The sequence below is a fragment of the Vanessa atalanta genome, chromosome 27 (assembly GCF_905147765.1).
Source record: "Vanessa atalanta chromosome 27, ilVanAtal1.2, whole genome shotgun sequence".
NCBI lineage: Eukaryota > Metazoa > Arthropoda > Insecta > Lepidoptera > Nymphalidae > Vanessa > Vanessa atalanta.
Window position 1 is genome coordinate 4,863,824 of NC_061897.1, and position 121,046 is coordinate 4,984,869.

Sequence of the window (121,046 nt, forward strand, 5' to 3'; positions counted from 1 at the left end):
AGCGTACATCCGTAGCGTAAATAGCACACGTGCGAAGCCGGGCCACGGCGCTAGTATTATATAATTTTCCTGGAGGAAACCTGCATGTGTCTAATTTCAACGAAATTCTGCCACATGTGTATTCCGCCAACCCGCATTGGAGCAGCGTGGTGGAATATGCTCCAAACTTTCTCCTCAAAGGGAGAGGAGGCCTTTATCCCAGCAGTGGGACATTTACGGGCTGCTAATGCTAATGCTAAAAAGGTTTCCTCGCGATGTTTTCCTTCACCGCCGAGCACGAGATGAATTATAAACACAAATTAAGCTCATGTAAATTCAGTGGTGCCTGCCTGGGTTTGAACCCGAAATCATCGGTTAAGATGCACGCGTTCTGGGCTGGGCCATCTCGGCTCTCTTAAGTATAGTGTTGTGTTATAAATAAAGATATATTAATGAAGAACTGTTTTTAGTGCACAATATAGCGGAACTATGAGCAAATCGGTTGGAATACGTAAATCTAAGGTTTTGTATTTGACAACCTCCGTGGTCGAGTAGTGTGTACACCGGTTTTCATGGGTACGCCACTCCGAGGTCCGGCCGAGTCGATGTAGAAAAAGTTCATTAGTTTTCTATGTTGCCTTGGGTCTGGGTGGTTCTGGTACCGTCGTTACTTTTGATTTTCCATAACACAAGTGCTTTAGCTACTTACATTGGGATCAGAGTAATGTATGTGATGTTGTCCAATACTTAATATTTATTTATTTATTATTGTTTATCTTTATTCCTTCCTTGATTGGAATCGACTATTGCCAGATTTCTTGGACTTAAATACTTTACATTTTTTCTCGTAATCTGACATCCCTGCGCATAACAATATGTCCGTTACGTGATAAAACAACATACAATTTGTAAATATAATATATCAACATCCTGTTTTAAAGAAAACCGTTCGTAATCAAAATAAATATATAAGTTTTTTTTTTTATTTTATGAATAACAATTCAATCATTACTCGTAATTATGTCTGATATGAATTACATTAGGTGGTGAATATGAATTGATCATTACGTTCAGGAATGTGGCAACATTACGATGTCTTGTTCGTTCCTAATTACCCGGACTGCTCAGATATAATAAAAAAAAAAACAAAACGCTTGAACGCGTTCCATTCTTACAGGATATGAAATGTCAAAATGAAATTTAAAAAAATGGTATATTCTTTATTCAAATATATAAGCATTTTTGATTTGATATAATGAAAAAAAAGGAAACTGAATCAGAAGTTACACTTCAATTTAAAAAGAAAACTATTTAGATACCTTCTTTTTTTTGATATTTGACTGAAAGCTTGAAATAAATTCTTTAAGCCTAACATAATGTTCGACTCTTAGGTCCGGTCTGCTCAGTTTTACTTGGTGGTAGGGCTTTGTGCAAGCCCGTCTGGGTAGGTACCACCCAATCACCAGATATTCTACCATCAAACAGCATTGCTCAGTATTGTTGTGTTCCGGTTTGTAGGGTGAGTGAGGTTAGTTACCAAGTTTGGGGCATTGGTGATGTAAGGAATGGCTAATATTTATTACAGTTCTATTGTCTATCACTTACCATCAGGTAAAAAAAAGTTTTCTCTACTTTTTTATTGAAAGCCGAAATGTTTGACAGAATCGTATATAAGATCTATAAGGCGTATTCGTTGATCTTCATATACATAAGTAAGTAAGTAAGTCAATAATAGTTTTTTTATAGTATTATTGAAGATAGATACCGGAAAATATAATCATTTTACCGTTTAACAAATTTAAAAAGATATTTCATATCAATAAATCTTATTATTAATTATAATAATACTTTTTGGAAAAAAAAAAACGCCTGGATTAGGCTCGGGTTCCATCACACGACTGATTGAAAAATTGTGAATAACATCATCGTAAATCTGTTCTTTTTTTATTATAAAGAGCAAATATACGAGTTTCTTGCTGTTTCTTCTCGCTAGATGCTGCTTTTCGAAACTGTGTAAAAATATTGACGATACAAAAATGATACAAAAATAAACTCGTAAAATAACATTTGATTTGTTCTAATTGAAAAAGAAAAGCGTGTATACTTATACGTGATTGAGAGTTCTACTACTTCTGACTATTAATAATGGTTTCTAATATAAAATAGTAATAATAATTATTATATACCAGGAAGGAATTGCTCAAACTTTGACAGCATAGACAAGAGTTTTTGTTTACTATAAATTGATGACGATCTATTTCAAAATTTTGTCGGTTTTCTTAGCCAGGGCCGGATCTACCATAATGCGTTTTGGGCTTCAGACCAGGGCCCCGTGGATTCAAGGGAGCCCCAGCGAAGTCAAGTCAAAGTCAAAAATAGACGATAATGCGAAAGAATCCATAACTTTATTAAATTAAACAGATCGTATGGTTTGCAGTCCTGCTAGTCCTGAAATTAATCAAACCTATTCAATTAATTTATTTGAAGTCTATGTTCAGATATATCTTAGGTGTGCCCCTAAGTCGTCATGTCGCAGAAGGAGGCAGCGGAACGGGAGCGGGAGGTGGACGCTGCTGCAGACCCGATCCGCCAAAGATAGCCCCCTAAACTTACGGTCCGGCCCTGTTCTTAGCAAGAAAGCGGTGCGGAATTGTGATTCATTTAATTTGATTGACACTATCATTGGTACAAATCTTAGTTATCTCAAATATGTTGGTGCATGAATATTTAATTAATAACTAATTGATTTGTATGAATCATTTTAATGTATTCATAAATACGATCTATTTGTGTTACATAAATTAATATTACATAACAATTTAATATATATAAAGGCATGTTTATAAATTACATAGGAGGCCGATGGTCAGATGTTTTCAGGGTTTTTTTTAGCTATATGTGTATAAATATATTGATGGTATTGGTTGGTGGACGTACAAATATTTTCTGATGATAAGTAGTATGTAATTGCAATTCTTACATGACCAATGCGGTACCAACCTTGGCTAACAGTTGGCCACTATTTCTTTCGACGCGTTCTCAGCTTTGACAGACTATCTAGACATTTAAATAATTAAATCTCTTGACTTATAATGCCATAAGATTTATTACCATTAATGCACAAATCATGACTGAATCGCAATTCCGATCCTCTGGGCATAAAGAGTAGTAGCCCTATTGTCACCAGTGGAGGCAATAAGACGAGGTGTTGACCTAAGTAGAAAGACTCCACTGCTATGCTGCTAGTTTTCTTGCCACCATTTCACGTAGTCATGATTTGTACAACACTATTTTTAATTTTTATTTGTTAGTTTAGGCCTTAATGGCAATAATTTTATGTAATTATATCGTACATAGGTTTGATCATTTATGTGTCAAAATTGTCTGTCAAAGCTGAGAACGCGTCAAAAGAAATAGTGACGTATTGGCCACTAAGTACACGCACACTTATAAAGTAGTGTGACGTTTGGCGAGTGTCAAGTGTAGCTGTGACGCACACCGAGATAGTAAAGTTGGCTCATTCGTTTTAGTTCTTTTGTAGTTCGACACTTTATATATACATATATAAATAATCTAGTCTTTTTTTAATCTTTTTAAAAGTCGACGACACTTCCTCTGTAAAAATGTTTAAATACAATATATTTAATTAATTTTATTTTTGAGTTCGAAATTCTTAAACAATTCGTATTTATACCCAAGAAAATTGTGTATTAAACGATGAATTTTAAGCATTTTAAGTATAGACCTTGGGAAAAATATTTAAAAAACGAAGGTTGTTTTTTTTGGGCTGGCCAATAAATATATTTTTTAAATTCAATTTACCACCAAAAAGTTTTTAATTCCTTTTTATATATATTCAGCCATCAAAACTCGACAGACGTCTTGCGTCTGTATCAGAAGAAGCCACAGCTAAATCCATGGGGGTTATATTTATTAAATATGGAAGTCTTCCAATCTTATCGGTCAGTTGATTATAATTGACACGTCTCTAATTATTTCTAGACAATCTAGATTTTTAGCTTCTTAAAATATAACAAATAGTCGAAATATAATTTGAAATTTAAATTAATAAGGAATTTAATTGTGTCCTCCGTGGTCGAGTAGTGTGTACACCGGTTTTCATGGGTACACCACTCCGAGGTCCCGGCCGAGTCGATGTAGAAAAAGTTCATTAGTTTTCTATGTCGTCTTGGGTCTAGGTGCTTGTGATACCGTCGTTACATCTGATTTTCCATAACACAAGTGCTTTAGCTACTTACATTGGGATCACAGTAATGTATGCGATGTTGTCCAATGTTATCCAACATTTATGATCTATTATAAGATGTTATAGATCTTAAATTGTCTACTTTTAGAAGGTTTTCAATTTGACCTATACCATTTGGAAGGGCTAATGACCTCTATAACTACCCCTCTCGTCTACTGTGTATAGTTTGTACTGTATGATGGTGTAGCCCGACCAGCTGGGAATTGCAACAAAACGACAAAAATACATAATAATAATTATGTATTTTTTCACAGGTTATATAAGGTTATGACAACTTTCACGGTAATATGAAAAACATCTAGTCCGAAGTCTATTAATCACAAGCAAATATATTATCATCCATTTTTATATGTCGAGGAACGGAGCAACGCCATTTGATAATACGATCAAGAACTATGCCTCGGTGTTGCTAGTTAATAAAATCTCGATATCGAAATGTCAAGTGGACAATCGGATGGAATCGATTTTGCGAAACGGCATCACTGCATCTTCGATGGAGCTGTCATTAATTCATTTGTTATTATCGATTTTATTCCGTAAAATAAGATATTGAGAAGTCCGTTAACGGTTCGATTTGAGCACCGAGTAATGGTGGAAGAGCGATCTGAACCAGAACGTGCGGAGGATGCGACATATAAGTGAATATAGTTATAATAAGTAAAATGACAATGTCTTATCTATCCGACATAGCTTTCAAGGAGCGTAAAATTGCTGTTCACAAATGTCGGAAAAAGCGTATAAAGTTATAAGGAATGGCAGATTTGTGTGTAGTCGGTTTTGTTTGTCTAGCGTCGTTTATTTGGACGGCTCTGAAAACTCTGATGATGTAGCTTTAAATCGAAAATTTAATTTGAAAAAACAGCCCGTGTTAGGTACTGACTTTTCTGAAATAACATCTTAGATCCCAAGGTCTTGGTGGGTCATTGGTGATGCAAGGATTATATCCAACATTTTCTATGAACGGTAATGATCACTTATCCTTAGGCAAAGTGGTCAATTGGCCAACCAACCTATCTATACAAAAAGGAAAATGCATTTTATCAACAGATAGACGACATATCCGAGTAAAATCTCGACGCGTCACGTTTGGGCACATTTCGTTACAAGAGGACGAAGACATAGTTCTGTGTACACAACATTTCTTAACATACAAAATATTTATCATAATTCAAGGTTTTTAAACATATATCTGTTACGATCTTCGTAGTTCGTTATTATTTTTTTCCTGTTTAATTAATGTTAATTAATTCAATGACATTTAATCATGTTATAAATAATCAACGCAATTAGAGTATCTGAGTATAATTGCTGAAATATCGTGTCTCAGTGCATCGCAAAAACTTAACTTAAAACTTATTATTTTCACATCGAGTTCGTAAATGGATCGAATGGATATGGTATTACGTTTATATTATAGCATTGAATATAATAAAAATCAAATGGCAAATCAATTGGTAAATTTCAAAATGTGATGTGGTTAATTATGGAAAAATAATTGCTTATTTGCAATTATTTTAATCACTCATTTAATATTTTACCGCTAAACAGTAATGTTTAGTAATACTGTTCCGGTTTGAAAGGCGAATGAGGCAGTGTATAGTCACATGGTTGACTTTGTATGACGTATTAAAAAAAAAACAAAAACAGATCTACGAAATTTGAAAATTAAAAATAAAAGTAGGCATAAAACTAAGTTGAGTGGAGAAGTCAGTTTTGTATTGCTGAGTCGAAATAGAGTACAAATGACAGCGGTAACCTCACAAGGTAAACGACACAATGACAAATAATAAAAACCAACTACCGCATCCATAAATAAATTGGATACATACATCCATGTCCCATAAGGTTTATATGCACGTGGGTTACTTCCGCGTTCCTCTGCTGGGTGTGGCTTTGTACGTACCTTACATATTACCATCACCTTTTTCATCATCGTTTTCATCACCTTTCCTTTTATAAAGGATGAATTAATTTTAATATAATTAAAATATTATTAACGATCATAGACTAGAAACAAATTCAAAATTGATATGAAATTCTACAAACTTTATAAATATTGTGTTTGTACATTTGTTACTCCATAACGTAAAATTTGTACTAATTTTGAAATTTGAAATAGAGATAATTCATCCTAAGTTAACGCAGGCAACTTAACAACACTAGGTGTTGGAGGCCCGCATAGGCGGGCCGACCGTCAGGGCGTCACGGTGGCATGCGCAAGCGATCCCGTGGCGCCCGCCGAAAGAGGGAGAAGGTACCGCTGGTTTTTTAGTGGGTAAACCCGGCGTACCTGGGCACCGGAGACCACACCCCCACTTTCCACGTGTGGGAAGCGCGTAACGCGTTTTTCCAGCGAGAAAAAGAAAGGCTACTTAAAAACACCCCTCATCCTTTATACATTTATCAAAGCTGGGGGAAAAACAAAGTCGTAACCTTAATCAAAACTAAAATTTGTCTCTGAATTTAAATTAAAAATATATCTTTATACCAACATTTAATAATTTAAATTGCAAAGCAAATTAAACCATAATTTCATGTCTTATCTTTGGAAGCGAAAAATGACTTTTTGTGCGACAAGTTCTGTGTGAGAACGAGAAAATATATTAAAATATATATAAACATTAACTTAAACTAGATGTCGCCTGTTTCGCTCGCGTGTTGGGGATTAGTCTTTTTTTATTTTTTTTATAATTTCGGTAGGCAGACGAGCCAATAGGCCACCTGATGGTAAGTGGTCACCATCGCCCAAAGACAATATGTAAACAATATTAACCATTCCTTACATCACCAATGCGCCCCCAACCTTGGAAACTAAGATGTTACGTCTCTTGTGCCTGTAGTTACACTGGCTCACTCACCCTTACCTGTTTGGCGGTAGAATATCTGATAAGTGGGTACCTACCCAAAGGGGCTTGCAAAAAGCTCTACCACCAAGTAAATGTTATATATTTATAATTATATAAGTGTAAGTCTTCAAGTATTATATATTTATAAAAAATAGTTTTTTAATAAATATTCAACATAATAGTTGCTGCCCGCAGCTTCGCTCTGTTTATCGGTTGATCGTCAGGGTCCAAAAGGTTCTATGTTGATTCAGACCAAATTTAATTGAATTCGGTTCACTGTTTTGGTCGAAAGCATACAGACAGACAGAGTTTCTTTCTCATTTATAATATTAGTAAAGATGAATAAAAGTTATTGTATAATCGATTATCATGAACTTGAAGAGTTCTGCGTAGGTACGCGATGACGCAGTCCCAAAGAAAAAAATCTTTGTGTGCGTGTTCTTTACTAAACTTTTTAAGTAGACCTTCATTCTACAAGAGCTGAATCTATTTGCTGGTATTAAAATATAAATTAGCCGAGATTGTCTATTGTCAATACATTATTGAAAAGGCTATGGGCGATTTTTCATCTCTTGAACGTCGTAAGGAAACCTGCACGTCTGATTAAGCCGCTACATGTAATCCTACAATATACCAGCGTGGTGGGATTAAATAAAATAGTTTATGTTATATATTGCGCCGCTCTTAAGATATCGACTATGTATCACGTCCGTAAAGTTGTCTGCGAGAGATTGTTGAGTTATATACTTATATGTTGTTTATGTATGTTTGTATTTATCATTTAATAAAAGTAACATATTAAATATTATTTTTATTATTATTACTAATGAAAGCTTTTATACAAACCCATTGAATACATTTATAGACAAAATAATAAATGTGTATGGAGTAAAAAAACCTCCTTTGGATCTATAACTTGCTTCAAACATTTAAGCAGGCAGTCAGACAAAGATAAAGTTACTGTCATTCTTAGTGACATCTATAACTTTTATACATATAATAATATTGGAGTGTCTGTTTTTAATATTAATATAAACGCTTTTTACTAAATGCATATGTATGTATACACGGTACGGCTGGACCGATATTGACGAACTTTCACTAGTAGATAGGTGATGTAATAAGGTGTAACTTATGCTTATTTTATTTTAGAATTATATATAAAGTAATAATAAAGGCACGCTGCAATGTTTAAATATGGTCCAGTACGTATCGTAGAGCCAGATGGTGCAGGGCACCAGGGCCCCGGAGCTCAGGTGTCCCCCTAACCTAAGCTTTGAAAAGAGCGGGTCAGCTCGCCAGCTTCTCTAGAGAACCTATATCCTGCTCACAAGATTTTTTTTTCCAATCTGTAATTTTTAAGGGCAATATAAGTTAAAGGGGGGGCCCGATTCTTTTCCTAACCAGGCCCCTGGCCCACCTAGCTACACCACTAGCTAATCACCATCACGGCGTACGAGACAGTCTTACACAACCCGCCAATATTCCAACATAATAAGATCTCTCAAGTTAATACTGAATATTGTGTTCCTTAAACAAAATAAAATCCAGATTAAAAATAAAGATCAGCTATTTATTGTATGTACGATGATAAAATATTGTACAAGTTAAGTACGGTTAATTATAGCCATAAAATTGATGGGAGATTTATTGTAAAACTTGAACATGCGATATTGGACCACCTGGCTTTAAGCTTAACCGTTTACGTTACGTTGATTATTTCGTTTTTATCAAAACTCGTTCAAGGTTATGATGTTACTTTATAAACGACCAGCTACACTTGGTCTTTTTTTAATTTTGTCTTATCTGTGCCTTTGGTATCTCTCTGCAGTCGTTCATTCATTTTTAAAGAATGATCTTCAAAATTATCCTGGATATATATCTATTTGGATAATTCACTGTCATAGGTTTCTGTTGGTGGCTATTCCATCATCACTCGAGCTTTTTATCACCTGGTTGCAGACCGGAAAATGGGCTTTCAGATGTTAACTTATCACCACCGCTCATAGAAATTGACACTGTCAGAAACATTTACTCCTTACATCGCCAATACGCCACCAACCTTGGGAACTAAGATGTTATGTCCCTGGTGCCTGTAGTTATAATGACTCACTCATTACAACCAAAACAACAATACTACTGTTGTTTGGTGGTAGAATATCTATTGAATGGGTGCTACCTATCACGGGCTTGCACAAAGCCCTACTACCACGTAAAGATAAAAAAAGAAGTAAAAATAAATGATCATATATTGACTTTGACCTTGAATTAAAATAACATAGTTGGTCAAGATCTGAATAATATAGGGCTAATAATATCTTAAATTACAAAAGAACCAAAACGAGCCAACTTTACTATCTTAGTGTGCGTGACAGCTACGACTTGACACTCGCTAAACGTCATACTACTTTACAAGTGTGAGTGTACTTAACCAACTGTTAGCCAATATTTTCGACGCGTTCTCATTTTTCACCACCTATCTGGACATAGAAACAAAAACATGCGTTAAAAATGGTGTTATATCAGTCAGTCATCGAAACTTTAGACGAAAAATTAAAGTGATTATAAGTAAAGAAAAAATTTTTTATTTATTACCATCATAGTCACTACACTTACACATTTTATACATAAAAACATATTTATACTAAATGTAAAGTGTGCGACTCTTTAAGACGGCCACAACTTGCATATTTAGGTACAATACACAGGTATATTTTTTACTAAAATATTTTTATAATACTAAAATACTAGAGATTAACTACTAACTAGATTAAATAAAGCAATAAATATTATAATTAACAAGTTCAGTAATATAATTGATCACGTTAATAACATACAACAAAATAAAATAAATTCGATTAAAAAATGAAGAGAATTAGTAAATAGTAATAACTTAAAAATTTTAATTAATTAATAAATTGAATATTAAATTTAATAATAATAATAACTTTAAATACTAAATATTGTATTATAGATAAATACCTATTTTTCTTTTTTTAATTTTTGCTTTTATTTGTGCCAAGAGGGCACAGATTATTTCGCCAAGATAAAGATCTAAGGTTTGTTGGTTGACTTAAAATGTCGTATGAATTTGGACTGACATGAAGATGTCAAAAATGACAGATAAAAAATTAAAAAGTATCGATACGTAACTAACCTTTAAAACTTTATTAAATACTCTTTTAAAATCAATACGAAAACATGATGTATATTTATCGTACGTATTGATACGACAATATTAAATTTTATCGTGATAATAAATTATTGTAAACGAAAACGGCGTTGTGCATAAATTCCTAAACGATACAATTTTATTATACATTTTTATTTAACAACGGTAATATATTTTTTAAACTGGAATCGATGGTTTTCCTACGTGTATAAAATATATTAAAAATAAAACATACGGACTTTTATTATATTAGCTTCAAATAACAGCTTGTAAACGTCCCACAGCTGGGCTAAAGTCTCATCTTCTTTCTGATGAACAGGCACAGAGATAATATATAATACACCACAGATTCTCATCCTCTAGATGCAGGCTTCCTCAAAATGGTTTTTTTTGCTCCATCGAGCACGAGATGAATTATAAACTCACATTACAAACACAAAATAATCACATGAAAAATTCGTGGACTTGTCCGGGTTTGAACTCAGACACATTGGTTCTGATTCATTCGTGTCAAGTGGTCATCACCGCCAATAGACAATGTAAGAAATATTAACCATTCCTTATATCGTCAATGCACCACCAACCTTGGGAACAAAGATGTCATGTCCCTTGTGCCTGTACACTAGCTTACTCACCCTGCAGACCGGAACACAACAATACTGAGTACTGTTGTTTTGCGGTAGAATATCTGATGAATGGATGGTACCTACCCAGACTTGCACATAGCCCTACCACCAAGTAAATTCACGTCTCAAATCACTGAGTTTAAACTATCGTAGCGACCGAAGTCGGATGATTCCGATTTTGAAATTTTCCGATGTACATATAAATACAAATTTTTTTCGCCGCGTTTTTATCGGCCAGGATGACACACACACACACACACACACACACACTAGTAAATACTGTATTCAAATTGGCTTCATCCAGGCTCCAGCGGTTACTCGGTACAGCGGTCAATCTCTTCTACGTATTTATTTTCATTATCATGGTCTAATGATTTCAAATTAAGAATATTAAATAGTTCGGGTGTTATTGAGTTAAACATTCACATTCTTTAAGTAAGTTGAAACAAACGCGATCGATACTTAACGATATATATTGTAATTTGTAAGTTAATACGTACTAACACACACCCACACAGCTATTAAACAGATTATTTATTGAACTGTGTAATTGATCAATACGCAACAATGTTAACCTTTTTCAATATTAAAAAAAAAATATTATGGCAAAGGTGTAATTTCATTCGTCCAGATTGCCGACTTCCCATTTAATGTCCTTGAAAACAATATTACAGTTTTTTGTTGTAAAATATGATAAATACAAAAAGTAGGTACTCGTGTAAGTTTACCGTTCTGGGTTATAGAGGCATATTTGAGGATTTTTTTAATAATACACATATACTGCAGTGGATGGTTACCCCTGGCCAAATATTTAATAGCTAAAAAAATACAGTAGGACCTTTTTTCAAATGTAGTCTAGGAGGCATATTCCTTTTTATTGTAAGGATGCGTAATAACATTTGTTAGCTTAATGAAGATCTATGAATGTTTACTATATATTATGAATTTCTTAGTTTAGCACTCAAATTATTATGATAATCCTCGAATAATGAAATTTATTCTTATATAAAGTCACTTCATAGTTGTCTACTAAAAGAAAAGGTCTTCTTCGGTGTGATTAAAAATAGTTTTTAATTGCATGCAAACAATGATTTACAATAAAATTTATAAAAAATATTGTTATGAATGTAATGTTATTTTTATTTCATAATACACATGCTTTCAACATCCACAATTAAAAATTTTAATAAAACAAACATTGTATAATAAGATAAGGTGTGTGAAGTTGTCTATTTCGAGCGACTTGACACTTAATGGCGGATTAAGAAGCAACTTCATTGTGTAGATTACATGTCACCCTATCTATGCGCGCGGCATTATAAATCTTTTTAATTATTTTTTCATAACGCTATCGCTTGTAAGTTATGTAAGAAATTAAAATATCTCTTTAAATAACAACGTGTAATAATTTTCCAATACTGTACTTTTCCCATCTCAAATATTCAAATCTCATACCGTCAGTTGTTTTATTAATCACCCAGCAATGGAACATTAAACGGCTATTATTTTACTCGATACAATATCGATAACTATGTCTTGTTTACCTAATAAATACACACGCTTCGATAAATTAAGAAAAACGTCAAATAATTGCTTTAAAAATGCAATAAAGCATCTGTCAAACAAAAAAAAAAACATATAGAAACTTATTTTTAAATGACAGTTAAAATATGTAGACAGATAAAAAAGTACACATCGCAAAATAAAATAGTAAGATCTAAAACACGTTAAATGTCATACGTTGAACCCAGGAAATAGAACTGCGCCGTGCTCTGATATGTAACGAGAAAAATGTATATCTTTCTCGTTTGTATCGTTTATTTTTAAGATAGCGTGGGATGATTCGAATTGATATGTTATATTTTATTATATGCCTTTAAATTGTCAACCCATGAGTTTAAATACCTTTTAGTTCAAATCGGTCTTATGACAATAATGAATAATGAAATCTTGGCACCTTTATTAAAGATGAATGAATTTAAACCTTGTACTTATGAGTAAAATAAATATAGAAGTCACGTTTTTTTTTTTATAAAAAATGTAGGCAGACTGACATATCAACCACGATGTTAAGTTGTAACCATTGAGGCTGAAAGTAATATAACCGTTTCTTAAGTCGCCATGCACCACCAACCTTGGCAACTAAGAACTAACATTCCTTTGTACCTCTAGGTTCATTGGCCCTCACATCATAACTCACCCTTCACACCGAACTACAATACTAAGCACTGCTCTTTGGCGATGGAATATGTGTTCTGTATGTGGTACCTACCAAATGAGATTATTATAAAGTCATGCTACCAAATACCCATGCGTTTTAATATAGTTTTTATTTTTATTTTATAAATAGTTTTTCAAAACATATAAGATACAATTCAATTATTACTTTAACGGCATTTAATTGTGCCAACAGGGTACAGATTATATCGTCAATGTCAAGTACGTAACGTTACATTAGTCGTGTGATGTCAAATGGTGACACCTGTCAAATGAATTATAAATAATCTCGTTATATATGACCTTGAGAATGTGATAACGATGCCCTTAGACTTTAAACCGGTAAGAGTAATAACATTATTTGACAGTACATAAACAGCCTGTAAATTTCCCACTGCTGGGCTAAGGCATCCTCTCTCCTTGTTCATGCGGCTCCAATGCGGGTTGGTGAATACACAAGAATTTCGTTGAAATTAGACACATGCAGGTTTCCTCACGATGTTTTCCTTCACCGCCGAACACGAAATGAATTATTAATACAAATAACCGGATTGAACCCGTAATCATCGGTTAAGATGCGTGCATCTTCTATCATCGCTAACCGTTGGGCCATCTCGGTTGTAAAATTCCGTCAAAATGACAAAGGGCTACATCCAGCTTCGGTAAACGCCGAAATAAGACACAAACATTATGTAGGAGACGTGGAAGATCATCCTATCATATCCAAAAAATGAAACGTGCTTAGTGCGGTTACCCTGCAGCTAAGTTACGATATTATTTGACAGCACTTACAATAATAACACTTTAAATATTATATTAATCAACGATCGATCGAAGGGAATATTTGTAACACTGCTAATGGTAGCTAAATAAACGATACGCTTAATTAGAATTAAATAAACATTAAACGATACTATAATTTATAATTCTATTACTTAACCCTGTATAAAGTAGTTAGCATGTAGTCTAGTTGAATTAATGAACTGTATGTGTGTATTTAAGAGGTTCGCCTCGTCTCATTTTAACATTGTAATAATGAATTGATACAGATTCCAATAATATATTTACGACCGGCTCCTGGATTATAAATTGATGATAAATAATAATTTGCATCCAACTCTCGGCCTATAAAGTTGCGTGTAGTATTTTTGTAGGTGCCGACGAGGTATAATTAATTGCGCGAAAGGTTTATGCAGTAGAGCACTATTAATAAATATTATTTTAATTTCAATAAGTAATTTATAAATATCGAGGGTATTTATTTTTTTAATTCTTAACTTATTTGGAGGCAAGCACTTAAAGATATAAGTTACAAATATTGGACAGTAATTATTATTAAATACTGAGAAAACCTTTATATCGTATCGTATATAGCCGAGGAGAAAAGTTACTGAATTGTTTTGCCTTTGACAATTTATATGTGTACTAGTTTTCGGGCGCGGCTTCGACCTCGTGTTAGGCGCATAGGTTTTAGGCATAAAATTTAGCCTTTGTAGTTCCTTGGGGTTCAAGCAAGCGTGACAAACATACAGAGTTACTTTTATATTTATAATATAGGTAGTATATATTAAATCCATAACACCAGAAGGGTCGTGTCTCGTGTTCAAGTTATTATACATATTTCTTCTTTTCTTATTGGCAAGCCAATTTATTATATTTAAAACGTCTTAATTGTCTTCCAATAAATATTTAGAAGAGTTAAATCTGTCTTTCCTTCTAACATGTTTACTCTCAATCCTCACCAAGTGTCTAGACGCCTTAACTTACGGAAATGTTTGACGTCACAGCGTCTATTTTCATGGCTGATGATGTGTAGAATTTTTTATGAATTGTATAATTCGTCGTTTTCAATAAAGTTTTAAATTAAGAATCTTGAAATTCAGATAAATAAAATCAAAAAAATGATTTTGAAAAACGAATTATAACGATTTTTAAATATGAAAACGTATAATATCGGCACTGTCTCGCATAACACCGACCCCGACCGGTTCGCTCTTGGTACTCCACATACGTTACACATAGAATGTCAAGGATGCACGAGGCTCGCATATTGTATGTCGTTTACACCCGAAATGGAAGAAAGCAGTTACGTGCTACCTACTTAAATATCTGAATTAAAGACTTCGATAACAGCTGACGGCTTTTGATTGTTCTCGCGTACATTTTTGCTTGCAAATTACATTCAATTAGCCCTTCTGGGTAGGTACATCAATCATCACGAATTCTACCGCCAAACAGCAATACTTAGTATAGACTATTTGACTGGTTTTTAAAATCCATTTTATACTATTTAGTAGATTAAATAGCGCGCGAAAACGCTACTTTGACAATATGGCACTGCATTGGGTTTGGTGACGTCACTTGTATTTTAATCTGTGGCACATATAATCCACATACAGTAGGCAGACGAGGTTAACAAGCAAGTGACGTCATCATAAACCCGACCAATCAGGAGCATTTTGTGTCACGTGACTAACGTTTAAAAAAATGCATTTTTATTTATGGATTTATAATTAAATTAATTAATATTTTCAACTTTAGTTAATAAATAACCATTTTAGTTAATAAACTCATATGCTGATTATAATAATTGACACTTTATTTTTCACTTTGTCAAATAGCCTATTGTTGTGTTTGGAAAGGTAAGTGTTCTGGGTTGGTGGAGCGTTGATGATATAAAGGAATAATTAACATTCTTTACAGTACTAATGTGGTGGTGGTGACCACTTACCAGTAGGTCGCCCAATTGCCAATCTACACTTATATTAAATAAAAATCAAAAATTTTTTTTTTTTCTGACGTAGGAAATAATTTATACATGTAGCTCTATAACCCACTGTGTTAAATGCCACGCACAAATGAACGATAATACTCCAAAATTAAAATACGTATATGTTATCAGGTTTACAAAAAAATTATAATAAAAAAAATTTTTGTGTTTATATAGGGAATAGTTTTGTAACGGTATTTGTCTATGAGTAGAACTTTGTCTTCCTGGTACGCCTTTTAAGGGACGATTTGGAGTTTATTGCACGCTGCTCCAATATGGATCAGGGATTGATGTATACTCTTATGGACCTTTGTTGTTTCCGTTCACCATGGTCAGTTGTGCAGTAATTTAGGTGAATATAAATCCATATTAATCACACATGCATGTACAAACTGCAATGTTGCAAGTTTTGTTTTAAATAGCAATGAATGAATGATGACTATCACAATATGAATGTACTTACATAGGCAACTTTATTTGTTGTGTTTAACTTGATTCGTGACACTGAGTTTTTAGCTGTTATTTTCGTTGTAACGAAGTCGGTACTAGGTCAAATTTCATACAATCATTTTACTACAAAAGTACTATAAATAGATTCTGCATTCACATTCACACATAATAAAAATCATATGGTTAAATTTCTTTGTTTTATTTTATTTAACACTAGTTGTCGCCCGTGGATTCGTTCGCGTTTGAGTGGTTGGTTGGTGTGTTAGGCAAAAAAAGTAGTCTCTGTCCTCACTTGAAGTTCAAGTTTGTTTCATACCAAATTTTATCAAATTCGGTTCATTGGTTTGCCAGTGAAAGAGCGACAGACAGACAGACAGAGTTACTTTCACATTTATAATATTATAATATATAATATAAGTATATAAGTATAGATTAGTAGGTGTTCAAAAAGGTACCTGACGGCAAAAATTACGAAAGTGACTCCAATACGCCACCAACCTTCGAAGCTAAGTTGTTATGTCCTTTGGACCTGTACGTACTACCCCATTCAACCTCCAAACTAGAACACAAAAATATCACTTATTGCTATTCAGCAGTAGAATATATGATGATGACCCGGAGCTAGCATAGAGCCCTACCAAGTAGTAGGTGTCAATTAACAATTACCCTCATAATACTTCATCATCTTCTCTGTCGGATGTCATAATATTGTCGTTAAAAATATTGTATTAATTTGACATTCAAACTATACTTAATAAATAATTAACAAAAAAGTTCTTATTCAGTTTTAATTTTATTATCTGTGCAATATTGTTTCTTTGTATGAAACCTTCTTTATCCTTAAGCGATAACGAAAAACTGTACGATGCTATTTCTGTCTACACAGCTGAACTAATTAGGACAAAACATCCATAATTTTAATACACAATAACTAACAGCCAAATGCGGCAAAACAATTTTGGTTTAGGACAGAAATGTCACATTTATATAGTACTTATATATAGTATTATTGTCGTTTAATTCGTTTCTATGATGAGATGAAATTGCTTTATACTTAAAAGGACATTTTCGTTTAATTAAGAATTAATTCAATGTAACCGACCTCGTCTGTTTGTATGTATGAATTATTTAATCTGAATCATACTTTAAATGGTTAAAAGAAACGTAATTATATAGGATCTGAAGACATTTCAACCAAAACGGTCGAATATCGAAGACTAGCTGTGTGAGATGACTTTGCTTTGAAAGTGTCATCTTTGGGGTTCGATTATTGAGGCTCAGTCGAGAAAATAAGTGCCCGTGTGAGGGTTCTGTGCGACAAAAGTCGAAGGGTGTCTCCATGAGAACGCACCTTGACTTACGATTTACTTACGAGGGCCTCTCGTCCGTCAGCGGCGACGGTGTTAGTATGATCAATACAACGAATCGCGTCTTTAGTCAAATTATTTAGAAAAATATGCATTGTAATGATTTATACATAACTAGTGTAATACGGCAGATATTGCCCTGTTAATGTTGATATGTTATTTATCCTACAAGGCTGTAGTTTTCTGATGCTCAAAGTCTGCTGAAATGTGATTTTTCTTTTCTTTTTTTTTTATATTTCTAACACCGTCAACGTCCATGAGCGGTAGAGACCACTTAACATGAAGTGGCTCATTTGGCGATATCATAAAAAAGTCTTAGGTTAAAAATCTGATAAAATAGTTATTGGGTTAGTCTGTTCATAATCTCAGCAGCAGTCCAAAGTCTTCTTATCAGTTACTCAATTGATATGACGTGATGATGATGATATGAGGACTTTAGTGACTGGTTAGATGGCCATCGTGAATGAATTCGCCATTATCTCTTTTTTCCTCCTTACCAGCTCTCCTGTCAGTCGCGCCCAGTCGTAATAAAAAGGAAGGGATAAATCTCATCAGTATTATTATTGATAATAAATAAAGTCCTCATATCATCATCATCACGTCATAATAATTGAGATTGGTCTGGATAACATTTGGCTTAGAAGACTAAGTAAGACTTAGTCTGGAACAGCACCAAGTTGCTTTTTATTCCGGAAAAAGTTGCCTAATAACTTTTTAACATATGTAACACATCTCCTCTGGTTTCCATTATTTTTGTGGATCTAAATGACTCATGTTTATAATATACTAGTTTCTGCATGCAGCTTCGCCCTCGTTTTGCAGATGTTACGTATTACCTAAGTACGGCATAATGTTGCCGGAATAACAGTTTACCTGTGATCTAGTGCAGAATATAATCTAAGTCTCTGCTTTAATTAATTCAGTTGATTGAGTCACAATAACATACCCTAAATTAAATACCTATAAAATTTATTCAATATATACAAATATTAATTAAAAAAAAAAATTCTTACTGAATAAATCTTGACCGCGTGGAATGGTGGCAAGAATGCTGGCAACATTTTCTCGTTGAATCGAAATTTCGATCATGTGGGCTAAAAACGAACCAGCCCAGTCACCAGGGGAGGCAACAAGGCTATACTTTTATTGAAGCTTAGCTGCAAGATTTCAATTTTAGTAAGAAAATATACAATTTTTGATTTACTTGGTGGTAGGGATCTGCAAGCTTGTTTGGGTAGGTATCACCCATCAGATATTCTACCGCCAAATAGTAATACTTAGCATTCTTGTGTTTTTTAATATTATAAGTGGCAAACGAGCAAGAGGCTCAGCTGATGGCAAGTGACTAAAACCAGGGAGTTTGCAGGTGCGTTTGCTGGCCCTTAAGAAATGAGTATGCTCTTTTTTTAAAGGTTCCCAAGTCGGATCGGTTCGGAAAAACCGCTGGCGAAAGTTCCAGTGTTCCAGTTTGAATTTCGAACGAGCCAGTGTAACTACAGGCACAAGGGATATAATATCTTATTTCCAAGATTGGTTGCGTATGGAAGATGCAAGAACTGATCTTATTTTCTAAAGTACCAACATCTTTGTGCCGTGGACCACTTACCATCAGATGACTTTCTACGAACCACGATGTGATTATCTAAGATGATTATTATTATTAAAACTTCCACGGTTATTTCCCGCTATTAAAAATACAACCTTATCAATCACGGTAATAAAACTTATCAATCAAATTACAATTGAAGGCGAAGTCAAATATATTATGATGATTAAAAATTAACTGTGTACATATAAAGTGACATTGTTATCGTCTGTTTGAATTATTTTATTGTTTTCTTTTTTTTTTTAATGTGAAGTGCAGCTTTTGTAGCGACACCGCTGCAGATATGCATTGGTGATGTTGAAGTTTTATACATTTCTTACGTTGCCAACGCGCCACCAACCTTGGAACTGAGATGTCCCTTGTGACTGTAGTTACTTTGGCTGACACATCCTTAAAATTGAAACACGAGAATACTGAGTTGATCAACTAGCTCACTCGATCCTAAGGATGCTCCACGGCTCTGATGTTTACTAATAAAACTATTAGATGCCACTGATAACCATGTTTATTTGCAAGATGTCCACTCAAGCCCGCATGACCCCTACAGTGGTAGCAACGCCGTCTGCAACTACAGACGGGTCACTCCACGGATTATTATCCGTGGTGTTTGATTCGGGTGGAGTTCACGCCACAGAGCGAACGAGCCTCGGCGATCGGCGAGCTGCGGCGAATCCCGCTGTGGTGTATCCGTGTGATGGCTTCGTCCACCGCGCGGCGTGGTCGAGTTCGCCGGTGGACACTGGCGAGCGCCTGTCAGCCCGCGACGAGGAAGCGGTCATTGCTGGGTGAGGTTGCGTGGTTTTGGGATTCATATGTGATTCAACGAACATCTTTATCAAAATAGCATATATTCATATTCATTGAAATAACGCTTCTAAAACCTCCTACTTCTGTTCTATGAAGCAAATTTATTCTTTTAAACTAGTAACCAAGAATTTGCGGAATATACATACTAATGCGCCCGGTAAATATTTCCTAGCAGAAATCCGCCAGCTGTACTAACTAAATGTAAAGTTAATTTAAGTAAGCAAAGAAATAAAAATAAAAAATAATAATAATTAGAATATAACATTTATAAAACAATGCAGTTAGTGTGGGCTGTGTGAGCTCCAATTCCAGCGGAGATCTGATGATGTTTAGTAAATAAGAAAAACGGTAAACCGTCACACCAAATTAAAACCAAAAAGTGAACACTTTGACGTAGTCTACTCAAAAAAAAAAATTAATTTATGTAAGAATTATTTGCATCGTCAAATAATAATTTTTATATAAGAAATAATTTTAAGCTAAAATAAATCATGACCAAATCGAATGGCAGAAGGATTGTTCCTGGCACGCGGTCAGTATTTCCGATACTCTGGACATTCGCCCAGACTTTTGATGACAGAGAATCGTTAAACCAATTATTTTAATTGAGCAAACACGTAGGCACTTGCTATATCACTGCAAAGAATGCAGCCACCGATATCATGATCTTAACAATTATAATTTTATTCTAATTATATTCAAATATATGAATATTTCAATTTGAAAATCGCAGAGGCGTCGCCGGAATTAACATTCGATTTGAATATGCTTACAATTAATTCATTATTTTGATAATCTGTACTAATAGTTAGACGAGTTTTATTTTTTTTGTAATGACTGACTGGAAGTACTAAACGAATATACGTAAAACATTTGCCAGAAGATTTAGTGTATTTCGTGTACTGCAGGCAATCGAGTCATTGGAATAAATATGGCTTTATTTATGATTCCAATTCGTCGACGTTTCGAATCCATAAATCGAATTCATAATTAATACCATAGACTATTCAAGATTCGACCAATGACATCGCTTCATTTCAATGTCAAAGTTTGTTTATTTGATTTCACACGTCCTGTGATTGGTATTATTATTAATGTTATTTTTATAACTAGTGGATCTCCCGCAAAATTTCGCATTCATTCAATATGACCAGGGTCATACTGATTACACAAAGACATTATAATATGTTTATTATCAGCATTGCACCCGCGCGAAGCCGGGGCGGGTCGCTAGTGATAGATACTTGGACAATAACAATAAGATTTAGACCAGTGACTTAACTCTTTAGTTGATAACGAAGACGGTTTTGGGCACTTGTGTAGTGTAACGTGGACCAATGACGAATCCCAAAGTTTTTGTTTTGTAGCTTCCTTAGGGATAGCATCATTAGGGCACTGCCTTCCAGATCTCTATCGCCTCATAACATTTGGATTTTGACTAATTTTGGTTTTAAAATTTGTTAATAAAGGCCTGAAATGCTATTGTACAGAAGAAAGAAAGGCCTGAAGGGCATTTTATTATATTATTATCAGCATTGCACCCGCGCGAAGCCGGGACCAGTCGCTAATGACAGTTACTTGAAATTGTCAATAACAATAAGATTTAGACATAGACAATTTTGATACTTTTTAATTATTTGATATATTCCTAAAAATCTAGCAGTATTTTGTAATACGAACTAAGTCCGTTTATTTATCCTTTTAATTGAGTTTTATTGCCTGTAATAATATTTCATCAAATGAATGTGAAAAATAGCGTAATTAGAAGTAAAATTAGCTAAATAATGTCATAATCAACTTCTGGCCAGCGACCGGTAATACGCGTGTGCAATAATCTTTCGATTGTGTAGCGATAATAATTAGTATTGCTGTGTTTACTGTTGAAAGGCAATTTATAAAAAGATGGTATTTTTTAATGACTTCATGATTAACAAAGACAGTGCATCGAGCTTAGACGACCCTGTAGCTTGAACACGTGATACCAATGAATTTTCATGTGCTTAATTCGTGTTTATAATTCATCTCGTGCTCAGCAGTGAAGGTATCGTTAGATAACTTGCATGTCTCTAATTTCGTGAGGAAACCTGCACGTGTTTGTTGGAATTCTGTCAATTGTGTTAGACTACATTGGAGCAGCGTATTGCAAAAACCCCCTTATAGACGGAGTGGGTACAGCTGGTTTTTTAGTGGGTGTTCCGGCGCCTTCAGCGCCGGCGAGCCCCACATACCCCTCGCATCATGTGGGTGAAACGTGTAATGCGTTTTTCCAGCGAAAAAAAAAGCGTATTGCAATAAGATCCAAACCGTCTTATTACTTGGAGTAACCTTTAATACTTGGAGTAACAGCTTTTGTTTTGAAATTTACTGGCTTTTGCTTGCTCCTGTAATTCTTTATGTCATATAGGTGGACTGGCAAATGGGCCTTCTGGTGATTAGTGATCACTACTATAAAAATATTGGTATTGTAACAAATATTAAATATTACAGAGAGCCGAGATGGCCCAGTGGTTAGAAAGCGTGCATCTTAACCGATGATTTCGGGTTCAAACCCAGGCAGTTACCACTGAATTTTCATGTGCTTAAGTTGTGTTTATAATTCATCTCATGCTCGGCGGTGCAGGAAAACATCGTGAGGAAACTTGCATGTGTCTAATTTCAACGAAATTCTGCCACATGTGTATACCACCAACCAGCATTGGAGCAGCGTGGTGAAATATGCTCCAAACCTCTTCTTAAAATTGAGAGGAGGCCTTAGCCCAGCAGTGGAAAATTTACAGGCTTTAGGGCTGATTGTAAATACAATAAATAAAAATTATAATCAGACCACCCAACGCTGTGTTTGCGTACAAATAATATCTCTTGCAAATATAAATTGTACATCAATTGTTATTGGATGTTCACCATGACCATTAATTCATCAATTTCAATACTATCACAAGGCGGATAGGGAATTAAAAATACTTTTTTTTAAACACTTTTATTGTAACACATGCAAAGCAACATCTAATGGCTTATCTGTCGGAATTAAAAACAATTTTAGTCTCCAATAATATATAATATCATCCTAATTTGCGTTTAAACTAAAATAGATCGATATCTATTTTTAATTCATAAAAGTTTAGGCCTTTCGATGAGTTCTTTGTCATGTTGTTTGATGACGAAAATTAAAAACGATGATTTGGTAAATATTAGCGCGGCGGGTGCGCACTGCACTGCGGACATTGAATGTAGGCCGCGATTAGACACACCGCTACCAAAGCTACCTGTAAAGACAAAATAAGGTTTTATATAAAAAAAATTAAATAGAAAGATATATCTCAGCCCTAAAAAGAACGAGCTAGTAACTGAGCAATACTTCGTTTTTTTTTTTTTATTATTTATAGAAATTATAGAATAGTAACGTAATGAAGGTGGCATACTGGTAGTGCGCAAACGAAGGTCGATTTCTGGCAAAAATTAAAATGATATTTTAACTAATCATATAGATCACATTAAGTAAAGTTGGCAGAATATTTGTATACTTAGCCTACGATATTAATTATCTATTCGCAATGATTTTTCCGTTAAATACTTTGTTACGCTTAGTGAGCATTTTGAACGTTTTTTTTTCAACATTTTCTCGATGGCCTGTAATTTCTATAACTAGGCATATTTTTACATGTAAGCTATATATTGAAAATTCGATGATGAATTTATGTCTTTATATTAGACGTTTTGTATCAAATTGGTATTGTACAAGAGGTGGACTTAGGGGAATAAAACCTTTACCAGCCAAACTCGAGACGAACCCAAACAAATATTAGCAAGTGAGCAAAATTATAGAAACACTAATAATTTAAGAGTTTTTTAAAGTGATGTCGTAAATAAACACATTTTTGCGCTTCCATTGCAAACGCTCGCTGAACCTTACAAGATAGATCTAAATAATGTACTACAGTATTGAACATCTCTTAGACATAGCCCACAACAACCATTTTTTATCATTTACTTTTGACGAGAAATAATGGCTTATTTAAGCAATACAGTATCAATCCTTATCCAATTAAGTACTTTAAATACACTGAGCATTTAATAAAGATCAATATGGCTCTTTACAGCATGTAATTTAAATGAATATTTTCGAAGATATTACAGATTAAAAACGCAAGGGACATAGCGGTTTGTATTGTCTAACGACTGAAAAACTGTGGACGTTGTAAGACATCCTGTAGTATATTTAGTACCAGCAAATGTCAATCATTTGCGTACAAAACGTTCATCATTTGGTAAAGCTGTTGAATAAGATCACACACGGAAATGCTGATTCTTCACCAGCATTCTTGCCACCGTTCCACGCGGTCAATATTACAGTAACAATTTTAAATTCATATTTTTATTATGAAAATAAATACAATTATAATATTAAAACCTTACCCACAAGTAGGAATTCATCTTGAAAATGTTATTCGGCGTTTGCTTGATGGAGTTTTATATTCATTATAAATGCCGTGGAATTTAATTAATACTATGCGTATAAAATTACATAAAATGATTGGTTTCGGAATTGTGAACATTAAACGTGTTTGTTTTTTTGTTTATTATGAAATTTAATTATATTCTTTCATTATATTTTAATAATATTTTAATCAATTACGATGCAGTTAAATTTTAAATTAACGTGTTTTTAATATTGTTATTATTTAAAATTACGCCGTTTGGTTAAGCGACATTTACGTGCTTATTTTAACTTAGAGATTAATTCGAATAGCAAATTTATGCCACAATAGGGAAATTGAACAGCCAAGAGATTTTTATATAAAAAAATTAAATGCAAAAAAGCTATTGATACACCAGTTACGTTGGTAATGATATACCTATCGAAGACCGATTTTGTATCACATTATTACTTTTTTTTCTATAATAATAAATAAATAAATATTAGACAACATCACATACTCGGATCCCAATGTAAGTAGCTAAAGCACTTGTGTTATGGAAAATCAGAAGTAACGACGGTACCACAAACACCCAGACCCAAGATAACATAGAAAACTAATTAACTTTTTCTACATCGACTCGGCCGGGAATCGAACCCGGGACCTCGGTATGGCGTACACACTACTCGACCACGGAGGTCGTCAATTTAACGGAGTTTCGTAATAAACTTTTAAATCGAATCGCAGGCTCGTCTTAACCCAGGGCCAACAGTCTAGGCATCGTGCAATTGGGGATTGCCTCACTTATAATGGTAATGCCTTGAACCACCAGTTGGGTACCCGGGAAAGAATCATAATTTTTTGGGAGAAGTGGGAGATCGTCAGAACACTGATTGTGCCCCATCGTTTATTGTGCTTAAGATGGTGCTGCTGATACGAAAATTATCAAGTACCAAGTCCGTTTAATGACTATATCAGTTACAAATAAACATACTATTAACGTCAAATCTATTCCGAACACATTTCACATCCCGCGCGTTAAAACTAATCTTGGATCCCAGTCTCCCGTGGTGCAATTGGCAAGATTTTGTAATGAAATTTCCAAAAAGTTGCCAGGTCTGGACCCATTTTGTGATTCGTTTCATGTATTCAAACGAAAAGTTGTCGACTATTTTTTTTTTCTTCTCTAAGTTAATTAGTTTTCCTAAGTTTATGTAGTGAAGTTTTTTGTTTTTATTTTGTGATTTTTACGTAATGTTTTTGTTTTATTTTTGAATTAATGTGTGGACTTTTTAATTGTACACTGTTTGTAGTTTGTATATGTTATGTGCACTTGTCATTGACGTACATATCTGATATTTTAATATAGTCGCTTTGGCTGTAAATGTTTAATATGTATGTTGTAAGTGTGCTTGTTTAAATAAAAAAAAAAAAAAATCAAACCGAAATATGCTTTATTCGAGTTATTAATCGTCATTTTACTTACATACATAATTTAATTGAATGTAAAGCTAATACCAATTCGGATTGAAGATTCTCCAGAGAGGAACCGGCAATAAACTCAGCAATCAGTTAGATTTTAGAGGGAAAATTCCATTATGCTTGTCAGGTTTTTTAATTAGATTTTTAAGTTGAAGTCTCAATTATGTAATTAATAAACACACTATTACAGCTTGTAAATTTCCCACTGCTGGGCTAAGGCCTACTCTCCCTTTGAGGAGAAAGCTTTGAGCCTATTCCACCACGCTGCTCCAATGCCGGTTGGTGGAACGTGTGGGAGAATTTCGTTGAAATTAGACGTATGCAGGTTTCCTCACGATATTATCCTCCACCACCGAGCACGAGATGAATTATAAACGCGAATTAAGCACATGAAAAGAGCACGTTGCTTGCCTGGGTTTGAACTGGTTTTTTTTTCCGTGCAGTGACGGAGTAAGAATACAATTCACTGCCCCTCTCTCTCCCATGGGTGTCGTAAGAGGCGACTAAGGGACATCTGAGCGACCATCTGCTCATCTGGTGGTAGGATGTCAATCATCCGCCTGGCTTGTTACCACCGTACGCATGGTGAAACACTCGTGAAGTGGCTGCTTGCAGCCGCGTTTCGAGATCAGCCGGCGTACAGCCAGTGCCCGAGCGCGCATTGTCGCGATAAGTGTTGGTCCGGTGGATGTTGCTGTTGAACCAATGCTGGAGGAAAGTATATTGACCCGCCGGTCAGGGAGACCCGTAGAAACGGTTGTTCCGCTGGCCGCCCGTGGCAGAGTACAGGGGCCCAAGCGTTCCTAACCAGCTCGCGAGGCTGCCCCACCAGGCCACGCATAATCCCGGTGTGGACCGTCGTGCCGGTTGGTGACCGGACGGTGGGGTCCCGGCGGCCACTACCGGGAGGGTTCGGGGGCCCTTCCGCCCGGCGGGTCAGTTTATTTTCTCTTCTGGCAACTTATTGGGGAAACACAGCTCCACACTTTGACCGTCCTTATCGTGGCAACGCATCGCTCGCTTCACGTCTCTTCCTCTTTTTTCCCCCTATCCATGACAGTGCATAAAAGAAATGACGGTCGTACAGCGGTGCACACCCCCACCATTCCCACGCTGTTTGAGGTTGAGTTCGTTAACATCCGTGGACTCCACGCTAACCTCAATGCTGTCCACCACCATCTCGAGACAGCACGGCCAGCAATGTTGTTTCTGACGGAGACTCAAATACTCCGTCCTGTCGATACCGGCTACCTTAATTATCCCGGCTACATGCTTGAAGAATCCTTCAAAGCGAAAGCCGGAGTATGCTTGTTCGGCAGGACGGATGTTTGTTGTCACCGTCTGCGCTGCTTGGAGGACCCTTCCTTCTCCCTGTTAGTGGTACGTGTGGACTTGGTTCGTCAGAGTCGGGTCTACGTGTGCCTCTACAGATCCCACAATGGTGACTTGGAGACAAGCCAACTATTTGACCATCTTAGTCGGGTGGCAGATGCTGCGCAAGAGCAGTTTCCTAACGCGGAACTGGTGTTTTTGGGGGACTTTAACGCTCACCATGAATCATGGTTGAAGTCCTCCAAAACTGACCATGCGGGAAGGACTGCCCATGCTTTCGCTCTCACGCATGACTTGACCCAGTTGGTTGATCAGCCCACCAGGATCCCAGACATTGACGGGCAAGCGCCTTCCCTACTGGACCTTCTGCTGACTAGCCACCCGGTGGAATATCAGGTTGAGGTTCGGGCTCCACTTGGTTCTTCGGATCACTGCCTGATATCTACCAAAGTGCCACAGGCCAAGCTGCCGCCACCAACGGTAAGCAAACGTCGCATTTGGCACTATAAGTCGGCAGATTGGGACGGTTTGCGCGATTACTATGCGTCAGTCCCTTGGAAGGAGCGTTGCTTCAGTGAGAATGACCCGACAGCTAGCGCCGCTGCTATTGCTGGTGAGATCCTGTTGGGGATGGAATACTACATTCCTAACTCAGACCTCGCCAGTAAGGGTACGCGTAACCGTTGGTTCACTCGCGAATGTGCCGATGCTGTGTCTTCTAAGCAGGCGGCATATCGCGCGTGGATCAATGGCTGCGTTAGTGGGGCATCTAACATTGACTCACTGAAAGCAACCTACAATAAAACTTCCAAGTCTTGTAGGAAGGCATACACAAGAGCGGATGCACAGCGCATTGCGCGGTTTGGCCATGACCTTATTTCACATCCTAGAGGCTCCCGTAGCTTCTGGCGTCTGACCAAATCTGTGCAAAGCAATTTCTGTCAACCTTCGCTGCCACCGCTCAGGTATCCGGACGGATCGCTAGCTCACAGTCCGCAGGAGAAAGCTGATCTTCTGGCAAAACTCTTTGCGGATAATTCCGTAATCAATGATTGTAGTGCGCTGCCACCAACAATTCCTTCATGTGGCTACACGATGCCTGACATCAAAATCAGGCAACGTGATGTACGTGCAGAGCTACAATCACTTGATGTGCGGAAAGCTAGCGGTCCCGATGGAATACCAGCCATAGTGCTGATGAAGTGTGCAGCGGAGCTGTCTCCTGTGTTAACGCGCCTGTTCCAGCTGTCTCTTTCTACAGGATGTGTGCCGGATTCTTGGAGAGAAGCTAATGTGCAAGCGGTTCCCAAAAAAGGGGATCGATCTGACCCGGCAAATTATCGGCCAATAGCTATCACCTCAGTTCTTTGTAAGGTGATGGAACGGATCTTAAACAACCAACTGATCCATTACCTAGAAGATCACTGTCTAATTAATGATCGTCAGTACGGGTTTCGACCAAAACGGTCCACAGGTGATCTTCTAGCGTACGTAACACACCTCTGGGGTGAAGCTATCGATAAGCGTGGAGAGTCGTTGGCCGTCAGCCTCGATATCTCCAAGGCTTTCGACAGAGTCTGGCACAGAAGTCTTCTCTCCAAGCTGCCGGCATACGGTCTGCCGGTTCAGCTCTGCACCTGGATTGCTAGCTTCCTACACAAGCGCAGCCTTCGCGTTCTAGTTGATGGTTGCGCTTCAAAATCCCATGTAGTGAATGCTGGAGTCCCCCAGGGGTCTGTGATATCCCCCACGCTCTTTCTTCTGCATATCAATGATATGCTCTCTCTCGGGAACATACATTGCTATGCAGATGACAGTACAGTGCACGGGGGATACCACGGACGCGCAGCGGCTGGACGGGCGGAAACTGAGGAGAGACGGAGGGATCTTGTTGTTGAGCTCGATAGGACGTTAGGACTCATCGCCAAATGGGGCTCTGACAATCTTGTTGAGTTTAACGCCAAGAAAACACAGGTGTGCGCTCTCACAGCGAAAAAGTCACCATTTTCCCCTCCTCCTTCCCTCTGTGGCACCACGCTGGAGATACATAGCAAAGTCGCCATACTGGGAATCGACGTTCGGTGCGACCTCAATCCAAAGGATCACATCGAGGCTGTTATAAAAACAGCCTCACGTAAACTCGGAGTCCTGAACAAGGTGCGGCGTTTTTTCACGCCTGCTCAACTGCTCCTGCTGTATAAAACACAGGTACGGTCCTGCGTTGAATATTGCTCGCACCTCTGGGATGGCTCCGCTAAGTACCTACTGGAGGCCTTGGATCGGTTGCAGCGACGTGCGGTTCGCATTATTGGCGATGTAAAGGTCACCAACACCCTCGAGCCATTACAATTGCGTCGAGAGTTAGCGGCACTCAGCGCTTTCTATCGAATGTGTCACGGCGAATGCTCAGAGGAACTATTCTCCCTTATTCCTGCTTCCCCTTTCCTTCACAAGTCCACGCGTGCTGGTTCTCGATGTCACCGCCTAACTGTGACATCAATTCCATCGCGTACAAAGAAATTTGGCAACTCTTTTCTTTGTCGCACTTCCAAAACATGGAATTCTTTACCAGCGCACGTATTCCCCTCCTCTTATGACCTGGGTTCCTTCAAGCGAGGCGTGAAGAGGCATCTTGCGGGCCGGCAAGGCGGGGGCGGCTAGAGCAGATCACCTTTCCCAACTGCACTAGCCGTCGTCGCGTTTGGACTCTACTACCACTTACCATCAGGTGGAGCAGAGTCATTTGCCCTCCCGGGCAATAAAAAAAAAAAAAAAGAACCTGCAATCATCGATTAAGATGCACGCGTTCTAACCACTAGGCTATCTCGACTGGTTTACCATTCACAGTAAAATTAAGAAACTTTTTTGATATATATATTGGTATATGACATCCGATGATTTGAATCGGTGATACATCCAACCTCATCATGGTAATAGGTAAATAAACACAAGAGGATTTTTAAATGCACATATATTCATTACAATAATCTTAATTTATTTATATATACAGATAGAGTGCCGCACTACAATTGAACTAAAACAAACGGACCAACTTTATTATCTTGGTGTGCGTGACTGCTACGCTCGACACTCCAAACGTCACAATACTTTACTAGTGTGCGTGTACTTATGACAGTATTGCCCACAGTTTCCCCCGGTGCTCATTCAGCCTTGACAGTCTATCTAGTACATATAAATAATAAAAGATAATAATATTCAATAATATATTTATAATTTTAATAAATATATCTTAACACTATTAAAGCTGGCACATATTTTTAATTGTTTCATCGCGACGCTAAAATCTGTTTTTTTTTTTTCCAATAACAATACACTAATAATAAATTGAGACTGTCAGAAGTGATATATAATAAAGAAAGAATTATATGTATATTTCGTTGCTGCATAAAACCGTCAATAACATGAACATTATTGTATATCGTTTACACACACAAACACAACACGTACAGCGTGGGACAGTTTTATGCAGTGATACGTTGGATTTTCGTTACTTTTTTTTTTATCAATTTAACTATATATCGTTTTATTAGGAACGTACTTTGAATAACAGAATCTTATATTACTTATTACGAAATTAATTCACGGAATTATAACTTTTTTTTTTGGTAGAAATTAAACTGGCTGAAAGTTAACATACTTTTGCATATAATCTATATTTTAATTAGTTAAATAAAAAAAAATAAGATTTATATAAAACACATACACGTATATTTTATATTTGGAATGAAGTACCTACTCTTTACAGATAATATATTACAAAATTAATAATATGTCAATTAATACTCATTAGTTCGACAGTCTCAACTTTCTACATACATTCAGACAGACAACACTTAAATATACACTAGATAACATAGATAGAATAAATGATCTTTTATAGAATGCACAACACTATTTATAACAAAAAAAAAGGTTTTTTTTTTACTTTAAACTTAATTGAGTAAGCCTTTAAATTATCCTTATATGTATTTATATTTATTTAATAACATTCAAAGAACATTTTCAACTTACATCGATACTTGAACTATTAAAACGATTAACAAGATTCGTAGATGAAATCATTAACGCTAACCTTATTAAAAAAAAAAGAAAAAAAATAACAAAACACGCGCGACACAAGTAAAACATTCGAACGTCGTAAACGTTCCATCCGAAAATTCCGAAGACAATAATAAAAATCGTATCATTAAAAATAGATTAATTCTAAACATTATTAACAATAATAACAATAAAAGCTTTATTGAATTAAACAACAAACATTAAAACCCGTCAATGAGATTATATGTAAAAACGATATTAACAAAATGTAAAATCACTACTAACTCATATTCGACAGAAGTACAAACTCGTTGCGTATAAAACTTCACATTAAACATTCGTAAACGTCGCCTCTAAACGAACTTTTCGATACGCTAAATAATTTTCACTTAAAATTAAATTTTAAATTGGAAATGAAACAAAAGAATAGTGTTGTCTCGGGACAATAAAATAAATCAATCAACCTTCGAGAATACAAAACAAAAAATAAGTTTAAATAATAGAATGAGATAGAGATATAGAGAAAGAGAGGGAAACGTCGTCTTTTGTCAACGGGTTTTCCTTACGTAATTCTGCCAGCTCAGAGGCAATCAGTTGAGTCTACTGTAAAATAATGCGTTTTTTTATTTGTAATATTCTTTTATTAATAAATAATTTGTCACTATTACAGAAATCTCATAGATTTGTGTCCACTGCGTCGCGTGGTACTCCATGCCCTCCTAATTTTAATACCCAGACCCACTTGCCCAGAGTGGGCTAAGACAGCTTTAAATTCTTCATAAATAATAATGATTCATGAATTAAATATTTGGCAAATATTTGGCAAAACTTTGGCCGGAAATATTTTGTATCGACTACGAATTAAACGTTGATATATTAAAAAGTATCTATTTGTTTGCAATTAAAAACTCTACTTTTTTAAGAATAGCTCAACAACCGTAAAAGAAAGTTAATTTAAATGTATTTTATATTTGGTAGGGTTACTACTGTGTACTTGGTATATCATCGCCATCAAATTTTTGCACAGAAATCTTTAGCTTATTTCAATGGCAGGAGGACAAAAGACAAATAAACAGATACTACAAACAACAACAGTGTTGTGTTTCGATTTGAAGGGTGAGTGAGCCAGTGTTACTACAGGCACGAACAGGCACATAACATCTAAATTCTCAAGGTTGGTAGCACATTGGCGATGTAAGGAATGTTTTAAGTGACATTTCTCACAGCGTCATTGTCTATGGACGGTGTCGACCTCTTGCCATCACGTCATATGTTTGTCCGCCAACCAACGTCAAAAAAAAACAATAATATATTGTACCGCAGTTCCTCAAGCTGATGTCGCATTGGTCATGTAAGTAAAAGTTAAAATCTCATACGGCGCTAATGTCTATGGACAGTGACCACTTACTATCAAATGGCCTAATATCATAATAAATATGTATAAAAAAGACGCGTTTTAGATAACTTTGAGTGAATTTGCTATCGAAACTTTTGAACTAGAATTAAAGATGATATAAATGTTTAATTTAAATAGTGTTGTATCATAAATAAAGATATACAATTCAAGAACTGTTAGTGGTGCACAATATAGCTTAGCTATTAGCAAATTCCATGGAATATGTAAATCTAAGGTTTCTTTATCTTAACTCCTCGTGCCATTGAAATGGACATACCATTGAATAATGTAAGAAAGAAAGTCGTTTATATTTAAAACTATTTATATATTAAAACTATTGTGTAAATATGAGGAATATAATTTTATGCGGAATTATACACATAATAAAATATTTTGGTGTGCGTGCAGACAACCATTGTGATTTTTCTATAGTTACACTTATACAATTTAGATAGACCTTATACATCTTTTAAAGTTTATACAATATATTTTAATTTGTGTATATTTGTCTTAATATCTGTAGTATTTAATTTTAATTATACATTTATATTAAATATAGTTATACATGAAATAAAATTTAATTAAAAGGTTTTGAAAAGGCAGTCTGAAGTAAATATTAATTATAATAATTAGATCAAAATAAAGATTTTTTTTTATAACTAATTCCTTGCTCAAATATTTCATACACAAACATAAATGTCAAAAGAGTTAAAAATATTACTAATTTTTTTTTGCAAAATCATTAGTCTTATTCCAGATTTATCTTTAAAATAAAAACTTAAATTTCGTTTTATAATACAGATCACTAAATAAATTACCTAGATTAACGTATTTATAAACATTTACAACAATTCACTATAGTATATTTAATTTATTAAAACTAAAGTTTGCATATTATTAAAAAAAAAATAATGCATGTTTTATATAAAATAAAATGCTATTGCAAATAAAATTTTAATAAAATATACTTTTATTTATTATGCAATAAAATAAAGTTTAAGTTTTAAATTTGATTAGCTTATTTATCTAGGTTTTAAGACCTATTTTACGCGAATTCTAGAAATTTCTGTAGATATTATAGTAATATAATTTCGCAAAAATGGACGTATTATTTTTGGTACAATTCGAAGCTGGTCTAAGAACATTATAAGCACAAAATATCATTATAAAAAGCCATTTAGTAGTCCGAAGTCTTTGTTTTTATACCAATTATTTAATATTTTTTTTTTTACAGAAAAAAAAAATATTAGAAATAAATAAAAAGAGAATACAAAAAATATATTGATTTTTAAATCCTAGAAGTACATATTTATACATAACACACAATAACAATTATAATAATTTAATACATTCAAAGATGAAACTGAGTTTATATATCTGTCTCTTTCTAACCTTTAACGTTTTGGAATGAGTGGGTTTAACAGTGGGTGAAGAGCTTGAAGAAACTCCTTCCTTTTTCTGGAGCTGGACCCATTAGCATTGGTACTTGGTTCTTGTGGGTGATAGTTATCTGAAACAGAATATTTTTATTATTTAAAGTTAATGTGTAGTACAATTATTTTTATGAGACTTCCTTGGGTTCACTGGTGGTCCAAGACATGACCAACATCGATGAACCACCCCACGATGCAAGCGCTACCTACATTTACTTGGTGGTAGGTTTTGTGCAAATTCATATTATAAATTAAAAACAAAATCACAAATATTAACTCTACGCTATTTTATATTTGACTCAGTAGTTACTCTTTTCCTAAATTTAAAATATAAACTTATGTTAGATATATGTATATAATATATCCTGCCGGGAAGTAACGATCATACATAGGAAATTATTATCTATATGACAATTTATTATCCACCATTTAAATATGTCAGAATATACAAATATTACCTTGCACGGCGGTTGCATCCATGGCTCCCCATCAATTTGCATGGGAAAAGTTCTTTTCGTGGTGATTATGATGGAGCTGCACTGCGCCAGCCGTCTGCCTGATGCTCGGAGACCTTGAAACATTTTTTTCTAAATCAATACTCACACTAATAAACACATGTGTTCAGATGTCGTGAAAAAAATTGAACTCGAAACTGTAATGACACAATCGTGAAATGTCTGACAGCGATCATTAGGCGGCATTGACCTTAACAATTGCTATATTTAGAGGATACACGCAATTCAAAGAGATGATCGTGGGTTCAAAACCAGACAAGCACTACTGAATTTTCATTTACTTGCGTTTATAATTCACCTCGTGCTCGACGGTGAAAGGAAAAATCGTTATGAATACTGTATACGTCAAATTTCAGTAAAATTATTTTACATGTGTATCAGCCCAAATTGAGGCAACGGGGTGGATTAAGTTCTACGTCTTCTTCTCAAAGGGAGATGAGGTCTAAACCCAGTAGCGGGATATTCCCATATTAGTTTACTTTTACTTTAGATGCATCCAAATCTCTCATCACCGGAAATCGGCTCACAACATTTCACAAACGAATAGCACGGTTTTTTATTTTGACCACCTATCATGACCCATGAAATGTCTGGCTTCAAAATTTCCTATTTTGTACTTGAGAGAATTCTTTTAAACTTGTGCAACTTATTATAATATAGTTGTAATGAAATTTATAATTGAACAATCTATATGTATGCGCCAACTTGTATGGCGTGCCGTGAAACCTTTACAAGTCTTTTAACCCCAAATAGATTTACCAATTTCAAGTATTCGTTAGTCGTTAGAGATCGTTAACTAGAGAATTTAGTTTTAGAAGGTTCTAGAGGGATCTGGAGGTCTATAAGTTAGATACCTTGATACGATTTTGTCCTAGATGAATGCTTGTGTATAAAATTACCTGTTCGTACTTGCCCCATGTGCAAGCAGTTCTCAAGACCGATCACTTCTATCAGCTTGTCGCCGATATCTGAAAGGAAATATACTTGAACTCAATTATACATACCATCGAATCGAGCTTGACGCATTCGAAACTGTTAAGAATTTTGAAGAAAGTCATCAAGAATTATAAAAGACGAAATGTCATCGAACGCTTTCGGCGCGGAAACGCAACAGATGGACAGACAGGGGCGTAGGGGTACCTTGGTGCGCGTCGGGGAAGCGGCCGCGGCGGTGCGCGCCGGCGCCCCACAGGTTGGAGCCGCCGTGCGCGTACGGGATGTTGAGCAGCGCCACGCCCTGCAGCGCCACGCCCTTGCTCAGCTCCAGCGACGCGCCGTCGCACTGCGCCGCGCACACGGTTACTCGCGCGGTACACGGGACGTGTCTTCGCTTAATAGATACGCCACCATTTTGTTGCAACTAGACACGTGTAAGTTTCCTCCGGATGTTTTCCCTCACCGCCGAACCCGAAATTAATTGTAAATACGAATTGAGCACATTAAAATTTAGCGGCGCTTGCCTGGGTATGACCCTCTACGTTTTAACCACTAGGTCACCTCGGCTCGACCACTAGAATTAAAGTAAAATATCATCGAAACTAACAACAATATCGATGTTCTCGTGTAGATTCTTGCAACTCGCTGCAAACTGCTCCGAAGTCGCGAACTCGAAGTACCAGAGTTTGTTCTTCATCCTCGAGCTGAACTTGTCTGGGTTACGTTCCCTCTCCGTGTGGAACTTCACGCATATCGCTGCATCCTGGACAACGAGAATGTTTAAATCACCAAATACTACATAATTGAAAAATGACATTTCAATTTTGTCATTTTATTCTTTATTAACTTGTCTAACTATCTTAGTTAGTATTGTCATTTTCCAGTTTGAAAGGTAACTACAGGCACAAGGGACATAACATCTTACGTTCACAAGGTTAGTAATGTTTTGGTGATATAAGAAATTATTAAAATTTCTTACTGTCTATGGGCAGTGGTGACCATTTACCATTGGATGTTCCATTAACAAATCCGCCAAACTATGACTATTATTAAAGTAAAAACTTAGTAATAAACGCGTATATAACCCACGATTTCACAAAGGGCAAAAAAATTATGACCAAATATTCAAATATGTACTTACAACACCTATGGAGAAGTAATTGTTGATGATGTTGTACGGAACACAGGTGGGATGGGGGGCGGAATCCGGCATTTGAACTTGTTCACACTGAAAGTAATTAAAAAATGTTTTTAGCCTAGCAACTAGCTGGTGATCCCAAAATTTAGACTAGTGGGTTCACCATATCTGGGAATCCTTGAAAGATGGAGGCGATATGGTCTATGAAAATTTACCTTTAGTCCTCACGACGTAAGACTTCAAATCTGAACAGTTGTCTGTTTGATAGAGCCGAACACGTATCATAATCAACAAGTTGTATGGTGAATAATGATTTAAACTAAACATATATTTATATTAATTATTTAGAACCCTGAAAGGACCTTCACCTTCCAAAACATCTTACCTCATCTGACGAGTTCTCGACGTGTATCTGCCAGCGGTCCATCATCACGGTGCTGGCGCGAGCTATCTTGTCCAGGATCTTGTGGATTGATTCACCTTCGTAACTAGAAAATTGTTATGGTCAGTTAATTGGACGCTTAATAATTTATCTTTTTCTCTATTCATTGTTTATCACCTAAGTTTATAATATACATAATAAAAATAAAAAATATGGCCAAATATAGATCAATTTTTAAATAGTTTGTTAGATACTCTCTACAGATTGTCTACGTTTTTAGAGCTGATGGGATAATTTTTAAAGGTTGCAAAAAGGTTTGTAAAACTTTATATATGAGAACATTAATAGCTCAAAGGTATATTTACGATCCGCCTAGCGATATGAATGGATAAATGTGAGCATATGAGTGTTTGATCTTGATTTGGACTATTTTCAGGAAAAACTTCTAGCACAAGCGCTGTGCTTTATTTGAAGGGGATAAAATGATTATAGTAAATCAATAAATTAAAGATTTTTATTTTTTATTCATGGCTTTTGAACAAGAGGAAATGAGCCACTTTGTCCATAGACATTGTAAGGAAAAAAATCCTGCCTTACTCTACTCTCTAATCTCTTTCCAACGTCAATAATGCTAAGGATATTTCCCCTTGTAATTACTCGGGCTCATTCCATAAACCGGAATACGTCAATGGAGGGTATTAACGTGGTAGAATATTCGTGAAAAACATTTTGGATAATCTTAGATAATATATTCTCACCCTCCTCCCCACCGCAGACACCTCGCCAAGTCATTTCCAGTGCCGAGGGGTATGACGCCAACAGCTGGTTGAGTTTCCATTTGAATTTTATCTAAACAACACATTATCACATCTTTAGTATAGTTTTGGACATCCTTTGGTCTAGTGACAAACTTATAGGTCGGAACCCGAGGTCAGAGCAGATCCCAAGATAGGGTAGTTTTTCAGTTTTTCTATTAACAAATCCTCCATGTTTGAAAGCTGGCTGTGTTAACGAACCACGGAATTTAAGCCTATGCAAAGTGTACGTAAGCGCCTTGCGGTTGTTGCCCTCCGGGTAAATTTCCATCCCATTTATAGTAGCGCAAGAGATTACACTAATAATTTAAGTCCCAGCATCTAAATTTCCCATGGCTGTCAAAGCCTTATTGTTGGAACTTATACCACTCTGCAGCTCCAATACTGCCAGATACAGGTAGGTTACCTCACGATCTTTTCCCTCCAAGCATGACATGTATTATAAACACAAATTAAGCACGTGAAATCACATCGGTACTTGTTTGGTTTGAACCCATAACATAAGTTTTACTGCTTAAAACTTGGACTAATTCTTACCCATAGTCTCCAAAACCCAGCCGACAGTACCGTCTCCTCCACAGCATATTACTCTGTAGTTCCTCACATCTTTGAACATTTGTAAGCCTGAAAATAAATTTCATTTCTTGAGTGTTTATTATCGAAATAGGTTTGAAGTAAATACTTTAGAATCGTTATGAGGTTTGAATTGAAAATACTTCTACGATGAAGAACTTTCAAGAAACTTATTATGGGCGTTTCAGAGAAGGTTTAACCTGAGTAGTCACTCTATTTGTCAAATTAATACATGTGTCGTATATGGAAATGATTATATTTGTCTGATTGAAAATTGCTTGAATTTACTATTTTCTATTGCTGACTTGAGATAATATGGAGATTCCATATGAGGACTACCAAAGTATTTTTTGATGACAAACGAAAAAGGTGTTAATGTTTTTTACAGTTAATAACCAGATACAAACCTTGCATAGGTCCACCTTTGGCTATATCGTGCACCTGCCTAGGGTTCAATATATACTGGAGTTTCCGCAGCACCCTCGAACCTTGACGTCCACCTGATTTAGGATTGATGAAGACCAAGAGCGGACAAGTTCCTTCCGGTGGAGTGATTTGGAAGGAGATCGGGGGAGCTCTGTGTTCTTTCTCCTTTTTTTCCTCTCTCTTCTCTTCTGTGGTCGCAGCTATAGAGATCGGGAGGGATATAGACACTGGCAATGTTTGCTGAAAAAATGAATTAAAGACTATTTTTTTATGCAGTTTTCAGTGCTAATTATCGTGTTTATGAAGATGTATATGTAATTCTAAACACTACTAAATCGTTTCACGGGTACAGTTAATGCCTATTTTTATATACATCGATATTTTTTGTCATAGTCTTGGAATATATAGGTACATTGATATAATAAAATCTTGGTCCGATCAGGATCGGACTTGAGATGCGTAGGGAGCCCTCGAGCTACTGTCGTTCCCATTCCTAGCGCAAACTCAATTGGAGCTTAAAATATAAATATTAGGCCCCGATATTATTCAGAGTAAGCAATAATATTTATTTCTGCCATTGAAAGTAATATTAAGCGATTGCTTCTAACCTTAACATTAGGTCAACTCGGACAGTGCGTGTGTGCGTGTGTGCGTACCTGCTCGGCGGTGTGTCGGTGCGGCAGCGAGCGCTGGCGGTCGAGCACGAGCGGGCGGATGGCGGTGGGCGGCAGGATGTGGCGCGCGTGGCGCCCCATCGAGCACGCGCCGCCCGCGCTCCCCACGCAGCGGTTGTGCAGCTGACACACACGCGACATTACTACCCGCGCGGTTAGCGGTGCGCCTATACACCTCTCGCTCGCACACTGTCTACTTTGTATCGGTAGCGACGGTGTGTGAAGGAGAAATTATTAGAAAATAAGCTATCTTCGTTCCCATCCTTTGTCTGCACGAGTTACATTTTATAAATTATCTTCCTTCATCGAATCCATTTGCTACTGATACTTCGAGATTTCTGTTATCATTCGTAAAATATAATACGCTTTTATAAGTTACATTTAAAAAGATATTGCATTTATGCACTGAAACCAATTATGAAAACACCTCTCTTGTTTCCTGGTTGCCATATTTGGGGTTTTCCCTATTGTCAATATTTGCCCGGAGTCTGAGACTCCCATGTCTCCTGTAGCACGCAATGGTCTTACGCCTGAACTCTTTCCGGTCACGTCGGATTGCCCTGGAGATGGAATGAGATAATAACGTGCTTCTCTGCTTAGGCACTTACCCAATTGCTAAAAATTTGTATCTGAATAAGTCAAAGGTTACACTCCCGATAACTTACAGTGATGTGGCACCAGCGACAGTGGAGACCCGTTATCCCGTTATAGCCCTTGATCTTTTTCCGACACCTCGCACATTTGCCGTGGCAGTTTCCTGCAATAATAATGATCAAATTAAAAAATGACCAATCATGTTATCTTTACATTATTTTTGGGTAGAAAAAAAATACAGGAATACAATTTTTTGCACAAACAATCACAAGGAATCCTTTAAAGTGCATGATTAATTATTATTAGTAAATTGACTAAAAAAATCCTTATTTTATCTTATACAAGTAGAAGTACATTCACAGCGACACAATGAAAACATCAGGTTTTTTAAAACAATAATAGCAATGCTCGTCTCTACGACTCGCCAACTTTTAAAGCTCTTCTGAATTTCTTTCAGGTCGGATTATTTTTTCCGATTATAAGCTTTGTGTAATACTTCTATAAAATATAGATTTCGCCTCAGGCTCGTAGCGGCCGTAAGCGAGCCGATCCGAAGTCAGGTCAGCGACAGGCTCACCCTCGACCCAGTGGTGCGCGAGCGTGGCGGGCGCGCGGCGCGACTTGGAGTAGGTGGCGATGCACGAGGCCGGCGCGCGCTGCACGCAGCGCTCGTGCACCGTGAACTTGCAGACTGTTAGCACATTGGGTTATACTATAGAGTATACTCTATTCCAACCATAACAGGAAGAAAGCCAAATAAACAACATTGAGAGCTTGATTAATCTATAAAATTCACTATGTCTTTCCAAATTTTTGCGCTTTGAACGTCAACGTAACTGTTATCGCAATTTTGGAAGGCAAATTAAAGTGGATATAAAAGGTTGAGTGTAAAAGTGTTGTATTTAAAATAAAGATGTATTGATCATAAACTCTTAGCTGTGCACAATATAGCTAAGTTATTAACAAGTCGCATGAAATGAGTAAATATAAGGTTTATTTATCTTTTTTCTTATTTCCATTGGAATAGGCTATAGGTGATTCGATGACGAATAGAGATATTGCACGTTCGTCAAAGCATCGTTTTAATTAATATTAAGTAAGCAGGTTAATTATTGAAACCAGTATTCATTGAAAGTGAGCATTTTTTTTTTAATTATACTAGTTAGATACAACGTATAATATAACTTATTTTTAAAGAAAATTGAACTCTACTTACATATGCAACAGAGTCCTTTTTTGCCCAAACCGACGAGCATATTCAAACACAAGTTACAATACGCCGGCCGGTTGAAGTGCTTCAAGCGCCACGCGTGCTCACCGTCTTCTTTCACGTTTGTGTCTAACCCCAGCAACACTAAGAGTGGTATCGTTGTCATACTGTAAAAACACATTTGAATTTGATTTAAATTATGGTGGGAGGTGGTGGAGCGCATGCTCATCATCAGTTATGTCCGTAATAAAACCAAAGATGCCAGAAATTCAAGCAAGAAATTCTTGACATCCCTTAATTTTAAGGATGACAGTTATACTACCGTACTTTTAAAAGCACCTAAAGCCGTTGGTTCTGTACCTGAACACTTTCTGATCTTTTTCCAGTCTTAAGCAGATTTTCAATTCGTTATGTTTTTTTATGGTATCGACAGGCGAACGGATTAATGGGCCACTGGATGGTAAGTGTCCTCCATTGCCCATGGGTACCTTATGAAATTTATGCTATTTCGTACATAACCAATGTGCCACCAACCTTGGGAACTGAGATTTTTGGTCCCTTGTGCCTTTGTACTTAGTACCTATACTAGCTCACTCACCATTCCAAACTAGAACACAACAGTACTAAGCACTACTGCTTGGTACCGTCATTCCCGGTATTGCTGATGTCTGATTAGTGGGTGGTACCTATCCAGACGAGTTTGCACAAAGACCTACCACCAAGTTCCACTCTATCTAAATCTATACAATTTACAACTATTAGCGAAATAATCACCCACATATAGACACGAACTTGTCCACATACACGCGCACACTTTGAACACATTCAAACAATTACAAATATCATAAATCCTTAATCTTACTCCGGTAATTTGAACCTTATAGTTTTCATTTAAGATTGAATTTAGAATAATCAACAAGTGTACCTACCCTCCTCTTTTCCATTCGTCAAGGGATACCGTTCCATCAGCATCGTAGTCTATTTCCACCATCATGTCTTGTAGAATCTGGAATCATATAATTTGTTATATATTTTTTATTAAATAAATTAAAAATGTAAAGTCTATCCCACTGCTGGGCTAAGGCCTAATATCATTTTCGAAGAAAGGATTAATCGATGTAACTTGGTCATCGGAAAAGTGTATCTACTAATTTTCTAGCCGGTTATTCTTGGTAAATACAAATTCCAATCAAACTATTCCTTATTTAAGCAGGCTCTTTGAAATCGTCATTTTACAAACAGGCTGTTACTTTACTTTACTTTAAGTAAAATCAATAATTATATACAAATGGAATCCTTCATGGAAATCAACAAAAACTTCACACTTTTTTATCATCCAAATATTTTTTTTGTTAACACCAAAGTTTTTGACATGTGTTATGTTTTAAATTCATTAATTGGTAAAGTTAAAGAAAAAAATACTTTTCAGTATAGGAGAAATTAATACAAATAGATCGAGGAAGGATGAATTGAATTTGCGAAGACCTGGTGTTATATATAAGTAAAAAATATACCCATTACTGTAAGAAATGCTTAAAGTTCGAATCGTTTAGCATTTCAAAATAACCGTACCGGTCTCAGCTCCGAGGTCTCCCAGCCCAAGTACTCGGCGACTGTCATCATTTGATTAACGATGCAATCCATCTCGTTAGTGTCCAACACACCATTCCCATCAGTGTCGTAGAGGCGGAACATGACTGATGGCATAAAATTAGTAGTTAGGTCATTGTTTTTCATGGAAGTTTTTTTTTTATAAATAGAAATACGGACTTGCACGTGGATGAGTGTGTTTGGTCATTGTACAAAGATATCTGCCCTGTAAAGCTAAAGATATATCGCCAATGCGCCAGCAACCTTGGAAACTAAAATGTTATGTCTTTCGCGCCTGTAGTAACAATAGCAAATTAAAAATAAAAGTACCATTACGTAAATGTTCCAATTCAAGCCTTCCCTCTTCTTAAGCCAGTTGATGATTCCTTAATAGTCACGGTCCTTTTAAAGAATGTTGTTGCGGATTGATATCAAATTAAATCAAAAAAATATAAATTAGGATTATGGACCTATGCAGTAGCATAATCCATAATACTGACAAATATTTGATAGCAACAGTTACTATGATGTAACCGTAATAAGCCTTCTGGTCAATATTGAACTGATAATAAACAATACTTGCTATTAAGGCATTTTATAAACCCGTCTAGGTACCAACTATTCATCATGAACTTTACCGCAAAATACCAACACTTTGAAAGGTGAATGAGCCAGTGTAACTACAGTTTCCAAGTTTGGTGGTGCTTTGGTACTGTAAGTGGATCTTACAGTTCCAATTCCTTTGGCAGTTGACCGCTTACCATCAAGAGTACCGTAAGACGTATGTCCTGAAAGTGAAGTGACTTACATTCCAATTTGTCCTCCGGTCGGCCAGCCTCCAAGAGTGAGAGGTAACATACGATATCCTTCAAAGACACTCTAGCGGTGTGAACCTCTATTGTCGACGGACGACGCATTAGGTGTTTGAAGTCTGAAATTAGAAAGCCGAGAGTTTCAATTACTAAATATATTTTTGCGTTAGATAGTCCATATATTGAGAAAGATTATACGTCATAGATGATGATGCCATGATGGGCAGTGCAGTGGATATAGTCGCGCACAACTGCTAAATAATACAACCATAGATAGGTAGATTTAGCGTATTCTAGATGTGACAATGCCGTCACATTTAGTGTGACAGTTGTGCTATGTACAAACTTGACACGTTACTACTTTAGTTTATGCCTAGTGCCGTTATAAACTGCCAAAAATCTTCTTTTCTTAAATCGAGACCAGGTTGGACCAGGTTTCTTTGCTTTGCAAAATTACTAAGAAAAGTTTGATCACACTTGGTTGAATGTTTTAGCAAGGCAAGCAAGAAGATGAACTTGCGAACAGATCAGATTATAAAACAAAAGGCAGATGGAGCACTTGGAACATTAAATTGACGCAACAAAAACGAATACAAAATAAAATTGTAAATTCCTGGCGGTGCGAAACGACGCGTAATTTCTGTTTATCAGATAAAAATCAAATGTATTTTGTTTAAGTTAACTTTCCGATACAACATTTTTGATTCGTCAATATTTCAACTCTTCCGTTTCGGAGAGCAGCCTCCGGCGTGAAGAAACGGCAAGAACTTCGTAGTATTATAATCGTCTTAACTATCGACGTAATTACCGTCAAAAGTTCTGTCCCTTTAGTTGGAAATTATTAATGTATTAACAAACTGTTGATAACTACACACTACTGGGAATTTGTATTCGCTTTTGATTTTAGACTTGAAACAAAGAAGTAGAATATAGTTATCGCCCGCGGCTTTGCTCACGTTTTAGTGGTTAATCATCAGATATTAGGCAAAAAACGTAGCCTACGTACTTTCTTGGAGTTCAAAATTACTTCAAATCTAATTTCATCAAATTCAGTTCAAAGACAGAGTTCCCTTCATTTATATCTATACATATAATAAAATTGGACAGTCTATTTGTAATATTAAATTATAAATAATAAATAAATATTGGACAACATCACATACATTACTCTGATCCCAATGTAAGTAGCTAAAGCACTTGTGTTATGGAAAATCAGCAGTAACGACGGTACCACAAACACCCAGACCCAAGACAACATAGAAAATTAATGAAATTTTTCTACATCGACTCGGCCGGGAATCGAACCCGGGACCTCAGAGTAGTGTACCCATGAAAACCGGTGTACTCACTACTCGACCACGGAGGTCGTCATAAATTACCCGCATTTTACTAAATGCATATGTATACACGGTACATGTACCAAAATAACACTTTTTTCAATTGTCTGTCTGTCTGTTTGTTCCAACTAAACTCTGGAACGGCTGGACCGATTTTGACGGGAGTTTCACTGGCAGATAGCTGATGTAAAAAGGAGTTAGGCTACAAGAATAACTTTTTTGGTAAATTCAAACGCACACGAAGTCGCGGGCACAGCGAGTATTTTTAACATAAGTATAAATAATACACAATACATTAGCAGCCTGTAAATTTCCTACTGCTGGGCTAAGGCCTCCTCTCCCTTTGAGGAGAAGGTTTGGAGCATATTCCACCACGCTGCTCCAGTGCGGGTTGGTAGAATATATATGTGACAGAACTTCGTCGAAATTAGACACATGCAGGTTTCCTCACGATGTTTTCCTTCACCGCCGAACACGAGATGAATTATAAACACAAATTAGGCACATGAAAATTCAGTGGTGCTGGCCTGGGTTTGAACTCGAAATCATCGGTTAAGATGCACGCGTTCTAAGCACTGGGCCATCTCGGCTCACACATTAAGTCCTAGTAATTACAGCTAGTTAACTCAAACGAACCTTCAATTTTGGTACTCTGATTGACACGTAGTGAGTTACTGCTCTTTCTGCTGGAGTTTCGCGACATCTGGCTGTGACTCGGACTGGTCTCCAGGCGACCCAGGCATAGTTCGTGTGACGAGTAGGACGGATGTGTGGTCACCGATATCATGGGATGTACACTGCCTGGAATTGTGTTAGTTTGTTTATACAGTTCACTTATTTCTTTGAGAATTAATCCTAAGGCTATCCCTGTTCCATTAGAACCGTCGAGAGTATGCTCTGCGTTTGAGGATAGCGATTATATTTTTTCTTTGATTTAAATATATACAATAGTCTCAGATATGAAATGAAAGGTATATGGAGCGCGTGGAACAATAAAGTGCAGCAACAAAAGAGAATACAAAATTACAACCGAATGGATCCGATAGTGCGATAGCGCAATGGTTTACAGGTCACCTAGAGTTATAAAAATCGAAATAACAATCCTGACCCCTAGATATTTTCGCCCCTAATCCTAGCACAAATTTTAGCTTAATTGGAGGGGTCAAACGTAATATTAGTAATTCCTTAAGTTATGTATTTAATCATTGTGCATCGCTACTAAAAAATCTTAATAATATTTCGATTTTTTTTTGGTCGCTTTTGATGTTCTCTTAAAATGTCCCGTACGCTGCAACTGCCTTTTACTATAAAATCTTTGTTAATACCTTCAATTTATTCTTCCTCATTAATTTATTTTAAATAAAACTTTTTTTTGTTTACACTGTCAATTAAACAAATACATATATAATACATATAATATTAATGTTTGTACAAATTAATCTTATTTCAATTGGGCGTAGTATTGTACTCCTCGCTATGTTATGAAATAATCTGTAATAAGGAGTAAATATATGTATGTTATACTTTTTTCCGGCTGTGAATCGTAGGTCTTGGGTATATTTTCCGTTTTCCGAGATAAGATCATACCGAAGTTCATTTAGATCCGTTCCATTCTGTCGTACTTAAGTATCTAACATCCATCCAACTTTCGTATTTATATATTAATAATAAATTTCTATATATTTTTAGTTCTATTTAACAATTGCATAAATTAAAAAAAAATTAATGGAGGCCTCAGGCATCTATTTTCAGACGGAAGTAAATAATTTACCAGTTCTACTTCGAGATCCTTTGTCGCTACCGTCCACAGAGTCGTTGGAACTCTTGCCCAATTGCTGTAATCTCTCAGCTAACCCGTGTATCTTAGACGCGAGGCTCGTTTTGACCTGGAACAAACATAAATGGTACAGGAACATAACTAAACGCTGTCTCAATGAACCATTTCCTGGGGTGTTAATCCGCAAAATTACCGTCTTATCTTTAACCAGCGATCCGTCCCGACACTCCTCCAGTTTCTACCCCTTAAGTTGAAATTTCCGAAAATCATTTCAAAACAGATGCTTACTTTATGAAATAAAACGATGTGGTTTTATGATAAAGGAAGGACGAGCAAATGGGTCACCGGATGGTCACCACCACATAAACAATGACAGTGTAGGAAATATTAACCATTTCTTACGACTTCAATGCGCCACCAACATTGGAAACTAAGATGTTATGTCCGTGCCTGTAGTTATACTGACTGACTACAACGAAAACACAACAATACTGAATACTGCTGTTTGGCGATAGAATATCTGATGAGTGTGTGGTACTTACCCAAATGGACTTCCACAGAGCCCTATCACTAAGTGAAATATAGAAAAAATCAGCTTTCTAAGTTCAGTAGTTTTGGCTGTACCTTGGTAGTTGTAGAGACAATGCATAAGACAAATTATTAATATAGTTTCTATAATGTAAAATGTCAAATGTAATTTACTAACCTGGTGGTCACCATGAGCGGTGACAGCAGCACAAGCGGTGGTGGAGCTGGCTGCTGCCATTTCCCGCAAAGCCGGTCGCTTGTCCCTCCGTACGAAGGAGAGAAATAAATGCCTGAAAATTAAAAACAAAAGACCTGTTAATGTTGCAATATATAAATAAGAATATAATTATTACCCACAGCTTCGCCACCACGTTAGGTGGTGGGGGTTTGAGGTATCCTCGGGGGTTTTCCTTGGAGATGAAGCTTGCTTGATACCAAATTTCATCAAATTCGGCTCAGTAGCTTAGCCGTGAAAGCGTATCAAACAGAGTTACTGTCGCGTATATAATTCCTATCAGTAAAGAATTTTCAGACAGACAGACAGAATGATAGATTTTATAGATAAGAACTGGCATAAAACCAATATACGACAATTAAATTATATAGATATAATTAAATACTGTATTATTATTTATCCAACAGGAAAACAAATGAACGTATTTAATATATGGTGTTGTGTGGGCGGAGTAAAATATACCTTAGAAATAAGACGACAATTATACAAAACCTTCATTCGCCATGGCATATGCGAAACCTGTCCTTGCCCACATTAAAACGTCCCAAATAAGAAAACTGCAGTTAATACAAAATCGATTTCCCCGTATCGCCGCGAACTCGCCGTGGTGCATTCGTACTGTCGATCTCCGCAAAGACTTCGACACCGATTCGAGCGCCAAGCACCTCAAAATACAGGCTATTTTAAGAGAGCAAAACAACACATCAATCCGCTGATAGCACGAGCATGTTCATACACCTCCTTCAAAGGATCTCCCGAACAGATTCAGGCGTCTTACGATAAAACGATAGTATCATTGTTACAAACGCGCCATTCGTAGGGAAAACACTACACACCTAACACCTACAGCGTTTCCGCCGGTGGAGACGAGGTCCCAGATTAGTGACGTCACGAATGTGGTCATTAAGGTAATCAATCAATCAGTGCAAAACAGTTGTGCCCTCCACCCCACCGACTACGTTCTAAGCCCAGGTGCGGTCTTATAGGAGACACCCTCAGGACGAACGTCACTCGGAGCCCGGGAGGGCTCAAACTTCAAAGCCGAGTCTAGTACTCACCCCCACGCCTGGTGACGCTGTAAAAGCCAGTAGGGCTAATAGCAAAACACGACACAAAAATTTACATTTAATATCAAGAGGGTTTTTTATACTATTTAAAATAAAAGACAAAATTAAAAAAGCACCATTTTTTTGTATTACCTCTTATTAATCGATGTTTTCAACATGACATTTAAATTTACTAATTGCCAAAGCTAAAAGTATTTGAGGAATTTTATCATAGAAGTTCGCTGCTAACTTAAAATTCCTTCCGCGCCTCGGCCACGGAAGGACAAATTTGCTTTGCGGAAACGGAAACATGGTGTTATAAGTTTGTATTTTTTTATAACCCGTGTTGGTAAGTGTACTAGCAAATGAGTCACTTGATGGTAAGTGTTCACCACTGCTCATTTGCACCGTCAGAGATTTTAACCATTTCCTAGACAATCAATGCGCCGCCAACCTAGAAAACTCTGATGTTATGTCCCTTGTACATATAGTTACACTGGCTTACCTTTCGAACCAAAACACACCTATAATATAATACTTAGTGTATCGCTGTTTGGTGGTCAGGATGAGTGTATGTAATCCAGACGGACTTGCAAAAAGTTCTATCACCATGTAAATTTAAATTTAACTGAGCCGAGATGGCCCCGTGGTTAAAACACGTGCATCTTAACCGATGAATTCGGGTTCAAACCCAGGCAGGCACCACTGTGGAATACACATGTGGCACAATTTCGTTGAAATTAGACACATGTAGGTTTTTCACGATGTTTTCCTTCACCGCCGAGCACGAGATGAATTATAAACACAAATTAAGCACGTAAAAATTCAATGGTGCTTGCCTGGGTTTCAACCCGAAATCATCGGTTAAGATGCACGCGTAATAACCACTGGGCCATCTCGGCTCGGCACATTGTTTTTAACTACCTATTATATGAATAAAAAATTAAATTTTAAATAATTATTAAAATAAATATTAAACAAAAATAGAACTTCACTTAAAATTTCAATTAATAAAATACTTTAATACAGTTAAATGCATTATTTATTAAAAATACACAATTGATTTTTAAATTATACTATCAATTTTTTTTATATGATTTGAATAACTTAAACGCCTGTTGGATTCAGAGCGCAATTTCCGAAAGGTGTGAATATCGAGTCGAGACTCTTGGCAATGGTATAAAAGCATGTTTGAAATGGGTTCTTCCAAACAGCTTAACCACGTGGTAAACACATTGTTGCCTACAAAGAGTTCGTTACTTGGATCGACTCAAAGTTTTTGTATCGACATATATTTTTGTATAAATATTAGAATAGATTGGAATATTGCCTTAATCCTACATTGCATACTGTACTAAATCTGGTACAATCAAAATAATTAAGTCTACTGTTCGTTTAAAGACGCCTAGCGTCACATGTCGACCGACGAAATAACCTTTACACACTTAGCAACGAATTGAAAAAATAAATATTTAAAAAATCAATGAATTTTAATTGTTATTATTATTATTTAACCACATAAATTTTTTGACACGATTTAAAAAAATCATGCATTGTAGGGTTAACACTTACGCTACATACCATCTGCACTATCCTTCTCTCATGCGGACCAAGCCGCGATCGGCAAATAGTATTAATTGTTCATTATTTAGTTGTTGGACTGTTTGTAAAATCAAAAATAGTTTTAAATACATACATATATATATGAATGTACAAGACATGTTTAATTCAAAACACAGATACTTGCCACCATTCCACGCGGTCGATGATTTACACAGTAACTATTTTTAAATTTTTATTTGTATATAATTAAAACCTTTATGTAAACAATTCTTATGTAAATAAATGTTGATGATTCTAAAATATTTTTTGACTTTGACTTTTGTTACCTTATATGATGTACTAGATCTAAAAAAAAAAGAATCTACGATTCTGAAGATTTTTACATTTTTCAGACTTACCGGGACAGTTCATCAGGCGTGGTGACCTCCAGGTATGTATCCAAGAACCACCGGAACCCCTCATAGTCAATGTCCTGGAAAAGAAAAATATTATAAGAAAAACAATATTAAAAAGATCCGTTAGCCGCGTAACCCCGACATGGAATAGGGCTACCCCATGTGTAGAAAGCAGATCATCGCACTTTTTTTAAATTATATAGATAGGCGGACGAGCAATTTACTTGGTTGGTGGCTTTGTACAAGCCCGTCTGGGTAGATACCACCCACTCATCAGATATTCTACCGCCAAATAACAGTACTCTGTATTGTTGTGTTCCCGTTAGAAGGCTGAGTAAGCCAGTGTAATCACAAGCACAAGGGACATAATATCTTAGTTCTCAAGGTTGGTGGCGCATAGGTGATGTAAGGAATGGTTAATATTTCTTACAGCGCCTTTGTCTTTGGGCGGAGTGACCACTTAACATCAGGTGGCCCACATGCACGTCCACCAACCAATGCCATAAAAAAATGGGCCACCTGATGATAAATTGTTACAACCACCTATAGACAATGGCAATTGTAAGAAATATTAACCATTCTTTACAACATCAATACGCCACCGACCTTGGGAACTAAGATGTAACGTCCCGTGTGCCTGTAGTGACACTGGATCATTCACTCTGATCCAAACCGGAACACGGCAATATCTGATGAGTGGGTGGTACCTACCCAGACGGGCAATAACGGTCCTCACCTTACGGCCGGCCGTAAACAAGTTGCCAAATATTTTTGCAGCATGAGCAATACTAAGAATGGAGTACGCGATAGGGCGTAACCTTACAGGCGACAAGTAAGGGGCATTTTTTGTCCCAATCTCAAATAGATTTGGACACGGGCAGGAAAGAGAGGATAATATTAAAAAGGTCAGAATATTTTTTTATTAAATTGTATTCAAATATACTCTTAGTAGCACTTTTGAATAGTTTTATATCATATTAAATCATTTTTATGGTCTAATTTCGATCACTGGTCATGATTATTAATAGAAGTGTGTATATTAAGTCAAGTTAAAGTCAAAATCTTCATTAAATATAGAAGTGTTTACACTTGCTTATTGATAGTCAAAAATCCACCACCGGTTCGGAATTTAACACCTCGGACCTGAGAAGAACCGGCGAAAGAAACTCAGCGGGATATATATTTTTTTCCAATTTGCATGTACAATAATAATTATATTTTAGTTATTTAAAACAGCCTGGAGGCGATCATTTCATTCCCAAGGTGTGCAGTCAACTAGAAAGTCATTAGTGTTGTAATATCCTTTACACAAACGCTCTTTAACGATTCTTTTGAATTTTATAATTGAATAATTTTGAACGTTTTCTGGAATCCTGTTGTAAAAACGTATATATTGCTCCAAAAAAGAGTTACTAACCCTGTGTAATCGGGTACTTGGAGTAACAAGTTTATTCTTGTTCCTAGTATTAATCGAATGTATGTCACAATTTCTGGGAAAATCATTTATGTTTTTGCGTATATACATAACATTATCAAAAACAAATTGAGAAGCGACAGTCATTATTTTAATTTCTTTAAATTTACCTCTTAACGAATATTTATTTATTTCCTGTGTGTTTTACTTATCTTGGTGTACAATAAAGAATATATTATTATTATTATTATTATTATTTTGGGCCCAGGTTATAAATTGCACGAATAACCCTCTTCTGCAGTATAAAAATGGTATTAATGCCAGCTGCATTACCCCAGAGTATGATGCCATATGACATTATACTGTAAAAATAACTGAAATACACAAGGCGAGCCGTATCCACATCAGTCAAAAGTCTAATTTTTTTTACCGCATTGGCTGCAGAGCTGAGTCAATTTATTTATATGGGGGCCCCATTGGAGCTTAGAGTCTATTGTCATACCAAGGAACTCTGTTAATTCTAAAACATCTAATGCTTCCCCGTTTAAACGTACACACGTTTTGACACATGTTACGTTGGGAATAGTGAATTTAATACATTTTGTCTTTTTACTATTTAACAAGAGCATTGTTCTCATCGTCATATATTGAAAGAAATCTTTTTATTTTAAAAATTAAAGAAGTATCATCAGCAAACAATACTATCTCGAGTTTATTACCTAGGAGATGTGGCAGGTCATTTATGTAAACAAGGAAGAGAAATGGTCAAAGAATTGGTCCTTGAGGGGGACCCCCATAGTAACTGGAGACCCGGGTGATCTCTTGTCATTTACATCAACCCTCTGAATCCGATTGCTTAAATACGAAATCAAAAGACTGAGTCCAGTGTCCCTAATGACGTAGCTTCCTGACCAAAGTTTCGTGTAGCACACAGTTAACTCAACTCAAGTCAAGTCATTAAATAATACATCAATTTTTGTTACCTCCGAACACGAGTTCAATCATCAATGACTTATCCGGCTTAGATCCCACTTTAAGTTTCACGTAAGAATATCGTTTTGGCTCATCATTATGAAACAAGTCAAGATAAAATATTATTTTAGTAATTACTTTGGTAATTTTTGTTAAGCTTTTTTTAATATACAATATAACAACACAAAATAAAATTAACAATATTATACTTAATAGGTAAAAGGATTCAATGAATTATATTAAAATGTTACATTAAAAACTCTTTGTTCTCACTTTGTTTTTCCTGTGATAGAATTTGAATACAAAAGACGATTACTATGGCAACCTTTTGAGAAATTTTCTTTTGTGTATTTTCATATCGATATATTTACAGAAGATTTTAATGTGTTTGACATTTTTCTTTATCAAATACTAGCTCCCCGTCCCGACTCGGCATGAATAGAATAAAGATTTACATAAATCGTTAATATTGAACGATAAACTACCAAAAAGCATGTGTCCGTCAAGAGACGCCAAAAACGAATAAATCAAAACAAATCAAATAAAAAATATACTTTATTCAAGTAGGCTTTTACAAGCACTTTTGAATCGTCATTTAACAAACTATTTAAAGTAAAGCTACCACCGGTTTGGAATGTAGATTCTACCGAGAACAACCGGCAAGAAACTCAGTAGCAAAATACTTGTATTTTTGGTCCAGGAACGTGGGCAGCACTCATAGAGGTTTCATCTAGATTGGATGAACGATTTAGAAACGTATTAAGAACCAAAATAACCGTTTGTTTTTTTTAAATTATTGTCATTTTATGATGGCAGACGATAAACATCACACGAGAAGGTGACATAACTGAGCTGACTTTTGGGCTAGGTTACCTAACACCTGATATACATCTGGGTTGTAAATTATATAAATTTCAATTCATATTCGGTAGTAGAATATTTTAATACCAGGCGAGTTTTACCTAACGATATCAACCAGGTTTTTTCTAAATGGAGACACATTTTAAAGTTAACGAAAGCCTATTAATATTACTCAAAAAATCAAAATCAAAATGTATTTATTTCAAGTAGGCTTTTATAAGCACTTTTGATTCGTAATTGTACAAAATATATTAAGTAGAGCTACCACCAGTTCGGTATCTGGGTTCTACCGAGAAGAACCGGCAAGAAACTCAGTAGTTATTGTTTTCCATTTAAGATAGATTATGGTGGCTAAATACAATTATATATATTATATATCCTGCTTGAAAGTCATCATCTTTATAATATTATCTATAACTAACATAAAATTAAATTATAAGTAAGTATTTACACTTTATTTTATCTTTAAACTGACGAGTTGTCCCTAGAATTCTATTTACGGTAACGTCATATTTCCGTTGCCAGGCAACCGTTGCCATGACGACGCGCCATCTTTGCTTCGAACAGACATTGTATTGACGATCGCTGAAACGCTTGTGCAAATAGCAAATATATATTTAAATGATTTACTAAATGAAGTAAAATTTCGTAATTCGAGATTTTTCTATACGTAAATATTATTTGAAAACATTTTAATCGTTATCTTTGCTAATTAATAGATTTAAAAATGTAAACTAAGAAAAAAGTATTGATTATGTCAATAATGGAGTTGTGTTCGGTAATTTTCATTCGTATGAATAATAATATAATTAATTTTGAATCTGATTAACAAAAGTATTTAATTATCGGTAAAGAGTTTCTTGGTTTTCTCGAAAATAACATTTTCGACAGAATCTATTGTCTCAAAGGAGTCTCTTTTTTATTTTGTTTTTTATTTAATGGAATACTTGATGTTAAATGTTCACCATAGACCCCTTACATCATCAATGCGCAATTGACCTTGAAAACTAAGATGTTATGTCCCGTGTTCCTATTTGTGTCCCTGACAATACGATAGTAAACGAACTGCTTACCCTTTAAACCGGAACTCAACAAATACTAAGTATTCTTTTTAGCGGTAGAATATAAAAAAAAGCGTCGAAATGTAAAGAATGATATAAAATTAAAAATATCAACTCGTTTGAATTGTAAATACACTCAGTATTTTAGAAAACTCATGTCACAGAAATTCTCGTGTCAAAAGGTACCCAAAACTCCTGAAAAATTCAAAGGGTCGAGGGTTTGAATTTTTCAGGAGTTTTGGGCATCGAAAAGAAAATAAAGCAATTACAAAGCTGGTCCGTCGGGTGCAGTGTCCAGCGATTGTACTCAGGTAATATTATTATGCAGACGTTGGCGAGCATCAGAATGACAATACAAATTAACAGATAAGTTTTAAAATACCAGAATTCAGAATCTATTTAGTACCTTTGTTAAAATTACATCTACTGGATAAAGAAAAAAAAATAGCCGTCTTTCTGACGTCAAGACGACCGGCCATTAGTATATTGTCGGAAATTTATTTTTTAATTTAATTTTAGTAATTTTATGTAGTAATAGCGGACGGGCAAGTGGGCCACCTGATGGTAAGTGGTCACCACCACCCATAGACATTGACGCTGTTAAAAATAATAACCATTTCTTAAATCACACCAATGCGCCACAGACCTTGGGAGTGGTTAAGTGGGTGGTATCTGCCCAGACACAAGAGGCTTGCACAAATCCTTATCACTAAGAAGAGCTCCGTATTGTCATTACGCAATAAGATGTTCTAAAAATATAAAGCCGAAAGTAATTCTGTCTGGTACCTCTTCACGCCTAAGCCTCTGAACCAATGGAATTTGATATGGTGATAGTGCCCCCGAGAAGGACAGTGGCTGCTATTTTTAATTCACCCCTCGAGGGGGTAAAATGTCACCCCCATTTTGTGTGCCATTGGTAAAATTTTTACAAATGTCGCGCGAGTAAATCTGCAACTTCCGCTTGTTTAATATATATATTTGGCATCTATTTTCTTATTAGTAAATATTACACAAAATATTAAATAAAATGTAATAAATAATTTATCTCTTTTTGCCCTTATTTACCCTCAATTTGTGCATAAAGACTGTGTCATGTGTGTGTGTGTGTGTGGTGACAACAATAGTGTACCAAAATGAGAACAAACCGCCTCCCCCCCCTCCCTATCAAACACGAACGAGAACAAATGTATACTAATACTATGAATACGAAAGTAATTCTGTCTGTTTATCCATTGCTCTTTCTCGGACAAACCACAGAACCAAAATTTATAAGATTTGTTAAGAAGCAAGCTTGAACGCCAAGGAAAGGCTTTTTACGCCTAACACTTGACGGCCAACCTCTAAAACGCGTCTCAAAACCAGAGTTGTCTTAAGCTATGCTGGGGCCCTTGGGCACCCATGAATTCGGGGCCCTTTAAGTAGATATTTACTGCCATGTATAAATAATTTGCTTATAGCCAGGCCTTAAATATAGTTCCAAATAAACGGTGCGGTAATTTTCGTAAATTCGAAGGAATCTGATTGGTTGTACAATCTTATGGCTATTTTATAGTATGTCTATTTCTATAATGAAGAGCACGTCTTTCTACTTTTAATAGCGACTATCGTCAATAGCCTTTTTTGATACATATGTTAGTTATTTATTACAAATATATAACTTTCGAAAATTTACATAGCAGTCAACGTGAGCACAAACGTGTGAAGGAAGTTGTTGGGCCCTCTAGCGATGGGGGCCCTGGGCACGAGCCCCATGTGCCCTATGGTAAACACGGTAATGTTCAAAACTAGTAGAAAATCTAGCCATTAGTCTTAATTATCTTGTTAAGTAAACACTTTCCACACACGACTTTAAACACTAACAGAGGACCTGTTAGCTGAAGCTATGACCGTGAGGTCAGCGAAGTTTGCTGTTTAATTAGCTCGCTTTGCCTTTGGTTACCACGTGTATGTACTAATTACCTTAGCTTATTAAATATATATGTATATATATAGGGCATATTTTACTTAGTCATGCCATAACTTGAGAACGACTACCGATTTCATACATGATTTACAGTGTTCCGTATTTCTAAAGGGAAAGGGAACCCTTATAAGATCACTTCGTTGTCCGTCTGTCTGTCTGTCCTCTTTTCTCAACGCGAAGTTGTATCAGTTGAGATTAATACCAGGTACTTATACGTACTATTTTTTAAGGTAGGTATTTTTAAGATGAAATTCAGCCACATGTGTATCTGAGCCGCATGGAGTAGCGCAGTGGAATAACCTGAAAATTCCTTTCGATGGGGTGTCTTTCCTTACCAGAGGGATATTGGCATGCTGTTATTTTTGTCCTTTGGTAGTTGTATTTTATAAATAGAGCCTATAGTCTCAAGTTACAGGAATATCACAAAATCTATATCTATACATCTATATAAATCTGTGGTCGGTCTGTCCACTAAATTTTTTGCCGAATTTTGTCATAATTATTCGTTTTATGACTCGCTGACATAAGTTTTACCATTTTTGAAATTTTAGTCTGTCTCTTTGTCCCGCTATAACTCAAGAACTTTTGAACCGATCTTAATAAAAAATGGTTTGCAATAAGAAAATATGATTGCGCACATGATAGACTATATAATGTGCGTGTGCGTGTTCGTGGGTCTGGGTGTGCTTGCGTTTTGCTATTCAATATATTAGGTATACCTGTCATTGTATCTATTGCTTGCTTGCTTAATGTTTGTTGACTTCCAGGCAGGAGACATAACATACATATATAATTGTATTTAACTAACATGACTGTATTTTTAGATGTTGAAAAAGAGTAACTACTGAGTTTCTTGCCGGTTCTTCTCGGTAGAATCTACATTCCGAACGGGTGGTAGCTTTACTTAAAATAGTTTGTTAAATGACGATTCAAAAGTGCTTGTAAAAGCCTACTTGAATAAAGTATATTTTGATTTTGATTGAAATTTCTTTGAAAAGAAAATATTACCTTCATTTATTTCAAAATAAATTGTAATAATATAAAGAGGTATAAAAGGTTATAAGGGTTTTCAACGTCGACAATATTGAACGACTGACAGTTGAGACGGAGTCAGAGGCCGATTGAGTTGGTCGCGAAAATTCAATTTATTTTTTAATTTCGTGTTCCTGCTATTAATTTAATTATTTTTATTAAATATTACTATTTGTACTAACTTATATGTTCAATAAATATTTTCAAAATAAAAAAAGTATGGCTTCCATTTATAATAACTACTTGTCGCCCGCGGCTTCGCTCGCGTTTTAGGGGTTGGTTGTCAAGTGCTAGGCAAAAGCAGCCTCTGTCATTCCTTGGAGTTAAAGTTTGCTTCATATCAAATTTCGTCAAATTCGATTCATTGGTTTGGCAGTTAAAGAGCGACAGACAGACAGATAGATTCGTATAGATTTCAAATAATTTTTAAAACTCGCCGTGAGTAATAGCTATTATACAGTATAAATAAATGAAAGTAATCTGTTCGTGAATTTAAAATAGCGGCCCTGTTTTAATATGTTTATTTAAAAGTTACTATTACCAAAACGATATTTTTTTATTATTGTATTATTCTGTATTTCTTCCGAAAGCATTTCACAGTGTATACATATGTTTAAAGTGTATACAGCTTTTAGAAAAGCATTTTCTGCCTCGCACGATCACTCTGTCATATTCCGTCGACGATTTTTCCGAACGGGTACGACTTGGAAACCTTCAAGAAAAGAGCGTATAAGAATCCCTCAGTGTGGATGTCCATGACCGTTGGTAGTCACATTTTATCAGTCAGTAGATGTGAGTATGCAGTGGTCTATTGGATTTAAAACTGGTATAGTGCGAGTAAGTTTTAATGGTCACGTACCATTATTAATCTTTGTTTGAAAATGTTTCCATTGAAGACTACCATTAATTGACGACATCCGTGGTCGAGTAGTGTGTACACCGGTTTTGGTGGGTACGCCACTCCGAGGTCCCGGAATCGATTCCCAGCCGAGTCGATGTATAAAAAGTTCATTAGTTTTCTATGTTGTCTTGGGTCTGGGTGTTTGTGGTACGTCGTTACGTCTGATTTTCCATAACACAAGTGCTTTAGATACTTACACTGGGAGCAGAGTAATGTATATGATGTTGTCCAATTAATTGATGAGGATTATTCTTTTTTTTAAATAAGTAGACGTAAGTAAAGGTAAGTAAAGGTAAGGAAGTAAGGATAAGCAAATATGCCACTCAATGGCAAGTGGGCACCACAATCAATAGACATATCCGCTGTAAGGAATATTAACCATTCCTTAAATCACCAATTCATTGGTAGAAGTTTCGTGATACCTCAAAAACGAAGATGTTACGTCACTAGTAACTGTTAGAATAGCTCACTCATACTTAAAACCGGAACACAAAATACTAAGTATCGCTGTATGACTGAGGAATATCTGATAAGGTACTAACCCAGATGGGCTTGCACAAAGTCCTACCACCAAGAACAGTTTAAATAACACTATTATTTAATAATATCCGAAAGATCACGTAATACGAGGCCATCCGTAAATTACGTCGCACTAATTTTATGGTTTCTTAAGCGCCCCCTTCCTTAGTCATCAGTACCATTAATCCCGCCTCTCCGCTGCGAGGGCACACAATTTGCAATTAACTACTGGATTATTCACGTGTATTAAGTCTTAGCGTTTAACTAACCTACGCCTACCTATGAAAAAAAAAAACCTCATATGTCAATCCAGCGTGTTGAGGTTATTAGAAATCGATGTAGTTTACCTATGTAATGTTTGTATATGTTTTGTGGGTATATGATGATCTCCTGACCTATTTCAGCGACTTTTCTTAGCAAATACCGTCTGCGTAGGAGATTTTATAGTGCATAGTCCCATTGCTGGGCTAAAGCCCCACCTCTTTGTAGATGAGGATTCGGGGTTCATTACGCTGATCTAAAGCGGGTTGGTTGACATATTAAATTCGAAGGTAATGGATGCTATGGGTTGGAAACATCGATATTCACTTAAGACTCACGTGTTCATGGCGTAGTTGCCAGTGTAACCAAAGAGGTTGCTTGTTCCCTGGTTCAATGGGCACAAAACATTTTTTTGGGACAAATATTATTTTCGGTTCTGAAAAATCTTGTTACGCCACTGCATGTGTTTTAACCACTGGACCGTATATTATAATACACTATAATAAATTCCATAAACGAAACCGTAAGCTAATACTTAGCTAAGAAGTTCGAACACAAAAAACATTTTATCCTAAAAGCCCTTTCCGCAAATAGTTCACGCTTTGGACATTAACGTAATACTAAAGAATGGCTGCCCAACACATCTTTATTAAGGTCTTAGGTAACTTACACATGTCGAGGTAAACTAACATTTGCTGGTCATAAATTTAAAGTTCATTTTTTAAAATAAAACATTAGCGTAGTTTTTTTTTTTTTAACAAAATTACGTTGATCGGAATGTGTCTGGTTCGGGACGCACGGCAGTTTTGAAAGGATTAATGGTTTTTTTATTGATTTATTATTTAAGAAAAGTTTAGTGAAATAAAAAAAAAAGATAACATTTCGTTATTTTTTAGTATATATAGTAACGAAGTATATTATATATATATATGCCACTCACATGCAAGGAGGAAGAAAGCTGTCACGGAGTGAAGCGGCACGGCGTAAGTTTTTTGTATATTTCTACTTTTTGGGTAACGGGAGGGTTAACTTTTGAGACAATTTTGCCCACATGAAGTTGGGACGAACAGCTTTTTATAACATGAATTAATACGTGTATTTAATTATTTGGAATTACATTACATACATTTTTTTAGATTAGCAGCCTGTAAATTTCGCACTGCTGGGCTAAGGCCTCCTCTCCCTTTGAGGAGAAAGTTTGGAGCATATTCCACCACGCTGCTCCAATGCGGGTGGAATACACATGTGGCAGAATTTTGTTGACATCAGACATTGCAAGTCTCCTCACGATGTTTTCCTGCACGATATGACACACAAATTAAGCACATGAAAATTCAGTGCCTGTCTGCGTTTCCACTCGAAATCATCGGTTAAGATGCACGCTAACCACTTATTAACAACTGGGGCATCTCGGCTCATGTTTAGAATTTTTATGTTTTTATTATTAAATGTATTTTAATAAAATAATGTAGACAAGCTGGCAAATAGCCTACCTGATAATACGTGGTGACCATCGCTTGTTAACTACAAGCACTGCAGCAAATATCTTCACTCACCCCCTCCCAACCGGAACACTACCATTCTAAATATTGCTGTTTGGCAGTGGAACATCCGATGAGTGGATTTTATATACCTAAACTGATTGATACAAAGCTTTACCACCCAGTAAAAGTTTTTTTTCTAATTAGATTAACATTTAAAACGAATACAGTTTAATTTAATGATCATGAAACCTTAACTTCGTAATTTAACTGTTCTATAGATAGATGCAAAGGCGTGGGACGGCGTAAGATCTATCGCTTAGGCTTAATTCACACAGTGGTCCGTTTTGCAGGGTCCCTGTTATAGCATACGTCTTTATTTAGCCATGACGTTATGAGTTACAACCACAGCAGAAACAAAGACAAATGAACAACACTTGACAGCCAATATACGCGATATCATTGGTCGTGAGCTTGAATCATCAGTCAAAATCAAACTATACTTTATTCAACTAGGCTTTTAAAAGCACTTTTGAATCGGCATTTTACAAAGCTACCACCGGTTCGGAATGTAGATTCTACCGAGAAAAACCGGGAAGAATCTCAGTAGTTACTCTTTTCGAATATTTAAAATTATGTTAGTTTAATACAATTATATAATTATGTACATATATAATATATCCTGTCTGGAAGTTAACAAGTAATAGCTCCAGGCTTTTTTATCATCTATATAATCCTGTATTGAATAATATGCTTTATTTATTACTGTATTTATACAAATGATTTACTGTTATGAATCGGCAAAGTTAAAAATATCGGCATCTGATTTTCAGTATAGAAACAGAGACCCTTTTTTTTTTCTCGCTGTAAAAGCGCGTTACGCGCTTCCCCCACGTGATGGAAGGTGGAGGGGGCGGTGGTACACCCCGGAGCCCTGGACGCCGAGTGCGCCCAGATACTCCGGGTTTACCCACAAAAAACCAGCGGTACCCTCTCCGTCTTTCGGCGGGCGCCACGGGATCGCTTACGCATGCTACTGTGACGGCCTGACGGTCGGCCCGCCAATGCGGGCCTTCGACACCTAGAGGGGGTTCTCGGGGTATAGAAACAGGGACCTTGCTCCAAGTAGGATTTATGGACTTTTCGGAATCTATGATATTCATTATGGAGATGCCGTTTTTAACGTCGACGAAGGTTATCAGAACATTGGGAACATCATCAAGTAACATAAAAATCTTTATAATAAGTTAAATAGAACAGTATTATATTATAAATAAAGATATATTAGTGAAGAAATGTTTGTGGTGCACAATATAGCAGAGCGACTAGCAAACTACAAGGAATTCATAATTCTAAGGTCTGTTTATCTTTACTACTTGTTCGATTGAAAAAGATTGCAGTAAGTTTTACGATTAAGTTCAAACACGTGATAGTGTTTATCCAGTAGGAAATACCGAACTATAAAGCGGTTCCTTTTACAGGTCTGTAAGAAAAGGAAAAATGGGTCTATAATACGCTGTGAACATGACCTCCAGTTGCGACGGATCTGCTAAAAACGAACCGGTAAATACGGACCTTCAGTGTGAATGAGCACTTAGGGTTGGTTTCAAACGGGCGGCAATTACCCGGCGGGATGCTGTAACATAATATTTATTTATAACTTTATTTGAAAGATAATCTCTGGATAAAACTTTAATTGGATCTTGGCGATAACAAAACTCTTAGTGTTTTGTTAAGTGGTTTATCAAGAATGAAAATATGCCTGAAAGTGGCGTTATGTTTTTGCATAAATGATGACAATTGTTTTTTTATTTCCATTAAGTATTCTTATAGTATGTCGGAAAAAGCCTTATCGGATACTGTAAAAAACAAAGGGTCACCCCTTGTTACAGGGAATATATTTAATCAAAATCTATCCTCATTCAATCAATGAGTGCCAATTCCTTTTACAATTTAATAAAAGAAGGAAGTTTTGCTTCGGAAAACGTCAATAGAATTAAGTTATGAAGGCGTTTTTAGGAAGGATACTTAAAGTTAGGTAATTGACACACTAATATTATTACTACCAATTATAACTTAAATAATACGAATACGAGAAGAAAGTGACTACCACCGCCCATGGACATCTGCAACAGCGGAGTCCTTGCAGGTACGTTGCCAGCCTTTCAGGAAGGAGTACGGTCTTTTCTTGAAGGTTCCCAAGTCGTATCGGTTCGGAAAAACTGCCGTCGAAAGCTGGTTCCACAGAGTGGTTGTGCGAGGCAGTAAATGTCTTAAAAATCGCGCTGGATTTTCGGACATTTAGGTGGTGCGGGTTATATTTGGAATTTTGATCAAGGGGATACTGCTGAAGCGTGGATATCGATTTTATAGTCAAATGCCGCAGGTCTATACTAAATTTCTCAATTAATTCTATGTATTGACAGATATTCTACGAATGACAAAATCTGTGTTTATATAATATACGATAGACAATTACAACAATTTTTTAAATTACGTTTAATTTAAAAAAAATGTTGTAATACTCGTAAGAGTTAGAACTAAAGTTCGCTTTATCGATAAATCTTCATTTGTCATCTAATCTAACTATTTTTTTTATTTACTTTAGAACATCCACGGGCTCACAGTTGCCCAGTTGTACATTGCTATATCGATAATAGAGAATAGCTTTCTCGCGACCAAAACGTCGTAAGCGTCAGGTATTTCACGAAATATTTTCACACGTTTTTCGTTCAACGTTGTGTAGCAATATGGCGTCCGTTTAAATTTGACAGATTATAGGATGTCATCGTTTAAATAAATAATTATATTTTCTATTGTATAACGTTATTATTAGTTAGGTATTTAATCACTTCAACAATTTACTTATAGTTTCTTAATTCTCATACTTTGATTCGGATTTTCGAACTATTTATTAGTGCCGCTCCGTGCGCGGGTGCACTGAGTGAATGGCAAAGCCACACTAATGTCAGGTGAACGGTCTGCAGTACAGTTCAGTCGAACAGAGTAAGTGTTCGGAACGCCGAATCGAGTGCGCAACATTTTATCGATGAACATCGTGAAACCTGCATGTGTCTACTTTCAACGAAATTCTGCCACATGTGTATTTCACCAACCCGCATTGGAGCAGCGTGGTGGAATATGCTTTAAACCTTCTCCTCAAAGGGAGAGGAGTCCTTAGCCCAGCAGTGGGAAATTTACGGGCTGCTAATGTAATGCAATGCGATAAACCGCGGTGACCAAAACCGGTCATCAGGTTTATATTAGAACTTGCATTGGAGCAGTGTACTAGAATACGCTTCAAGCCTTCTCAAAAAGAGATGAGACTTTTTACTTTATACTATTAAGCAATAAAGGTACAAGATCTCATGGTTGATATATATGGTACGAAGTTTTATTTCCAAACGTTATTGAATGCGAAATCCTTCATCATGAAGCAGGGTTAGAGTAAAGCTGTGTTTATACGACTGTTGTTTCCGCGATAAGTAGGAAGTCTACCCAAGAATAGCCTCGTTACTTGAAATGATTTAGGCTGTGTACACACAGAGCGTTACATTTTCCTGTTAAGTTATGCTTATTCTGGATTACGTGTTCATGAATAATATATGATGATTATCAAGATTCCGTCCACGGCGTGTTTGTGGAATGGTGTTATTACGTTCAGAACAAATCAATTTATGGGGATAGAACAGTTCTGTCTGTTCAGTCTGTCTGCGTATTTAAAAAAGTCTTGTGTAAAAAGGTTTTATGTGACCATTGTTCAATTGCCAACTCTGATTGTAACTTAATTCTCGAAGATCCGTAAATGTTCACTGTTATCTTGTAGAACTGAATTCGCACTTTGCGGAAAAATCGAAGGTTTGAAAAACGCCTAGTATGCAACATGCCTAATCTCACCCTTATTTTGAGCCTTCCTTTATAAATAGACACAATAAAGATATAAAAATTTATGGGTTGATGGTGTGTGACGTCATCGGAGATTGGGGTATAAAGGACAGGGTACATTTGACGAGACATGCATTATCTAGTGTGGTATATCTACTGGAATGATTATATGGCAAGGATTTTCCTCTTTGTTATAATATTTAACTTTGATTAAAAAGAAAATGTGTTTCTATGTAAAAGGTAGGCGGACAAGCAAATGGGTACCCGATGGTAATATTCAGACGGGCTTGCACAAAGCCCTTCCATGAAGTATATACAAACTCCATAAATTATTTCGACGTGTTTTTATGTTTTTTTGCATGTCAAACGAGAAGGAGGCTCACTCAGAAGGTTTTTATGTCGATTAATATCTGGTAATATACTATATGTCAAAAACGGCGATTACTTGTTGCTGTTGTTATCTTGTAGTAATTGTATAATATACTAACGACCCGCCCCGTCTTCGCGCGGTTGCAATGCTGATACTAAATATACTATATAATTTCTTTATATACAAAGTTATTTTTTTGTCATAAGACAATGCATGACACGTCAGGTGCATTAATTAAGGTTACATGCTGTAAAGGGCCACATTGATCTATATTAAATGAACAAAGTATTTATGGTAAGGCAAGACCAACACTGTACCCATAGACCAATCACAATATTCTTTTATATCTCGTTTGGTGCAATACTTGGTGGTAGGGCTTTGTGCTAGCCCGTCTGGGTTGGTACCACCCACTCATCAGATATTCTACCGCTAAATAGCAGTACCTAGTATTGTTGTGTCCCGGTTTGAAGGGTGAGTGAACCAGTGTAACTACAGGCACAAGGGACATAACATCTTAGTTCCCAAGGTTGGTGGCGTATTGGTGGTGTGAGTAATGGTTAATATTTCTTATAGCGCCATTGTCTATGTGTGGTGGTGACCACTTAACATCGGGTGGCTTATTTGCTCGTCGTAATTAAATTTACACCAACCCTCAATAATTGATTAGTACATAGCACTTGTAATAAATGAGTATTTGAATTTCACATCGTCGATAAAATATCGCGCATTCAATCCACTGTGCCAATGAGCCTCCCGCGTACAAAAGCATTGACGAAATTCACATTCACAGAAATGAGCAAAATTTAAAATATCAGAAATTTCAAACGAATCTGTAATTCAAATATTAATATTAACCCTTTGCTCAAAAAATTTCCAATTCGATTGCGAATACTAAAATCGTACATTTTTAAGTACGCTCCATTACTGATAATTGATACTGAATTTAATTAAATATCGACTTTATTACCGTGTTATAAAGTACAGTTTTAATTGCTGCAAGCGTTTTAAAGGTGAATTAAAACGTCGCAAATTTTAAATTGAACCGTATTCGTCGTACACATAGAATTAAAATTCGCTCGTAAAATTTTGAAGGTTACGCTGACCCAATGACATTTACATAAGCCAAAGGATTATTATTTCATGAAACGGCTGCGCAGAAAAACAGATAACCAGTTCGATATCCATTTTAATAATTAATCCGTGCAGCTGCTTTGTTCTCATAATCATCGTGACTTAGTGTCGAGCCGAATTATTTATTAGCATTGATTTTTGATACGTAGATAATAATATCGATATTGTATCTCTTTTGTTTTATTTTTTTCAATATGAGATTTAAGCTGAAGGATCTTGGCTAACGGCTTATGCCTTATTGTAAAATTGGCGCCAATATCTCAGATATTGGCGCAAATTGTTGGCTCAAAAGTTGGTATCGATGGTGACCAAAACTAGGCGTCACCTGTTGGACGAAATTTTCGTGTAAAAATAGCAAATCGTCGCGTCGAATACGCCAGCTTTCGTATCGGGCGGAATAACTGCATTACCTCAAGAGCATATTGGATGCGTAATTTGCATCGTCGAGGTGCGGCTTTAAGTCGTACTACGTCATATATTTACTATTAATATCAGACTAGTACTGTTATAAATAACGAAATAATGTCTTCTTGTTACCATATTCCGACCACTGACTCAATCATATTGAAAGAAACAGAGGTAGCTTAGGGCTACATTAGCATTGCATTAGCAGCCTTTAAATTTCCCACTGCTGGGCTAAGGCTTCCTCTCCCTTTGGGGAGGAGATTTTGGAGCATATGCCACCACGCTACTCCAACGTGGAAAACACATGTGGCAGAATTTCGTTGAAATTAGACACGATGTTTTCCTGCACGAGATGAATTATAAACAAAAATTAAGCACATGAAAATTCAGTGGTGCCTGCTTGGGTATGAACCCGAAATCATCGGTTAAGATGCACGCGTTCTAACCACTGAGCCATCTCCATTTATATGCCTTAGGACTAAGGCAAATGGAATTTATGACAGAGAGGAAACATGTCACGGAGAGAGTCAAGGGAGAGAAGGAGGAGAAAGCTAATAGTTTGTAATAATATAGATATAAAGCGAATATGTCTTTTTCCAAACCAATGTTCCAAATTTTACTTGGTAGTAGAGCTGTGTGCTAGCCCGTCTGTGTAGGTACCACCGACTCATCAGATATTCTACCAACAAACAGCAATACTTAATATAATTGAGTTCCGGTTTGAGGGGTGAGTTGGTCAATGTTAGTTACAGACACAAAATACTTAACATCTTAGCTTAGTTTAGCTTTAGCAAGGTTAGAACGCCAAGTTTCCGACTCTGCAAAGTCAATAAATCATTCTTGGGGCAATGTATCCGCTTCTATAATAAAATTACGCATACATTTTTAACTTTGCCGTTTCATAGATTCAAGTCAATTGTAAAAAATACATTGGTAAAGAAGGCATATTATTCGATACAAGATTATATTGATGATTAAAAGCGTGGAGTTAATGCTTGTTGACTTCCACGCAGGAGACATAAAATACATATATAATTGTATTTAACTAACATGACTATATTTTTAGATAATATGGAAAAAGAGTAACTACTGAGTTTCTTGCCGGTTCCTCTCGGTAGAATCTACATTCTGAATCGGTGGTAGCTTTACTCGAAATAGTTTGTTAAATGACGATTCAAAAGTGCTTGTAAAAGCCTACTTGAATAAAGTATATTTTGATTTGATTTGTCTTTTGTATACCTTATCTATGTCTATGGGTGGTGGTGACCACTTACAGTCAGGTGTCTATTACATAAAAAGATTCAAAATTGCAGCAGTCTAGTCGTTAGGATAAATCATTATATAAATATAGATCAGCGTTCGATCGGGCGATCTTGTTCGAACTAATAAAATAATATAATTTTGCTCTGTACAAACTACTCAAAATATCGGTATCAGACTCCGCCCAACATCTTCGCCCTTGTCGTATTGATTTACGTAAAAAGTCATGTACATTTTTTTCCTAACCGTGAGATTTGCTAATCTCACGGTTATCTCTCAAAATTATTGTCAGATTTTTGGCTAGCACCACCGGGACACCTATTTGAACCGTCCGTGTAAATATCTCACACGATATGGCTATTTTAACAGCAATTAAAAAAAGTTTGCTACGAACTCGCGTCGCTTCTAAATCGTCAGTCTTTTGTTTGGGAAAATTTTTAGAGTTCACTTAACATCCTTTTGAATATCTGACGCGCCCGAATACTTTTTATTTCTCTCCTATCCTATAGCCGTCCGCACGATACAGACTTGCAGATTACCATACCTTTGTCATCAAAGGCTCGTTGTACACCATCAATATCTGACACGCTTGAGTATTTACATGTAATTTTCAAAATTCAATAGTTCGCCACGAGTCATTCCCATCCTCGAGTAAATCTCCATTTAACATCAATTGTGTATGATATGACAAAATATTTTTATTTAAGGCTTTTCTTTGCGTTTGAAAATTATATGATTGTCTTCTGTCTATATCTTTATTATATTGAAAAATTAAGCCTATTACAAAACTGAAACAGAAGCAAAATCAAAATATGATTTCTTCAAGTAGGCTCAGTTATGTACAGTTAAATTAAAAGTAAAGTTCCGGTTCGGAAAGTAGATTCCAACGAGAAGAACCGGCAAGAAACTCTAGAACTAGACGCTATTAGACGAAAATAAGATTTTCTTCTGCCGGTAATTCTTTCGGTATTTTCTTTTCCGAATATATTGTAGTTTTAACTTTTAATATCAATAAAGCCTATTATATATTTAAATACATTTATTTATAGCTTCTTAAATTATATATACATATAATTGGTAACCATAAAAATGTAACAATATTGTAAACATATTCATGAACTTCCCTATTTCATCCAATCATATTCGTTACTATTTACAGATATTTCCAATTCAACCGGAATTTGAAAACACGGATACGTTGTGTACAAATTGAATCGTGTTCGTCCGAATAAAATACTTTTCATGTAAAAAATGTGACAAAAACAAAACTAAAGGCCACGTCAATACACCGCCATTTTATTGAATTTGGCAATCGAGCTGACGTCAAAGGTCGGCCATTTTGTTATCGAAGATAAAATACTTATTTATTGTTTTACCGACATTTTTATATCGCTCTAAAGATTTTAGTAATTAAAAACTATTTCAAACGATTAAATTAAATAATGCAAGATTATTACTAACTAATGGCTTTATTACTTTGTGGCAAGGCTTTGTGCAAGCCCGTCTGGGTAGGTTACCACCCACTCATCAGATATTCTACCGCCTAACAACAATACTCAGTGAGTGAGCCAGTGTACCTACAGGCACAAGGGCCACCTGATGGTAAGTGGTCACCACCGCCCATAGACAAAGGCGCTGTAAGAAATATTAACCATTCCTTACATCACCCATGCGCCACCAACCTTGGGAACTAAGCTGTTATGTCCCTTGTGCCTGTGATTACACTGGCTGTACTGTTATTTGGCGGTAGAATATCTGATGAGTGGGTGGTACCTACCCAGGCGGGCTTGCACAAAGCCCTACCACCAAGTAAGCTTACAGTGTTAGTAACTTATTAATTATAGTAATATAAAACTATGATTATGTCTTTTTTCCAAACCAATATTCCAAATTTTAATGTAAAATTTGGACCAACTAGCAATACTTAGTTTTATTGTGTTCCGGTTTGAAGGGTGAGTGTGCCAATGTAAATATAGACACAAAGGACGTAACATCTTAGTTATTAAGGGATCTTTGATATAGGCTATAGGCCATGACCACTTATATAGATGTGGCCCATTTGCCAATCTGCCAATCAGTATGAAATAAAAAAAAATGAATAAAATATATCTTGTTTAAAATAATACATTTGTTGTTCACAAATTAATATCTATAATTACAGTATGAATTATTTTCTGATCACAACAGAACCGAGTATGTTGATGATAAAAGTATTTTTAACCACAAATTCAAATTTATTCAAACGTGATTAAGCAAACAAGTGAAGTTCGCTTCCTGTCCGAAGTTATAATGAGATAATGGAATTACAATGTTTGTTTTTTTTTTTATTTACATAAATCTAAATATATATTACGTTGAAATGGCTGTCCGTTCCGAATTCGTAGGGGTGAAATAAAAGTAAATAAATATTTCATCACCAAAATCCTGGATTTTCCGATCGCAGTGCCAATTCACTTGGTGGTAGGGCTTTGGGCAAACCTGTCTGGGTAGGTACCAAGCACTCATCATATATCTATCGCGAAGCAATACTCGGCAATGTTGATTTCCGGTTTGTTTTGTGTGAGTCAGTGTAACTACCAGTGTGTGGTACCAGGGCGCTTGGGCGATGAATGTTTTTTTTACGACACTTATGTCTATGTACTGTGGTGACCACTTACAATTATAGGTGCGCCTATTTATGCCATAAAAAATTTACCGGCTTCAATGTGAACCATCCGGAAATCCGCTCACAAACAAACAATATAATCATCAAAGTCGATCCAATGTTTGAGGAAGATGAGTGACATCTATTTGACGTTTATCTTGAAAAATTATATATGCATATAAAGATATACAATAAGCGAATCTATACACATTACCGGATTAAAAAAGTTATTTTAAACTCAGTAGTCTAGCGAACAGTTTCGAGTTTCTACCTTGCATTTTACGCTCATTTTGTATTTTTCATAAATGGATTAGCGAGAGAGTTCAGCTCTGCAGCGTTCACGTTTAAAATAATAGTATTAACTTATGTTGATATATCTCGTTCACTACATTATAATTACTTTCAAAATAATTTATCCTGCAGCGTAATTGACCTATCTGACTGGGATTCAAATACCAAGGTAAATAAATAAACAAATATTGGACAACATCACATACATTACTCTGATCCCAATGTAAGTAGCTAAAGCACTTGTTTTATGGAAACCAGAAGTAACGACGGTACCACAAACACCCAGACCCAAGATAATATAGAAAACTAGTAGTAGTGTCTACACCGGTTTTCATAGGTACGCCACCCTGAGGTCCCGGGTTCGATTCCCGGCCGAGTCGAAGTAGATGAAGTTCATTAGTTTTCTATGTTGTCTTGGGTCTGGGTACTTACATTGGGATCAGAGTGATGTATGTGATGTTGTCCAATATTTATTATATGTATATATTTATTATACATTCTTGTTAACATATAAGAAACTTTATATATATAAAAGTCTAGGTTTACATTAGTTTTTAAGTGAGTTATATTTCGCCCCAGTCGTGATAAAAAATGTATCAAAGTACGATGTCTGCATTAGCTCATATTCTCTAGTGATTAAATTATAATTCTTGCTGACGCAACCGACTAATTGAAGCTCGTGTTACACCGAGGAACTAGTAAGTGTTTTATCCAAAGCTTCGAGTAAGTCTTGTCTTGAATTTATCCTTAGCAATACTATGCTTTTTTGGTAATACGCTTACCGAATAATGTCATTTAATGTGTTTGAGGTCTCTACAGAATCTGATGTATATTTGACAAATGAAGATAGGTTATTCTTCAATCGTCCCTCCCTTCTGGCAGTAGGGCTTTTTATACAACAACAACAATGGTTATAATGTCAACAATAATAATTTTGATGTTGTATTCCAGTTTTTATGTGTAAGCTACTGTTTACATAAACAGCCTGTAAATTTCCCACTGCTGGGCTAAGGCCTCCTCTCTATTTGAGGAGAAGGTTTTTGGAGCATATTCCACCAGGCTGCTCCAATGCGGGTTGGTGGAATACACATGAAAAAAAATTTATTAAAAACCTGTAGTCTGGAAGTTGGAAGTACGTACACTTCCGTGCCTCGAAAAGAACGTAAAAACTTTGGTCCTGCGCCTGAATTTTTTTCGATCGAGTCGGATTTGCCTTCGCATCGGATTTAAGATTGAGGGAATATCGAGTTAAGGGTGACTCACTTTCTCCATATAAGAAGACCCTACAATTCTCATGCTGAAATAAACAACAATTACATCACTACGAATATATGTTCATTTCCGTCCGTCTTACCGAAAATCAAAAGAAAACCCCGCATCGCCTACTAATCTGTTAAAATATCTAACATATAAATAACATATAAAATTCCAACTTGTATTATAGGCGTACAGAAATCACAAGTTGTATAAAAGTCAATGACGTCAAACGCGTGAGTAAAAAAAAAGGAATAGCGATCTACAAGCTCGGTACGCGCCACTGTGACGGCACTCGCTGGTATTTACACGAATTTCCTTATCATGGTGACCATGGAGTTGTATTCTTGGAGACATTTCCCGATTCATCCCGCATATATAATTATCTATCACGCTACATATACACATATATATCTGTGTATAATATGTTTATAGTTATATCAATATTAACAGTCTGTAAATTTCCCGCTGCTGGGCTAACGCCTGCTCTCCTGTTTGTGGAGAAGGTTTTGGAGCAAATTTCGCCACGCTGCTCCAATGCGACGTTATTTAGTTAGTTACACAAATTAAGCACATGAAAATTCAGTGGTGCTTGCTTGAGTTAAAACCCGCAATCATCGGTTAAGATGCACGCGTTCTAACCATCATCATCATCTCAGCTCAAGGCTCAGGTCCAAGATTGAACAAAATCATTTATTTTGGTGATGTTCTGTATGATTCTCGTAAGGTCCGTTTGCGTGGATATTGCTGATTTGTCTTATAATCAACCGCAATTTCACCTTTACAATCACAATGCCTATTTCATATAAATAAATAAAATTACTGAGTTTTTCATTATTTTTTAAATAATATAAAATAGGACGATATATAAATGCGGAAGGGCAAATAGACCACCTGATGGTAAGCGGTTACCACCTATACATCGCAATGGCGTCGCCCACTTTGCACGCTAAGATGTTATGTCCCTTAGTTATATTAGCTAAATAGTACTTAAGTATTGCAGTTCAGTGGTAGAATACGTGATTGGTCGGTAGAACCAACCCAGACGGATTACATAACTCAACAGTTGGAATCGATAGCTTTAATAAATAATATGAATAACTAATTGAACAAAAGAATTACTACGTCTCATTTAATCTCGGTAAGTCCCAATAGTTACAAAATTGTCGGTCACCCTGTTCTCTCGAGATAGTCGAAAACACCGCCCACATAAAACTTTCAATGGTATTTCGCTTAAAAGGGGTCGGGGTACACGTTCGATTCTCGCCCAATTTTATTGTTCCGATTCGCTATAAAATCTTTTTTAGTACCGGAAGATACTATGGAAACTTTTGTATTCGACATATATTTTGTTGTATACATATATAATCCATACTAATATGATAAATGCAAAAGTAGTCTCTGTCTGTCTGTTGCTCTTTCACGACGAAACCACTGTACCGAATTTGATCAAATTTGGTATGAACCAAGCTTAAACTCCAAGGAAATGCTTGGGCTACTTTTTTATGGATAACACCTGATTACCACTCCTAAATCGTAAGCAGTACCCAACTAGTACTAGCCCCAACATCAACGTATCCGTTGAGCCTATTTATTTTACTGTTTTATTTAACTTAAATATTTAATACTAGAGACGAGTCGAGATGGCCCAGTGGTTAGGACGCAGATACCACTGAATTTTCATGTGCTTAATTTGTGTTTATAATTCATCTCGTGCTCGGCGGTAAAGGAAAACATCGTGAGGAAACCTGCATGTGTCTAATTTCAACGAAATTTTACACATATGTATTCCACCAATCCGCATTGGAGCAGCGTGGCGAAGTATGCTTCAAACCTTCTCCTAAAAGGGAGAGGGGGCCTTTAGCCCAGCAGTGGGAAATTTACAGGCTGCTAATGTATGTACAAAAAAAATTTTAATACCAGTATGTATGTATATATATTTATATGTATAAGGGCGGTCCCTCACCGGAAGCCTTCGCCGGTTTTGTAAAGAAACATTAACAGTTTCATAAGTCACAGACAAGAACTAAGCATAACACAGCGAAATCTATAATGATACAATTTATAAAATTACATCTGTGAGAGAGAGCTGACATCACAGTTTGAAAACGAGCTGACTTGACTGCAGGAAATGCCCAAAATTGAATCATAGATTTCACATTAGAGGCGAATACTCATCAGTTAGTGAATCAATACAGAACCGTAACGATTCAATCGCATCTTAGATTGATACTTTACAAGCAAGGCCTGTGAGGGACCGCCCTAAAGTATCTTTTGAGGATATCGTTTTTTGGGCATAGGTAAATGTTCATGGAAGACATTTTTTACTTTATAATGTAGGTTGGCTGACATGAGCTAACTGATAAGAAGTACTACCGCCGATAGATATTATACGCTGTAAGAAATATTAACAATTTGTTACTTAACCAATGCTCCACCAACTTTGGGAACTAAGATGTCTCTTATGGCTGTAGTAATAATTCATTCTATCTTCAAACCGGATCACAGCTATACAACATGTTGGTGTTTGGTAGTAGAATATTTGGTGAGTGGGTGATACCTACCCAGATGGGTCAGCACAAAGTCCACCAAGAAGAAATAGTTACTCCCTCAGTACTCTTTCAGCGCAGATTACGAAATTAATTATACACAAGGATAAAAATTCAGACGTCCTGCTCGAAAGGAAGACGTAACAAAACTTACAACTGAGCCAAATAACTCTCTTTTGATTTTTTGAGTAAATTCTTTACTTTTTCAAGGAACAGGTCCATCCTATGTGCATTGCTTTTGTTTTTAAAGAATAGTAGCAATACCATATAATAGTAAATTAATTATGGAATTACTAAAAATCCTATTTACGAGGAGAAATTTTAATCTAATCACTTGTGCTAGGAGTGACAATAATAACCCAAGGGGTCAGGATAGATCCTGCGACTTTTTCACCGCTAGGTCACCGTAAATCATTGCGCTATTGACGCTGCTTTTGTTGTTGTGTGTTTTATTACAGTGTATGACTAAGGGAATAATATCAGAGTAAAATGTTTTTCATTCATGGTAGGATCTTATTGTCACACAAAAAAAGCGATCCGTTTTACAGATACATTTAATGTATTGATGTTCTTTTTCAAACGAGTTTATAGACACGACAGTATTTCGAATCCAGTAAAAAGTATTGATCAGGGAAAATAAACAGCGGTCCGTTTTATAGGACTTTTAGGCGGATATAGATATGGTCCGGTAGCAGCGTAGATATGTTAGGGCTAAATGGGTTGCACCAGGGCCCTCTGAGATGGTAGGGCCTCTAGGAACCTAATTATGACTAGCTCTTTATTTGATTTAAATATGATGTCAAAATACATTGATGATATTATTCAATACAAGATTATATTCATGATAAGAACCGTATACATTTAATTGTACTTTCTTGAAATGTTTAAATAAATGATGGAAAAGAGTAACTACTGAGTTTCTTAATGGTTCTTATCGATAGAATCTACTTTCAAAACTAGTGGTAGCTTTCGATTTCATTCGACTCTACTTAAAAATGACTTTTGAATAAAGAATATTTTAATTTTGATTTTAAATAGTTTGTTAATAAATATCAGGTAGGGCTTCTCAATGCAACGTCACACGGGGACCCTCGTTTGCCAAGCTACGTAACGCGTAGCCAGTGATTTATATAGAGGCTATATCAAGTGTAACTAAGTGATATGGGATCTTTCGACCTTTTTCTTTTACGTGAACTTCAAACATACAAGGTTTTTATAAGTAATTTTTGTTTTCGGAAAATTTGATAAGATCTTATGTCGTTTACGTATACCCGTACATTTGAAAAGGGATTTAGTATTGAGTATCTAACAAATATATGAAGAAAATCTTAACTAACAATTAAATTAGTTTTATAAATAAACTTTTACATTTATTATTATAGTATTAGTAAGTTATATATTATATGGATATAACATATATATAACGGGGCGCGGTTACTTTGGTTGCTGATTTGGATAATTAAGAAATCGAGTAGTTGGCAATAATGTTTGATGGCTGATTTACTTTTAAGAGCGGGTCGCCCCGAATGGAGTTGTAAGTGTCATTGCAACGCTAGCCGTTACGTTTTGACAAGCGACTCAAATGCGATGGTTGCTTGCAAACCCATTTGCTCCTAATCGAGATTAATCATTGTAATCCTTTAATATTATTGTGGTGTACGATTATTTAATCAATCAATACAGTGATCAGACGATATTAAATACGTTTTATTTTGCGAATATCTCCATTTCACGCCCACATAGTGTTCCAAATGTCGGATCAAACCCCGAACCCAACGGCATCCTACTCCTCATATACAAGCTTTGTTCAACATACCTACGGTACAAACTTTTTCATAATACACATATCAAGGAAGGCAGATAGACTAATGAATTACTATAGTCACAACAATACACATTAGCCACGAAATATACATTTAGGGTTAGCCAACGCATCACTAATCCACAACAGCGCAACTTAAGACATTTTCTGCCTAGCACAACCACTCTGTGTGTCTGTTTTTCCGAACCGATACGACTTGGGAACCTTCAAGAAAAGACGTACGTACTCACGTACACGTACTCTTTCCTTAAAGGCTGGCAACGCATCTGCAAGACTCCCCCCCCCCCGTGTTGCAGATGTTCATAAGCGGTAGTAGTCAGTCTTCATCAGGTGAGCCTCCTGCTCGTTTGCCACCTATCATATAAAAAAAATAGCTGAATATGTTCCTTGCTCTTTTAATTATACCGGACATAATACTAAAAATAAGATTAATTAATTACTGGTTTAATTTATACAGATGGGTTTGCATAAAGCCCAACCATCAAATTTATTTATTTATATCAGGTCAGGATTAGTAATCATAAAGAGTAAGGATAATTACGATTTCAGTTTGTTAATCCGGCTCGGAGGACCAATATTTGAATGTTACTTTAAGCTAAAAAATCCTTATAGTTATGTGAAGGGATAGAGGTACTTTTACAAATTCAATGCGTCCTCGTACTTAAATAATATATTGAATATACAACATGTCATTTTAATATAATATTTTTCTAAAGTGTTTACAAAGATATAATATACATCACTCTATATAAAGTCGCGATATAGTTGAGTAAAATATATATGATAGTCATGTAACAGTTTTATATTTAGCCAATACTCAGTTTCAGTATTGGATCCGTGACGTCACAGCTACCCTTTGCCATACGTCATTACATCGATAGTTCTACAGACGTTCATTTGAAATTCAACCATATTCCAATAGACTTAATGTATAAAATTAAACGATTCCTGGTAAATAATATATATATTAAAGGATTTTCGACTTTATTGCGATGTGGGACGTACTAAGATTGCATATCAAGTGCCATTAATGGTTCTATTTTATCTGTTAGCCTTTAAACATAGAATTCAAAAGAAGTGACATTTGTACATAAATCTTTTTCATACATTTGTTTTACCCGACTTTTACAATAAAATATGTTGTTTTTAAATGTTAGTTAATAATCTGAGATACTTTAAAGATAAGGAAATCACATCTTTATTTTATTTAGCTATAGGTAAGCTTGGTGGTGGCGGTGGTAGGGCTTTGTGCAAGCCCGTCTGGGTAGGTACCACCCATTCATCAGATATTCTACCGCCAAACAACAGTACTCAGTATTGTTGTGTTCCGGTTTGAAGAGTGAGCGAGCCAGTGTAATCACAGGCACAAGGGACATAACATCTTAGTTCCCAAGGTTGGTGGCGCATAGGTGAGGTAAAGAATGGTTAATATTTCTTACAGCGCCTTTGTCTATGGGCGGTGGTGACCACTTACTATCAGGTGGCCCATATGCTCGTGCGCCAACCAATGCCATAAAAGATTAGCGTTCCCCATTTTGGCGTGATGCTGGTTTGCAGAAGTGCGGACAGTACAATAAGTCAATAAAACAGTAAGTCCAACAGTACGGAATGAAGAGTTCCATACCCTGAAGCACCACATCAGCGACAGAGTCGACAACGTCTGGATCATCCGGTGAGAAACACATGGTTAATATTTTTTACAGTGCCATTGTCCAAAAAAACGAGCAGAATATTCACCTGATGGTAAGTGGTCACCGTCGCAAATGGACGCTTACGACATAAGTCTTTTCTTTTGTAATGCTTTATTTAGATTCTAAAATATCGTATCGTATCGTTTTTGAATTGTTTATTAATTAAAGAGGTAGGCAATTTTTTTTCTGAAGTTTTCATGTGTGATTTTGATGTACCGATAAATAAATGAATAAGTCGCTGGGGAGTCGCTGTTGCGTTGCTATCTTAGCAATCATAGCGCACCGGGAGAACATTAGGGGAAGACCATTCCACAAATTGTGCGTGCGTATAAGGAACTATCTTGACGCACGCAGACGCTTCCTGTTACACACTTCCTTCACGCCCCTTTCAACGAAATCACCCCCACAATAATGAAAAGATATAACGCATCAAAAAAACAAAGGAATTAAATAAAACTTGTCACTGAGTTATTTGTAAATATAATAATAGTTTTCAACTATAACTAGGTAGGTCTTGAGCATGGATGTGGATGGACATAGTGGACCTAAGAAACGATGGATGGATTGTGTGAAAGACGATATGGTTAGAAAGAATGTTACTTGTGAGATGACGTCAGGCAGAGAAGTATGGAAGAAGAAGACATGCTGCGCCGACCCCAAGTTGAGATAAGGACAGGAGGATGATCCAACTATAAAGTAAAAGAAACAGTAAACATCTCATTTAGCAGGTTCCTCGCGCTTTTCAGAAGGTTTGGAGGTTTCCTCACGAAAATGCAAATACATAGATGCCATCACGAGTTTGAACAATCAATCTTGCTTTAGCGGATTCAGTGTTCTAGCTACTGTGCCATGTATATCTGTGCACAACACAGATACCATTTCCAATATCTACTCTAAGGCGTAATACATGGGCAATGTAAACTCAATCTTAAACCAAAGGAATAAGGTTCGAAATCCAACACATTTACAAGACTTAACAATGACGTCATTGAACTGACGTGTAATGGATAGCTTCATGACGTAATACGTAAAGTTTTAATGGGATGGGGTGGTATTTATGATACCACTATAATAAGACCATCGTGTGCAAATATTATAGGATGTTTAATGACACAAGACATTAGCAACGGGTTAGTTCTTAACGGTTCTGGTTTAGAATCCGGTAGTATAGACAATAGATCCGTTCACTCACATCAGTGAGCATTAGTATCAGCGTCAATTTCTTAGTGTGCGTGAGACAACTAAAAGTAAAGATAGACAAAAAATACAATAAATTGTAGATACTATATGTATATCTATGTATATGTTTTGTTTATTCTATAGTTTTATATATAAATATTTATATTTTTGTATAAATTGTTAATTATTAATTACCGTTATGGTTTTCTGTTTGATCTAAAGGGTGACTGGTAGAGAATTCCTTAAGGCATTAAGTCCACCTTTCGTTCCATCTACATTCTGATGGTCGATAAAGTGTTTAAATAAATAAATTTATGAAATATAATATGTTAATAGCGTAAGCCGATTTATGTCCCAGTGATCATGGGACGATAGCTGCACATAAAAAATCGGCTATGATCTCATTTTGAAGAGCTCCAGCCATAGATGTGCAGAAAAATAAAGAAGATTCTTGATTGTAATTTTTTTTATGGCATTGGTTGGCGCACGAGCATATGGGCAACCTGATAGTAAGTGGTCACCACCGCCCATAGACAAAGGCGCTGTAAGAAATATTAACCATTCTTTACCTCACCTATGCGCCAACAACCTTGGGAACTAAGATGTTATGTCCCTTGTGCCTGTGATTACACTGGCTCACTCACCCTTCTAACCGGAACACAACAATACAGTGTACTGTTACTCACCCAGACGGGCTTGCACAAAGCCCTACCACCAAGTACTTTATTGAACTGTTACGAATTAACAAAGAATTAATTTTTGAGAGCAGATAAAAGTTACTGGACTGTTATAGAGAATTATAGTATTTGACATAAAAAAAAAATAATTTAAAAAAGGGTTTCATCGGTTTACAATGAAATGAAATCAAAACAAAATCTGTGATAATTTTTGAAATTCCTAAAAAGTCTTTTGAATAAACGCAAAGTTTGTTGTAGTAGATTGCAACAAAAACTTTGTTGTCAGTAAAAAGAGAAATTTCGTTTCATCATTATTATCACAAATTATTTTGCATATACAAATTTTATCCACACTTATATATGTACTTGACGGGCCACTCTGTTTTGAGAGAGTCAAGAATCGAAAAAAAGTAATAATGTCATTTTTGACAGCAACATTGGATATAGTGCGGTTTGACGTTTCTTGACTCTGTCGCGACTTCAAGCTCTTTTGTGTGATGCGTTTGCATTTGTCGTAAGCAAGACGTGCCTGGTAGAGCGTCGTTGCTTTACTATAATATCGAAAGTGCTGATTGCATTACTGTTATTTTGTAAAACCTTCAAACACGTGGTTTTAATTCTTCTCGCCCGCCTACCCACGATCGCTCGGCAGCCACAGATGGATACAGAAAATAATGATAATGACAGTGTGTCGTTATACTTTTATTATTAATTAATATTAAAAGTTACAAATATGTTCCAAATATTATTAATTAAAATCTGATTAGGATTTTTTGTTTGTTTTTTGTTTGGTTATTTTATTGTTATTTATTATTTCTGTGGTATTTTATTGTTTGTTTTCCGAAAATTAAATAAATAATAATTAATTAATAAACAAAAAAACTTCTAGTCGCATTTATGATATTAGTTACAATTATAACGTACAAAATGCCACTCGACTGCAGAACGCGCACCGAATGCTTGTGACGTAACGTTAACGCAATTACAAGTTCACACGAATCAGGTTCGTGTCACAGAGGCTTTAACTTTGTGACGTCACATGCGCTCAGTGACTAGCGCATATTCAAATCAAATCAATTTTATTCAAGTAAACATCACAATGAAGCGGTTTTAAATCGTCGATATTTAAACACTACCACCGTTTCGGAAAGAAGCCCCCAGCGAGAAGAAACGGCAAGAAACTCGAATAGTTGCTCATTTTACATAAACAGATTAACAATGCCCGAGCCTAAATCTAGGCGTCTTTTTTTAATAAGTATTTTTTTAATGTATAGTACGATTTATTTATTAATTTAGTCTTAACAAACTTTTTAAATTATGTAAATGCTAAATTGATTATATTTCCCGGTATCTTATTATATGTGCGTACTCTTTACTAAGTTTAAGGAATATTAAATTAAATCAAAATACTGTAATATCATAATCAATTACGATTTTACAAGAATTATTTTTTGCTGGTGAAACACTTGGCCCTTGAAGTAGTAGTGTTTTTTGCCCAGAGCTTGCTGCTTGCTTGCCTGGTTTTCTGGATCGGAATTGCGATTCAACAGGGAAATGCTGCTAGCATTCTTGCCACCATCCCACGCGATCAAGATTTATACAGTAACTATTTTTAATTCATATTTGTATATATTTAAGGACTTAATGTTAATTATTCATATGTATACTGGTTCAGAATGTAGATTCTATCTGAAATAAAAGGCTATTGCGATAATGTTCAACTAAATTTACATAACATAGCCTACTTGAATAATATACCTTCTATATAATCTTGAATAATATACCTTATTTATTTAAGTTTTATTTACAAATCGGTAAAAATATCTATGATTTTTTTATTATAGAAACATTTTCTTTGCCCCAGAAAGGATTTATTGACTTTGCGAAGTCGAAAACTTGGCGTTATAATCTTAAACTTACTTATTGACACTGTTTATTATCAAAATTGTCTGTTTTATACTGAATATGATATTTTTATTGTGAATATATTAGTTTAAATAGTACTCCTACTTTATTAAGAACACACCGGGTTAGCTCCAAGATTATAAATAGACCGATCGGATCCTCTTTTGTAAAATTACAGATTTTGGTTTGTTATAATTTACCCCAAAAGTAATGTGAGATAATACTACGAAAAGACATAATACTATGACATAATAGTACGAAAATAGCTAAAATATACAAACAGTACCAGTTAGTTGTAATAGTTTCTAACCGTATATGCTGAATTTGTTAGGGACGATAAATGTGGATTCCACTGGAATTTCAACTAATATAAAACACTGTAGCAACGGTTGAGATCGTTACAAGATAATGCTATAATATAATTTTTCTTTCTCTAATTGGGTACGATACAAACTAAACGTTTGCCTTTAAAGCATTCAGAACTATATTATTTGACTAAGTACATGTTGCAAATCAATTGTGTATCCTCGATAATAAACTCGTCACAAATCTGCGTCAAAATTAATTTTGTTGTTATTTTCTATCAACTTTATTTATCAATGAAGTATCATCATCAATACGCAATGACAAATACCATTTAACATATAAAATATCATTTATATATACTAGAAATAGAAAAGGACCAAAAATGATCCTTGTAGTACACCCGTTATTAACACAGATCGGACTTTATTCCATTAATGTAAACTCGTACTCTACTTACTTCCTTAGTACGTCTTGTATGAAGCAATAAGATCAAGACATTTACATTTAACACCTTAGTATTTAAATGTATATAACAGTGTTTCGTGTTCTACACAATCAAATGCTTAAGATAAATTGCAAAATATACTGAACCACTTTGTCGTTTTCTCATGCATCCTTAATATGTTTTAGAAGTGCTGTTTTCGTTTCTATTGTCAAGCGACCTCTGGTAAAACCATTGCTCACTATAAAAATGGACCAGAAGTTGATTTAAAAATTCATAATCTCGTTAGGTAAATGTTGAACGATTTAATATTCTACAAATTACATATAAATACTTCATAGACAAGAGTTTTGTAAGACTCCTAAGTTTCGTTCCGGTGTTTCATGGTAGAATCTACAATCCCCAACGATTCAAATATATCTGTAACTGCCTATTTGGATAAAGTTATTTTAGATTTGTATTGTAAAATGGCGATACATATTTAAAAAAAAAAAAACAATTTATAATTATTACATTGTAATTTTTTTTTTTTAATTCATATTTGGACCAAATGTAATGGATACTTTTGTTGAAAAAGTTTATGTTGAATTTTTATAAAAGTCCATTATGTTTCCAGACTTCCAGCCCGTTTAAAGAGAAGCCTTCGGCCATAAGAAGTTGCATATATTTAAAAAAAAGAATACGTTTTACATTATTTCATTAAACAAACGACACAATAAAGTGACAAAGAGATGAGAAATTTTTCTTTGTTACAATTTTTTTTTTATTAAAAAAGTTATATATAAAGGATTTACATTTAAATCTAGATTTAGATAAAAAAGTTATTAGAAGAACTGACTTATGTTTGTACTTGTAAATTTAAAAGGAAAATTGTACCCGTTAAACTCCCAAATAAGAAGAAGATTTGGAGATTACTCTATCAATATGGATGGGACTCTATGGATGGGTAGTGGGTAGATGGTAGGATGGGTTCTTTTCTTTTTTTTTCGCTGGAAAAACGCATTACGCGTTTTTCCCACATGACGTAGGGGGTTTGTCCAGGGACGGTGATTAAGGTCCCTCGTGAATTTGTGGCAGGGTTTCCCCAGGCACGTGATTTTGAGTTAAAGTCGACGAGAACCACTGTCGGTTTCGGCTGCCTGAACACTTCAGCTCTGACAGGGCCGAGGAAGATCTCGAAATCCGCCAGGCTGCGTTGGGCGAGAAATACGTACGTTACCATAACATACTGACCGAACTTCACCCAACCAGGAGACGACCGGCATCGCACAGCTTTTCGCTACTATTATGGGGCATGTCACCGCCGGCAAAACCTGGTTCCACAGAGTGATTGTGCGAGGTTGATTGTTGAGAGTATGGGAGTTCTGGATTAATGCCTGACTACTTTGTTCATTGCCCCTCTCTACCTTTAATGCTGAGCCAATAGACAAACGAGGCACTATAGGCTAATAATTAAAGTAATTCCCCTAAAACAAAACAGATTTAACTACCGCACTCGTAGATCTTTAACGATTATATAGTTTTAATCCTCATTCTGAATATTCAAGAGATTGTTTATGGTATAAATTATTGAAAATCCCATTATCGGTGGCCTCGGGGAAACGAAATGGGTATTATTTGTTATAATCAAATGTATTGTTAAGCTTAAACAATTCATTCGGAATCCCATCTTAATCCGTTCACCATAATTCGAATGATGAAATAAATGGTTGATGTAACTGGTTTTATTGCTTGAAAAATGATTTATTTTAGTTAATAAAAGTGGTGTGTTCTACTGTCTATTTGGAACGAAGGTCCTAATCGTACGTTTTTATTTCGGTCCTATGTGAGACTCCGATCGTCAAGATATTATTATTACAGAGGAGGCGAGTCAATGGGCCACTTGATGGTAAATCATGCACTATATACCGTGGGGTCTGAGTTGTTTTGGCGCTTGTGCCTTTGAACACAATAATACAAAGTATGGCTGATTGAGGAAGTTTATATAACCAGCACATGGTACCCAGATGGGCTGGCACAAAACCCTACCAACAAATAAACTGATAATGCCTGATGTGATTGATCTGGCTGTTATATTTTTCTGTCGGTACATAATTTATTTTTTATTGTATTTAGCTTTGTATCTCCATACCCATGTTGTCTGTGCCTTTGGTGTATCTAATCTATAATTAGATTTTTTTTTTTATTTTTAATAATAAAAACACGCAGGCTACTTTACGATCAAACTCAGTTCATTTACTTCATTAATTAATTTATTACATTAATTAAAATATGTAATTTGTATCCTCTTATCTCTAATTACTGGTTATATTTCATTTATATTTTTAATACGTATTGTGCAAGATGATAGTGCACGGTGAGACTACCTGTAAGTAGTAGAACTTTTGAAATGTAGTTTTTTTTTTTTATTTTGATGTATTATTGTATATACTGTTGGTTGTCCTAATGAAAATAAAATAAATAAATAAATTAAGTCTATTATTCAAAGCGTCATTACAATCCTGGTATCCAATGACGCCATTCGTTCTATCTTTTCTTCGAAGTAAATTGAAACCAGCTTATATTTATAACTTCGTATATTCGATCACCTTTCTTATATTTTTCATCTGGCAACACGGAAAGAAATGCTAAGGATCTAATCGCTGAGGAACAATTCAGTAAACCGAGACTCCCATCTCGATAGCGAAAAGCCAAATAACACCGCAAGGGATTCCAAGCAAATGAAACTCGACCCGAGGTTTGTTTGATCGCGAATCCGATCTCTGGAGTCAACATTTACGAACGATACTCCGTGATATTTTGCAGGAGTTAACTGTTGTTCTTTTCTTTATTGGAAGAGTTTATAAATGTTCAAATGTTTTGTTAAAGACTGTATAGTTTTTCCATGTCGCTTTATTACTATTAGAATATGTACTTATGTTATAAATCACTTGGTGGTAGGGCTCTGGGCAAGCCCGTCTGGGTAGGTACCAGCCACACGTCAGATATTCTACCACCAAACAGCCGTACTCAGTATTGTTGCGTTCCGGTTTAAAGAGTGAGTGAGCTAATGTAACTACAGACAAAGGACAACGTACTTCGTACTCCAACGTCGTATTACTCCAGGTTGGCACATTGGTGAGGTAAGGAATGGTTAAAGCATTGTCTATGGGCAGTTGTGACCACTTGTTTGGTGGCCCATATGCTTTTCCCCCGATCTATATCATTAAAAAAAATCCTAAAGTAGCTCTGTCTGTCTGTTCTTCTGATTTGACACATATATTTGCAATATAACCAGCGGGGTTTCTTTTAAGTTATAAAGTTAACTTGTGCTAGGAGTCCCCGCTCTTCCACACATACAAGTCAGTAGGTATGATTATAAACTACTATTTGACACCAGGAAACACTAGAATAGAAATTCAAATGACATTAGAACGTTAAGTTTTTTTACATTAGCAGCCTGTAAATTTCCCACTGCTGGGCTAAGGCCTTCACTCCCTTTGAGAAGAAGGTTTGGAGCATATTCTACCACGCTGCTCCAATGCGGGTTGGCGGAATACACATGTGGCAGAATTTCTTTGAAATTAGACACATGCAGGTTTTTCTCACGATGTTTTCCTTCACCGTCGAACACGAGATGAATTATAAACACAAATTAAGCACATGAAAATACAGTGGTGCCTGCCTGGGTTTGAACCCGAAATCATCGGTTAAGATGCACGCGTTCTAACCACTGGGCCATCTCGGCTCATTAAGTACATGATTATATACATTTAAATGACATCAGTTCGTGTAAGAATCTTGCTTATGTGTGTAGAACGAGTCAATACAAATGTTTCTTTACCTTTTATTTAATTTTAATTCGATTTTCGGTTTGATTTTTCAAGCAGCTTTAATCAATCAATAATATTTAAATAATTATACACTCCTTTTTAAGCGTATTGTGCTTAGATTAACTTAACCGGAACTCACACTGAGTTTTGGTTTAGTTAATGTCTATTTGGAGGAGGGTGGAGTGCAAAATTTGTAGCTCACAGCGTACGGCGAACAGACGTTACAGTATTCAAATTATATCAATACAGTAGATTATCCACCCAGCCATCATCCTTGGATTATAAGAGTTCTTTGTCTGCCTATCTTCAGGATTCGGGGACTTAGGCTGGGTCTTGGGTTTAATTTGTCACTGTAGCATGCTAAAGCAATCCCGTGGCGCCCGCCGAGGGTACCGCTGGTATTTTAGTGGCGAATCCACACAACTCCCCACTTCCACGTGAGGGAAACGCTTAACGCGTTATTCAAGCAATATAAAAAAAATGTAAAAACGAAACGTTAAGATGCAAGATCGATGAATATAAAAAAGACCTTAATAAAAATGTGTCGTGTCATACATAAACTTGGACTTGATTTCGTTATAAATAAAGATACTTGGTAACGTAACACACGCAGTGAACCAATTTAGGGGTATGGGGTCTGGAGTAATGGAGTGTGAAAAATTGTGTGAAAATCAATAAGATACGCGAGCAATTTATCGTTACAAAATAAAAACAACGATAATATTCGTGTGGCCTGATTACAGGGTAATGAACGCGTGATGACACAGTGAGGAGATCACACGGATCGTCAGAGATAATGGGTTCAAATTTGAATATCATCGTCTTCTGTTAAAAAGATATACTTCACAAGTCTCGTATAATAAGAGGTATGTCTTTATTCAAATAGGCTCATAAAAGCACTTTGGAATCATCATGGTACATGGTATTGAATTAAATGTTAAAGTTACCATCGGTTTGGAAAGTAGATTCTACCAAGGCTCAGCATGAAAGTAGTAAAAAGTAGTAGTCTTCACGTTAGTTCTGCAAGTAGCAGCACTAGAATGGTCATACAGGACTTAAAAAGACATTCATAGCCGACATACGAGCTTAGTAAGAACTTTGTGCCAAAAAGATTTTTCTAAATTATACATGACGGAGTCCTGAGTAAAAACCATGAAAAAATTCAATTGAATTATGAACTTCAGCCTTTTTTTAAGTCCGTTGATAAAGGCTAACACCCTTAAAACCCGTGAAAGGTTTTGCGTACGAACGGACGTGTTTTTAGGCAGTTTAGTATAGCTGAGTCACGTCAACAATTTATTTGGTTACAAAGTCTAAATTTAATTTAAATGTGAAAATATAATTACTGTATATTTAATTTTTGTATTTATAATTTATCTCGTGCTCGGCGGTGAAGGAAAACATCGTGAGGAAACCTGCATGTGTCTAATTTTAATTAATTTCTGTTAATTATGTATCCAAACTGCATGGAGCAACGTGATTGAATAAGCTCCAAAGATTGTCCTGGAAATGAAAGACACTTTCTTGGTGGTAGGGCTTTGTGCAAGCCCGTCTGGGAAGGTAGCACCCACTCATGAGATATTCTACCGCCAAATAGCAGTACTCACTATTGTTGTGTTCCGGTTTGAAGAGTGAGAGAGCCAGTGTAACTACAGGTACAAGGGACATAAAATCTTAGTTTCCAAGGTTGGTGATGTAAGGAATGGTTAATATTTCTTACAATGCCATTTACTATGGTAATGTGGTAGTCACTTACCATTAGGTGGCCCATTTGCTCGTTCGTCTATCGGTATTGTAAAAAAAAAATGTTAACCATTAATCTACCCATGTGAAACCGGGACGGATAGTTAGTATGTAAATGTGATACAATAAAAATATCTACGTCATCCTTATATACAATAACATTATATATTATTTACAGTAAACATAAATATATAACAATTAGAATAGAATAGGCGTAATAGCTCAAGATCTGTAATGGGTTACGAGACGTAAATCTTAACCGATGATTCTGAGTTCAAACTAGTTAATTCCGGTTCATTCTGGTTAAGTCCAAGTACCGCTGAATTCATGTGATTTATGTTCATAATCGTGATTGGCGGCGAAGAAAAGTATCTTTAGGCACGTGGAATGATAATCTGCCACCAACCTGTATTGGAGCAGAACATAGTTAGTTCTAAATTTTCCCCTCAAAAGTCAGAGGAATGCTTTTCCCAGCAGTGGGATATGAAGAGATTATTCATTTACTTTAATCACATTTTTATTAAAACATAAATGACCTTATATGAATTAAGTACTTTTAATCTAATAATATAAATTTATTAACATAAGAATTGATAACATTAAGTGCTTAAATATACTTGAAATAGTATAATATAATTAAAATAGTTACTGTATAAATCTTTACCGCGTGGAATGGTGGCAAGAATGCTAAAAACGAACCAACCCTCCTGTCAGTGGAGTTAATAAGGCGAGGTGTTATACTTTTGATGAAGCTTTTTGCACCACTACTCCAAGGGCCAAGTGTTTCGACAGCAAATGGGACAAAAAAGTAATTTGACAATGATAATAATTAATTGTTTAATTTAATCTTGGAATCAAAGTTCACAACATTCTTTGGTTTTATAGAAAAAATATTGATAATCGCTCGAGTACTTCAAGAATTTCAAAGAATCAATGGCTAATACCGCCTTAGAAGCCATGAATAAGAAACGCGGTATCATATATTTAGCATAATCGTTTCGAGATAGCCTCAGATCTGTAAAGGAATTGTGTTGGGTATAAACATTTCGCCATTGAACTGCGTCTCAATATCGTTTAGAATGACTTCATATTTAATGAATCTTAGTGTTCAATCTTAAGTTTTATTTATATTCGTTAGAAACACTATTTTTGTACATACATCAATATTATTATATATTTAATATACACATATATTGTTATTGTATCCGATTTTATAAAAATAAGTGTCGTCGATTTCAGAACGTCATTTGTGTCGTACAAACCAGTGTAAAAAATAAGATTACTTCTACCAAATTAATGTAACAAAAAAAGTGAAACAAATAATAAAATAATGTTCTGTGTTCTGGTGTATTTATTATATTTCATTATTTAATATTTTTTATAATTATGTTGTCGCATCCACATTTTAGACATTAAATGTCATTTGATAATGACAACGTCAAAACGAACACCGAGCATTGGTAAGGCGGCCATATTGTAAAATGGTCAGTTAGAGCCATTCTTTAGTGGACGTGCAACCTCGTACTCAGTGGACAATGGACATGTTTTATAATCCAACTTAATCGAAGTGATTCGTGGTTATTTAGTTAATTATATTGCTGAAGATTATTATTATGGAATCATACACAAGAGTTATTTTATTGAAATAAGTATTACCTCTTTACCCGAAATTCCACGCCTACATAAAGCCCTACGTTCAGATTGAAGTCAAAAGATTTCATATAATTTAGTATACATAATCAATAACATTGATTATATTTATAGTGAACACTAGAATTAAAGAAAAACTGGTAACAGAAAGTTCATCTCTGCAAAGTCTACAAAGAAATTGGGGACAGTATTTGCGTCTATATTTAAATTATGCTAAAATTTTGTGAGCTATAACAATTAAAAAATATGTAATTAAAATAAAATTGTCCCATAAAATAGTTTTACCTAAAACATATTCATTGAGATCAGCTGTTAGTAAGTAAGGAACTAGAAATCCTGCTGATTCCAGATCATGATGCAGCATCAGGTCATTGTATTATAATTAGATATTTTGAGTGCTTGTTACGCGCTCCACGAGGCCTCGCTAGCTGCCGCTGAGGCACTACATGTCAGCGAGTTGGGGTGGGATGTGGTCCTTCTTTGCTTTTGATCTGCTTCTCACCGAATGATGTTTTTTTTTGTTTTTTTGATATCGGTAGGCGGACGAGCAAATGGGCCACCTGATGACAAATGGTCACCATCGCCCATAGACAATGGTAAGAAATATTAACCATTTCTGACATCACCAATGCGCCGCCAACCTTGGGAACTAAGATGTTATGTCCCTTGTGCCTGTAGTTACACTGGCTTACTCACCCTTCAAACCGGAACACAACAATACTGAGTACTGTTGTTTGGCGGTAGAATATCTTATGAGTGGGTAGTACCTACCCAGACGGGCTTGCACAAAGCCCTACCACCAAGTATTAATCCAGACTGTTGCTGTCGCTGATATGGTGCTTCAGGGTATGGAACACTTCATTCCGTATTCTGCAAAGCCCATCGATAGCATCTTAAGTAAACACCGTAATAGGAAAAGCTACCGAGGACTGTGGACTAAAGACCGGCGTCCCTTGATGTAGATTTCAGGTTTCACCAAAACTTGTTACACAAAATCTTAGTTTATATAATGTGTTTTGCTTAATGGTAATTTATTTTGAAAGGATAAATATTTGATTAACCTTTACGTAATTTAATATGTGGAAAATTAAATGCTGAGTTTATAACCGGTGATTAACTTCAAATTTAATCTAATGTTGTATCGTAACGATTCACAAGTGCTTGTAAGAGCATACTTGACTGTAGTTTGTGTAGATGTTTGATACTATATCTCGTTTACGGATCAGCATTTTATAACAATGTATGAAAAATAAATTGGCAAACTTTGACGGCACCCTTGGGAGTGATTTAACATAAGAGTTTTTGAAGTAATACTTCTTTAGGCGCGTTATAAAAAAAATATGAGTGTGAATTTTTATGACGCGCGCGCGTGAAATGGAATCTACATGATGAAGTTACTCAGACCGCCAAAGTGTCGAGTTGCTTGACAACAAATTCAACCCTTATCTTATTTTATAAAAAAATAAATTTTTTATGAATTTTATTTGTGAGCGAGTGTTATTGGTACGGGGATGGACCAACTGATGTTGAGTGGTCACCGTCCATAGACGTTAGACCAATTCGCCAACAACCTTAGTAGCTAAGCTAAGCCTTGTGCCTGTAGTTACACTGGCTCACTCACCATTTAAACCGAAACACAATAATACTAAGTATTGTTGCTTGTCGGTAGAATATCATAGTAGGTGTTACCTACCCAGACTGGCTTGCACAAAGCCGTCAAACTAAGCAAAGCACACGTGCGTCTTATACGAATATTGTGAATTTTCCTTTTATTTTGTAAAAAAAATATGCTTTATTTATGTGTATACAATACATCATTTAAAAAAACATCGTAAGGAATCCTGTTTGTGTCAGACGAAATCCGGCAACATATGTACCCACGAACCAACATTTAAGCCGGGCGTTGTGTAATAAACCTTTTTAAGGTAAATTGGTCAAGCGTAAACTGTTACTGTACTATACTTACAACTATACTTAACATCTTTGTAAATAAAAAAAAAAAAAAATTATAATAAAACAAAGCTTAGATCTTTAAAATTACACAACGAATTTTAATGCGGTTTTTTTAATAGACAGATTGATTCAAGAGGAAGGTTTATATTTATACATACACAATATAGTAGAGAAACACTGATAATTTCAGAAGTTACTAAAGTAATGTCGTAAATAAACACTTCTTTTGTGACTTCATTGCAAACGCATTGATAACCATAAATAACCATTTTTTATCCTTTACTTTTTACGATAAATAATTACAGATTTAAAACGCAGGGATTTGTATTGTCTAATGACTGAAAAACTGTGATCAGCATGGCACCCGTGCGAAGCCGGGGCGGGTCGCTAGTAAACAAATAATACAGTAAATAAATATCGCAACCCTGAACATTGCGGAGTTCTATGAGAAACTTTTCTCATTTTAGTTATGAAATCAAATCGGAATTAGTTTCGGTTCGAGTTTTCTCTGTTATATCAAAAACTAATTTAAAATGTACTCTATTCAAGTAGGAAGTAAGCGTGTTATAAACGATAAGGACTTGAGTCATCATGATAGAGATAATGTAAGTTCACCATAATACTTTTCGAATAGGCATTGTATCCTTAGCGCTTCTGTAAAAATTAAAATTCTGTAAAATTTAAGGTTGATTATTTTGTGGTTAAGAGGGTAAAGCGTGACAAATAAACATACATTCACATTAATTATATAAGGATGGTTCTATTTGCTTCATGCGTTGGATTAAGTGGGCTTGAGTCGATATCATCCTTTGAGATGTGTTGACAAAAAAAAACACGAATATATATAAAGTTCTATTATCCACAGCCAATCAAATTTCAGTTTCATTGGCCAATCATAACCATCAGCCAATTGCATAGGACATATTCCACTAAAGAAATGTATGTGTGAAGTGTTCTTTCTGTTCCCTCTTATAATCCAACAAAATCACAACACACTTTATTCAAGTAGGCTTTTACAAGCGCATAAGAAAAGCTACCACCGGTTCGAAATGAAGATTCTATCGAGAAAATCAAACCTGTTTTTTTGACTCCACTTTAGATGACCAAACTTATAATCGCATACGCTGTAAAATGACACGATTATTACACAAAAATAACCTCATACAGATCCTAAATAACTAGATAAAATCACGAGCCGAACATATGTTTGGCAGGAAAGTCACACGTCTGGCAAACGTTGCAGTAAACTTTTTCCGGTAAAATAATTGCTTAAGGTATTGGACTACAATAATAGAGAAACCTCTATCAGCTTCCAACTCCTGAGCTGCAATTGCACATATCTTGTAAAAGAAAAAATTTACTGGCTCAACCCAGGATTTCAAAACAAGAACTCGGAATCTGTAGTTTCAAAGGTAGCTCCTATATCAATTAGAGAATTATATACGGGTACATACACAAATTCACAGACTAAAATAACTTCCCTTCCATAGTTTGCGAACTTGTCAAAATTTGGAGTTCCATAATTTAAACCATTTACAATAAGTTCTAAATTGAAGGTTAATAGAAGTTCTACAAACTACGGCTGTGTTGGAACAATGAATCTGGTTTCCATTTAATGATATAATGGTGCCATTGAAAATCAGTCGGTTTCCATACTCAACTTGGAATATTAATAATAATCTTTGACATGTTTTGTATGCCTTTGTTTTATGGTTCGTATAATAAAATGTTCAAAATGTTTCTTTTTCGTCTTGTTTTGAGATTTGGCTATACTAATAAATCAAATCGAAACGACATATTTAAGTCCGACAACCACTGGAGCAGTCATAGAGCTTCATCACTAATTACAGGATATCCTGAAGATAAGATTTCCACCACTGCAGACAACGATAAACTGCAAAAACTAATTAACCGCTCGGAAAACCCAGTCGTTACTCGGATTTAAACCCTTCGATTAAGATGGCGCTCGATTTACTGAGCTTAATTGTAAAGATAATCGTGCATATTGCGTTGTACACGATCCCTAAACTAATGTAATGGACCTAAACGATTGTCCATTCAATTTACCCCCCAAATGGAAAAGTACAAAGTCAAAGTCAAAAATCTTTATTCAATACAGAAGTGTTTACACTTGCTTATTGATAGTCAAAAATCTACCACCGGTTCGGAATTAAGCACCTCTGACCTGAGAAGAACCGGCGAAAGAAACTCAGCGGGATATATATATTTTTTTTTTTACCATTTTGCATGTACAATGATAATTATATTTTAGTTATTTGAAACAGTCTGGAGGCAATCATTTAATTCCAAAGGTGTGCTGTCAACTAAAAAGTCATTAGTGTTGTAATATCCTTTAGCACACAAACGCTCTTTAACGATTCTTTTGAATTTTACTACCAATCATTTATTCTTTTAGGTTTATTTTTAGGTGTATTTAGGAGATTACTTTAACTATATAACTGGCTGGAACGAATAAAATAAAATAAAAAAAAAACAAAAGCGCGCGAAACCGAATCAAAAAAAGCAAAAATATTGACAGCTTGAGTAAGTCACTATTGGCAGGACTTGTAATTTGTTAAAGACGTTATTTGTGAATATTTATGAATTTAATTAAATATGTATGAATTGGTGCTTTATTTATGTTAAAATAAATTCGAAGGATCCTATTTTTTTTGTTAGTAAATTGTTAAAAGTGATTTATATTCTTGTCTTTTTTTTATTCTATTTCACTTCTGTACGCTAAATATATAAAGATATATATATAGACTATCGAAGCCTCTACGATACGCGATTGCCTTCGCTTATATACGCTGATGTTTGAACCAATATAAATCCCTTCTTACGACGTTAAATTTCCATTAACCATGAAGTTTAATATATTCCGTCTCTAGTATATCTAATTCAGGCTCAGTCGCCATTCAAACTGAAGCACGTGAACTGTTTACTGATAGAATAATTAATGCTGTAGTTGGTACCACTAACCTTATCCGTATTGGAGCAGGAGTTAAAAAGCTCTAAAACAGTCTCCGCAAAAAAGACCCCCCCCCCCCCGCTTTGTCTTAAGGAGTAAATTTACAGGATGTTATTTTATTTTCCCTTTTTTATGGCATCTCTGCCATTAGCAGCCTGTAAATTTTCCCACTGCTGGGCTAAAGGCCTCCTCTCCCTTTGAGGAGAAGGTTTGGAGCATATTCCACCACGCTGCTCCAATGCGGGTTGGCGGAATACACATGTGGCAGAATTTCGTTGAAATTAGACACATGCAGGTTTCCTCACGATGTTTTCCTTCACCGCCGAGCACGAGATGAATTATAAACACAAATTAAGCACATGAAATATCAGTGGTGCCTGCCTGGGTTTGAACCCGAAATCATCGGTTAAGATGCACGCGTTCTAACCACTGGGCCATCTCGGCTCATCTCTGCTATAATAAACAAAATTCACCGTAGAGCAATTCTATTAGAACAAACTCTATACTTGTCGGAAAACACATTCGTGACAGTGACACGCGATATTAACTGTTTTAATTATAACATTTAACGTGCATACGTATCAAATTAGCGTATCACCATATACCACTTTACCACCTTCAACATATCAAGAATGATAGTTTAGTCGGAACTCACTTACGTCTCCACATACTTGTTTCCTTCTTGGAGTGTGCTTCGCGAAATATCTTCTAAATATCTTGGTGGTAGGGCTTTGTGCGAGCCCGTCCGGATAGGTACCACCCACTCATCAGATATTCTACCGCCAAATAACAGTACTCTGTATTGTTGTGTTCCGGTTGGAAGGGTGAGTGAGCCAGTGTAATCACAGGCACAAGGGACATTACATCTTAGGTTCCAAGGTTGTTAGCGCATAGGTGGTGTAAGGAATGGTTAATATTTCTTACGGCGCCTTTGTCTATGGGCGGTGGTGACCACTTACCATCAGGTGGCCCATATGCTCGTCCGCCAACCAAAGCCATAAAAAAAAAAAACTTGCCTTATACTAAGTTCTCTATGACATATTTATTTCTATACATTATTTTCTATAATATTAGAACTCACCCCGTCCGGATTCTGCTTTTTGACTTCGGATAATTCTTTGAGCACATCCTGAAGCTTTCTGTTCGAATCTGAAAAAAAGAAGTTGAACTTTCTAAATGACAAAGATAAAGTATAATTGAGAACAGGAAAATATCAAATCAATTATATTTATACCTGTAGATTTATTGAGAGTATAAACCTGGTGAACACGGGTACATTCTCAAATCTCTCACGCTCGTAATACAAAGGGACGACAAATCTGGACCCTTCCGGAAATAATTCCATGCCTTATATCTAGCCAACGAGGCAGACCATAATATGTGTAATATAGTATTCTAGATCTCGACCAATAATCTCTTCAACATCAAACAAAGCCGGTATGGCGTCAATCTTAACCAATTATTCTGAATTTAAACTCGGGGTAGCACCAATAAATTTATATACTTAATTTGTACCCAACAGTGGGACATTAACAAATCAAATCAATCAATTTTATTCAAGTAAACTTCACAATGAAGCGTTTTTGAATCGTCGATATTAAAATACTACTACCGTTTCGGAAAGCAGGCTCCAGTGAGAAGAAACGGCAAGAAACTCGCATAGTTGCTCTTTTCAATTAAACAGATTTACAATGCTGTTTTTTACAATAATCAGTGTCTTGTGATGGTACCGGAGCCTAAATCCAAGCGTTCCTTTAATACCAAACTCATCCTGTGATTTAAAACAGAAGATTCTCAAGGACTTCAAGAAATGTCAACGGCATTTAATCCGTATTCGCCTAAAATGTATATGACACCGATGCAATTCGGTGACCCGTTGTGTTAGTGGACCGCAATGGACTTACAACAAGCCTAGATTAATTTTAATATTCTTCTACCGATTTTTTTTGTTAACGTTATGGATAATTTTACTTTTAAAAATTATTTTTTGTCTCATTTGTTCTTTGATTTGCTTTACCAAGGGGAGAAGCTGGAAACCAGTGTTGTGGTTCAACTCAGCGATAATAAGTTGGCTCCTTTTGCCAAAGAACATTATACGAAAAACTTAAATTGTGGTTCTGGACGCCAATCCTACTGACAAATTGACAATTTATCGCAATCGAATCGTTGGCGTTCATCCTATTCTACTGACATAACGATCCAGTTGCAGTTCCATCGAAATTCGGATCTGGATGTAATCGGAATCGTATCATGACTGATATAAATTAGTAGGATTGGCCATCAGTTACGATAAATCAGTTGGATCGTAATAGAATCTGATAATCGTGAACCCAGGCAAGCAGCACTTAATTTTCATGTGCTTAATTTGTGTTTATAATTCATCTCATGCTCGGCGGTGAATTAAAACACGGGGAGGAAACCTACATGTGTCTAATTTCAAAGAAATTCTGCCACATGTGTATGCTGCTCTAATGCGGGTTGGTGGAACCCGCACTGGAGCAGCGTGGTAGAATATGCTCCAAACCTTCTCCTCAAAGGGAGAGGAGGCCTTAGCCCAGCAGTAAGAAATTTACAGGCTGCTAATGTTGTATTAGAATCAGGAAGGTATCATTACCATTATAAGTAAGTAGCCCCCTGTGTGTGCGCCCAGTGTGTGACAGTAAATAAAAATCATACTAGAAGTACGACTTTAAGTCTGGTACATAATTGTGAACCTTTTAACTTAGGCAAATGTGTTTCATTTTCTAACAATTTAAATGATTTAATTGATTTTAATTTTTTAATCACAGCATAACCATAATGGTGAGTTGTATTTTAAAGGAGGGCGCATAGACATTGGCCCAGTATGAAATTTTAACCTTTTCTGACATAACCAATACCCAACCAACCTTGGGAACTGAGATGTTATATCCCTTGTATTTAAATGGTCTCATTTACCCTTCAACCCGGAACAGAATATTTTACTAAGTATTACGACTTTGCTTTAGAATATATGAGCCGAGATGGGCGAGTGGTTAGAACGCGTGCATCTTAAGCGACGATTTTTTTTTATTTATTTAAGTTACAGCATCCATCGGCTCACAGAGGCCCGTGCATTTTTTACGTTTTACTTTAATACATTTTGGCGTTTTAAAGTTTTATTTTATTACTGGACATAGCAGATCTTCGCTGGACTTGGAGAGCGAGTCTTCTTGGAAGACGTGCCCACACTGACTTTAAATACATTTCTTTCTTAACCGATGATTGCAGATTGCGGGTTCAAACCCAGACCTCCACCTCAGAATTTATATGTGCTTAATTTGTTTTTATATTCATGTCGCGCTCGGCGTTGAAGGAAAACATCGCGGGGAAACCTGCATGTGTCTAATTTCAACGAAATTCTCCCAAACCGCATTGGTGCAGCGTGGTAGAACATGCTCCAAAAACCTTCTCCTCAAAGGGAGAGGACGCCTTAGCCCAGCAGTGAGAAATTTGCAGGCTGTTACTGTGGTAGAATATATTATGAGTGGGTGGTACCAGGCGGCCTACCACCAATAAAATACCACAATGTTTCAATCACATTGACCTAGTAATATATATATACATATAAATCAATCAACATATTATCATATGAAAGGCACAAAAAGCAATTTTAGGTTACACGTCATTCAAAACAATACTCCCCTTGAGAGCGACTTTAATTTATTACAGGTCAAACGTTTCACAATTAATGCTGACTATAGAGTACATAAAAAAACACAGAAATGGCACTATTTAAAATAAACAAAATTCTTAAGTAAACATTTCTTGAGCAAATAGGTATAAAACAAAGTCGATTAACGCTGTCTGTCCCTGTGTATGCTTAGATCTTTTAAATTACAAAACGGATTTTGATGCGGTTTTTTAATAATACATAGATTGCTTCAAGAGGAAAATTGATATGTATAATAAATGCACAATATCGTAGAGAAACACTGATAATTTTAGAGGTTTCTCAAGTGATGTCGTAAATAAACACACTTTTTGCAACACAAACACTGGCTAAACCCTACGAGATAGATAGAAATAATGTACTACAGAATTGTACACCTTAAAAATGACTTTAAAAGGGTCCGCAATGATATTTGTCTATCTCTTAAGGATACCTACAATAAGCATTTTTAAATATTTACTTTTTACGAGAAATAAGGGCTTATTTTCGATTTTAAGCTATACAGCATTAATCCTTATCAAATTAAATAGCTTAAATAGATTTTATACATCTAATATGGATCAATATGACCCTTTGCATCATGTAATTTAAATGAATATTTTCGAAGATATTACAGATTCTAAACGCAGGGACATAGCGGTTTGTATTGTCTAAAGATAGAAAAACTGTGAACGTTGTAAGACCAAAGTTGAAAAATATTAAGACGCAGAATATATGTATATACTATAAGGAGTTTGTTTGTTTGTCTGGTTGGCCGGTAATCTCAGAAAATACGTTTCCGATTTAAAAAAAAATATTTTAGTGTTAGATAAGCCATTTATAGAGGATATATATCCCGCTGAGTTCCTTTCGCCGGTTCTTCTCAGGTCCGAGGTGTTAATTTCCGAACCGGTGGTAGATTTTTGACTATCAATAAGCAAGTGTAATTTTAATCCCTTCTATACTGAATAAAGATTTTTGACTTTGACTATCACGTAACGACCGATATGAGCTATCAATGAAAAATCTTGCTAAAACTGGAAAATTATGGAGGAGAGCTTCCACAAAAAACATGAATGACGTAATTTGTAATATACCCAAGCGAAGTAGGGGTGAGCAGCTAGTTACAAAATGTTAATAATAGTTTCGCTTCCGTTGCAATATTAATTATTATTATAGTTAAATCTACATCATCAGTAATTTACAAACGAATTAGATCGCTGCGTTGTTTTTTTTTATTAATCATTAAAATCTATACTTATATAAAAGGCTAAAATTTGTTTGTTTGTATGTAATATACGGAACTGATTAATTCCAATTTAAAAAAAAATACTTCGAAAGCTACAACACTCCTGAGTGCTATGTAAATTATATTAATAATACACCATGTTTTTATTAATAAATTGCACACGTGCAAAGCCCTACAATTTCCTAGAAAATTCCACTCTACATTTCATATAATATACTAAACTTGAATTATTTATTTCCTGATAGAACTTGGATCATTTCTTTCTGAGAACGCATCGAAAAAAATAGTGCCTATCTTTGCCCACTCAGTACACGCACACTAGTAAAGTACTATGACGTTTTGCGAGTGTCAAGCGTCAAGTGTCATGCACACTAGGATAATAAAGTTGGCTCGTTTTAGTTCTTTTGTAATGTGACACTCTATCTCATCATCCTCCTGCCCTTATCCCAATTTTACTTGGGGTCGGCGTAGCATGTACTAAACCCTACATTGCATACTGCACCATATCTGGTACAATCAAAATAATTAAGTCTACTGTTCGCTTAAAGACGCCTAGCGTCATATGTCGACCGACGAAATATATCTTTACACACTTAGCAACGTATTGAAAAAATTAATATCTACAAAATCAATGAATTTTAATTGTTATTATTATTATTTATCATGTCTAGACACTATGTAGAACCACATATACTTTTTTGACACGATTTAAAAAGATCATGCATTATAGGGTTAACACTTAACACGCTACATAATAAGAGCCCCCAATCAAATTTTTATATGGGACCCCGCCAAGGCATGTTACGATTCTGATTTTTGAATAAGAATTTCATTTTATACAACGCTCTCTTAAGTTTTTTTTAAGGACTAACAACACTATCGTTATGAACAATTTCCAATAAATACATTTTGGATCTTAATAATAATTCTTTTTTAATCTCAGTGAGTTTTCAATACGAAAACAGGCAACACTGTCACGACATTAAATGGCGTCATATGCATGCAGAAGTAACTACCGTGACATGTAAGCCTTTAAATTGAAATTACCGGTAAATTATATTTAATGGTAAAAACAATTTACTAAGCACATTGGACGAACCTTCCCATAAATTAAATCTATGACAATAACTCCCAGAGGATATCTAATATATTAGCTAAGTAATTTATTAATCAGTTCCCTTGAGATAGCCGTTTATAATCGACCGGAAACTCGTCCTGACTTCCAACGGGTTTAATCTGTATTTATATATATTAACGGTGGTATAAAGTAATTACAATGAAAGTTAGTACTTGTACTGTTTTATGTAGGAGATTTTTATACCATCCAAATTGTTGTAATTCGCCGCTAGATGGCGCTGCAGCAAATCAACTTCTTTAACGATATTGTCAAGTGACAATTAGAATATATACCTATATATATATATATATATATCGTATCTTATGTATTAATAGTGAGTCCATTCTTGTCGCAGTGGTTGTAGGACGATGGCTGCATATAATATACGGTGAACTACTTAACCGAATGAATGATCTAGCCTTTACTTCGTGGTAGGGCTTTGTGCAAGCCCGTCTGGGTAGGTACCACCCACTCATCAGATATTCTACCGCCAAATAACAGTACTCTGTATTGTTGTGTTCCGGTTAGAAGGGTGAATGAGCCAGTGTAATCACAGGCACAAGGGACATAACATAAGCAAGCAATGGCTTACATAAGTAAGCAATGGTTAATATTTCTTACAGCGTCTTTGTCTATGGGCGATGGTGACCACTTACCGTCATGTGGCCCATATGCTCGTCCGCCAACCAATGCCATAAAAAAAACAAGTAATAATTTGAAGCATTTTGCGTGTTCGTACCTCTAAAATATGTTACGAATACTGAGAGAATATAGTGTGAACTTACTATATATTTTTTTAATTTCCGGAACTGAAGGTTCTAAAGTACGACGGTTCTACTCTCTATTTCCTCAGAGAATCCAATACGAATTGGATATCAATCCGGCTAGTTTTGGTACAGATTAGACGCAGCTAGCTTCGAATTTTTAGCTCGGATCTATTTCTGAGAATATCTAAACAGAAACATAATTTTTTTCACCAGATTCGGGCTTCGAACCAATCATACGAATATTGAAAAATAGCATTCTTGTTACACAAATGGAATGGAGCCAAGATGGCCCAGTGGTTAGAATGCATGCATCTTAACCGGGTTCAAGCAAGCAAGCACGACTGAGTTTTCATTGAGGAAAACATCGTGAGGAAACCTGAATGTGGCTAATTTCAACGAAATTCTGCCACATGTGTATACCACCAACCCGCATTGGAGCAGCGTGGTGGAATATGCTCCATACCTTCTCCTCAAAGGGAGAGGAGGCATTAGCCCAGCAGTGGGAAATTTACAGGCTGTTAATGTAATGTAAAAAAAATGGAATGGATTTTATACTTCTTACTCAAAAGCGAAATCGATGCGAAGACACGAATCAGAAAAATTGTTCCATTTTTAAAAACAAATAAAATAGAGTAAATATATATATATATATATACATATAGACAAATATATAACTTAAAAGGTTACGTACATGCGAATTATTTAGAAGAGCTAGGCATTCTCTGACAAAAAAAAAATTGGATTTTCTGTTCAGAAATTCACAGTAACCGACCATTCACAGTAAAAGGTAAGTTGACTTTACCTTACCGGAAAGAACGTTAATCCTTTGATCCAGCACCTAGACCTCGTATATTATTTGACAATCGGATTATGACAGTTTGTTTTCCTACACATTTGTGCACGATAACATGTCCACGCATTGGTCTTGAGAATGGTCACAGTCAAAATCATTAAATAAAATCAAATCAAAAGACACTTTATTCAAGTAGGCTTTTACGAGCACTTTTCGTCATTTAACAAACTATTTTAAATAATGCTACCACCGGTTGGGAATGTAGATTCTATCGAGAAGAACCGGCAAGAAACTCAACTAGTTATTCTTTTTCAACATTTAAAAATACAGTCCTGGAAGTCAAGAAGCATTAACTCCACGCTTTTTTATCATCAATATAATCTTGTATCGAATAATATGCCTTCTGTACCAATGTATTTTTTACAAATGTCTGGAATTTATGAAACGGCAAAGTTAAAAATGTCTGTATTAGAATATTAGTACACGATGTGTGATACTAAAAGTAAAATTAAAGTGTTCAATTATAAATAAAGATTTAATTATCAAATCGTAGACAATATAGTAAGATATAGTTTAATTGTGTTTTTTATACAATAATATATATTATTATTGTATTTTTTACAAATGACTTGAATCTATGAAACAGCAAAGTTAAAAATGTCTGCGGAATTTTATTATAGAACCGGATATCTTGCCCCAAGATTGATTTATTGACTTTGCGGAGTCGGATACTTGGCGTTATTAGTTTATCCTTACTTCTTGTGCACATACAATGATTATCACTGATTTCATCAAAGTGATCAATGCTACTGTGAATATATATTTTAATTTTAATTCCCAATAGTTACAAAATGTATGGTCACCCCGTTCTCTCGAGATCGAGTCGAAAACACCACCTACCTACATAAAACTTTCAATGTTATTTCGCTTAGAAGATTCGGGGTACACATTCGATTCTCGCCCCAATTTTATTGTTCCGATTCAGTATAAACCTTTTTTATACCGGAATTTACTCGAAACTTTTGTAGTCGAAATAAATTTTGCTGTGTATTATAAATGCGAAAATAACTCTGTCTATTGGTCTGTTGCTTTGTTGAGCATAAGCTTCTATTTTATGCCTAACTTTTATGACAATCAGCCCCAAGAACGCGACCGAAGCCGGGCGAAGGCGTACGACACCTAATACTTATATATACCCGTACATATAATAAAATTGGAGTGTATGTTTGTAATATTAAAATAACCCCTTTTTACTAAATGCATATGTATGTATACGCAGTATATATACCAAATTAACACTTTTTTCAATTGTCTGTCTGTATGTTCCGACTTATCTCTGGAACGGCTGAACCGATTTTGACGGGACTTTCACTGGCAGATAGATGTAATAAGGAGTTACTTAGGCTACAACAACTTTTTCGTTAAATTCAAACGCGCACGAAGTCGCGGGCACAGCTAGCATTGTATATTTTCTGAAATGTCACGTCTGAATAGATTATAAGCGTTTCATCTGCTTTTTATTACAAAAGTTTTAACTTCGTTGGGTACAAAGGCCTTCAGAGAAATTTATGAAGGTGTAATTTTTTTAATAAAATCAAAATTGATCCAATTCCAGGGATAAATTGACTGAGATTAATTTTTCAGCTCAAATGATTTAACGATTTCGATGGAATTTTGAACTTTGATGGACATTGATATAAATTCTTGTTTTTTTTAAATTATCTTTCGAATGTCAGAATTGGTTATAAGATTTTAACTAAATCTTTTCTGGTTTTAATTTGAATAGGATAATGTAGATTTAATTATTAGAGATTATAAGGGTGTGTTTTAATAAACAAAGTATGCAACCAGCGTGCGTCATTGGATCAGCATGGTGAAGTCAAGTCTAAAGCGAAACTGCAAAACAGATTATATTAACAGAGTAATAATTTAGGGAAGATCGTTGACCGTTGTATAATTATTTATATTATAGGTAGGCGGACGAGAAATGTGCCACCTGATGGTAAGTGGTCATCACCGCCTATATACTATTTCGTTGTAAGAAATGTAAACCATTCCTTAGGTCGCCAATACACCACCAACTTTGGGATCTAAGATGTTATGTCCCTTGTGCCTGTAGTTACACCAGCTCACTCACCCATCAAACCGGAACACAAATATATGATTATGTATGAAACTGTGACTTTAACTCTGATTTAGTTTCTATTCCGTCTGTGTGTGAAGGTCATTTACGTGGTACAAATATGCATCTTAATCCAGGGTGTATGGAGTCTAAGCACCCAAGCGCCACGGACTCGATAGTTTCTAATATATTTAGTGGAAAAGAAAGATCTCCAGAACGCTGCTTGCTTGAGGCAGCTGTACAGAGGTAAATCTACATCTAAAATAATAGCATATTGAACTTACATGATGTTAGTTCTTGCAGCTGTTGGAACTCAGCGGGTGATAGCTTGTCCCACTGGAACCCGCTGCCGGCTGTGTTCGGCATGACCTGGAAACAAAACATACTATATATCGTGGATCTTTGTTTCAAGGACTGATGAGATAACTTATTTAATAACCTGGCTCATTTAATTTATAAAAAAATCTATATTATTATTAAAGAGACGATCTTTTCCTGATCTTCTTTTTTTAATTTACCATTGATTTTATTATGTATCGAGATAACTGTTAAAGGTTTGTGCATTAGATGTCACCAGAGAGTACATACAGTACGGATGAGCATTTTTTTTTTGCATCCAATAATAAAAGATAATCTGTTATAATACATACGGTATAAACAAGGCACAACGAGGGAAGCTGTGTGCTGTGGTACACAGGGGACAATTATCGAAAGATACCCAGGCCCTAGAGTATTATTCTACCCGAGTACTGCAGGGATAAAATGACCAGATCATGATAGGTGGTCACCCCATCTCGATTAGTATAAATTAGCTATTCCTTACGTCTATGGGAATTAGAGCCGATATTACACGGATAAACCCACTCCTCTCTTAGACACAGCAGTACCATAAAGTTCAATTTCTGGTTAATAATTGAATAGACAATGGCGCCGTAAGAAATATTCGCCATTCTTTACAACACCAAAGCGCTAATACGTAACCAACCTTGGGAATTTTGATCACTCAACACTGACTCACTCAACCTTTAATCCAGAACACAATAATACTAAGTATAGTTATTTGGCGGTAGAATATCTTAAGAGTGAATGGTGCTTGCCCTGGTGGGTTTACATGAAGTCCAAGTAACTAATTATAATATTTAAAGATCTACTCCGTATTTTCTGATCGGCCTCGATCGTCTTGTCAGATAAGGCAAAAGGCAAATCGATTAAATTCTTTGATGTAATACAAAATATCAATCAAGTACAAATTGTCCGAAAATCGGTCAGAAAAAAAACGACTACGAAAATCAATTTAAACGACTCACGACTCAAAATTACGTATGACCGTAAAATTGTTTTCAATATTTTACCAATGAGATGCGAAGTGCTTTCATATACTGTGTGGCTGCTGAGTGTGTGGCCGGGGCCAATAAAGGACTAAATAATTCTTTTCATCCTGTCCATGATGAGTCCTAATTAATTCAACAACGTCAAAAATATTGTTCACTAAGCTAACACTTGTAATCATCATTTGGTTTGGAAAAATACCGTATAAGAGCCCAATGATAAAGATTATGGTAAAGATGATAATGGCTTACATCTTTGTGAAGATGGAAAGGATCTAGGAGAAAGTACTCATAATCATCATCAGCCCACATTCGTCCTCTGCTGGACATAGGCCTCTCCAATTGCACGCCACTGTGGCCTTTCTTCGGCTACTCGCATCCATCGAAAGTAATACTTTTCTAATTTCAAATCCATCATATGCCCTTACAATGTATTATTTTGCTTTATAAATGGCGGCAATGCTATATCAGTGTGTACTGGCAGACTATGCACTCGTATTCCCAGGTCAGGTTATATCAGAGCTGCCGTCAGAACGTCGATCTTGATGGATAGTGCCCTGAATATCATGTTCTGACGTTGACAAAACGTATGTTTGTATAACGCCCACGACACATCACGCTTTATAATATACCAATTGTAAATAGCTGACTTAGCTTTGCATGATTTAGTATTTTAATAATCATTTATGAGTATGAGCCGAGATGGCCCAGTGGTTAGAACGCGGGATGGTTAGAATTTCGGGTTCAAACCCAGGCAGGCACCACTGAAATTTCATGTGCTTAATTTGTGTTTATAATTCATCTCGTGCTCGGCTGTGAAGGAAAACATCGTGAGGAAACCTGCATGTGTCTAATTTCAACGAAATTCTGCCACATGTGTATTCCGCCAACCCGCATTGGAGCAGCGTGGTGGAATATGCTCCAAACCTTCTTCTCAAAGGGAGAGGAGGCCTTTATCCCAGCAGTGGGATATTTACGGGCTGCTAATGCTAATCATTTAAAAATATAGTTTCCGCCTCTCTGTTTTTAGGTCATATTCTGTACCCCTGATGTATGTATGCAAAATTTTATTAGGATCTGTCGAGTAGTTAAGACGTGTAAGGGAACTTATTTTCGCATTTTTTTTTTTCTAGCACTTATCTAATATCTTGAATAAAGTGTATATTTAAAAATAGATCGAAGGATAAACGAATTTCAATAAGCGGATACTCTGTGACCGTACGCACACAATTCTACGTCGATTAAATATATCCTCATACGTTCGGTAGTTTTCACGTTGTCACACACAGAAGAATAAAATTCATTATTTATATATATTAAAAAAAATCTTTACATTAGTGTTTTTATTGCTAAGTTAAAATTTTTTCAGTTTTCACAGATGATCGAAGGCACAGAAAAGAAAATTTTTGGACTATTTTGACGATATTGTACGTTTCTACCACATAAAAATAATTTTAGAACCGTACAGAACTGATCTCCATACATTTTTTTTATTGTAAAGCAATTTCAATTGAAAAAAATATCTTAGAATTGCGCTATCAATGCTATATTTAAGTGGACTATTAGCTTATACCAAGCCTTACTGGAGCGAACGTGATGGATGTACCTCGGGTATCGCATGTTTATGTTGACGGTGTATTTTGTTAAGGCTTAACCACGCTTTTGTAATAGCTTTTATCTTAAACAGTGTCATTAATACAATCATTACAATCATGATTATTATCATCAATTATCTACCAATCGCAGGCCACAGCTGATCTTCAAAGAACTAGAGAGCAGATCATTGCATGCATGTTTACCGATCAGTGATCTTTTCGTTCTCCGGATAACCTCACTTCTGATCTATATTATGTTGAACAATTTTTATTTTGTGGACTAGTCCCGCAATTAGTGTCCACGTTTAAGCACCTTTTGTTATAGCAGGTCAGACATTGGTTGGAAATTTCGTTTTTATTGAGAGTAGCTTTCACCCAGGAATCTCGGAGTTGACTTCCGATACGGGAAACCTATTTTGTCTATTTAAACTGCTAGAATTCTTGTCATATGTTCACACGGTTATGTTTATATAAGTTAGTTAGTTTTTTTTAATAGAAAGACTGAAAATAATAGACGCTTGTACAATGTTACATCGGTCGGACGGTATTGAAAACGAGGCGTGAAGAGGCATCTTGCGGGCCGGCATGGCGAGGGTGACTGGTGCAGCTCATCCTCGCGAACTGTACTAGTCGTCTTTGCGTTTGGACTCCACTTCCACTAACCATCAGGTGGAGTGGAGTCATATGTCTGCCCGGACATAATAAAAACTAGAAATACAAATTAATGTAAATATTTCTATATTATATGTAAATAAATGCATTATTGTTTAATGTCCTCTAGAGAAAATCCTCATAAGAAAATCTGCATGTGACGTATTTAATTGAAGAGTATTTATACCAATATTATTAGCGATGATCTTTAGAGTATATCTCTAACGTACGCCAAATCAGACTAGGAGTTACAGGGATGGTTGAAATCGAGCAGAGTAACCAACTTATAATTCTACCTCCTCTATTTACGCGCGCATACGAAAGAAGAAGACGAGACTGGAAGGTGCTTAATTTTAAAGACTTTAATAGGTATCTTGGTATACAAGGTGACTACCTCGTTCATCTACTGGTAGATGATATAAGGCCACAAGGCCGATGACGAGGTTCTGAGTTCAAATCCCAGATCATGCCGATAAAAGATTATTGGGTTCTTCTGTAAATCTCAGTTACAGATGTTCTGGAAGTTGGAAGTGTGTACACTTCTATATATCAGAAAGCCTGTAAAGGCGATTGTCCTGGTTCCGATCGTCTCGATTTGGTATCCCATTGGCTTAAGAGAGAGGACATAGAGAGCACCTGTGTTTTCTGTACTGTAATACGTCCTGCATAATTGTCGGGTCTCGTTTAGAGATTTGCCGCCATGACAGAAATCAGTCAGAACGACACCATGTCAACAAGATATGAGGAATTCATAAGGGACCTCGATGTCTCAAAAAAAAGATTTTGTTACATTCAAAAGTCGAATCCATCACAACATACAAATGTCCAAAGATACTCCGTTTTGAAACGACGCAGTAAACATTTCATTTTAAAATAGACAGACATTTTATGAATATGTAAATAAGTCTACAATTTTTATTCCCACGTGCACACTTGTTGAATTCGCATGCATTCAATTTTATATGGAAATACGCTTCCCCAATATTGGCAGTCGTACAACGTATGAAATAAATTCAAACGCTCGTAAAGTATAACATTTTATCATCCCTTAGCTATTATTAAATACTCCTCGATATTATGTTTATTTCAAAACTCGAGTTTGTAATAATAATAATACAATTAATAACGAAAATTGTTTAATTTTATACTAATAAATGCAGTTGGAATAGTGTTGTATTCAGTGATATATGTAGGCGTTGATAATTTATATATAGAGATAGATTTTTGCTCTACAAAAGAACAAAAACAAACGAGCGAACATTCTTATCTTGGTGTGCGTGACAGTTACGCTGGACACTTGTTAACGTCATACTATTTTAGTAGTTTAGTGTACGTGAACTTAGTAGTCCATTGAAATGTTACATTGACCGAACATTTTCTAGAGGTCAATACAATATGGTAAAAAAACACATAGACATAATTGTACCCACAACGATTTGCTACAAATTATGACTTTACAAATTTTCCGTATAATTAATAGCTTCGGAGTTATAGTTAAAATTGTTTCCACAACTTTTTTCAAGATAGCGGGCGGTGGACAAGAGCGCCAACCCCACAAACTTGGGGTTCCAGTTTGTGGGGTTGTATTGACCCCCCGTACATGTCCCATGAATAAAATCGCGTCTTCTAGGAAATGTTCAGTTTGGCACTAAAATTTTAACATTTCAATGGACTATAGTGCCCAACTATTGACCAATATTTGATTGGTTGTTTGATAGCTTGTAAATAGCTGCCAGATTCGATAACTATTCAGAAGAATATTGTTAATATAGTATAGAGTATGCCTTTAAGGAGATCTGTCATCTTTAAAATAAAACATTTAGAGTTATTTTTAAACATACTTTATTGCTGTCTTGGAATAAACATTTCTAATGTCTGCTGCCTACACATAGCTTACGCCAACGCGTAAAACGTTTCAAACAATACTTGTCAAGATTTTCAAAAAACCTATTACCTATCTTCAATTTATTATCATCGATAGACTCTTATACAACCTTAAGCAATTAGAATTTCCTTTATAAGGCTCGATAATAATAATACCCAATTAATAAACGAATCTCACTGTTAACCATTTCAAATTATATAGATTCAATGATTGTTTCTGAATCACGCTAACGTTTGTTTTACCGAATTTTTTAAACCGAGTAGCTGATAGTTGATGAGTTCCAGGCAGGATATATTATATACATGTATAATTGTATTTACCTAACATAACTTTAATAAATAATAAATGAATACTGGACAACATCACATACATTACTCTGATTCCAATGTAAGTAGCTAAAGCACTTGTGTTATGGAAAATCAGATGTGACGACGGTACCACAAACGCAAGACGACATAGAAAACTAATGAACTTTTTCTACATCGACTCGGCCGAGAATCAATCCTGGGACCTCAGAGTAGCGTATCCATGAAAACCGGTGTACACACTACTCGACCACGGAGGTCGTATAACTTCATCGTATCAAATATTTATATTAGAGTTCATTTTTGGAACTTTTTGTCTAACTCAATAACCACGAAGTGACGATTGTTAACCAAGAACTCCACAAGTGAATCCGCAAATGGATAAAGGTCATGAATTTTCCGCATTTAATCAAATGTCCTTTTTTTGAAATTATTATTCATTGGTTCGGAATGCTGACAAAGTGAGAAAATTCTGTTCATAATTCCACGCTTCATGATTTGTACGGTAACAACTATTTATAATTTTTAATCTATATATATAATAAAATTGGTGTGTCTGTTTGTAATAAAAAATAACCGCGTTTTACTAAATGCACATGTATGTACACGGTACATATACCTTTTTTACAATCTTTGTCTGTCTGTCTGTCTGTTTGTTCCGGCTAATCTTTGGAACGGCTGGACAGATAGCTGATGTAATGAGGAGTAAGTTAGGCTACTTTTATTTTAGAATTATATGTAAAATAATGATAAAGTCACGCTTTTTTATTAAATTCAAACGCGCACGAAGTCACGGGCACAGCTAGTTGTATATAAATTAGACCTCAACATATATAACATTATTAAGTATATAAATGTCATCAACGTTTATTATTGGCTTATCCTAAACCCATTTACAAAACGACACAAAGTGTTTTAAAGTACTGGAAGATAGGATTTGGCAGATTTTTAAGGAAGGCAGTCTTTTTGCCGCTATTTCTTCTTGAAAATTGCTGGTGCATTGAATTCCAACATATGGGTTATTAAGGCACCAGATGCTGATTATTATAGACAACAAGGCTCCCTTATTCAAAGCTTACTTACTTTTACCTATTCACAAGTAGACATTGCTTAACTTCCAAAATTCTAGGTTATCCAGTAAACTTAGGCTTTTAATCCAATTATTTAATCCCAGCGTTTTTTACGAGAAAAGCCTTCGCATTGGACATTTACTTCAAGCATTGCTATCCAGCTAAATATTCGAGCGAGGCATGTGAAGGAAGCTGAGAGCAGAAATCTGACCATTAAATTCGTATTAAATTAAAGACGAACTTCCATAAATACGTTAAGTCCTCTAAACATCCACAGAATCCAGTATTCTATGAATGGCATATGCTGTTTTGCATATAAAAATAGCATCTTTATGAAAAATACATCTTAAATTTTATGCATGAATCGTTTATTATTCATCTTCCAATGCAATATATATGCAAATTTATTGCTTGTACGATATATCGTCGTGTAATTAGGTGTTTAAGAAAATATTAAGGATATACGACGAGTTGAAACGGTTTTGTAACCAAGGAGTATTTAGGTTAACGCTTTGGGAATAACTTTTGATCTGATATTGATAATCTGATATAATTTGGTTATTTGTCGTCATAAGACGGCAAGGAAGCAAGGCCGAGTGGTTAGCGACCTTGCTCTGTAAGAAATATTAACCATTCCTCAGACCGCCAACGCGTCTCCAATATTGGGAGCTGATGTTATATCCCTTGTATATGTATTTAATACTGGCTCTCCGGTTCGATGGTCGTCGAAACGGATCGGAGAGGCTGTGACATCTTGTCGATATAACGCATCTGAGGCTCATCCCGTGCAGCGTTCCACTAACGCAGTACAGTAAAGCAAGATTTTGTAACTTCATTTGCAGTATATTCGATATAAAACTTTTGAAGGCATAATAGGTTAATTTTATATCAGACTCAGGGCATTTTTTATGTGATAAAGTGTACTTATATACTTTGTTTAATATAGGCTATGTAAGAATTATTATATAATAATTAAATCGCCAATGCGCCTCCATTGAGAGCTAAGATGATATATCCCTTGCACCTGTAGTTACACTGGCTCCCTCACAAGAGGTTGAAACGGTACACAACTATACTAAGTATAACTGTTTGACGGTAGAATATCTGACGAGTGGTACCTTCCCAAAACTTCCAAAGCCAACACCTGGTTGGATCGTAATAGAATTTGGAAAATATCGCATTCAATATAAATTAGGAAATTTGGTTCAATTGCGGATTATTTTTGTGAGGACAAATAGAGAGCCATCTCGAAGCCGAGATGGCCCAGTGGTTAGAACGCGTGCATCTTAACCGATGATTTCGGGTTCAAACCCAGGCAGGCACCACTGAAATTTCATGTGCTTAATTTGTGTTTATAATTCATCTCGTGCTCGGCGGTGAAGGAAAACATCGTGAGGAAACCTGCGTGTGTCTAATTTCAACGAAATTCAGCCACATGTGTATTCCGCCAACCCGCATTGGAGCAGCGTGGCGGAATATGCTCCAAACCTTCTCCTCAAAGGGAGAGGAGGCCTTTATCCCAGCAGTGGGACATTTACGGGCTGCTTATGTTATGTTATGTAAATCGAGAGCGTATCGTAACCTTTATAATTAAACGAAATTGTCCCCCAGGTGTTAGGGCAACTTAGTCCCTAAGGAAAATTTCGTTATTCTTCGTAACATTAATTAATAAAAAAAGTAATGCTAGTCCACCTGCGCCTTATTACGACGCGGATATAATTTTTAAGAGGGTTCTTTAGCTAATTTTAAGACGTTAATATTCTCTATTACGTTCACAATAAGTACATTATCTTCTGAGTAAACTTCGATATCTGCTGAATTAATAATGAACGTCCCTTATAACGCACGATCTTTCAATCCGTCTCGGGGTCTCGAGAGCTTAAATATTCCTGATCATCCATCAAAATATGACCTTGATATTTATTGTACCTTTCGATGCGTATTTTGCGCGAAATATAATAATTATTATAATTATTATGAATTCTGTAACGAAATTACTATTCTTAAATAGCTGAGATTGCCCAGTGGTTAGAACGCGTGCATCTTAACCGATGATTGCGGGTTCAAACCCAGGCGAGCACCACTGGATTTGTGCTTAATTTGTGATTTGTGTTTATAATTCATGTCGTGCTCGGCGGTGAAGGAAAACATCGTGAGGAAACCTACACGTGTCTAACATTAAAGAAATTCTGCCACATGTATATCCACCAAACCGCACTGGAGCAACGTGGTGGAATATGCTCCAAAACCTTTTCCTCAAAGGGAAGGGAGGAGGCCTTAACTCAGCAGTAGGAAATTTACTGGCTGTTAATGTTGGATGTTGATTACTAATTATTATCAGTTATGGGAAATCTGATGATAACTCGGTTGGCACGCGCCCTTTTGGCATGTCAAGGTTAAATTATGCAACTCATTTAGGCACATTAACGCGATCTCGATCCTGAACGCATCACACTTATTTTCTGCGAAAACCTTCGTGCAACCGGGTTATGTGGAATTCCTACACAGTCAAACCACTGCGAACGTCCTCGACACGGATCAAAGTGCGGGATTGTATCGATATAACATTCAAGGCTCCTCCTGTGTAGTGCTCGGCTCATGATTCGAAACGCAGTACACTTTAATAACTCCATTATTCACAGTTAATTTACTAATTGATGAAACTTGAAGGCATAATAGGTTAATTTTATATCAAGCTTAAGGAGACGTTTTATGTTATAAAATGAACTTAGTGTTAGGCTGTATACTTAATACAATTAAATATTAAATAATATACAAAGGTTCGAGACTAAATAAATGTCAAGAAATAAAATTGGTATTAAAAGTCCCACCAATTTATTTCAAACTAAAAATAAGTTTATATGATGCCATGTTAAACTGTACATACGAGGCAGAGAGAGAAAGTTTATCATTATAAAAACACAAACGCACGTAAACCTAAAACGCAATTTAGTTAATAATATGAAACTATATTGGTTTCAGTGTATAGTCTTAGAAATGTAATAAAATACTAAGAGTTTGGAGGACGTCGCTTGTGTCAGGCCGGTATATTCAGCGAGATACGTATTGCATTTCAAAGGAAAAATTCCGCATTCTTGCCACAATTCCGCACGGTCACGATTTGTACGGTAACTATAAATGTCGGAGTTGCATGCGAACAGTTCGGTTCGGGGTTTGATCCGACATTTGGAACACTATGTGGGCGTGAAATGGAGATATTCGCAAAATAAAACGTATTTAATATCGTCTAATCACTGTATTAATTGATTCAATAATCGTACACCACTAAAATCAAAGGATTGCAATGATTAATATCGATTAAGAGCAAGTGGGTTTGCAAGCAACCATCGTATTCGAGGCGCTTGTCAAAACGTAACGGCTCGCGTTGCCTTGACACTTACAACTTCATTCGGGGCGACCCGCTCTTAAAACTATATCAGCCATCAAATATTATTGCCAACTACTCGATTCATTAATTATATCCAAATCAACAACCGAAGTAACCGCGTCCCGTTACATATATTTCACGATATATAAACATTACGTAATCAATCCTTTTTTTTTAATCTACTTTACGGAGATTATGTTAAAGGCCTCATTTATGGGACAGTCAAATTTATACGGTATTTAAATTTTGAAATATCCTTGATGAATTTATCGTATTTTTTTTTATTTCCTCGGTAAAAGTTTTGGCAAAGATCCTATTTTCGGGAGTCTTAAGTTGGTGTTGGTAAATAATTTTATTTTCGAGGTCTTCTAGGTTGGAGTATATATTTTATATATAGCCCGCGTCTCACATCTTATTTCATTTGTTAAGTGTGACCACTCATTAACTATAGTGAAAAGGACGATTATGATTCCGGAATTACGAGTGGTTACCCGAATAGTACTCGATACAATCGAATTAGAATAATTAATTTGACCTTACCGGCTTATTGCGGTATTTTAATCCACTTAGCCAAAATGTCTGAATTCTCATTATGTTAAGAGTTGATCATACATACATACATATATTAATATTATTAATGAAAAGATCTGTCTGTCCGTCTGGTGCTTTTGATTTTGACAAAAACAAAATCAAAATATTCATTAGCAGCCCGTAAATGTCCCACTGCTGGGATAAAGGCCTCCTCTCCCTTTGAGGAGAAGGTTTGGAGCATATTCCACCACGCTGCTCCAATGCGGGTTGGCGGAATACACATGTGGCAAAATTTCGTTGAAATTAGACACATGCAGGTTTCCTCACGATGTTTTCCTTCACCGCCGAGCACGAGATGAATTATAAACACAAATTAAGCACATGAAATTTCAGTGGTGCCTGCCTGGGTTTGAACCCAAAATCATCGGTTAAGATGCACGCGTTCTAACCACTGGGCCATCTCGGCTCTAATCAAAATATACTTTATTCAAATAGGCTTTTACAAGCACTTTTGAAACGTCATTTAACAAACTATATTAAGTGAAGCTACCACCGGTCTGGAATGCAGATTCTACCAAAAAGAACCGGCAAGAAACTCAGTAGTTACTCTTTTTCAACATTTAAATATACAAAGTCATTTAATTAAATACAATTATAAATGTATATAATACATCCTGCCTGGAAGTCAATAAGTTTAGCTCCACGCTTTTTTATCATCTATATAATCTTGTATTGAATATAATGCCTTTTTTACCAATGTATTTTTATACAAATGATTTTAATTTTATATCGATTTTAATTATAAAAAATATATATAAAGACGTATATATACACGTATTTACAAATATATATACTTTCATAATTTTTAAGAAGAACAATGAATGAATCGTGAATAGGTAAGAATCACTCATAAAATGTTAATAAAATTCAAAACCAAGCAAGCAACGGATAGCTAAATTAAAACGACCCCGTGTTCTCCGATCCATGTGATCCATAGCAGTGACAATCCCATACATAAACACATAACCCCTTCTGGAGTTGAGTAGCCGTAGATCCCAAAGTGACTTGTGAAATAAATCTAAATAGCTGCAGATCTAAAGGTGATATGTTAAAATAATACTGGGATTTTCTTTTAGGAAATCTTTGGTTGATTTTCAAGTCGGTATGTATTTCCATGCTTCGGAACACGCTAACTGTATACGTGTACTGTAATATGTGCATTGTGCACAGATGGCTTGTCTCTGAGAATGGCGACTGTCACCTGTCAAAAGGACAACATAATGCTATTTAAACATATTTGCGAGTTTTTCACAGTTATAATTCCCAAAAACAATAATAATAATTTCACACAATCTCATCTCATCATTAGTCTTGTATTGTCTTAAGTATAACTAATCTATAGCCAAAACCAAACCACATTGGAGCAGCGTGAGGGAATATGCCTCACTTCTCCTCAAAGGAGAGGAGGGCTTAGCTTAGCTCCAGCTGTGGGAAGTTTACAGACTGTTAATGTGTTCATAGCCATATTCCAAACACTGATAGATAAAAACCAAATAAAAAAAAACATTAGACATTGAATAAAGATTTTCGAAAAAATGCCGTTTTGAACGTCGACGAAACTGTTATCGGAACTTTGCTAGTATAATTAAATTGTATATAAGTAGTTTCGTGGTAAAGTATTACATTAAGAATAAAGATATATTAGTAAAAAACTGTTATTAGCGCACAACATAGCTTAGCTATTAGAAAATATTTTGCCATTCGTAAGTCTCAGGTTTGTTTATCTTAATTCCTTCTTCGATGGTAATACACTATACATTAATCAAAAAATTTTGAATTTCTGTGTGTATATATGTGTGAGTGTTTTTGTATGTGTGTTGTATTTGAATGAGTGTATCCATTTAATTTATTTATCGACACTTAACAGTTTCTCAACTTTTTATAATTAAGCTCATTTAACCAAATATTAATTTTTTTTAATCGTCAATATGTCAACTCTCCATTTTGGAATGCTGCTTCTAACGAAAAGAAACGTCAAAAACTCACACAGTTGCTCTTTTTAAGTGACTGTTTTACAATGGTATTAGTTTTCAAAATTATTGTTTAATCAGTCGTGTGTTTTAATCCGAGCCTAAATCCAGGTACCCTTATACAAAAAGTATTATTTTAATGAATAGTAAGATTTATCAATTAAATTTGTCTTAATATATTTTTTAATTTGTTAATTGATAAATAATTATATTATCCTGTTTTTTATTATATATGCGTATGTTTCTAAACCAAATTAAAAGTCTCTTTAGAGTAAGCGTGATGGCGTTACGTTTTCGAAGCATTTTCTCTGAATATACTTGCATAAACTAGCATAAATAAATGTAAGGATTTGCATAATTTTGCATAATAATTATAATATGAATTTCAAGTCAAACCTTTGACTTAAAATTCATATTCTCTCTCTTTAAACAGACCCCGCCCCCCTCCTTTATTCCAAAGAAAGAAAACGACATCGTTAATTAAAATGAAAAATAACATAAATGGGTGGGAGGATAATTTTTATGAAGCAGCTTTGCAGACCTCGAAAACTATTCAGGATATCGATAGTACTATCGATTACGGCAATACTATCGATACTATCGATAGTATCGCTAATTCTCTGTAAGCAATACTATTGGTAGCAGCGATACTATTGATACTATCGATCTATTGATAGTATCGATAGTTTTGGACTATCGATAGTTTAGGTTAAAAGTAATACTATCGATAGTATTGCTCATGGGTAGCTATCAATACTATCTCTAAGACCTAACTATCGATAGTCTATCGATAGTGGACTATGGACATGCAACACTATTATGAAGTATTGTCGAAGTTGGAATAGAATCGTACGTATAATTACGAATATTAGAAGAAGTGGCCCTCAGCGTTCGGCGTGCCAGGTAGCTCGCTTTCCTAGTCATGCAATCCTCTCCAAAACCATTCACATACATGGACCTTGAAATCATTGATGTCCTTTTTGAGCAGTGGTGTAAAAATAAATGGTCATTTCCCTAAAGATCATGCAGCATTATCTGATGCACGAGTTGATCTACTATTGATAGAATAGGTAGGAATGGGGGGCAAAGACATATTTTAATTTCATAAAAACACTCAACCATAAATATGCAAAATTAAAACATAATTTAATGCATATAGTTTATTTTTAATCATCATAATTGAATTGTCGTGGCGAACGAAACGATCGCCCTGGGGCTCCTTCGTTAAACATTTTCGCGTAAAAAAATAAAATAATTTTCGCAGAATTTCTAAAATTTCCACGTAGGAAATATCAATATATTCAAAGAATTACTCAGGACGGTTCGGCGGAATTTAATTTATCAAATATAAAGTTGATAATTTGGATTATAGTAATCCACTTGGTAGTGGATTCTACGTCCAAGCACCAAAATTTGGAAATTTTGAGTTTCGGATTAAGGGGTGAGTGAGCCAGTGTAATAACAGGCACAAGAGTAGTAACATCTTAGTTTTGAAGGTTCGTTGTTGTTTATTTAAAGTTACATACGGCGCTAATGTCTATGTTCAGTGGTGATCAGTTACAGGTATCCATTTGCCCGACACGTTACAAATAAAAAAGTTATAAATAATAAAAAAATAGTTTGGACATGTTAGAACGCGTGCATCGTGCATTAACCGATGATTGCGGAACCAAGAAGAACCTTCAAACCCAGGAGAGCACCAGTGAACTTTCATGTGCTTAATTAGTATTTATACTTCATCTCGTGCTCGGCGGTGAAGTAAAACATCTCGAGGAAACCTGCATTTGTCAAATGTCAACCGCCGACTAGAACTAGAAACTAGAAGACCCCGTATATTAGGGGCCAGTGACTTCTCAATCAGTGCTTACATTTTTAGACTTATTAAATATACGACATTTTATCACCCAACGTTGTAATAATTCAGACAATTCAAAGTCTGAGTAAGTTCAATTATCTGTACTCCTCCCTCCATTGAAATGAACACTAGGTGAAACAACTCATGCCATTCTTTAGAAAGTTTTCAACATTTTCACAGCGCTGCATTCATTCGCTAACACAAAAGTTATTTGCAGCTTTTGGTTTATAGAAAAGAAAGTGTACGTTGTTAATACTTAATTACTTCATTAAGCCTTTAAACTATTTGATATTAAGGTTACGGTTAGGAATGATACTGTAGCGTATTTAGGAATAATGCATACATTTAAACGTCACAGATTCTTAACAGGGCAAAGATTCTTTCGCCAATGTCACGTGCGATGGAGAAGACACCATGGTGATCAAACGGTACGGTCGAGATTACAGGCCTAATTCAATTTTGAATATATATAAATAGTCGTAGACTCTATGGTAACCCATAACCTAAAACAACACAATAATAAATAATTAGATAAACATAAATAGCTATTAAGACAACATATACGAACAATCACGAAAATATTTCCAACTTAATTTTATTTATTATTATTATTAATTTACAAAGTGGACTGTCAACAAACATAAGGAAAAATTCAACATTAATAGGGCGATGGACTTTATGGAGAACGTCGTATACGGGATGGAGGAGTTTGGGACAAGAAAACAGTATAATATAACAGTAAGCACATAAAAGTTCAGTGGTGCTTGCCTGGCTTTGAACCAGCAATCATCTGTTAAGATGCACGTGGTCTACCTTTAGCATATCTGTCATAAATTAATCCAACATTAAGTTACTGGCGATTAAGTTCCCACGTATATATTCAGTAACCGTAAATAGAACTGCCTATTGAAATACGTTCTTAATCCTTCTTCTCTACAAAGTGTCAGGTAGTATTATAACGTGTTAAGGACCATACCTATTATTACGCGAAGACAATATATTTGGCGGCTTGTATCTCCTTTTCAATTGTATTTGTTAGTTTACTAACATAAATTACTTAATTAAAAAAGTAATAATTTCATCTTATATATTTCGCAAAAAGTCGACTCCATCGTACTCTAACTTCGCCACAAAGACAAATGCCCCCTAAATTGACAGATGTATCTTCCGTGACGACAAAACCCGGCGGCAACGAAAGTAATGGCCACGTGACCTTACAGCGTTTGGTACAAGTCACGAAAGAAAACTCATTTATAAAAAGAGTTTTTCTATGTCTTCTTAATATATTAAGCCTAACGATTGATAATATTTACTGACGGAGTGCAGTTAAGTGAGTAAGACAAACAAGCATGCTACTTGTTTGGTTTATTTTCAAAACTTTTTTTTGGTATACATGATTGTAAGTGGATATTGGCGCTTTAAGAAAAACCATTCCTAAAAACACCAATGTTCCATCAACCTGAGAGACAAAGATGTCCCTTGTGCCTGTAGTTACAATGGCTCACTCACCCAAAC

At 35.7% G+C, this 121,046-nt stretch overlaps 1 protein-coding gene and 1 long non-coding RNA gene across 2 annotated transcripts; both read right to left on the reverse strand.

Annotated features, from left to right (window-relative positions):
- Positions 1–23,141: 23,141 nt before the first annotated feature.
- LOC125074288 lies at positions 23,142–24,588 on the reverse strand. The gene is made up of 2 exons (XR_007120099.1): positions 24,521–24,588; positions 23,142–23,370 (listed from the first exon to the last, which is right to left on the reverse strand). It is a non-coding gene; the product is annotated as an uncharacterized LOC125074288 (long non-coding RNA).
- A 9,511-nt stretch (positions 24,589–34,099) lies between these two features.
- Positions 34,100–105,259, reverse strand: LOC125074359 (diacylglycerol kinase 1). The gene is made up of 23 exons (XM_047685664.1): positions 105,178–105,259; positions 96,257–96,324; positions 50,774–50,847; positions 47,710–47,821; positions 46,998–47,112; positions 45,863–46,027; positions 43,886–44,008; positions 43,060–43,184; positions 42,417–42,493; positions 41,494–41,654; positions 40,855–40,968; positions 40,349–40,440; positions 39,666–39,806; positions 38,991–39,249; positions 38,548–38,634; positions 37,954–38,044; positions 37,199–37,301; positions 36,817–36,903; positions 36,283–36,438; positions 35,880–36,021; positions 35,639–35,707; positions 34,683–34,795; positions 34,100–34,301 (listed from the first exon to the last, which is right to left on the reverse strand). The coding sequence occupies exons 1-23, from the start codon at positions 105,257–105,259 to the stop codon at positions 34,209–34,211; spliced, it is 2,649 nt and encodes an 882-aa protein (XP_047541620.1). The 3' UTR covers positions 34,100–34,208.
- Positions 105,260–121,046: the final 15,787 nt, after the last annotated feature.

Coding starts and splice junctions, on each gene's coding strand:
- LOC125074359 (XM_047685664.1), bottom strand. CDS start 105,259: ATGCCGAACACAGCCGGCAGCGGGTTCCAGTGGGACAAGCTATCACCC. Junction 96,325..105,177: donor GCTGCAAGAACTAACATCAT/GTAAGTTCAATA, acceptor TCTTTTTTTCAG/ATTCGAACAGAAAGCTTCAG. Junction 39,807..40,348: donor GTCGCTGGTGCCACATCACT/GTAAGTTATCGG, acceptor CGTGTGTGTCAG/CTGCACAACCGCTGCGTGGG.